The sequence below is a fragment of the Ambystoma mexicanum genome, chromosome 13 (assembly GCF_040938575.1).
Source record: "Ambystoma mexicanum isolate Mex_15411 chromosome 13, UKY_AmexF1_1, whole genome shotgun sequence".
Classification (NCBI taxonomy): Eukaryota; Metazoa; Chordata; class Amphibia; order Caudata; family Ambystomatidae; genus Ambystoma; species Ambystoma mexicanum.
The window spans coordinates 338,923,474-339,067,652 of NC_090938.1; the positions used below are offsets into that span (position 1 = coordinate 338,923,474).

Below are 144,179 nucleotides of genomic sequence, written 5' to 3' on the forward strand. Positions count from 1 at the left end.
CTTGCAGGTGGCGTAGAGTGCTCTGTCATGAGCCTCTTTTGACGAACCGAAGATGAGGATGTCGTTGCTGTAATTCAGGGCACCTCGTATGGGTCTGATGATTTGGCAAATTGTCTCCAGAAAAATTCCGGCGGCGGACGAGATCCCAAAATGTAGCCTCCGGTATCTGAATAGCCCATCATGTGTTGCAAAGGTCGTGATTGCTCTGGAATCGGGGTGCAATTCCAGCTGATGGTAACCCTGGATTAGGTTGAGTTTTGAGAATATCTGGGCGTTGTTCAGTTGCACGATCATGTCCCCGATGCATGGGCCTGGATGTCTCTCGCGTTGGATGGCAGTGTTGGCTACTCTCATGTCCATGCACAGGCGTATCTTTCCCTCTTCCTTGGGAACAACCACGAGGTGGGGACCCACGGTGTTGGCCCTGTTGCTGGTTCAATGATGTCATCCTCGAGTAGCTGTTGAAGTGCCTTCAACACTGCCTCCTGAAGGTGGAACTCGATCCTTCTGGGATGTTGCGGTACTGGTTTTACAGTGGGGTCTATGTGGAGTCTGATGGGGGGACCCTTAAGTTTCCCTAGACCTGAACATATATTTGGAAATTTCTGTGTGATGACCTCCTGCGTGATGAGCTGCTGGGGTTGCCCGCACACGATTGTCCCAATGAGACCCTTCAGACTTTGTTTGTTCGACCTTGCGGTGATGGTGTCGCCGGCTTGTACATGTATTTCAATCAGTCCTAGGCGGGAAGCTGTGTGGTAACTAAGTAGGCACCGACTTCTTGTAAGTGAGTGAATGACCTGGATGGTGGTGTCTACCTGCCGTCCCTTCAGGAGGAGGCGGCATGTGAAATGTCCAATCGTCTGCAACGGGGTGGTAGCTCCCTACTGGAAGATCTGCGACTGTGACGGCTCTAGCGGTGATGGGTTTGTCATTTTGGCATAGTCCTGTTCGCCCATGATATTAACTGTGGCTCCAGAGTCCACCATGAACTGAAATGTTGTTTTCCATCTTGATGGAGATTTTGGGGGCTTCTCTGTCTTCCTCGTTGTCGAGTATGAGGTTGACATACTCCTCCTGATTATGTTGGTCGTGGTATGTGTTGTAGTGGGTCACCTGGGCATCCTGGTAATAACCTTCATCCCTAAATTCTTCTGGCGGATTATCATATTCATCTGTTAAGTAACGTGGTTGGTCTGTGTGTTCGGGAGTATGTGGATAGTCATACCCTTGGTATTCGTCTATGGCTCTGACAAATCGCTGTGGATTCTGCTGGTAGTACCTTGGCTGTCTGTATTGCTGGGGTGGTGGTCAAAAGGGTGTCCTGGTGGGCATTTGTGGGCGTGACAGAGGAAATGGTATGCCTTCCCTACACACTGAGTGAAAGTGTCCTTCTCTCCCGCAGTTAGAGCATCATTGTGATAGAGCTGGGCATGACCCAGAGTGTGGAAATGCCATTCCGCAACTGTAGCATTGTCTCTGTTGGCACGGTACTTGTGAGGTTGGTGTTCTGTATGGCTGCTGCCCTCTGTCACCCTGGTGAGGTGGCTGTATGGCTGCTATGAGTTCAGTGGTGTTTTGCTTGGGGTTGCTGGCGCTGCCCATGGAGGCAGCTTGGCCGTCAACCCTCTCGTAAATGCGGGCGAGCTCGCCGACTTCTGGAATTGTGGGTAATTGTTTTTTGAGTGCGGGCGAGAGGCATCCCTCTATAACCCTTAGCCTTATTGCTTCTTCAAGGGAATATGCATCAAATTGGCAATGCGCTCCCTTCACCCGTAGGCGAGTTATGAACTCATCGACTGTCTCGTGTGTGGTTTTTGTGTGCATTGGTTGAATAGGTATCTTTCATAACTCCGATTTACTTCAATTATGAGGAGTCTATCCAGTGCTTTGATTAGGTCTGCGAAGGTGTTCTGTTCAGCTGCAGGGATTGTCTTTACAATAGTGGTGATCTTGCCCCCCACCAGGTTGAGGAAAATGTCTCTAATGTTGGGGGAGTCGCCATCCCCTGACCCTCTCTCAAAATGCTGAAAATCCTCCATCCATTCAGTCCATCTGGGCCCTTTCGTGGCCTGGGGCGTCATCGTGTAAGGTGGTGGCATCCGTAATTGTATCGACTACGCTGCACGGGCAGGCTGGGGTGACGCAGGGTTGCTCATCATGAGTTATCAGTGGGGTCCCAGACGTCACTTGGGTGGGTAAGTGTGCAGAAATGCACTGCCTGTTTTGCTCAGGGTCGGACAGCAGGGTAGTGGAGCTCTGGTGGGCAAACGCTGGAGGTAGGAGAGGCTGCCTGGACTGGCGCTCAAGGGTTTTACTGGGTCCACTCACCGGTGTGTGCCTAGATCCTGGTGGTGGTGGCAGGATGTAGGTATTTCCTCCAGCTGGGCAACTGAGTCAGGTAGCTCCCTTATTGCTGGGACTGACCACTGGATGTGCAGTTTGTGTGATAGGAATGTCCAAATGTGTAGTTGTGAGCCAGGAGGAGAAACACTGTCGGTCCGGGCCAGGAAGCAGCCTCCGTGCACTCTCATTTTCCTCTGCTGGAGGAGGAGGAGGGGGCTGGCGGATTGCCTGAGCCCACGTCAGCTGTAGCAGCCGGGCCGCCTGCGACTTCGCGTGTGTGTGCGCAGGAGGAGGAGTAGACACAGCTGGTTGCTGGGTCGGTGCGCGCACACTCCGGGTGCTCGTAATCTTGGGCGGCGGAGGAGGCTTGGCGGGTAGCCAGAGGGGAGGACATCACACACGCGTGCTGGCGTCTGCAGCTCGGACAAAGGAGGAGGAGGAAACTCGGCGGACTGCCGTGGGAGGGCTCCAGCAGCTGCAGCTTCTGGCGAAGGAGGAGGAGGAGGCTCGGCAGGCAGCCACAAAGTAGGACTCCGGCGTATGCTGGAACGATCCTCGTCGCCAATGTTGTATCAACTATATGAAGGAGGACGCATACGCACAGAGGATTTTTGGCATAACTTTATTTTCCGAAACGTACAGCTAACTGGCGCTTTTGCGCCCTACCCATAATTCCCCAATTCCCCAACAACGTCATGAGATGCCCGCCTAGGCAGCGGGCGGAGTTAGCATTAACCCTGTAGTGGCCAGGTCATAGCTCTCAACTCACACGTTTATAGCGGGTGTCACCCGCCCTGTAAAGGGCTGACTCACCCGCCAAGCATCCTGCACGCCCATTCATTCCAATGGGCGTCTCACCCGCCAAAAACAAAATCGGGTGATTTCACCCACCTTTGCAACACAAATGGTTGAGAGCTATGCCAGGTAACACGAGCCTCCGGCCTTGTGATAGAACCAAAAATAAAAACTCAGCTCCATTGTAAGACTGAAAAAGGTAATGGGATATTGTTATTGTTTTCTTTGTTCACTCCTCATTTTTGTTATTCGGTGTGAAACTCATTTTAACTTCTGGTTCCTGATTATAGAAAAGTACATTAAATGTATTGTAGTTGTTTATATGTAAAAGGTTTGAAATAAACAAAATATTAAAAATATTTTTTTTTAATGATAGAATGATATAATATGGCGTTTATAACGCGCCTATACACAAGTATTTCACAAGTAGATTTAATAGAGATCACGTCGCGATGGTTGCATAGTTTGGCCAGAACAGAAATTACGGTTTAACGCATGCCCAAGAGTTTCGTATGTGTGACAGAAACCCTTCCTCAAAGTGTGCTGTGCGACACCCGTCGTCAGAGCTGCGACGCACTTAGTCATGCCCTCAAAAATGATGGCGTGTCGCGTGATTCAACGCAGTATTTGTGAGTGCGGTTCATTCTCGGTCATGGCTCCTGCCGCGCAGTAAAATGTCAACGGAATTGTTGTCCTATTTGCCCTCAGTGAAGATGGCGGATGCCGGTGAGGCAATGGGTGAAACTGCGCAATCGCGTATAGCAATGTAGTCGACGTTGAATGCACATGACACTGCTCTCCAGTCTCCACAGTAAAGATGGCGCTGGCAAGCATTGTTCACGGAGTTAGGAGCTCAGGCTTCCGCAATGACCATGGGCTAGCCGAACACCTCGACATGCCCCAGGAAATGGGGCTAAATTTTCTACTGAAGCCCGGCGTTGAGGTGGAGACCCCCGAGGGTCTGGAAATGGAGCATGGAACGACCACACTGGCTTTTAAGGTATGGGCGGATGTATGAAGTTGTAGGTTGGCACCACAGAGTGCACCATTCTGGACTGCAAGATATTGGGGTTGGTGGAAGTTGAAGTTTTCATACGAGAGGGCAGGGAATTGGGGCCAATGCCCACAGCCCGTTTAATTTAAAGATACTGGAGTCTGGGGGGCTAAGATTAAAGAAGACCACTTTAGGCGTCATGGCACAGACTGCCAAGTCATCGCCTCAGTGCGATTATACATATTGCGATTCGAAGGTTCAGGATAGCGTGGATGATCAATGTGTACATTCTTGGTATATATGACCTGTCCCACATCCAGGCTTCATAACCCTCCCCAACCGATTGTGTGTTGCTTGTTTGGGGCTCCATTTTAACCGTCTCTTTCTAACATTAGACATTTTTACCATTTTCTATCATTTCCTTTCTCATCCCAATTTTTTTTTTTTGTTACCGTTTCTGTGTTGCATTGTTCTGACCACTAACATGTTTGTTCATCTCTCTTAACCCCACTCCCCCAATGTTCTCCTCATCTCCTAGTTAACTATCTTTCCCTTGTTGTGTCCGTCCATCCAACGCAGTTCTGTTGTGAATCTAATCTGTTTTATCCCTTATGCTTGTGCTCACTTGATTCTGTTTTCTTCTCAGTAATTTTTATTTGTTCAATGTTAATGGATAGCAGTACAATCACCCCTGGAGTGGTCCCCTGTCGCTCTGGCGGCTCTGAAAAAGGGAGAGGGGGGGCGGGGGGGTGAGTTGGTGGGAATGAGCTAGAAAAGTGCAAGATAGCAGTGAAGTGCTGTTGGCAGCCTCAGCCCGGTGGGTCAGTTGGCTGGGCTTGGGGTGTTTTACGGTCGGTAGTCGTGTGCTGTTCAAGTCTGTGCGGTTTCTTTTGTTGTTGCAGTGTAGTGAAGTTTGTGCGGTTTGCTGCGTTTAAGGCTTGTGGTTGTGTTTGGTTAGGGATTGAGAGGTGTATGCAGAGGGATGAAATTGTTAGTGGATTGGTTAGTTGGCATTGCTGTCCTTGCAATTATGTCTAGGTGTGGTGCCTGCTATCATTCACTATTCCATCTAAGTGTGGCATATATTAACATTCACATTTCTATCTAGATGTGATACAAGCGAAGGTTAAGACTTCCATCTAAGTGTGGCACATGCTAACATTCACAACTCCATCCAAGTATGGCACGTGCAATCCTTTGCAATTCTGTTGGTTTTTGGCAGTTTACGTTATGTGAAGGTAAGGTAGAGTGGCGGGGGATTTCTGGAGTAGAGTAATTGCTCTACACCCCACCCATGCCACACTTAGTTTTGTTAGCGCTTCACTGGCTTCCCCTGCGGACACCTGCAGACACTATCTGGAGCCGCCCTTTGGCTCAGGGCCTTTAGCTGAAGGGGCTGCCCAGATCTGGTCCAGGATAAGGAATGACTTGGCCAATCAGGGCCAGGAGGAGGAGGTGGGACAAGGGAAGGGGAAGTCGGGACATGGCTGGGAAGCCTGCGAGGGTCCTGAAAATTGCGACACCGCCATAATGGCACCAAGAGGGACTGGGGGGTCGCATGCACATGATCACCTGTATCCAAGATAGGAAAAATCATAACGTTCTTCTCTCAGCCCACCCCCAATATTATAGACGGAAACGAATTCCTCCCCCTCCTATCTATAGCGCGCTTCCCTGTATTTCTATGGATCCCTACAAGTGTTGTGCTTAATTAAATTCATAGCGCGCGGATGGCACAAAAAGACATCATAACCACCACCACAATAGCCTAGATTAACAGCGTGTTTAAGAAGATGGCGGCAGGTGATGTCTCATGCTAACCCGGAGTCAGTTCCACAGTTTACTGGCAGCCACCAAAAAGGTCTACACCACAGGACCGCATGTGAGGGGAAGATGAGAAAGGAGGTAAAGATGGTGATTGCCCCCTGTCAGTCTAAAATAAGATAAACCAAGCCGGGACAGGATCCGAGAGGCCAGACTGGGCGGTAGTATGGATTGGTCGACAGTGTCGAAAGCCGCTGACAGACCGAGTAATATCAGGGCACCCACTGTCAACCTGCCTGGCCAGATCATCAACGGATGCCAGGACACTCTTGGTTCCTCTCCCGGGACGAAACCCAGCCTAAAGGGGGTCAACAGAGGATTGCAGAAGAGGAGATGCCAAAGCCTCTAGTAATTTCATAAAGAAGGGAAGCAAAGATAGTTGAAAATAAGTCAGGACAGAGTCATCCAGTGATGGAACCACATTAGCTTGCTTAAGCTCTCTCGGGATACATCCAGATTGAGAGGACAAATTGACAGTTTAAGTGACCCATGATATCATGCCCGGCATGGTTTCCTTCAGGACACTGAGCTTAACAGGATCCGATGGTGCCGCAGATTTTAGCTGACATATGGCCGTAGACACAGCCTCATTGGAAAATGTAGGAAAGGCTGACCAATTGAAAACTGCCTCCTGCTGCAAATGGTCTGAGGTCAGAATGGTGGTGGCCTGACTCAATTGAATATGATGGTGTATATCCTCAATCTTGTATGAAAGAAGTCCGCCAAACGAATCATAGTAAATGAAAAGGAGCTGCCACTGGCATAAACTGTGCAGTGGACGAGAAGGATTTAACTACCGCAAATAATTCCCTGCAGCGATTAAGAGCAGTTTCAACTTTTTGTGTGAACAAATTCTGCTTGGCAAGATGGATGGCCCTGTGGTAGTTCCTAGAGAGTACACCTCACCTTTTCAGCATGGCCATATGACTAATGCCATTTGCATTTTGCTTGCCTTCGTTCCAGCCAAGCTCCTCTGAGGTTCTCCGAGAACCACAGTGGGGAGGATCTTTAACCCAAATGAGTGTATTTGCGCCAACTGATTAGTAGCCTCAAGAAGTAACTGACACAGTGGTGAAATCCACAGAAGAAGCCATGGCACATTTGGCATTAACCAGCGTCCCCATCTGTGCCGAGGCCCCGCCCCCTGCCAGTTTCGCTTCAATGCACCCGCTTGACATGGTGAATTCACAGGGGAAGTGCTGGGCACCAGAAAGGGAACTAAATGATAGTCAGACCAGAGGACCTGCCTCACTGGTAAAACCGAAATACTGAGATCAGCAGAAAAAATCTAATACCCACTTGCTGGTGGGTAGGCTCAAGGAATAATTTGAGTTAGACCTAAGAAAATAAGTGCTTAAAAGAAAAATGATGTAACACCGGGGCTTGGGGTGAGTTATACTTAATGTTAAAATCGCCTAGTACTACTAGGTTACAATATTTGACTTTAAGAGATGCTGCCAGTTCCAGAAAAGGATAAAGGAATCTAGTATAGGATACAGATGGTCAGTAAACAATTAGGAAATGTAGGGATTGGGAAGCAGGGACAGCCGGACACACCAATAAAGCCTCCATGGCCAAGCCATAGGATACAGGAATCAGAGAGGTTAAAGGAAGCTTTAAAAAGAATTGCAAACCCCCACCCGGATGGGAAGCCTCTCTGTCCTGATGAATAATTGTATAGTGCTCAGGAAGGATCTGTGGGAACAATGGTGGTGGTGACGTTTTGCAAGACAGGTTTCTGTGAGGCATACTATATCTGGACTTTGCTTAAAAAAAAATCATGCATAAAATCAGCATGAGCCACCAGGGAGCGAGTATATAGCAAGCAAGCACTAAAAGCAGAACTTTCATCGGCAATAGGGACATTAATAGCCTGGCTAACAACCAGGGAGCCAGTGCCAGAAGAGACGTACATGAGATTTAAAAAAAAAAAAAAAAAAAGGTGCATGACCCGCCCTCTGGGCCCGTACTTAGTCCAGATGGGCCCAGACAAGCTTCCTGGGGAGTGTTCTTCTAGTACTTTTCAAAAGTGATGCAAGTCTTCCATTACCTCCATGTCCCTCTTCCTTGTCCCAGTACTTGCCTCCATGTCCCTCTTCCTTGTCCCAGTACTTGCCTTTGCGGCCCGCCTCTGTTCCAGGAATTCTTCAGTTTCTCTTTATTCCGTTCATAATACCAGCTCCTTAAACACAAGCCCCAGTTTTAATTTCCCTTCCTCTGGCCAGGATGGTCTCCTGTGCGGAGCACCTGGCAGCTTTGGTTTTGGTTTTGCTGGCCCCCTGGGGGATCCCTTGTTGGGTGAGGTGTGGGGGGTTCCCTCCTGTGGGGCACACTCCCTGTTGTCTTCTACAGGATTTATTGGTTGTTTTGAGTGCAGTGGCTCTTGGCGGGGCGTGGAGGTTTGCAGGAGATGGCGCATCACAACTGAGTTTTGCTGTCAGTCCTGGGTCTTCGTACCCAGGACGTGCGGGTGGGTTTCTTTGTATGTGCTGTGGTGCTGGGGGCATTCCCCCCGCCGTTGATTTCCTGCCTTTGCCAGATGTTCAGTTAGTTATGTGGCGGCTTCCTGGCTGTGGGGGCTACTAGCCACTCCAGCAGTGCATCTTTTATTTATTTTATAACATGACTAGTACCGTACCAGAGTTCGGTTTCTAAGCGCGCATACGGGATTCAAACCTCTGTTGTTCTGCATGGTCTTACTTCCAAGACTAGTGCGTTGCCCCTGTGCTATCCTCCCTTCACCGTTTTTTGTTTTCTCGCTGTGGTGGGTGTTTTTCTTTGTTCTCACCGCCTGCCTCTGCCTCATGGGTCACAAGTGCTCTGGAAGGGTTGACTCGTTGTCATGGTGCTGGTTGGCCGGTTATTGGCTCCATTTTAATTTTTTTTTTTTTTTTTTTTTTTTTTTTTTTTTTTTTAGCGCTGTGCTTTTGGGCCCCCCTATCAGGAGAGTGAATTTCCATTTGGGTTTCACTGCGGTCCATGGTGTTCCGTGGCTAAGTGCAGTCACTTTGAGTCCTCTGACTCCCTGGAACTGCCTCGACAGAGGCCTGCTGCTAAGGGGAAAACGTCTAAACCTTTATTCTTATCCCCGAAGGACATTGAGGAATTGCTACAGCTGGCTGTTCGGAAATATGGGAGTGGTGGTATGCGCAGGCAAGTCTCTCCTTCCTCTTCTCCTTCAGAGGCGGATGCTGAGGGGAAGTACCTGGACAGGGAAACTGGCTCCTGTCTTGACGCAGATGTGCAACAGTATGGGGTTTTCAAAAGCCTTAGTCCGACTGTTGGATCTCTCCATTAGGCAGTACAAGCATAGGGTAGGGTTAACCCTTATTTTGGACATTCATAGGAAGATCCTGCGAGATTGGAGGGACCCGGAATGGATTGCCATGGTAAACTCTATCCATTGTTTGGTGGGGACACGTTCCTCTCGCACTCCATGGAGGTAAATGATATACTCGCCGGTCTGGTGGGCCGGTCCTCCATGTCGGCTGAGAAGGCGGCCCGGGATCAGGGGAACTTCAGGTCTACGCGGGGGCTCCTTTGGGCTTATGTTTATGGCTCCTACTCGGGAGAGACTTTTCTGGGGGTTTTTTAAGGAGCATCGTCTGGCTGTGGAGGATGGTTCTGTCTGTGCTCCTCTACTCTGACATGCAGCGTCCGGTAGAGTTGTTGTCGGAACTGGCCTAAGAGGCATGTACATCTTAGGGATTGGAAGTCTGGGCATTCACAGAAGCTGGCAGCTCTAAAACGTCCTTTTGAGGGTGCAAAACGTTTTAGTGATTCTTTGGAGAACAAAGTTCACAAGTTTTTCCGTGCAGTCAAACATGCAAAGTTGCGGCAAAAGCTTCCCTGGGCCACAAGAAGTCCTCTACCAGGTCAAGCCCTGCTTTTTAGGGATCCGGAACCTGCTCCTTTCTCAGGCCTCGTAGGGTGTTTGGGGGGGTGGGGGGGTGCTCCTCCGCGCACCTTTACGGCCAGTGCAGAAGTCCTGACGGTTCCGTCTCTGGCTGTTTTTTTCCAGTGTTCGGCTCCTGGGCTCAGTCAGGGATGGGTATTGGGTGGACTTTGTGTCGCCCTCTGTTGAGCCCCTTTTGTTCAGGGTGTCTCTTCCTCGCAAGCAGGCCAAGTGGTAGGCAATGTCTACAGCCCTGTCAGAGTTGCTGCTGAAGAACGATATAGTACCAGTCCCTCGGGCCCAGGGAGGTCGGGGTGGTTTTCGCCAGGATTTTTCTGGTTGTAAAACCTTCTGGTAAATTTCGGCTCCTGAACTGTTGTGTGCTAGATCATGGGCTGCCGCTGTCTTGCCAATAGCGGCTATTCCATTAGGTAGAAATGTTATGGAGTAGGATATTGTCGAAGAAAAACACTCCAGACTAAAATTTCAGTTAGCAGCATATAACCATGTCATTTTATTTTCATTGCTATGCTAGGAAACTACCAGATAGATCCCCCAAATGATACTGCCTTTTTCATAACAATAATGCAGTAGTAAAATTTTTCTCGTGGCCTTGAGCAAAGCAACATTTCATAAATAGTACCAGCTCCTTTCTTCTCTTGCTTATACATGCTTGCTCCTTCTAGTCGTGTTTTAATGCGCCTTGTGTTTAGGCGCGTTATAAATGCCATTATCATATCACGCTTTACACATCTTCATTAGCTCTTACGTGTTATATCAATCTGTGCTTCCATTTCTACAGTTCCATATGGGTCCTGCTGCTTTCTAATCTCGATGCCTTGTGGTCTTCCTTGCTTGCTTGTAGCAACCATCTTGGCTCCCTTTCTACCGTTTCATTTCGTGGCGGTTCGTTTGTACATTGTTTCCACAGTCCCGTTCCTCTTATGCACAAGGATTTGTTAATAAATGTAATATTGAAAATAATTTGTTTCCGTATTCCTAACTAGGTCAATGAGTACTGACCCTACCAACACACAGTGTGCTTATTTATGTGCTTAGTTCATAAGAACATTTACAAATCGCATCAAAGAAATAGAAAACTATAACACACGATTCATCAACCAACACTAAAACGGTTACACGACGTCGTTGCTCCATTGTTTAGAATCCCTTGAGTAAACCAGTGGCTAAAACGGTCAACAATTCATATAAGCTCTAAAAACAGAGTTTCATTGATAAATAGCAGCATAAAACAGAGTAGAAGGGGCGATATAAGAAGTGTTGGGTATAAAAATATGAAAGTTGGTCTGTGTACGAACAGACAAATAGAAAGTAGACCGGTAGGCATTCATTAATACACGCAGTTATTCAGCTACAAAATATGTTTCATCAGTCCTCGAGGTGCTTCTTAATTTGTAACCACAGACGATACAGTGCAATATGAACTGATTCTGAGTCAGAGTTCGGACAACAGTTCCAGAATACGTCCGTCTTGATGGAATCATATCGACTGACACTGCCCCAGCGTGTTCATGTAAACCTATCCCACTTTTATACGTTCATTGAAAACATGCTATGCAGTTTCTAATTTGTCCTGCAATCTACATGTACAACATGTTCTGTGCTTCATGGGTGTCTTGGTGTAAGCACCTTGAGTGACCAGCAGTGGGAGTTGGTAAATGCATATTGAAGCAATAAGTTACGAACTGCCCGGAGGGGAAAGGGAGGGCTCTGAAGAAAGTAAATAGATGAATGAGGCTCCAGGAGAAGCTAGAGCATATGAGCAGCTACAAGACTACTTATATCGCTTTCCAAATTACAAAGCAAGATCCTTGTACATGCAATTTAGGCTTAATGTGTTGGCAACCAAAGAACGACAAAGCACCTGGGCTTGGTATGTTGACTTGGATCTACATGTCGCTTCTGCAAAACAAATTGAGACTTTGAAGCACCTAACATTGTTTTGCCCTGCCCTGCGCTTCGAAATCAAAACTCAAATTTTGGGACCCGTGATTAATAAACATCAAACATGGAGTGCTGCTGATTGGTGGAAAGTGATGTTCGATGGGACAAACAGATCAGCGCTGCTTGCATTGACTACCTTCCTGCGAGTTATAAAGGAATGTCTTGATGTTGACCGTGTAAATCTTGAACCTGCGCTGTAAGGAGAAAACTCTATTAATTGGGAAAGGATAAATAATTAGTGCTATTTTAATAGATGATATCTACGGTGTGACTAAGGTGTCACTGTTCTGTATTGTTTTTTTAAAGGTTTGACTAAACCAAAATAATTAGTATTTATTTTGTTTGTAAATGTTATTTTTTTTTTTTTTTTTTGGTGTGTTTTTGAGATTTTATTTTTACATTTATACAGTGCACAACAGCCCAAGGGAATCTCAGCGCTGTTACAGGGTGTTGGATACAGTTGCAGTGGATAACAGTAATGCAGTAGGCCATGGGCATAATGGACAATTAGTTGGACAAAGAGCCATGTTTTAAGGCTTTACAGAACGTCTAGTATGAAGGTTCCGCTCGCAGGGAGTTCCACTGCTTAGCTGCCATGTAGGCGAAGCTGGAACCACCTGCTTTGGCCTTTCTCACTTTGCTGACTGTGAAGCGATGGGCATAGGGAGTTCTGGTGGGTCGGAGTGAACAGGCTCTTGTGAAATTTTGGGCGGTACGGGGGAGCATTGTTGGCAAGGAAATTTTGTGTAATAGCCATGGTTTTGAAAAGGACCCGCTCTTTGATGGTTAGCCAGTGGGCTGTTCTTCTGGCTGCAGAGATGTTCTCTTTTAGGGATGCTAAGGTTAGCGCATTATTTGGAATCATTTGTAATTTCTGGAAGTTTTTGGACACAGTGTCTGTGAAGAAGACATTGCAATAGTCCAACCTCGAGCCGATGACCGCCCTGGCAATTGTGAGGCAACTGTCAGTGGAAAGGAAATGTTTGGCAGTGTTAAGTAATTTAGTTGAATAGGCCGCAGCAGATTCTATGACGTTAACCTGGTGAGCCAGGGTGAGAGTATTGTCTAGATATACTCCCAAAGTTTTGACTAAGGGGGAGACGTGGATCCTGATATTGTCCATGCCGAAGGCTGAATATTGACCACTGAGCTTTAGAGTTGCTGGAGAGCCGAACAAAAGGATTTCGGTTTTGTCTCCCTTTAGGCAAAGGCGGTTTTTTTTGCCATCCATGCCTTGATTGTGGAGTAGGCCGCATTAAGGGTTTGAGTCCTCTGAATAGTCACCAGTGAGCGGGATGATAATTTGAGTGTCATCAGCATAGTTGGTGTAGTCTATGCTGCTTGCGTACAGGATGTCAAAGAGGGGTCTAGTGATCTAGTGAAGGTATAATAGAGAGTGGGGAAGATGCAGGAACCTTGCGGGACACCGCACGGAATGGGCGTGGAGGCTGCGCTGGCCTGATCAGAGAAGACTCATGACCCTTCCTTTAAGGAAGGGGAAGATCCAATTAGATGCTTCCTGGAAGAAGGGTGCCGCAGTGACGAGGTGGTGGCAAATAATTTTGTGACCCACCAGGTTGAAAGCAGCTTGATGTGTCTAGGAGGAGGAGCAGGGCTGGTTTGCCCTTGTCTCTGAACTCATCCAATTGATTTTTTTTTTTTTTAGGTCTAACGGCGCAGATTCCATCCCATAGACTGGGCGGAACCCAGGTTCACGCAGACCCAGAATGTGATGGGATTCTAGGAATTGTTGGAACTGCAGGTAGGCAGGTCAATTTAAAACTTTCAGTAAAAATGGGACTGTTGTAACGCGCCTGTAGTTGTTCGGGATTGAGGGATCCAACAAGGTTACTTAAAAAAAAAAAGAGGGGGTTTACCCAGGCTTGCTTGAGGGTATCACGCCTGACGAGAAGGAGCCGTTGATGAAACTGGCGATGAATGGGACAAGGGTTTCTGCACAGTCCTTGACTAGTGCGGCCAGGCATATATCACCTTTGTAGTTGGAGGTGTGGGGATTTTTTTTTTATGATGGCGCTTACTTCTAGTTGAGTTAGCCCATTGAACTGAAAAGGTTGGACTTTGGAGGATAGTGGGTTAGCTGTGGAAGCTGGTTTATCAAATCACTTTTGTTGAGCATCGCTGTTTGAATTTTGGTGCACCAGGCTTCATCTTCAGTGATGGGTTGTGTGGGGGTGGGCGCTAGTTCTTTAAATAGCGTGAAAGATTTCTCTGGAGTCTGACTGGGCATTGGTGATTCTCGAATTGGAGGATGTTTCTTTGGCAGGTATGATCACCTGTTTTTAAGCTATGGAGATCTTGGAGAACACTAGTCGTGGGTCTGAGTTTTATAATTTTTTGCCAGGTGGAATGCGTGGAAAGTTTTTTTTATTACAAAGTTCAAGAAGGTCAGCGGTGTCCCAAGCATTGGGAGTGCCCGATAGCTTTGGCGCTGCATGGTTTGAGGGGGTGGGAGGGTAATGGTGTCCACTGATCTTGTGGTGATTGAGGCATATAGGTCTGTCGGAACGCTAGGGTCCTTTGAGAAAGGACGTTTTGAGCAGTGGTGGGTCGTGGAGGGGTAGTAAACTTTCTTAGATCAGCTTGCACGAGCTGCGGGCTAGTGCCGGTTGTAGTGGGGACGGGAGAGACTTGGGTGTGTTGGGATGATGGATGGAGAGGTGGATCACATGGGGTTTGGACCAGGGGCACGGAGAGTTAGATTTGTTTAAGGGGCAGTTGAGCTCAGCAATCCAGTCCAGTGAACGGCCTTTACAATTTTTGGGGTTGTTAATATGGTTCATGAAGCCTAAGGTTGTGAGTGCTTTATAAAGTGAGGAAGCCTGGGCATCCTTTGGATCGTTAAGGCCTAGGTTCATTTCACCCATTAAGTTAATTTTGGTAGAATTCTTGATATTATCATTGAGGATGTGGAGGAGATTCTCGAGGAAGTTGGTTAGTGGCCCAGTGGGCAGTTGATGATATGGAACGTAACAGTGTAAGTGGGATTAATGGCAAGTTTGAGGGAGAGGGTGTCATTATTTCCAACAAGGGAGGTGTTAATTTGCCTTAGGGGAGTGCATCCTTAGCTAAGTGGGTTGCTCCTCTGCCGGAGGAGAGGTCTTTTTGATGAATCGTGTATCCCGAAGGGATAGCTGTATAAGTAACGCTAGCCACATACCTATAGTTCCGTAAGGTAGACTCATTTTTAGTTTAGTCCCACTGTTCGACTTTATTCTTAATAGTCTCAAAGCTGGCACCCCTTTCAAAGCCTGGTGGCCATTCAATACAGGTGAAACATTTTTCATTCTGTCTTGCAAACGCACATGTTCTGCTTTGACCAGTAGGCCCTATATCAGTTACCAGCAAACATGCCTAACAATGAAGCGGTTGGTTCTAGATTTAATATACCTTGTCCCTCTTCTGATCCAGACCTAATTCCAGTCACATATAGGCCATAGGAGTAGATGGAGCTAAGTTCAATATTCTCCTCCAGAAAGAACCCTCCAGAGTATTCAGCCATTTCAAGTTCCTCCTAGCCATTGCCTCTAGCCTATATAATATAACGGGGCAGAAGCACTGCATGTATAGCTTGAGGAGGCCCCTAATTGAATAACCTGCAGTTTCCTTAGCAAATTTGTTACTCAAAAAGGTGAGATGGACGGCTTTTCTTTTTTCCCCGCCCCTCAATGTCCAGATAATCCCCCCTTTGTGCTCGGGTTGTAAGAGGATTCAATTCAACACTACAGCTAAGTCAATGCCTAGTCTGGGATACTGAATGGAAACCCTTATTGATATATCTTTATGTCCAGTTCATGAGTTCTGGATGACTACCCCAATATAACACCCCTCTCTTGGAATCCCCCTGACCCAAGAAGTAGTTCTGTTTTGCAAGTTTAAAAGGTTTATTTGAAAAAAAAATAACAGTGTGTGTATGTATGTATGTATATATATATATATATATAATCACACTTTTATAATGAATTAATAATTGAATATCACACTTAATCTGAGCAGTAATCAATAATGGATAGTCTGGCACTAGCACACTTCTTTATAATCAATGATGAGTGGGTATAGGATGGATAAGATAGCAACAATACTTTTATGGTTTCAATTAGATGCAATGTGGAATGAAAATGCAGTACAGGAAATAACTTGATAGGATTTCAGCAAAAGACAATGTAATCACTTTCTTGGACAATTCACCCCCCCTTTATGCAGTGTAAGGAGATGAAGATGAGAGCACACAGTTCTTAGGAATGCAATCAAATAGAATTCAGTTCAATTCCCCCCCAGCAGCTTATACAACAGATAGGAGTTTTGAAACACAGGCAAAATGCTTTGAATATGGTGACAATGCAGTGAGAAATATGCTGAAAATGCTTTTAATTCCCTTTAGGAGGTTCAGGGTGAGTGATAGCTACTTTATGAGTTCAGGATCACTTTAACAATGCTCTAGGAGTAACTAGCAGTTTAAACAAGTTTTTGGCAAAGTAAAGCAAGGAAGCTGCCGCTTTTCACACGTGAGAGAAATCAGCTGAAATCGCAAATCGCAGCAAAATTTGCGAATGCGTGAATCGCGATTATGGCAAAAGTATAAGGAGTAGCAAGTTTAGATTCGTTGAAAAGCTGAGATTCTAAACTTTCAGAGGAAAGTTAAAGCAAGTTTCTAGCCCAAACGGTTCCAAAGATATGAGCGATTTTGTAACTCAAATTGACAGGTGACAGAATTGGCTGCAGAATTGACAAGTGACAGTTAGGAGGCAGTTCTACTTAGATTAAATAGATTGAATTATATCACTGAAACTAAGAGATTTGGTTTCACCCTGTCCTAGCTGTACTCACAATGTGTTTTGGAAGGTCTAGGTCTCACGGATCGGGTCAAGATGGCTTCGGTTCTGGTTTCGCCCCGGACGGTCTCTTCGCTGAGCGTCTGGTCTCTGCTCTGCTGGTCTGACACTGCTCCTGGCCCGGCTCCTGGATCTCTGGGTACAGCGTCTGTGCACAGCTTTCTCTGGACACAGCGCTGATCTGCACGGCTCCTGGATGCTGCTACTGCTGTTAGGTTTGCTGGATGCTGAGGCCTGCTGAGAAGAGTTCTCAGTTTGTGGGTTTAGGTCTCTGATTTTGAGTTCTGAATCAAGTTCTTTGGAGTTTTAAAGTCTAAGTGTTGGATCTGGTATCTTCTGGATGTTGTGTGGTCCGGCAGAGCGCGTTGCAGCAACTGGATTTGAATCTCTCCAACTGGGTTTCAATGTTCCTTTTATATGTTTTGAAAGTGGGTGTGTGCGCAGCATCACTAAGCCAGTCCCTCTCTCAATTCATCATTGGTCAAGCTTTCCTTTCTCTCTTGATTGGCGAAAAGAAGTGGAGTGTCAGAGCGATGTCATTATATGGCCTGCAGAAAGGACACTCCCCTGTCAAATTGCACACATCTATATTTGATCAAAATACACATTTCTCAAATACATAGGTAATATGTACATGCAATGACAAACCACTATCACATGAGGGTGGTCTCTGTCCCAAATCTGCTCTTCCTGAGGGCTTGCATTAAAAAATGGCAACTTATTTTCGATTTTAGTGGGTTATGCAACCTTGTTCTTCATTAAAAGTTATACACATATACACAGGCTGTCCATACCTACTCCAGTAAATTCCCATATCTCTAGCTTAAATACAGTGTCTGTGGTGTCAATAAATAGCGGGGTTTTGCCCAAGAACATCACACACATTGGAGTTTGGGCTTGAATTGAAGGTACATTTTTTAAATTAAGGCTCTCAAAGTTATACATTCCTGTCAGTATTTGAAGTACTGAGTGTTGGAGTACGCCTCCAAGACTTGGATGGGTCAGAAACCATGCCTCTGCTGGCAGGCAGGCCTTTGTTGACAGGAAACAGTCAAAATCAACATATTCTATTCAAGTGCAAGAGCCTATTGTGTGGTCTCTGGGAGGCTTAGGTCAGCAGACCAGGGGGTCACTTTGCATTTGGTTATTATGACCATGTGATATCCTGGGCTGTGGTGTGAATCTCTTGAGGTGAGAGGGTTTCCCAGGCTTCTGGCTTCTGGCCTCTGGGAACAGCAGGTGGCTAATTTTTGATTAAAATGCAGCCTTTGAAGTCAGCCGAGTCAAATTCCTTTGTCAGCAACTGCACTCAGTTCTCCTGTCAGAGTTTAGACCGCTAGCCCAGCCTTGAGGATTTTGTTTGTACTGCATCCATTTTTGGGATCTTTCTTGGATTAATGCATTCCAAACAGGAAGGGTTCTTACATGGTAGTAAATAATCCTTGCTTAACATTGTTTTGATGGGGCTCCTTACGGTAAAATGGTTATGTGGAACCCCACAAAAGGGTTGAATCTTTAAAGTGGTCCGATGAGCCACGATTTCAGCAACTTTTTGACATCAGTAACAGTGGATTTTGTTAACAAAGATCTTTCTTTACACTGGTGGGTGGCAAGTTAGGTAACCATTTTGGTGTGCGCACAAACTACGTGGTTCTCCTGGATTCTGGCGCACATGTGGGCTTTTTGGCCATCTTGGATTTTCTAAGCCCACAGCACCAAATGTTGCAGCATGATAGCTCAAACGTGGGTCAGGACACCCAACAGGGTCCAAACCCAGATATGTTTAACTTTACACGTATTCAATAGTTTGGATCTCAGGGCAACACTTATTTTACGGCTGGCCACAACCATAGTTTTGGCTTTACTCCTATTGATAACCAGGTCATTTGCATTGGTGTATTCCATATGGTCGGTACATTTTGCTCTCGTTCCACGGACGGTCCTGTCCAGGAGGACCAGGCCATCCGCATACTGGAGACGAAGCACAACAGGACAGCTCGCCGAGCAGAGGCGTGGTGGGAGGTTCACCAAGTAAAGATTGAACAGGGGAGCCAGCACAACCTTGCTTGACTCCCCTGTTGATCCTCACGAGGTCGGATAAAGCACCTGGATTGAGTCCCACCCGTACCTCTGTGGTTGTGTAATCCGACCAGGAGTGCAAGCAGATGGTCAGGACAACCCATCCGTCTCAGTTTCTGCCACAAGATAGTCCGGTTGATAGTATCAAACGCTGCACTAAAGTCAACGTAGATTAAGTACAAGGCTGGGTTGCCCCTGACTGCGGCCTCCATATTATCCAACAATCTGATGTTATGGCTGGCAGCGTAACCAGGTCAAAAACCTGTCTGCAGGGTGGTTCTAGATATTTTGCAGGGGGGTTCTAGATATTTTCCTCAGTCACCCAGTTTTGGAGCTCGGCCAATTTAAAAAAAAAAAAAAAAAAAAAAGCTAACATCCAAGTGTGAAAGCAATCTTTAATACACTGGTAGATTTCTGTCACCTTTTTTGTATAAAGGCAATCGTAGGTCTTGCTGCAGACCTTGTCAAATAGGATTTTTTGCATTTTTGACCATGACCGGGGATTTGTGTTGAGGGCCACAGTTGACAACCTGTTCTGGCTTGGAGCTTTTTTTAGTGGATAATAGCGGAGTATATATCATCCACGCTAATATATAATGGCCAAGGAGACTGTCCCACTACCTCCCATCACATTTGTGGGAGGACCCGCGAAATATTTCCACCTTAACTCACTAATGGGGTTGACTATTTGCTTCCTTTTATTCCCCCTTAGTGGATCCTTGCTGCATAACGCACCAACATTTGTTGCCATCTAGCGTTTTTGGCCGAATAACTCAATTTTTTTAAAACCAAGAATCATATCCTGCTTGTATCCTCCTGATCATAAATAAGTTCTATGCACTAAACCGGCATAAATTGTTGTAAACTACTAGTCGGGCATACAAAGCTACTTTGCCTTCAATTCTCCATGCTCATTTCTTACTCGCCAAGAGTCAATTGTCACTAGCCAATGGCTAGTGCAAATGTATGCACACAATAGGATTAATTGCATTTGTAACACTTGCTCAGTTTTCCATAAAATCTCTTCATCTTAATGCCTTAAGGTTGCATTTAACTATATAGGGAATGTTTGTGGCAGCTATTATGGCAACAGCAATATGGAGCAATGATTGAAATTAATATTAACAAAATGGCCCATGAGGAAAGTTGTGGTTGGCTGACCACTTTTGCAGCAAAACACAGTTTATCACTAGGGATGCTTAAAGTGCTAGGTCGACATGCTGCCATCGCGTGATCTGCAGTACATGTTCATCTTTATACATCCAAGATCTTCTCCATCAGTGGTAGGAGCTCTAGTAGACTTTCAAAAGCCTGGGGTAGCAGAGTAGTACATTTAAATGCAATATCATGCAACTTGTTTATTCGAAATCCTTCATTAACAATAAAATCCACATTTTGCTCAATTTGTTTAAAAGCCAAAATAACCTATTTACAATCGAATTAAAACCATAGAACAAAATCCATACAAACCAGCATCCCGCAAAATGTTCATGTTTCGCCCAAAACCCCAATCTGATTTTAAATGTATCGTTGGTCCTTAAGCGCCCTTTTGAGCAATCTCACGTTTGAAGCCATGTCTAAAATAATTGATTAAATCAAAAAGGTACTGGGGCTCAATACAATTAAAAAATACATAAATACACGAAGGCCATAGCTTCCTTACAAGATCTAATATCATAGGCCAGGAAATGTGATTTTAGCCACCTCACCCTCTCGGCTTTATAAAATCGGCAGATCAAAATTAAGTGTACCAGGTCCTCGTCCAGCCCCATGTCACATGGGCATTTTGGCGAGGCCTTGTGCCAACTAGTTCTTTTGGCCAGTGCCGTCAGGTTGCACCTGGTGCCAATCAGTAGCATTCTCAGTAGAGGTGAATTGAGGCCTGTAATGGGCCCAGTGGCTGAGAGGCTCCCTTTTAGTCTCCATGTACGGTGCAAGCAAAGGCAAAGATCGAATCCTTTTTACATCCTTCGCGAACGCTGTATCTCTTAATTTATCACAAGTTAAATCAGGAATTATCTAACCACCTTCTGTCCGCTAACTGGCCACAGAGATGACAGTGTTTTGTTCCATGCAGACCTGGGGCGGCCTTCATCAAGACAAAACCTAGCTCTACATTTGGGTTATTTGAGTGCCCCAGTTTTAGTTGGATATCAGGTGTCTAGTTTGCACAATAAGCAATGCTCTGTAATCCCACGGCCATTCTTGGAGCACTGCTTTGGCACCATGGTGGTTGGCCCCAATATTTGGGGCCAAAAATGCGACTGGACTACCCTTAATGGTTCAGTTACAATGACGCTACATCTCGTCATATAATATTTGAGCTGTCACCTTGAGTTTAAAAACCTCTAGGCACTTGTCTAGCCTACAGACTCCATATTTAAAATAAAATCTTCGTAGACCTTGAAGCCTAACAATGGCCAAGTCCGCCTGCTATTTAATATGATCCGTCCAAAGACCCTTCTTTGCAAAACTTTAGGCCCAGATAGTTGTATGAATCCACTACTCCAACGGGTTCCCCTTTTTATTTCCAACCTCAGATTTCTGTTTTCCCAAAAATTAAGATTTAAATTTTGTTTTTAATTAACTTGTGGTATTCCAGGAAGTCCACTGCGCAGTTGACCACATGATTGAGGAAAGTTGGGTTAAACGCCAAGGTTATTTATTTTCAGCCTAAAGTAATGGACTGTTTTCCTTGTTGCCTAACCTCGGTGGGCATGCCATGTTATTATATCTGGCTGGGTCAAACTCTGACGCAGAGGTAAAAAGTATCAAAAAGACTGGAGATCTACTGTGACGAAACCTACAGAGGTTTAGAATCATCGTTGATTTCATAATTTCACATAATTTTCAATACCAGTACCTAGTGAGAATTAGTGTTATGTAGTAGGTTTGTTTTTTGCTAACGTACATGTTCTTATTAAAACACACGCAATGCTATCTGAGCAGAGAATGTATTGGGAAGTTGTGCCTTTTTTATTACAGCTTCGATGAAACACTACACATAACCAGCGACCATTGTGCTTATCATGAACGTGTGAGCCATCTACAAACTGGCTATTGGCTACTCAAGGGTATATCCAGGAGATATTTTCTGTTTTTTCTGAGATTATAGGTCACAGTAATAGTCGTGCAGTTCTCAGTCAGTTGGGGTTGGCAACAAAGAACTAGGATTAAGAATGGGACAGGGAGTCTGTGATATGAGAAGATTGTACTTTGTGTCGGAAGGTTTTTAGATATTTTAAGCAAGACTGTGAGCTGTTGACACTGCAACAGTCAACCGGGATCCCACAACTAAGATTTTGGATAACTTTACTGTTGGAGAATCCGCTACAAATTACATAAGGAATCTAGTGGGACTGTGGTCAAGTGTATTAGTGGGTCATGTAGATCTGTGTGCTTTTGTATGAGCATATCCATAGCAAAGCCATCCCATAAATGAGTGTAAAATGTTGCTTTTTGTGATGTCTGCTCCCTGCAGCACCATAGTGTCTGAATAATGTACTCTTGCCTGACATAAATAAAATAGTTTTGAGGCTTTGTGACCTTTAATGGCCAGGGGGGTTAAAGTACAAATGTGCATTGTTTTCAGGATTAATAATTTGGCAAAACTAGGAGTAAATCAAATTATTGTACCAACAGATTTTCCAAGGAACAAGTCATCCAGATCCTTTTTCAATATTTGGGAAAACATGAGGTGCTTTGCATCCCTGAGGCAGCCTAGTCCAGGTATGCTGCAGACCTCGCTAAGTGAAGGCAATTCAACAATTAACTGTCTACATGGCTCATTATAGAGGGTGCCGCATAGAACTACAACAGTGAAGAGGTAGATAAAGGCGGATTACATGAAAGAATTGTGACAGGATTCTAAACTACGGTAAAAGAAAAGCCCATACTGCAGAATTTACAGCATGTAGGTCCCACACACATGGGTCTCTTTACAGGTAGAATGAAAGTGTTGCATGGGCTAGGAGTGGGGGCAATAATACCATATTGCAATAGTAGGCTCATGACAGTTGCTACGCCTTCCTTTACTTTGGGTATGAATGGGTTCTGGGGGACCTTGGGAAAGGGGGGGAGGTGGAAATATTTTCGGAGTTGGTAACGTGTGATGTATCTTGCTGCTGTAGAACAGACTGTTGGGGTGGGTTAGCTTGCTGAATGGTTACCTGAACATTACAGAAAGTAAATGTGTTCTGCTGATTCCTCATCCTTTCTCCTGGATCAGCTGTGGATGGTGGGAGTTGGGCCGATGTCAAACTAGAGGAACGCGGCTGACACTTTAATTTTATTATGGTTTGTACATGCCCTTTACATTTTTCAATCTTCCCCATAACACTGAAAATCCCCATTCTTCTGGACGCATTTTACCCTTTTAAAATATAAATGTTTTACTTAAATCAGTTGTACCTTCAATTGGATTTGTTTAGACCGACTATCCTGTGCACTATTGAGCGCTTTGAAACACTTGCCTGTGTATAGGCGCTATATAAATAAACAATACCATACCAAATGAGCTCCATCTATGCAAAAACTGTCAACTGATGGAGAGCCAAATCACCTGGAAAGCCAAAGTTTTCGGACCCCTGCTCTAGGACATCATTTTAGCTCATCTTCCTTATCCTGGAGTGCATTTAATAAAAAAAATGCTGAATTCTCCTCACTGGCAGACCATAAAGATAAATTGCTCATTAACGCCAATCCAGGCTTGGAGGTATGGTGAAGCAGATATAACTGTAAGTATGCGTGCTACGCTTGCTCACAGGAATTTGGTTGTGCATATGTGCGTGACATTAAACACATTTCTGCGATTGCTGGAGGAGCAACGGCACCTTGCTTTTATTGTAAGTGCATGAACTGAATGTTCATGTACATGGATAAAGTTTCCTTCATCCCTAGTTTCTAAGGTAATCAGTAAATATTTAAGCTTGCCTAAAAATGACATGCAAGCTACTGTATTTATAGCCTCGGGAGGGGTGAAATCTATTACTGGGTATCATAATATACTTAGCAGTGGACTACCCGATTCTTTCCACAATCGTAAAGCGCAATGTGGTGATTTTTATCGGAACAGGCTGGTGTCCATGACTGAACTTCTGAGCAGACCAGGTTTTATGGTATTGGCTAGGAAAACAAGGGCTCCGGCGCCAACAGTTTCCCTTACATCTATCCTGATTTTCATGTTCTCTGAAATGATCTCTACTCACCTGCCCCGATCCACCATCAAACATTCACTTTCATGATCCTGCTCTAGAGGGAGCAGATCCTGCTTAGTTCACATACTGTCATAGGACTGATGATCTTTTTACTCGGGTGTGCTCTGCAGAATTCATGGAGAGAAAAAAAGTAGCCGTACTAGACTAATGTTCTGCTGTGAAATATTGCGTTTCCATTCATGATTTAATTTATTTTAATCGCTACGTTTATGCCTAACAAACATGGTTATCAGATTTTAAGGGTTCAGCCTTTATATTATGTTTCTTACTAATTTGTCTGCATTTATTCACATCCCACTCAGAGAACATGGTTGATAGGGTAGCCATCCTATTTAATAATTCATGAAAAATGCTAGAACGTTTTTTAATTTCAACTGGTGTAGGAGCACTCCATCTGAAATGTGTATTTAAAATCCAATGGATTTTGTAATAGTTAAACCACCCAACAAAGCTTGACACTCGGGTTGTCTGACTTTGGTCCAATATGACCAAGCAAACCTTTTTCCGAAACGTTGCCACCAAACTCTGGTAGATGCAGCCCTCCAGATAAGGTGCGTACGAGGCCTTTTTACGCATGAAAATCTTGGAAATACGACAGCTTTATTAGTTTCCTGTGTACATTAACAGTTTAGAACAGAGGGCAGTGCAAAGGTCAGGTTACTAGACAGAAACCAGAAAAGAACACTACTTTTGATTTTTATCTACATGATATAATTGCATTGCATGGACAAAAGCCTGTGAAACAATGTATTTCTCTGAAGCCTTTCAAAAAAAGAAACTGCACACTGTGATAAAGGGAATGGTTTCTTTCCATTCAGCTTCTGCTGTGTTGAGTCATAAGCAAACTGAAGCACTGTGCATATTTATTTTCCTAACATTTTAGGATTGTATAATAAGATGGAAAACTAAGTTGCAATTGAGAATTGATCTTTTGTAACAATTTATGCTTTTTTTCCCCCCAGTGAAAGCAAACCAGTATTGCACAATTGTATATTTCAGAGTTCCGGTGCTGTGCATAATCATGCAGAGGCAGATCATTTTTACACTGATAATCTGATTTACACTCAAATTTTAAAAACAGCGTGTAAAATGAGTATGCACAGTCTAGTTTACATCCATTCAACCTTGCAGTCAATGGGGTACATGACTATAAACGGTTGGTGGCAGCAGAGTCTTTGCTCATTGGTGATTGATTACACCAATCACAGGTGTTCCAACCTCTCCAATCTTCAAGAATACAATTCAATCATCCAAAACCTGACTCTCCAGGAAGTGCAAGTGCTATTCAAAAACAAACAAATGAAAGTTACATTTGTAAATGAAATGGAAACTCAGCAAAACCTGTCCCTGTAATCCAGATAGGTATTTAACTTTATGTAGCGCTTCTAGGCACTGTGATTATTATACATCAGTCGATGCTCAGTTTACCGTCCTCCTAAGGACGTTGGCCAATAAGATGGCTCAGGTGGTTGAGCTCTAGTTGCTGCGATCTGTTCGTGATCTGTAGGTTGCAGGTTCGAATCCCGACAAGGCCAACTCAGCCTTTCATCCTTTCGAGGTTGATAAATGAGTACCGACTTCGGTTTGGTGATAATTGTGATCAATATGCTCTATGTACAGCGATTTGCCAAAAGTGCTATATAAATAACCATTTGGCCATGAGATTAGATATACAATTTAGCATGGAGTCCTTGTCTCTATGCACTGTTGCATCATAACACTGGCATACCATTAGGTAGTAATGGCTCCAGGAAATGAGGTCTTTCATTAAACATCAAAAGAAAATTCTGTTATCGGAGCTCATAACACACAATACAATTTCATGTTTGTAAATGGCTAGGTTTTTGTGTTTTCAACATTTAAATATATACAGGAGAGAGCAAATGGCCAGACCTTGGAGAAATAATGAAAGTTGCAATGTCACAATGCAGAAAGCTGTCTCATATTAATGATGTCCATACAGTTTTTGCACACGTCAGCTGGATGTCACATACATTTTACTCTCTTGCAAAGGAGAAATCTCTCACTTTTACTCTCAAAGTTTAAAAATAAGGAGTACAATACACCCACCTTTAAAATCTTATCTGAAACACTGGGTAGATGACACTGAATGTGATGATCCTTCAATTGTTTTGGACACTTTGTAAGAGAGAATTGCAAATGTCAACAGCCTAGCTGCAGATAAATGGCAAGCTGCAAAGAAAAGCCAGGAAAATATGCAACCCTGGTTTGATGTGAATTTGAGATGAAAGAAAACTATTAGAAAATTGAAACGAGCATGGAGGAAAAACAAGGATCCTAGCAGTAGAGGCTGTTGCATGAGGCAATTGGAATGTACATGAAAATGCTCATAAGGGGGGCTATTAATGCGGAAAAGGGCAGTTGCGGCCAGGGACCTGTGCTGCTCAGTGTTATTTTGGATGGTGATATGACGTATATCTTTCACATGGAGTGCCTTAGCCTTGCAGCATGGTGCCCCACTACTGCAGAAATGGTGGAAAGATGGGCTGTACCTTTAAGGATTATAGAGGTCGGTATTGAGTCAGGAACTCTGCGACACATAAGCTGCCCCTTCGCAAAGCACGGCGAAGTGCAGTTACGGTCAGTTTGAGGCAGAAGAGGTGTCGCAAGGATCCATGACTTCAATGTTTGAGCAAAATATCGACCTCTTTTCATACTCTGAAACTTCTGGATGGGAGTGCTACTGTGACAGCTAGAGAGACTGATGCCAACAACCTACCCTCGACCTTAACATCGGAATTGGCAATGAAGCAAGTCACCCCTTTGAAGCTTGCCTGTAATGCTTGCCCTTCGAAAACTTCATTATCGTGCCTGGTTGACTTAAAGTTTTGCTCATCCTTGTGCGAAAAGCCAAATAGCTATGCCAAAATTGCAGCGTTCTTTCCCAGTAAGAGGCAGCACCCACAGACCGACCTCTACCTTACATCACTTTACCGTCTAATACGGTAGTACCTTTTGGCTAATATTGACATTTTGAATGGATTGTGTCCACGCACATATTCCTCATCTTATATCTTCATTCCTCGAGGGCTTCCATCTCGGTTGACGTCCTAGTCAGGTAGCGCCCCTTGGCTTCAGTTCCGTTTTTCCATGAATGCGATAGCTTGGAGAATTGCGTTTCAGTTTCCGCAAGAAAACATTTCAATATGACCTAGTCTTCGACACCTGTTACTCTGAAGACCGGCTTTAAAAAGTGTCTAAAATGCAGTCCCAAATTGTCCATCACGGACCCACATAAAATATGCATCTGATACCTGGGCATTGAGCATGAAACCTGCAACTGTTGATCTGATCAGTTGATGACGGGTAAGGCCCTAAAAGAGCATTGAGCTAAATTGTCAGCAGGCAGGCTTGTCCCAAAATCGCCTTCTACTTCAGTCGAGAGATTCCTCTCCTCCTAAACGATCTGACTGCAGGAGCAGACACTCCTTCAAAAAAGTAAGAGAAGGCATCGTAATTCACCCTCTTCTACTTCTTACTCAGATACTTCACAGGAAAGAAGATTAATTTGCCTGACTAAATCCTCTACAAAAGATGAGTGTGAATCTTTTCGGAAAACTGTTTAAAATCCTTGAAAGAGGCCTCCTCGAAACCCAAAGAAAGTGGCCATGCTCCAGTCGACAACGAGCATAGAGCCAAGACGAAAACATGCATGCCCTCGATCGTGGGTCTTAAGCCTAAACCTCTTGATTCTTCGAGTACTCAACAGGACGAGAAATCGTCCAACACTCTGTTGGGTTGTGGGTCGAGTCACTCAAAGAAAGAGTAAGACATTGATACCATCAGTGCCACGGACATCAATACCGATCGTTGATACAGTTTAAGACATCGCCTGCAGTGATCAAAGCCTTTAACACAAAAAACCAAGGAAAAAAACATTGAAACCTTTACCTAAAAAGGACTTTTGCAAGTCTTTAACTTCAAAAAATGAGCGTTATTAGATGTCAGATGACACCCCACCTTCTGGCCTTCAATTGGATACTCCTAATATACATAGGGATACTATTAATGTTCCACAAAGTTTCATCTCGGAGGAAACCGGAGTCTGGGAGCTACATGATTCCCTACAAACAGCTAGTGGTGTTGACACTTCTCCAGAATTAGACTTTGGGAAGCTAGATCTGGTGGATTATGCTGATGGATCATTAATAAGGCTTGTGAGGGTTATAGATTTGTTTTTTTCATTTATTTAAAAAAAAAAATAGGATGGAGTAGACCTGCTCCAGCATTTGAGCAGGATGATCTCATGGACATATTGGACAAAGGTTCACAAAATAATCCAACACTGCCCTTTTATGTGGCACTCCATAAAAAAAGAGTACTTGTAAACTGGTAGGTACCGGAATCTAGTCCTGCAGTTAATAGAAACATCACCAGGAAATCTAGGCCAACCGGTAGTGGCCCAAGCTACCTTCAAAACATCTGATACCGGAAAGTTTAGTGGTCCAAGTAGCTACGTCCACCACTAAGCAAGCTGCGTACCCTACTATACCTCCAGATGGGGCTGCATACCTTACTATACCTCCAGATGGGGATGATCAATGTATTGATACCTCGGCGAACACGTTTTTTCTTCTGGAAGCATGGCATTAACATCTGGTAACTCTACATGACCACTGGCAAAATGTACATTCACCCTGTGGGACTGTGTAGCTATGGCGGCTGATCACATCACTTCAAATTAGTTTCATGTAGTGTGAGACTTGGCTACTCCTACCCCATCGACAGAGTGCAAAATAATGGTGCTCTCAACCCCTTTCTCTCGGCCCTGGCACTCGCCAGGGATGCCCCCTTTCCTGATTACTGTTCACGTTTAGTGGTTGAGCCTCTCGCGGCCAGTGGTTGGTCTGGGCACGGCTTCAGAAGAATTTGTATGTCTGGCTTTCCTCACACACTTTTGTTTGCAGACAATCGCTTGTGTATTTGTAACCCATGCACTGATCTTGAGCCAATTCTCAAAGGTCCGAACATTTTGATCCTTTACAGGGTTTAAAGTGAACTGTGGTAAACCAGACTTCTTCCGTATGCTACTCTGCAACCCTCTGCACTTCTGAGATTTTCAATGGGCCCTTTTTAACCTTTTTAAACTTGGGTTCCCATGACTGTAAGGATCTCTTTGCTACCTGGCAATCTCTCTCCCTCTTGGCAATTAAGATGATATCACAGATTTCACTCCCAGAATTCTTAATAGGTTACATTTTATTTTTGTGTGGGCCTCTTAGCATTTATGCCTGAAGTGGGACGATCTGGTCCATTCTTATTCTTTTGGTGGGCTTGCTGCTCCTGATTTTTGAACTGTACTGTCTAGTTTCCCAGGACCAATTAGTCACTGGCCATCCCAATTTAAAGGGGAAGTTTGCTCAAACTATTTTATTGTCCCGATAACATTTTTAAGTATACTGTAATCAATCTTAATGTTTCCTATGCATCTTACCTTAGTTTTCCTCGTTTACACATGCAAAAACAACTCGTTGGGCATGGCCATCTTATGCTAATCTTGTACGTTGCTGCATCGCCCCAAGTTAAAGTGCCTTTGCAGCAATAATAGACGCCTGCCCCTGAGGCTGACAACACTAGTCCAAACTATATGCTCCAACTATTTTCATGACGTTCGTGGCCAGCGTAGCCAAACGTGCCCAGTCATCACCGACTCATAACATCACTTCACGCAGAACCAGGAAGATAAACGCACACATCTTCTCAGCGCGTACATTTTCTTTCTTGTCCCAAATAGGATAGGAAAACATTTGATGTTTTATTAATAGTCTGCAAAGTGCTTTTTATTTATATAAGAACGCCCCCAAGATAATAAGGCCACAAAATGAACTATATTTTTTTGCCATACAGGTTGTAGCTAGCGAATATCGCATGCTTTGAATGTTCTTTATAACTTCATGACACGCCAATTGCGATTAACGATAGATTAATCCCCGGACTCCAATTGTTGTGTCCTTTTTGTACACTGGGAAGACTTTATAATTACGCATATGGTGTTCCTTTCGTCCACACACAATGAACACCCACACAATATGGGGGAGTATTTGAGACACAACGTGCATGAAAGGTTAGCCCTATGAAGTAGGTATAGCTCACAATAGGATGGAGAACCAGGTGCCGAAAATAAGGACAAAGATGGCAACATTTTATGTTGAACCACAGATGTCATTATAACGTAACTGGGGAGATTAGTGATCGAAAAGCAAACCAAGTGCCCACGGAAAACTTTCATCCCAGCCACAACCCCTACTTTATGGTGCACACAGATGCAACGGTGACAGCACACCAGGATATTCCAGAGGACAAAGCGGCTTAGATATCTTTAGCGTGCATACAGGTTGCGGTTCGTCGATGAATAATCAAACCTCTATTCACTCCTCTTTAAACTATACACCTATAACAATCCATACTAGACAATCAGACAATCCGCAAGTTACGCATTCTGTTTTTTATAGTGCGTGATATAAATCAACATAACCCACTATGTCCATTGTTTCGGTCAATTCGCACGTCGCTGAATTAGTTACAGCACACCTACCTTTTTTAATCTAAAATATTATGTAGAAGTGAACTTAAATAATCTCGGGATATTCAATTTTCGTGTTGTCACGCAGAGTAACCGCACCAAATAAAAGATCGCAGAAATGGAAATTAACTTTTCATATGTCCACTTGCAATATAGTAAATATTTATTGTGGATATTCAACACCTTGTGTCCTTCGAACAGTTGCTAACTTTCCCTCAACGCCGAAATAAATAGAAGCCTGTTTTCAGTGATGGAAGACTGAGACAGGTAGGTTTCGATTTTGTGGAAGAATGCCACAAAAAGACAAGATGCTGGTGTGTGCAAGTGGTTCAGAAAACCAAGGACAGTTGAAAACGGCTATGTAAAATGTTTCACGACAGGAGCTCCAACAATCCAGAAAGGTATGTGTTGCTGCTACCTCAGTGGATGTATCATCTCTGGAAGAAAATTCAATAGAAACCCCACCTCTCCCACGTCCAGCACTGTTTCATGGAACAAAGCGCAGAATGTGTTGATCAGTGTGACTATATTTCTTCCCCCCTTCACCCTGGCACCATCCCAGGAGCATTACTGGTGCATTCGTTAATGATGTAGTAGTAGTAGGCTTAGCATATTATAGTACTTTTCACAATGTAACTATGAGCGACCCGACTGTCAATCCATGGAGAGATGAGCCCAGCTGATCCACGTGGGAATCTACAGACGGCTGAGAAACAAACCAATTGTAGCCTGGCATCCCCTGTGGAGCGATCTGAATGACACCTGGCCTAGTAGAGTCCCTGTCTTCCCTCTGTTCCCACTCCCTTGCCGCGTCATGCCTTGAAACACTTGTGTATAGGCGCATTTAAATGCCATATACTGTTGTACCAATCAATACTGCGGGTTCAGACCCTATATGTGATGTCATTACTGACTCTGTGGCCTTTAAAAAGGCACCAACTTTCAATCTGGAGTCCGAACGTTCTAGAGCAGCAGAGACCGTTGCTGATATTTTTGGTATTGTGTACAATCTCTTGGCTTCTTTCCCTAGAGGGCTGTATTCATTCTGGTGTGAGCATAACGGGGGACAGCCTTCAATTGCATGGCGCTTACTATAATTCATGCATCTCTGTTCATACTCCCTTGCACACCTAAGGCAGCCCTCTCTACCTTCATGCGAAACATGACATTGCGTGCCCATGCTAAATAAGTTACATTCATGCTCCCAACTAGGCCTTGTGCCACTCAGCTATGGTAGTGCATAGGGGTAAGCGAGGAGTACCCTATGGGTATACAAGTGCTGAAGGAGGGAGTTCATATGCATTTCTAAACTCTTGCCTGATATGCTGAAGGTTAGGAGGCCACCCTCGGTTTAGTGAAAGGTGGGAACTTTCTGGACCAGCCAGACCAATCTAGGTAGCTTAGTACGCGGTCAAGACCACAATGAGCACATACAGCAATGAACCACAAATTAAGCTTATACACACTTGTCTGAGATTTTATTTGTATTGTGCTCGTACACAAGTGTTTCAGAGTGTGACGAGGCAAGGGAGGGGAAATAGGAGAGAACAATGTGATTTGAAATGTTTCTTTATTTTTTTTTTTTTTTTTTTTTTTTTTTTTTTGTTTGGTTATGGAGTCGGTCAAACTCCATAAGCATCTTCTTTACGTTGTGGCACACGGCACCTTCAGTGCAGTGACACAGGGAAGTCTTCCAGATTTCCCAAGGTTTAAATACCTTCTCTTGGATAAACTGTTTCCAAAAGCAGTGAAGTAAAATTGACTTTACTTACATTTGTAACTTTCTAGACCCTGCACACACTATCTTACAATAGGGTGCTGGAGGGGTTACTTAGTATCCCCTTTGTCTAGTTTCTCATGTAACATTTTTATGTACCCTTTCTACAATAAATGGCTGCTGGCAGTGGTTTACTTTTTACTACCATTGTGTGTTTTTACCGCGGGCTACAATTGCAGCCTTGGTAAAGCACCCATGGATGCCCATTTTGTCAAAATGGCCTGGTCTTTTTTCACCATTTCTTGCTGGAAAGGTCCTCCTTAAAATGTACTTTGCGTGCCAAACCAGGTTGGGTCCCTTTGTTCTCTTTCTCTTTGGTGGGATTCACGAGTGAAGCCCGCCTCTGGTTCCAGGGTGTCTGGCAGGGGCAGGAAGAGAGGGAGGTGCCTGAAGCTTAATCCCCATGGTTACAGGACTACACCCATAGGTGATTTGGCTGGCCGGCGGTGTGATTGACCGCTAGGCTGGAATGAATGGGAGAAACGTGCATAAAAGGCGAGGCTTTTTGGGTTGAAAGCCAAAGTCGACCACTGGACGAAGGGCTCCAAAGAATTTGGAAGAGACGCCTGCTGCAACTCCTGGACCGTTGGTTTGCCCGGTGAACCCCTGCTGCTGTGCTGAAGCTCCAAATTCACCTCGACTAGAGAAGCCCTGCAAGAACGACTTCTCCCCTTGAGTTGGTGGGACCAATCAACTCCAAAGTGAACTCATTGGACATCCTCTCAGAGCTGGCTGTACCTCTGCAGCTGCTGGAGCCGAAGTGCCAGGGAGAGGAACACCAAACGGAGTGCCTCACTTTTGTAAGTCGGACCGAAGCGCTAGGATGATCCTCCAGACTTCCCTGATACAGGACTGACCAAGCCTGAGCCACCTAAACAGAGTGCTGGACCCCAGAAGCAAGGAAAGTCTGAAGTGGTATCAGAGAACCGCAGTGTTGCTATTGCTGTCGGACGCTAGGAGCTGAAACGGCGAAGTGCCACTGAATTGAAGTTTGCCCTTTGCTGTCGCCAACCGTCCAGTTGTGGTGTTGGGGACAAGTCCTCCCTCTTGTCCCCACGACTGAGGCACAGGAACAAAAGGATCTGCAGAGCCACACAGGAACAGAAGCCAGCTGGAACCATTTCTTCTAACCAAAGGTACTGTACAGTCTAAGAGAACTTAACCTCTTGTTGTCTAGCATTACTTGATCTCAGTTGAAACTTGTCCTGGTTGCTTCTGTAGAGTTCCTTGCATCTTCTAGCTCTCACAAGCCTCCCAGCTTGCGGCCATACATTGATTCTACTTTTTCTACTAAGACTTCTAGAACATTGTGCAAAACTTTTAGCCACCTACAAGAAGTGCTTCAGCTCACCTAGGCTTTTGGCCAATTGACATTGGCTGGCCTGGCTCCCTGAATAACCCTTCTTTCTATTGTGTGTTCCCTTTCCTTCCAGGAAGGGGTTAACTTGCTTAGCATTGGGGGTTCAAAAGTACTTACCTGCTTCAGAATAATTGTGTGATCTCTTGTTTTATTCATGAACACTTTTCTTTGACGTGCTCCTAAGTATTGCTCTAAATGCAACAGTGATAGATTAATGTCCACAGTGCACTAGCTATTTAAGTCACCTGAGGGTGTAGGAAGTGTCTGTGTGCCATCCCCAATGGGTGTTTGCTGATTCAGAGAAACTTGTATTTTGGAGTGTATTTGTGCATTACTTTCCTATTGCCCCTTCTGAAGAAGGCTTATTCAAACCGACTGTTAAATAATTGTTTAATCAAGAAACTTCGAGTGTGTGTTTATTTGGATACTTGTCACTGCAAATCTCTGTGTAACCGCCCTACTGCTCATATTGACCCAAGATAAGCCTGGCTGCTCAACCACACTATTAACCTGTGTAGTTCAGACCTATACCAAAGGTTGGGTTCCTATTGCCGGGAGGTCAAGGTTGTTATAGTGCACCCAAAGGGTACTGCTCCAAATCTTGCCTAACACCAACCATCTTCCTACATACCAACAAACATAACATGATCGTCCACTACTCACCTGAGCCAGCGTGCACCAAAATTGAGTCAATTTAATTTGGAAGCAATTAAGAATTCTGTGTCAAAGCTGCTTTTGTGTACTTTGATTGTTCGTACATATTGTCGGTGAAGTGCAGGCTGCAGAGGCAGAATCGATCGGCCCTCACGTCATCCAAGACAGCCTGGGCTCTCATGGAAAACCGCAATTTGTAATCAATCTTATTACTAAAACAATAATCCTTCGGCAATGTATGCAGGACACTGCCCTGAGTTTTGACATGGCTCACAGAAGGGCAACCGATAACTATACATGAAGGCATTCTTGAAGTCTGCAAGATCTGTATAAAAAAAATATAAATAATTATAACAAATACAATATGAATGTGAATACAGGAATTGTAACACAGCTTTGTCTGCAAAGTTTTTTTTTTTTTTTTTAAAAAAAAACCTGTGTAACCTAGTCGAATGAACTCTGCCATAACTTTCCTATAGAGCAGTGAGCGATTAACATGAAGTAAATGAGTCAGCTACCCTTTCTTGGACGAACAAATGAGCTGATTCAGCAAGCAGGGGAGCAAGTAGCTGTTGAACAGGTAGCTTGATGACGATGTACCTTGTAGATCTCAGATGTTCTGGTAAATGTCAAGGTGTTTATAAAGGCTTAGAAAAGTGGGTGTGAATGTGACGTGTTCGTTGGCACCCACTCAAACTTGATGCCAATGGTTTCATATCTGCCATTCTCACCCACCCCCCCCTTGCCAGCGCAGAGGACTGCTCGTACAGCCTATAGGGCAATAGGCCGCAGGGTTGAGAAACGAACACAAAATGCTTGCGTGGCTTGGTCTCACGTGCCAGTTTGATTTACTTCAATAAGCAGCTAGAAGTAGTGAACACTTATGCTGAATATATATTATTTTAAATGCACAATTTGCATCACCTTTTCAGCAAAAATACTCACCTTTAGGTTATCAAACAGTGCCCGAAAACGAATGAATAGCGACTTCGGACTGGGCACCACGTTTTAATCGGTGCCAGAGACCATCTTATGGCCCAATACCACCCTGCCCATAGGTGCCTGCCATTGATACTAGGGAGGCTTGGGGATGGGGACGAGCTGAGCGGAAAAGGCCCGCAACACTGCTCAACGGACAAAGACATATGTTGATTGCAGGGACTGGGTCTTGAAGAGGGGATTTGGGAGACACTGGGTCTGGCCTGGCCACGTGGACAATGGATATCGTGGGCCTGGAAGGTAGCTGCAGGCAAGCACAAGAGCTCACCAGACAAGATGTAGGGCCCCAGCACATGGGCCTGAGAGCCCACAATGGAATAATGATGCACACCAGTTGATTTCTGACACACAGTAATCTTGTTTGGTTTATTATGTTTAATAAAAGCCACTGACCTTTATTGCTAACACAAAGTCTGCATGCTTTTGTATGAGGCGTAATGTATATTTTCATTGCTGCACAGAAGCTAGCTATTCAAGTGTTTGTGGCACCTTGTGCATCCACACCCACCCAGCTGCCTTTCGATTGCATGGTCTTGGGTGCAAACTGCCATCGATACTGGTGGGGGGGTGGATGCACTTGAACAGGGGAGTCTGGAGACGCTGGGTCTGGGGAGATCCCTTTGAAGTGTGCATGGTGTTTGTGTTCCCAACCGGCCCCCTTTGGAGCGCGCGGCCATAGGTGTGAACTGCCATTAATACTGGAGGGGGGGATGGGTGGGCATGAGGCGAACGCAAAAGGCCCGAAAGACTGCTGAAGGGACAAACCTATGTCGATAGTTTGGGCAGGGTTGTGAAGAGTGGGGTTGGGGGGCAGTCTGGAGGATCCCTTTGCGTTGTACATGGTGTTTGGCACCTTGGGCTTTTCCACCCACCCAGTACACTGCAGGAGTGGATACTGGACGGGAGGGGCGGGGGGTGGATGGGGATGAGGTGAGTGCAAAAGGCAACAACCATTCTTTCATGACCCTTGTAGACGGTTGAGCGTGTTCTTACCTCACAGAAAAAGTCATATGCTCGTTGGTATTTTATTTAATTTGTTGATGTCACAAACAAACTACATTGTATACTTGAGGTTGCAGCAGAGTGTGAAAATCCCCTGTACTGTCCGTTGTCACTGGGGAAGTTGGCGCGAATGGCTCCAAAGACACAGGCAGGTATTGCTTGTCGAACGCGGAATCCAAGCCTCCCATAAAACCACTGTGTAAACGAATGGTAGGCCACCAGCCTGTACCACCTGTGAAATGGAAACATACATATTTTAGTTGAATGAACCTGTTAAGTGTACCACCTTACTTGAAAATGCATCCTAAATTCTATGGCATAATTGCCCTTAAAGTAACTATATGGAAAAATGAACTTGGGCTTTGAAGTCTCGACACATTACAAAAGTGAACACCCATTCAAGCCAGAACGGTTTGGGCCACAGATAAATATTGTTTTTGAGTTGAAAGTGAAAGACACGTAAGCGATGAACACTCCGATTTCCAAAAAGCGAGAGAAATGTATTCAATTTAGACACTAAATTCATTCCCTAGTGATCGATCAAAGATACGACAATGTAGGAGAAAACCATGAAATGGTACTCCTCTCAGTGGTCAAAATGACATCACATCTATAGTATACTTACTCGGATTGCGAGGGCGAACTGTTGTGCCAAGTCCGTGCATAAGCACCATCATAATCTCAACACGGACCTTGTGAGGCAGGCTGCTCTGAAGTCCTGCAGCTCGGTAACGCATAGCGGTGGTGTCTTCAGCTAATTAGGCCGAGCATCCAGTGTTTTCTTGGCAGCAGCAGTTCTCTGCCTCGGTTGGCATGATCTAGCAACGATGGTTGGTACACCAGGTGGAAACGTCTTCATGCAACTAGGCTCAGGCTCATGCTCTGGTGATTCATCTTCCTAACTATCGTCTGATCCCCATCGTTTCTGCATCTTTCTCTTTCCATTACTTCCTCCTCAGAATACTCAGACTCGTACCGGTAGGGCTGTATTGTTGCCATTGTACGACAAATATTTAAATAAAACGCAATAATGATTGAAATCAGTTTTGCTGCTGCAAGTACCTGTTCGCAGGGTCTTCGTACTAAGAAGATAGTTGAACAGGGCAGGAATGAGTCACAGCTGATGAAAATACAGTGAAACGACAGAAAAAGCAACTCCAATGTTGTCTGATAAGAAAGGGTCTGTTTATACTTTTTATTAATTTATTTTAACCTTCTTTAAAACAAAACAAATAACTTGACCAGACACATGACATCTCTACTGCACTTCCGTTTGGAGTTTACGATTCTTATTTGCTTGACTCACGGCAAGCCCCCTTCCTTTTCAGTTCATAATGCTCGTCTGCCACTCTGTGCTTCTCTCGGGTGCGGGTGGGCTGAGCCATCCTCCCCTTTACTCCTTTTGATCCCCGTTTGTCAAGCCCCCTCTGTCGCCTGATTAATGCTCGTCCTTCACTTTCGAACAGGTCCTGCACAAGGGTGTCCATGTCAATACCTTGGCCCCACGATCTCCGTCCCCCCCCCGGCCCCTCTTTGCGTCGCTCTTGTCCTCACTGATGTTTCGGCTATCGCCCATTTTTTTGCAGGCCTGCCCACCACCTCTGTTGATGGGCCCGTGCTTGTATTCCACGCCATTGCTATGCAGTGTTTTGCCAATATTGTCAATCAGGTCTTTCATTTTCGCCAGGTGTGTTCTCTGCTTACCCCTTCTCGGGAACAGACCCAGCAGGTAAGACGCTGGTGTCCATACTTGCATTTGGATTCCTCCCTTCAATGCTTTTTCCTTGATAGTGTCCCAAAAGTGCGTTATCCTCGGGCATGACCAGAACATATGCACCATGTCTGCCAGCTCTGTCGCCCAGCGCAGGCAGCTCTGGGTCTGTCTGCTCCCCATGTTCGACATTCTTTTAGGCAACAGATATGCTCTGTGTATATGAGAGAGCTGCATCTGCCTAAACCCTGCATTCCTGGAGTCTTTCTTTGCATAGCGGAGGATTCGGCTCCATTCCTAACCCAAGAAGGGTTTCTGCAGCTGTTCCTCCCATTTAACTCGTGCTTGCAAGTATCTCATGTTGTTGGCGCCTAGTAGTTGTTCATAGAGGCTGGACACTGTGTGCCCCCCCCCCTCCGAGACATCATACCATGCATCCAGTGCCCCTCCTGCGTCCTCCGGTATGGTCTCCCATCTCTTCCTTTATCGTCCGGACCATGTTGTTGTACAGTATGTATGTTGTTGTACAGTATGAATTGTCCATTATGTATGCGCTGCTCTTCTGTCGGGGTCTGAAAGTCCACCCAGCATCCGCCTTGCCACAAGTCCCCTATTTGGGCTATATTCCCTTGTCTTCCCACTGTGTTGTATACGTTGTTAGATTTGTGACAAGGGCATTGACTAATCCTGCAAGAGGGATTTGTCTGGAACAGGGGTTCCTTATGCCTTGGATTTTCCACGCTCTTTTCCACAGGTCCATGCCCAGCTTGACGATGTTGGTGTTTTTGCTGCGGCTTTGTCTATCCACAGAACCTCCCTCAGGTAATGGCTCTGCACCGCTGGTTGAAAGAGTATTGGGTCTATAGATGCATCTTCTCCTAGCCACTGTACCACAAATGGAAGTTGGCCTGCCAAATAATGTTCGAAATCCAGGAGCCTGATGCCCCCACATTCATAGTCCCTCTGCAGTGCCACCCTGTTTCTCCCTCCTCCCCACAAGAACTCCTGTGCCATGGCGTGTAATTGTTTAAAGAACGACCAAGGAATGTTGGTGAAATAATGCAGGAGACGGGGTTAGCACCGTCCTCTTCAACAAAGCCACCCTCCCCATCATCACCAACGGTAACATGCTCCAGAACCGTATGGCCTTCCCTGTGTTGTCTAGAGCTTCCTGCATATTTGCCTTATGTCTCTTTGGTGTCATGGTAGATTTTCTCTCCTAGATATCGTGAGTGGGGTCCACGTGAGGCCCAGGTCCGGTAACTGGGTTGGGGTTGCTCCTCTCAGGTCCGCCAAGGGGGAACAGCAAGGATTTTCCCTTGTTGATGGTGATTCCCAAAAACCTGCTGAATGCTCCCAGGCCTTCGAGCAGGTCTGTCAAATGTGTTTGTGGGTTCTGAACATAGAGCAGCATGTCATCTACATAAATTGATATTTGGTGTACTTCCCTGTCTCACTATTCCAGTGTACCTGTACTCGGCCCTTATAAAGGCAGCGAACGGTTCTAGGGCCAAGATATACAGCATTGGGGACAGTGGGCAACCCTGCTTCGTAACCCATGCAATGCTCCATTCCTCCAAGACGTGTCTCCCCGTCTTGACCCTGGCCCTTGGATCTTTGTATAGGAGCTTAATCCAGCGTAGGAACCCTTCACCTATCCCAAATTGGGCGAGCACTTGCCAGTGCCAGTTCACCGAATCAAAAGCCTTTATGGCATCTTGTGATGCCACTGCGCTTCCAACCCCGCCTCCCCTCCTCCCTCTCTGATGCGTACTGTCTGACGTAGTGGATTCTGCAGAGATTCCACGTTTTATTCCTTCTCGGTACGTATCCCTTTTCTTCTGGGTGTACCAGCGTGGGTGTAACCCTTTTGAGCCGGTTAACCAGGGCCGCTGTCAGAATTTTGGAATCTTGGTTTATCAGGGAAATTTGTCTGTAAGAGCCATACTCTGGAGGCGGTTTCTCTGGTTTTAGTATTGGTACAATGATTGATTCCGACATACTACTTGGGAGCTGTGCCCTCTCTTGCGCCTCCTCTAGTGTCTCCAATGGTCTCGGGGCCAGGCTGTCCTTGTATTTTTTTGTAGAATTCCCCGGGTAGCCCATCGGGCCCCGGAGACTTGCCTGTCGGAAGACCGGATATGACCGCCAGCAATTCTTAAACTGTGAGGGGGTGTATCTAACATTTGGCTTTGCTTGGGGAAGGGCGATTTCTGCCAGAGCCTCCGCTATATCTCCCTCCTCTGCCTCCTGGACCCAGGAGTACAGTTTCTCCTAGAATTTCGAGAAAACGGTGATACCTTCCTGGGTTCTGATCTCCTCCCCCCTGCTAGTCTTTAATTGCATTTATCGGTTCCCGCTTACCCTCTTATTTAGTCAGCTAGGCTAGAAGAGACTTGTCTCCCTCTCCGTGTAGCTGATGTATATACTTCTGTAATTCAGCTTCCCCAGCCTCTGCTGGGGTCTGTTTATACTTGTTGAGGAAAGAGGCCTCCTGGCATTTCCATGGAGACATGCCAATAGCTTGCGCACAGAGAACCTTGAAACAAGACTTGCATTCATTGGCGTTGTGAAAAGGGCAGTACGCGTCTAGTGATGTCAGCCGCAAAGGCGGGCGATCTGTATTCTTGCCGCAAGGGCACTTGAACTTGGGGTGAGGCAGCAATGGATAAGATTAGCACAAGATGGCCACGCCCAACCTGTTTTCGCATATGTAAAAGTGAGGAAAAATAAGGTAAGATGCATAGGAAAACATTACAGTATCCTTTAAAAATACATGCCCGAATGATCGGGACAGTAACAATTTTGAGCAAACTTGCCCTTTAATACATATGCACAGCACACTATTATTTGCTAAGAGTCAACTGTCACTAGCCAGTGGTGAGTGGAAAGTGCACATTGTCTGCCCTGCACATTGGTATACTTATGATCTGGTCTCCCTTCGTGTTAGAATTTAGATGAAGAAGGCAACACAGTTCTTTTAGCTTCTTACTATGACGACTCTGGTACCTTTTTTTGACTCTGTCCACACTAGTATGTGCTTGGTCTGGGATTATTCATAGTTTAGAGGTTACCTTGCCCTACGTTCTGGAACTTCCCAAATTTGACTCCTACTTTGAATGCATCCTTGCACAATAGGTGGGACAGAGATGGGGTTCTTGCTCATCGATGTGTTCCTCCATGGCAGTTTCTGCCTCCTGAAAGATTTTCTAAATAAGAATGCTAATAACCTGATTGCTAGGCTTCAATAGTACTATATGCGGGCTGCTTTTGGCCATCTTTTCTGCCGAGCCTCGATCGTACCCTTGTTTAGACATGGCTCATGCTGGAAATTGCAGGTGATTTAATTACTTCCATATGGGCCTGATTCACAGAATATTTTTAAAGTGGGGCATTCACATTGAAAAACGGTCTTGTGAATCAGGCACTACATATTTCTATTCAGTCAGACCTATTATATCGCCACAACTGAAGGCTCTCCGGTGGGAAGATTACCTTTACGACTTGTCTTTTGACCAAGGAGGCATCCTAGAATTTGCACTTTTGTCGTCCTTTCCTCTTTTCTCTCCTGACTAGGTCGCTAGACAAGTGCGATCTATGAAAGCCTTGTCAAAACAGGTTCATCCCTGTTACTCTAAAACCATCAAGGACCACATTGACACCCTCGCTCCGGCCCTAGCTGATTTTTTGCAACCACTCCTTTGCCTCAGGATCCTTCCCCTGCCCTCTGAAGCACTCCCTTGTGCATCCTCTTCTCAAGAAACCCACAGCTGATGCTTCTTGTCCAGCTAACTATCGCCCAATTTCCATTACTCCCTTTCTGGGCAAACTCCTGGCAAAGTTGGCCATCTGTCGGCTTAACCTTCATTCCAATTCTGTTGGCTGTCTCTATGACCACCAGTCTGGCTTCAGAGCTGCCAGAAGCACGGAAACTGCTCTCCTGAACATCTGTGAAGATCGGCTCTCCAACCTTGACTCTAACATTCCCTCTGTCCTCATCCTCTAGCTCTCTTCTGCCTTTGACACGGTCAACCATACCATCCTGCTCAACCGTCTGTGATAACCTGGGTATCACTGATCAGGCTCTGGCCTGGCTGACTTCTTTCCTCTCTGATCGACCCTCCCAGGTCCAACTTGGGTCCTTCCTATCATCTGTCTTACTCTCTACCTGTGGTATTCCCCAGGGGTCTAACCTCTCGCCCTGGCTTTTCAACCAGCACCTGGCAACTCTCGCCCACTGCATTGCTCAAATTTCCAGTGCTACGCTGACGACACTTCATTTTCAAGCTGCCCTCGGCCACCTCCTCTCCCTCTCTCATCTCTGATTGCTTAACTGCCATTCAAGATTTGTGTGCCGCCAATGATCTTTGTCTGAATGCCAGCATGACAGAGATCCTCCTCATCGGCACACTGTCGCCATCCTTTCCCCTCACTCTCTGGCCAGCTTCTCTTGGCCGCCCTCCTACACCCACCTGCGAGGCTAAGTACCTTGGGGTCATCTTTGACTCAACACTTTCCTTCTACGCCCACATCTCTGAGATCACTAAAAAGTCAAACTTCCTACTGCACCTCCTCAGAGGTACTCTGATTTTCCTCTGCTTCCCCCAGAAGCTCATGCTCTCCCAAGCTCTGCTTCTCTCTAGGTTGGACTATTGTAACAGCCTCTTTCTAAATCTACCTGCCACTACGCTCCGCCCTCTGCAACTAATCCAGAACAGGACTACGAGACTTGTCCTTTGCCTTGTGCCCTGGTATCTGATCTCTCGGCTCTGAAATCTCTCCATTGGCTCCCAGTGGATGCAAGGATTAAATTCAAAACACTCTGCTTTGTCCAAGGCTTTTTGGGCCCTCGGTCCAAAATACCTTCAGCTAACCCTCCGCAAATAAATGCCTCCCCTCTCGAGCTCTTCGCTCCTCTATCTCTAACTCCCTCGGGGTCAGTCGTTATTTAAAGAAACAAGCTGGGGGTAGATCTGCTGGGGCCTCCCTCTGGAACAGCTTCCCTGCCACTATAAAACTTGAGGAGAATCATCTCCGGTCCCGGAAGCACCTCCAAGATCTTCCTCTCTTCTTCTGCATTCGCTCCCTCCCCTGCTGATCTGTTCTCTCTTGGCACTGTGCACCTGGCCACCCTCTGTCCTCCGGGCCCAGGTACCTGCTCACCCACCTGCACTGCCTCTGGGCCACCCATTTCACTGGGGTCTGTATCTGTACCCAAACAGCGCCCCCTTTTTTTTTTTTTCTTCCTGCACTTATCAGACCTACCCTGTCTGCTGCCTTAAACCTAGCACTTGCAAATTGCTGGCTGCACTACTGCGGTTTGTTGCCTTTATTTATATGTTTCTCCTTTGCTCCGCACTTTCCACTTCTCCCTTTCATGCACTTTCCCCGACCCCCTCTCCCATGCACTTGCACGTTCTCAATGTCACTGGGCCTAGTAAGATCTTTGTTTTGTTCTTCCCTGTTCCCCTCCCCTCCCCTGTCGCGCTCTGAAACACTTGTGTACGGGCGCGATAGAAATAAAATATAAATTGTACTTGACTCCAGTTATTCGGATGAATGCCCCAAGGGTTCATCCCTGATGCTAGTTTGCACCTGTCGTGGTCCTGTAGCCATATCTGAGTTTTGGCACACTGTAGCAAACGCTTACGACAGCCACTCCCAAAGCTCCCTCTACTGCAGAATACCTCTCCAGAGCTATATTCAAAGCCTCTAAAAGTGTGTGTAAACTATTTAATCTCCCCTGCTAATCGCTAAACCCTGTATACTTAGAAACTTGTCAACTCCAGTTACCTCCCTAAACAAATGACTTTGGAGAACAGACCTACAGCAATTAAATGGAACAGTTCTATTAGTATGCTTCGTCCCAAACTTCCCTAGAGATATGGTTTCAAATGACCTACAGGCCATGCAGTGCTTCACTCGAAGTTTGTAGGGTTCTTTGGAGGTTTAGAATTTGTATAATTTTGTTACATTGAAATGATACAATAATGTATTTCAATTGGTAACGTCTGAATTTTCAATGTATTACATTTATAGTTCTCACAGAACCCAACGGGCACCAAGATGCAATCTTTAATGCAGAGTAATTGAAGTTCTACTAAAAAAAAGTATGTCCTGTATCGGTTTAAATAGTGGCATTATGATGGCACCTAGAGGTTATAGCCTATTGCCCTTGATTGGGGAATCACTTGATATACATAGAGCGAAGATTGAAATCTGTCACAGATCTCAGAAACGTGAGCTTTGCCTGACAGTTATTTATCTCGAAGTTAGTGGTTGATGAGACTTTAAAATGTGGTTGATGTGGGAGGTAGACTGCACGTTTGGGATGTGTTGTAGCAGCACTTATCTGCAGTTTCTAACCTATTTCCTGTGATTTTTCTCTACAGTTTGATCTGGGGGTGATCGTGGCAGTGGACTCCCGTGCAACAGCAGGCTCCTATATCGCCTCACAGACTGTGAAAAAGGTCATTGAGATCAACCCCTACTTGCTTGGCACCATGGCGGGCGGGGCAGCTGACTGCAGCTTCTGGGAGCGGTTGCTAGCACGTCAGTGTCGGATCTATGAGCTTCGCAATAAAGAACGTATCTCTGTTGCGGCTGCCTCGAAGCTCCTTGCCAACATGGTTTACCAGTACAAGGGCATGGGGCTCTCTATGGGGACCATGATCTGTGGCTGGGACAAACGAGGACCAGGTATGTTTTCTTCCTTCTCGTACATCTTTTGTGCACTTAATATGGGATGAGTTTTTGTATAGTAGGTTACATCCATTCTGACAGATTCTTCTGGTTGCTCTGATGTGAAGATGTGCAGGTAAAGTAGATGATTATCCCTGGGGGTTTAATATATTCTTGCCCATTGGATGCAACATTTAATGTACTGGTTAACTTCTTTCAGAACTCAACGAACCATGACTAAAGCTGGACTCTCATTTCCAGTGTATCTGTGTGATTCCTAAGAAAAAATAAAGTGATGGCCGAAATGTTTTATTTGTTAGTTTTTGCAGCCCCATACCATCCTACATTTCTTATCATATAGCTTCCACTAGATGTCGGCCTATGCACAGCATGTGAATCTAAGCAGATACATTACTCACCGTAATTGTATTTCTTATGCTTGTATCATATATCTGACTATATCAGAGAGACAGTAATGTTTACTATCCCTAGTGTAACTTCTACTATACCGATGGTCCTTCACATGTCAAGGTCCCTCAGATTGATATTTTTTCCACCATCCTGGTTGGTCACTAGTTGCAGAGTTGGCTAACGCCTTTCATTACAGTTTAATTTTAGACTTTCTATCCTTTTTAATAACCGCTTGCTGCACTACCAACTATTTCGGCAGCTTTCGTCTGTCGACGATGTGCAACTTTGCGGTGAACAGACTGCGCCCTACACGGTTCTCAGCCCTTCACAGTAGGGAGAGTGGGGAGAGGCCATATACTGTGTACCCTTTTAGAGAATGCCTCTCATAGTCCATTTTGTCGCGGTGCTACCCGTTCCATTAGCAATGGAAAATACTCCTTTTTAAATGTTGACCTTCCTGCAACAGGAAATTCCCTTGGAAGGACACGCACAAGGTGTGCAATCACTGTCTGCCAAGGGAACACCTGGAGAAAAGCTTCAAGTCCTGCAAACTTTCCCACCCAAAAACCCTTGTACCAAACGCTGGGCCGCCCACGCCATGTAAGCTGAGGCCTCCATAGACTTGGCAGAGGAATCCAGCAAGGGCAGCATTGACGTCTTCAGTGATGCCCAAGGCTCCCGGGGGTTCGGCGGAACCCCACATGCAGGACCCGGCTCAATAAGCAGGCCAAAGGTCCTGTTACAGGGAGACCACCAAGTGGCTCGGGCACACCCACTTCCTGCTCCACAAAGCACATGCCCTAAGGCCAACCGTCGACTGCGTCAACTGTCGAAGGCCACGCATTGTAAAAGGAGAGATCATCCCTGTCCTTTGGCCCATCTCGTCTGCCGCACGACAGGCTTCCAAAACAGTCGCAGAAAGCAGTTTGACACATTGCTTAAAAACCCCTCCTTTCATGTGTGATGCCCCCTGTCCCCTCATCGAAAAAGGGAACTTATCAAAAAAACACATCCCTGTCACTCTCTTAAAGTCAAAGATGTTGAAAACCGCAAACTCTTCAACGCCTCCTACCGTTCACGCCCCATAACTCCAAAGACAGTGGCCTTTCTACCTCTGTAGACACCCTTTTAGGGGTCATGCATCACACAGACTCCTTTACATGATGCCCCTACCCCCTCAGTATTTCCCAAATCAACTCCGTGTACCCAAGAGATCTACGATTGAATTGGGAGGAAAATGACCAGCTTTGTAGACTTCATGGACAAGCACCCTGAGGAACTTGTAAATCTCCAGGGCCCTACACCGAAGGGAGTGGCCAGGGATGAAACCGCTGCTAAAAGGCCACGTCTGGCGTTTCATAGCCCAGTACTTCCACCCGGGTCACCGCCAGGTACCATGATCCCCCTTTAAACTTCTACTACAGACCCCTTGGGTCTCCAGACCTTGGATCTCTGGGAGAAGGAGACTGTAGGGTATTTTGTGGAGATTTGGGGCCTGACGGTATTTTATTACCGCCGAAAAATAACTTAGCAATAATCACTCTTTGTATTCAGATTTGGCCATGTGCAACAATAATACAATGGACATGCATTATTTCAGCACCCAGACCTGCATATTTGGTATACGTGGTTGGTGGTATTTTGGTGAGCATAATTCCCTTGTTTTATTTGTGGCCCCAATGTCCAGAATCCCTTATCTTTGCTTAGATTTTTCGTGTGATCACTAGAGAGACCTCAGACCTGCATTCTAGGAAGACCACATTTTCCTGTGATAGTGTTGGTGTGCCACCATGGGCGAACTCACTGACTTATTTACGACAGAGAGCTATATGTGGTAGTCTTGTAGTAATTTCCACTACCTTATATACGGTAGGGAGCTATGTTCAGAGAGTCTCTCTTCCCGTTGGCTCATGTACCTCCAACAAGCTATGCTACAGTCACTCACAATTATTCATACTGATTCTGACATGCACACATCTGTCTTGAAATGACCATTGCACTGTTTAAAAATCTCCCCACATCATTGGCATTGTAATGGTAAATAGAAAATAAACCACCCGTCTGTTTTCAAATATTTTCTGTATTATAAAAGTTGCATTTAGACATGATCTCATTCTTTACAGAAATAAATAAAATGGTACAGTAAAAGCATTTTCTATGTCACACTGCAAAGAGCGTGGCGGAGAACAGAACTCAAATTGCAACATTGGTATTTGATTAAGACACGCACAGGAATCCTACACTGACTGCATATTTTCGTGCACACACCCGGCTCCCACGCTTAGGTAATTACCTTATCTGAGTGTTCTTCAGTTGTTCTCTTTCTGAATGTATCTCCCTTGAAGATTAACCCCAGCAAAAAGGAACGCTTGCCTTCTCAAGCCGGGGTCATTGCCTGGAATTCTCAGCTTTTTCAGATAGGAATGCCTCAGCCAGTGGAAAGGTTTTTCTTTCAGCTCTCCCCAATCTCGACTGCAGCAGGACACAGGAATCTGCATTCAGTCAGGACCCCACAGCCAGGTCTTCTCCCCAATAGTGCAGAAAGATGTCTGCCTGTCTTTTTCCCTGATACTGCCCACTAAAACTTTCCTCTCAGCCCTCTGTATGACGTGTCCCAATGAAATCCATCATCTCTCATCCTCCTACTCTTCAACAATAGCTTCGCTTATACATTTGCAATTGTTGCAAATCTGACTTCCTCCTTCCTGCAGTTACTGTGCACAAAAACACGGAGAATCAGGCAGAGAAGAGAAGAGAAAAAAATCTGCACACACATTTAAATGGTTTTCAGAGTATGCCTAATTCTGCAGTGGAGAAATTTTATTAGTGGGTTATATTAAATAAGGTTTTATTAGTCAGGTTAATGGTTAATGGTTAATAGGTTAGCTGTTAATTTTCAAATGTGTCTCTAGCAATATAGGCATTTCAGGTGAAAAATAGTGTGCATTTTTAAATGAACACGTGTGCTTTTAACTGTAAAAATAGATTTGCATCTTATATGTTAAAATCGTTTTTTACTGAATAGTCTCTTTCCTTGTTAATCTGCTAACCCATATAGCAATGCACCGCACCCTTGTGGTGCTGCAAAAAAAAATGTTGCTACTTGTGCAGTATTGCTGTACTCTGTACTGTAACACGCCAAATATCCTTACATATACCCTCCTTTTGTTTTTAGATCTTGGCTATAATCCAAGCCAATTCCTAAAAACAACTCGTTCTATTTTTTTTACAATATAGCAATCCAACAAAATGAATATTCATGTGCATCAATGAAAATTTGCAATCAACATTTCATCTGAGTCCATCAGTTCATAAAATGTTCCACATTTGCCTTCTCAGTGGAAGTGGCATTACTTTAAGTTTAAATTTTCCAAGTCAATTAAAAACAATGAAATAAAACAACTAACTAAAACAAATAAGTAATATAACAAGTTAAAATAAATAATTAAAATAATAAATACGTGGAACTTCATATGCCGGAACTTTTGTTTTGTCTCTTTTGGTATGTCCCGACCAGCGATGTTATTCGGTTCATTCGATTACTCTTTCATCTTGGCAATCTTGAATCCACAGTAGTCATCTTTTTTGGCATTCCGGTTATTTTGTCTTCACCTCCACCTGGAGGCAGGCATCTTTTGGTCTTCATCCAGGGGACTCCAGGACTCCATCGTCTCCCGTGGCCTCTGATCCCGGAACCTCCGACCAAATAATGTTAACTGTCTAAATCAAAATAGAAAATAAACAGATTAAGTACATAGCACAATACTAACTTCATCCTTTTGCCAAAAATAAAACATGCTTGGTAAAAATATTTCGTTTTTTTTTTCTTTCTTCTGAAATTAAACACAAGTTAAAAGAAAACAAACACATATAAAACAGCATTCAATATTTAATACACTTTCTCTCTGCACACCAACCACGAGCTTCTGTTATATGTGCATTTATTTATTTATTTATATATTTATATTATATATTTTTACATATATTAGTGTTTATGTGCCATCATAACAATCAACTTTTTTTTAACTTCTTTGTCACTGCCTCCTGATTACACCCATTTATTTTCTCAAGGGACTCTATCTGTTTCTACATGCTCAAGCTGCCTGATCTCATGCCTGGGATGGCATGGTTTGATTTGATTTACATGGACAAACTGCTCTATTGCTGTTTCACCTTCATTTTTCAAAATTTTATACACTACAGGAGAAACCTTATCTATAATTCGAAATGGCCCCTGCCAGGCTGCTAGAAATTTAGAATTTTTCTGTTTACTTTTTCCAAAATGAAACTTGTACACCTGATCCCCTACATTGTATTCCTTTACTGATGTCTTTTTGTCATACTATGACTTAGCACTGTCAGCAGCCCTTTCCAGATTTCTCTGCACAAAAGCAAATGCATGTTGCAAATGCCTCCTCAGTTCATCAATATATTCATGAACCGTGGATGCACTCACTAGAGTTTGCTCATGTGTTCTGTATAGTAGGTGTTGTGGTAACACCATTTTCCTACCTGTTAAGACCTCATGGGGGCTAACACCTGTTGCTTTGGCAGGAGTCGACCTGATTGCCATCAAAACCAATGGTAAACGCAAATCCCAGCTGGAACCTGCTTCTGCCACAAATTTCTTTAAAATATCCACAACAGACCTATTGCTTCTTTCAACTGTACCTGAAGACGCCGCCCGATATGCGATATGTAGTTTCCTTTTCACACCTAGTATTTGCCATACCTTGCTCATTAGAGTACTTGTGAAATGACTTCCTCTGTCTGACTCAATTCTTTGCGGCAACCCAAACCTTGAGAACACATGGTTCACCAGTAATGTGGCTGCTGTTTGCGCACTACAATCTGGTGCAGGAATGCACTCAATCCACTTCGACATCAAACATACCACACTCAAAATATAACGGTGTCCCCTGCTCGACCTTTTTAAAGGACCTACATAGTCTATTTGCAAATCTGACCATGGGAGAGTTAGGCCTCTTTTCATCAATGGTGCTCTATGCATTGGTGAAGCAGGTTTAAATTGGGCGCATACTAGACATCCTCTAGTATATAATTCCACATCTTGGGACATATGAGGCCAGTAAGCATAATCTTTTAGTATTTCTAATGTTTTTTGTGAACCTCTATGGCCTGCAGTTATGGCATCATGTGCATGGTGTAGCATTAGTCCTCTGAATGAAAGGGGTACTACCCACTGTATTTGTCCTGTTATGGACTCTCTAATCATGAGTCCATCCTGTAATCTGATTCGTGTTTTGTTCTTTAATAACACCCTCAACTCTTCTTTTCCCATACAATCATTTTCTGTTAAAGGATTTTGTTCAGGATCTATCAAATGATTATAATAGATTCCCAAAATTTGATCATTCTTTTGTGCCTCAATCAAATCTTGGTCTGGCGTGTCATGACTCCACTGCACCACCGGTTGATCTACCTCCTTTGGTGCTTTAGAACATGTGACTGCATCAATTTTTATTTCACCCATTAAATAATCAATAGGTAGCAATTCTCCCATCACAGCCCCAATCTTAGCCAGATGGTCTGCCTTATCATTTCCCTCCTTATCCTCTCCTGGTGTTTTTAAATGCCCACAAATTTTTCTCCAGTATATTGTTAAATTATTTTCTGACACCAATTTGTCTATGGCTTGTATCATTTTTCCATGTTTAAGTGGCTTTTTGTTGTATGTAACCATGCCTCTTGCTTTCCAACCAGGCAAATACTCCACAAAGCTATTCCGTGCATAGTCAGAATCAGTCACCAGGACAATTTCACTGAACTTTTTATCAATTGCAGTAGCAATTGCTTTATAGATGGCTGCCAATTCCGCCACCTGACTGCTCCTATCTCCAATCCTCATCCCTATACTAGGAACGCCTTCACATTTCAACCAGACATTTCCTATTCCTGCCACTAATTGTTTATTACTGTCATTTTCAATGTGAAAAGCACAACCATCCACATATACAGTTGGCAAATCCTTGCATGTTTTTTCATCAAAAGCTTTGTGTGATGATTGTTCAAATTCCTGCAAACTAGTTTCCACTTCCATTTCATTTGGTATTTGTTCAGCTGCACAGTCATGTAAGTCAGCTAACCCTTGAGCAATTGGGCTCTTTTTATTTTGTCCATATCTCACTTCTACGGGAAAACCTTGTAATGCCAGCGTCCATGAAGTGATTCTGGATTGCGCTAGATTGCCTGATCTAATTCTTTTACTCTCTAAAAATTGCAAAGGTTGATGATTTGTTTCAATAATCACCTTTTCTCCCTGAACAATGGGGCGAAAATGTTGTAGCGCCCACACAGTGGTTAATAGGGCCTTCTCACATTCATTAAATTTCATTTCAACTTGGGAAAATGCCTTACTTGCATATGCAATGGTTTTGTGATTCAAATCGTGTTTTTGTGATAACACTGCTGACATACAATGTTCAGAAAAGCCTATTTCTATAAAGAAATCCCTGTCCTTTATGGGGTATGCTAAACATGGTGCCTTTACAAGACATTCCTTCAATCTAGCCACTGCATCAGACTGCTCTCTTTCCCATCTCCAGGGAGTATTTAGTTTAAGCAGTTTAGTCAATGGTTGAGTGATTTCTGCATAATTCTCAATGAACTTTCTGTTATAGCCTGTCATCCCTAATAAACTTTTTACTCCTTTCACATTTTTAGGATCTTTTAATCTTTGTATGGCCTCTATTTTCTTCCTTTGTGGATTTAGCCCATGTTCAGTCACTTCATGCCCTAGAAAGTTCACTTTTTTCTTGCACCATTGTGCTTTTTGCAAAGATACTTTGGCGCCTGCTTTCTGCAATTGGCCAAGCACATGTCTTATTTCATCAAAATGACTTTTAAGGTTTTCATTTTTTATCAGGACATCATCCACATAAACTATTGTTCCTCTTTCCGCTGCATCTGGCATGGCCTTTCTCAAAAATATGCCAAATTCACTCCCACTATTGATGTACCCGAACGGAGCTCTAAGCCAGGCATATTGAGTCCTGTCAAATGTAAAGGAAAATAGGTGTTGTATCTCCTCTGCCAATGGCACACACCAATATCCAGATGTGAGATCTAATGTGGTAAATACATTTGAACCATGTATCTGAGCTAGGCCCTGATCAATGAATGGTAGTGGCCATCTAGATACTGGTACTCTTTTATTTAACTCTCTTAAGTCTGCACACAGCCGCCATTGACCATTTGGCTTTAACACACCTAAAATAGGCGTATTGGATGTGCTATGAATGGGCCTAATTATTCCCCGTGATTCCAAATTTTTAATAATCTCTGCCAATGATTCTAAACATGCCAGCGGTAGTCTATACTGGCGTACAAACACTGGATTTCTGCTACAACCTTCTGGTAGTGTGGCCACATGTAAATCAGTTAAACCACAATCATAAGCATCTTTTGCAAATACTCCATAAACCTCCTTAAACTCCATAAATATTTCCCTCAGGTCGTTTCGATCCCCATCGCTGTCACATGCATCCGCTAAGGAGATCTGCTCTTCTACCATTCTGGAAAATTCTGGAAACTCTTCTGGTAAAGGAATCTCAGCGCTTTCCTCTAACTGTGTGGCTGTGTCTTTTTGTAGAGCTGCCACTTTCAAATATTTTGGCATATCAGCTTCCACTTCAATGGGCTGATTTCCTGTTTCATTTTCATTTAAATTAAATATTATGCAATCCTCTTGATGGCAGCACACTGTCTCATTTGAATCATAAGGATACACAGAATGAATTTTAAATATTCCTTTGGGCTGAGAGTCCAGGTGTTCTGGCAACTCGCCCTTGGCATCTACATATTTTTCAGGAATATTCCCAATCACCATGTTATTTAAATCTGCTGTATAATGTGATTTTTGTATGGCCATTCCTAATGGGGAGTTTTCCTCTAAATGAATATCCTGACAACCTTTATTATTTACCATGATTTTTACAGATCCCTCACCAATGTCTACCAATGGAATGTATTCATAATCCAGGCCTTGCTGTTTTATGGATTCATTCAGGCATACAAATGCATCAGAGCCTTTCATCTGCTGTCCATTTTTGCATTTCAGTGTTATTGCAAACTGTTTTGTAAATGCAGGAACAATAGTATTTTTCCTCAATTGTAATTCGACTGCATAAGGAACTAGTTGTGCACAATGATAAGCCCTTCTTTTGTCTTCAAATTCAGGTGCCGGACCACCTAGGCGTGACCATATTTTTTGATTAAGGAAATCTAACACCATACACATTCTGTGCATGATGTCATTGCCCATGTAAAATTCATTTTGTGCTCCACTCACTATCCATACATTATGGTAAATTATTTTCTGCCCAATGCTAATTTTAAGCATGCATCTGCCTGCAATTCGGTTTTCAAAATCTGGACTGTCCAACCCAGAAACATATTGGTTTTTAATCCTAAATTTCGGGATTTCTTCCCTCTCCATAATTTTTTGCAACAATTTCTCATTAATGAAACTCCTTTCATGTTCAAGCGCTAAAGTGGCTTTTATTGTTTTAAGATAATCATTTATACCAACGTGAACCCATGGTTGCTCATCTTCCATGTGTATTTCTGCCAGAGTGGTAATGTGTTTTTCTGAATCTGTTTTAGGAACAATATTCTGTTTGCATGTATTCTCTTTTAAGTAAAAACGTAATGTGTGCTCATCTATAGCAGTCTGCCAATCTTTCCTTGGGTCCAAGTATATTTGTACAGGTAGTTTTTCATTGTCGCTCTGATCTTTGTCTTGACACATTAATATAACAGTGACACTAGGTATGCAGCTATTCTGGAGATATACCTCCACAGCATCATTTGTTTTGGCAACGGTGTGACATTCATTTATATTGCTGTTTTGTGATTTTAGTTTCTTAGGCCTCAATGGTTTTTTGGTTAAGGACCACAGCACTCCATTCACCCCATCTATGAGAGGAGACAATCTTTTCAGGCAATCTGTCCCCATCAGAAATGGAATTTCACAAATAGATGTGATCAATACCTCTTGTTTCATTCTGTGCTTTCCTATTTTTATGTCAACCTCAGTTACACCTATGATGGGCACCTCCTCCCCATTAAAGTTATGCACTGGGCCTTGATTTGCCTTCACTGTGATCTGACTCTGTGGAGGCCTCCCTTCATTGATACTCCTTACCAGCTCCTTGGACATAATTGTGGCCTGTGCGCCAGTGTCAATCATAGCGAAGGTGTGGCATTTTTCTTCTACAGTGATGGGTGCATAATATCTGTCCTCAACTTCCTCTAATACACATAAGAAATGTGAATTCTTACTGATTTCAGGGCTCACCTTTCTCAGATCTTTTTCACTTTTGGCTAAGCACATTGGTAAATGAAAAGACATTTTCCCCTCCTTTTTACCCATTTCTGTGCGAGATATTTTATTCATTTCTCCATGTTCAGAGGTTTTTTGGAGTGTGGCCACCGTTCGCCCATCCATCTGGGTAACATCAGAGACCACATTACAACCTTCCAACTGAACATGTGTAACAACATCATTCAGCAATTTGTCATTTTTTAATTCTGTGCATTTGTGATCATTTAGTGTCATATCAGCCCTTGCAGCCTCTTCAAGAATATGTGGCTCAAAGAATTCTTCAGGTGATTGACTTGTACCCTCCTTGTGAGTATTTCCTTTTTCTGTCTGTGTTTGGTCATTGTTTTGCTTGCCCAGGGAAGGAGCTATGGCATCCCCACTTACTCCCTGTTCACTGGTATTCCCCATGCATGAGTCATTTTTCTTAAATCTGTTCCTTTGTTCTTTTGGAATTCCTAATGTTTCTTTTTCATTTGTGCAAATCTTTACTGTTTTATTTAGCTCTAAGCTAAACCGTACCTCTTTTTTAGAAGTATTTGCACTTTCTGTCACAATTTCATTTACTGGTACTTTCATTTTTAATCCATTAGGCATCTCAGAGTTGTTATGCAAAATTATATCAGAGCAATCTGTCATTTTGGCACTGCGATTATCATGAGTACTTAGTCACTTTTCGGAAGCCCCCCGGTCATTGCTATGGCCATCAGCCCCCTCTTTGGAAGGTTGTTTTTGCGCTGTATAGAGCTTTCCTATTTGCTCAGCTAACATTTTCACTTGGGCCTCAAGGCACTGGAACCTTTCCATCTCTCTAGGATCCTCTTTCTGTGGCCTAGGTCGATATTGGTTGTTTTCCCCCTGATTGGATCTATTCTGATACCTCTCAGGTGATTGATACCGGTTGGGATGGTTTCTGAACTCTTGATTCATTTGTGGAGGGGAGCGGGTTGCACCCATCCTTTGATTATAGTCCCCTGGTGGGGAATCATTGTACTGGCGTGGACTGTAGTTCACGTTTTGCCTCATGTCCTGTCTCTCAGATTGTGGGTACTGGCCCCTATATTGATTTCCATTATCAGTAAATCGATCCACATATCGGGGCCTATCCTGATTACCATATATCATGGTGTTGGGATCAAACCTACTCTGTGTCCCCAATGACTGGTAGGGACCATCATTTCTTTGATCTTGATTTTGTCTCTGGTTATTGTTCATACCTGCCATATCAGGCCGATATCTTACCCGGGGTCTATCCCCTAAATATCTAGGGCTGATGTAGCTCTCTCTATTACTAGGATCATGTGTTTGGAACATTGGTACAGGAAATGGCGATCTTTGTTGATTACCCCTTTGTTCAGGTGTCACATTATTTTTACCTTGGCTTTGAGCAGACTCAAGGGACATTTTGGCTGACCTGATTTCCATTACTGTGGCTGAGGGTTCTTTAGATTTAGGCCTAGTATCTTTCATTTTATCACTTTCTCTACCCTGACAATAGAGTACCTCATATAGCTTGGTGCTTTGATGTACAATCCATTCAAGGGACTTGTCACGGTCAAATTCACGGACCAATTGGGATATGATGTCTTTCTGTAGCCCATAGAAGTATGCGGTTTTAAACTCATTGGAATTTGAGTCAAAAGATACATCAAAGCGAGAGAATGCTCTTTTTAAGTCTTGTAAAAATTGGCGAGGGGATGTATTAGGTCCAGCAGTAATAGTGTACGCGACTTTCTTTGCCTCCTGCAATGACTGAAAAGGAGAAAAATGACGCCTAATTTCTTTTTCAAACTCCAGCCATGTCATATTCTGCTGTTCATTTAATCCCCTTATGATGCTGGCCGTCGGGGCATCTAAAGTTAAATGAAAATATTGTCTGTACTGTTCCTTAGGTATCTGGAGTGCTTTAAAAATGTCATGTACCGCTTCTAAGTGATCCTCAATGCAGCATTCACCTCCCTTTTTAAATGGTTTGATCAGGGCTTTAATGGATTTCATTATTTTTATGGGGCTACTTGTTACAATGCATGGAATTGCACTATTTTGTGATTCAATCCTGTTTTCAGGTGTATGAGATTGGTGGCTGCCCCCAATGGGAGTATCAAATCCCCCAAGGGCGCTGCAACCAAGTTCAGTCACCGGCCCAGTCACTGGGGCACTAGCTCTTTGGGCAGAGCTAGAATTCACCTCCACTCCATTGAATGTGGTACCCTGCCGCCTCTCCTGGGACCTGGGAATGCACATTTGCTGTTCTAAATCCTTACACTTTTTAAGGAGTCTAGTTGCTTCATTCTGCAAATAATTATTTTCATCGCTCATTTTATTAATCGCCTCCTGCATGTCGCACATTTGCATTTGGCATTCATTGAACTCTTTATTTCTTTTGTCTCTTTCTTGAATCATTTTAATCATTTCTTGTTCTGCCCTCTGGAGATCACCTTCTTTTTCACAATGTTCTTTTTGTAAAATCTGCATTTCTGAAACAACCTCATCTTTATCCTGCCTAATGTGATCCACTAAGGCTTTTAAGTGTGTCAATTCTTGCTCACTATCTTCAAATTGTTTCTTGCTTTTGGATAACTGAGTATCAAAGTCTCTGCATTTTAATTGCATGTCTTTTTGGCATACATCCAATTCTGCTCTCAACATTTCCTGATTTTTACTTGCCCCATCTAATTCAGTCTTTAACCTGTTAATTAGCTGAGTATCATTCTCTTGCATTCGCAGGGACTTGTTTAAAATAAACCATATTTTGCCGCATAGCCGTATTAAACAGTCTTTCTCTGCATTTTTATCGGCTGCATTCAATAATCTTGTAAGGCAGAGCTGAATTATGCTGCCTTCTGCAAAAATATTGTCTAGTTTTTCTTTCTGCACCTCACCCTGAATGCGGTTACTCCATTCTAACGTACTATTCGAAGACCAATTCCCATGTGCAAATAACTTTGCCTCTAAATATTGCACTAGATCTGAGAATGTGGTTTCTCTTTGTGACATTCTGAAATTCGTTTTTAGTGGCACACTGCTATTATAAAATGGGTTCCCTTTAATGTGCAAATGGCAGTGTGAGACATGCTTGCCACGCCCAGTAGGTACTCTGTGATCACTTTCCCGGCCAACGCACCATAAATATGTAGGGTATTTTGTGGAGATTTGGGGCCTGACGGTATTTTATTACCGCCGAAAAATAACTTAGCAATAATCACTCTTTGTATTCAGATTTGGCCATGTGCAACAATAATACAATGGACATGCATTATTTCAGCACCCAGACCTGCATATTTGGTATACGTGGTTGGTGGTATTTTGGTGAGCATAATTCCCTTGTTTTATTTGTGGCCCCAATGTCCAGAATCCCTTATCTTTGCTTAGATTTTTCGTGTGATCACTAGAGAGACCTCAGACCTGCATTCTAGGAAGACCACATTTTCCTGTGATAGTGTTGGTGTGCCACCATGGGCGAACTCACTGACTTATTTACGACAGAGAGCTATATGTGGTAGTCTTGTAGTAATTTCCACTACCTTATATACGGTAGGGAGCTATGTTCAGAGAGTCTCTCTTCCCGTTGGCTCATGTACCTCCAACAAGCTATGCTACAGTCACTCACAATTATTCATACTGATTCTGACATGCACACATCTGTCTTGAAATGACCATTGCACTGTTTAAAAATCTCCCCACATCATTGGCATTGTAATGGTAAATAGAAAATAAACCACCCGTCTGTTTTCAAATATTTTCTGTATTATAAAAGTTGCATTTAGACATGATCTCATTCTTTACAGAAATAAATAAAATGGTACAGTAAAAGCATTTTCTATGTCACACTGCAAAGAGCGTGGCGGAGAACAGAACTCAAATTGCAACATTGGTATTTGATTAAGACACGCACAGGAATCCTACACTGACTGCATATTTTCGTGCACACACCCGGCTCCCACGCTTAGGTAATTACCTTATCTGAGTGTTCTTCAGTTGTTCTCTTTCTGAATGTATCTCCCTTGAAGATTAACCCCAGCAAAAAGGAACGCTTGCCTTCTCAAGCCGGGGTCATTGCCTGGAATTCTCAGCTTTTTCAGATAGGAATGCCTCAGCCAGTGGAAAGGTTTTTCTTTCAGCTCTCCCCAATCTCGACTGCAGCAGGACACAGGAATCTGCATTCAGTCAGGACCCCACAGCCAGGTCTTCTCCCCAATAGTGCAGAAAGATGTCTGCCTGTCTTTTTCCCTGATACTGCCCACTAAAACTTTCCTCTCAGCCCTCTGTATGACGTGTCCCAATGAAATCCATCATCTCTCATCCTCCTACTCTTCAACAATAGCTTCGCTTATACATTTGCAATTGTTGCAAATCTGACTTCCTCCTTCCTGCAGTTACTGTGCACAAAAACAGGGAGAATCAGGCAGAGAAGAGAAGAGAAAAAAATCTGCACACACATTTAAATGGTTTTCAGAGTATGCCTAATTCTGCAGTGGAGAACACATTTTATTAGTGGGTTATATTAAATAAGGTTTTATTAGTCAGGTTAATGGTTAATAGGTTAGCTGTTAATTTTCAAATGTGTCTCTAGCAATATAGGCATTTCAGGTGAAAAATAGTGTGCATTTTTAAATGAACACGTGTGCTTTTAACTGTAAAAATAGATTTGCATCTTATATGTTAAAATCGTTTTTTACTGAATAGTCTGTCTTTCCTTGTTAATCTGCTAACCCATATAGCAATGCACCGCACCCTTGTGGTGGTGGTGCTGCAAAAAAAATTTTGCTACTTGTGCAGTATTGCTGTACTCTGTACTGTAACACGCCAAATATCCTTACAAGACCAAGATGACCAGGACCAATATTATGATATCTGTCATCCAGTCATCAAACCAAGACCAGCCAGTGGCTGGCTTGCCTGTCGACCATCAACTTCAATATAATGAGCTCCTTCTCAAGGCTGCATATTATTTTAGTCACCCAGGCGGCCCAAGTTGACAAGGACTTTGTGGAGGACGTTCTGGGTGACCAGTCTGCCACTCGATCTATCCTACTCTTCCAATCCATCCAGAGGCGCATCCAGCCTTCTCTTCTCACACCAAACCTCACGAGGGCGGTAAACCCTTGCATCTGAAAATTATTCAGACTTGCACCTACAAGACCCCCTGTACATCAGGGGTCAAGTTGAACCAGATTCCTTAGTTGTTACCACTACAAGGAAAATGGCAGGCACCTCGCTGGCCTCTGCAGAAGCCCCATCAGATAAAGAAAGCAAAAAGATCTACACCTTTTGGCAGAAAGGTAGTTTCCTCTGCTGCATACCAAACAAGAATAGCCAACAATACCACCCTCCTGGCTAGCTATAGTTGCCATAAATGGGACAAGCTGGAACTAAAAATTGAAGCAGTCCCAGAACCCCTCAAGTCACAACTTCTGAAAACTGTGTCCGAAGGCAAGCAAGTATCTAATTGTATTTTGAAAAATAACTGGAGGCCCAGACAGCACAGGCTGCATCATAGCCGAGGGCAACATAAACAAAGGCCATGCCTGGCTTAAGCAGGCTAGCTTCAAATAGTGACGCATGTCACGTTGCTCAACATGCCCATTGAGCCTAATGCCCTGTTCGGCAAGGCAGTTGAAGATGCCCTGACAAGTGCCAAGGGAGAATGACACCCTGAACTCTCTTGGACAACTAACCAACAAGCCGTTTGTCCAAAGGGGTTTTTCCAACAACTCTCCTTTGGTTTCAGCCAGGATAACCAATAGTCCTCGTAGGGCAGCTTACAGGGACAATACCGCTTGAATTTTCAAAGGGGCTACAAAAGGTCCAGGAGCAGATTTAGAGCCTCCTCAGCCAGAGGCTCCACCCCGCCCAAACAATGACACCACTACAAGTCCCCTCCCATGTCATTCCAGCAGGAGGTTGCATGTCACAATTCACTTGCGCATGGGAGATCACATCAGACTAGTGGGTGTTGTCCACTTTGGCGTGCAGATATTGTATAGAACTTCTACAAGACACATCCAACCACCTGCCAAGACACAGGAAAATTACACTGGAAGAAATGCACATATTATTGATGGAAGTGAAAGCCGTGCTGGAAAAAGATGCCATGGAGTCCCAGCAAACCAGGTAAACAAGGGTATTTATTCAACATAGTTCCTTGTGCCAAAGAAAGACTTAACTATGCACCCGCTGCTAGACCTGCTCCCAGCGACTACGTATGTCGAGCCTGAAACATTTCGCATTACGACACTTCAGGAGTAATTCCCCTCTTGAAACGGGGGGATTACATGGCAACATTGGACATGAAAGATGCATACTTTCATATTTACATGTTCCCAGCGCTCAAGGTAGCTGCGCTTCCAAATAGCAGAACACTACCAGTTCAAGGTGCTCCCTTTCGGCATAGCCTCATCCCCAAGGGTATTCACAAAGCAGTGGTAGCGGCGCACCTACGGAGACTCCATCCCAGTGTACCTTTTTGAACGACTGGCTAATCACCAGGGAACAACACCCAACGAAGTGCATGTGGATTGCTGTACAAAGATGTGGTTGCGTTTGTATGCAGAGTTGAGGTTTAAGAGGTTGGGTTAGTGGGGCTTTTTCCTTACCTCCTTGCTTCAGACATCTGTGTTCAGTGTCTCTGCTTGTGCTTTGAACTGGGGCGTGTCGCAGTAGGTCACGCCCCACGTTCTGCGCATAGTAACTGTCCAGTGGTCTGGGTGGAGATGGGTAAGGTTGCAGTGTGTGTTAAGTTGTCAAAGGGTGTGCCTGCCATCGCCTCCCCAAGATCCTAGGCTGGGGTCCCCACCCTCCGAAATCCAGGCACTCCAAGACCGCCTCCGGGTTCCATTTTATTGGTTAATGCTCCCCCTTCTGCAGCGAAGGTGTCAGTCCCATAGATGATGCCCAACGTAGGGGTCTGGCTTGGGAGTAGCTATATCCTGGGCTCCCTCCCCAGCATCTTCCTTCCATGTATGCTTGTTGAGGCGCGTTCTATTTCCAGCGGTGTCTTTGTTTTTCTAGTCGTTTCAGTCTGGTTCTGAGGTGAACCAAGTTTGAAGTAGTTTCCAGAATTTTAGGTGATTTTTTGTATTGCGCATTTCTTTCGGGAGGGCGTTCCAAGTTTTTGGTGCAAGCTGGGAGAATGACTAGCCCCACTTTTTTTTTTCTTGTGTATGGTTTTCGTTCCAGCAGATGCCGTTTTGATCAGAGTGCTCTTGTCGGTAGGTAAATGGTTATTTTCTTTTGTAGGAATTCTGCTCCTTGGCCATGGATTGCTCTGTGCGTTATGCACATTGTTTTGAACGTGATTCGTTGTTTGATTGGCAGCCATTGTAACATTTTTTAGCGCTACGCAGATGTCGTCCCTTCATGATAGTTTGAGAGGTTTGGCTGCTGCATTTTGTACACATTGCAGTTTCTTCAACAGGTTTTCCGGCGTTCCGAGGTATAGGCTGCTGGCATAGCATATTCTGGACATAAGGGCGATGGTGTTCGCGATATGGTTGTATTTTTGATTTGTAGTGAGTGGGTAATAGGACTAACAGTTGACGTCTTTGCCAGTTATGCTTACCTAAGTCACCAAGGAGGTTGAAGTGTCTGTTAAGTACTTTGTTTTTGCTACTGTAGTGCAGTCTACCAAATCTTTCTTTGGAGCATAAGAAGGGGGTCTGTAGATAAGGTATTGTGTGGTGGAGTCGGTGGCGTGTTCCTCTCAAATGGGAAAAGTGGTGCCTGAGCAAGCTTGTTTGGTGGGACTGCCTTCTGTTTAATGTGTGCCATCGTTATGTTGAATTTTGTACCCGTCTCGGATAATCAAAAATGTGAGTGGAGATGGTGAGCATGGTTCATAGCAGCAACAGCCTACACATGGCCTTCCAGTACAACGTATGCATACAAATATATATTTTCGGTGACCCGCATTCACACAAGCACTACTAAATGGTTGCGAACGTCGGAGTTCCCCCAATAACCTTTTAATGCCGACTAGTCTGATAATGCTGAGAATTGGGGGTCTGTACTTGCTCTGCATCTCAGGATGCCACAATTTGTTCGCAGTTTGATGCATGCATTACCCAAATGCATGAAGCAGCAGCATTCCATACTCCTCGTACCCTTCCTGCCTAAACCTGCCACCTTTTTCACAAACTGTTACTTAAAATGTGTCTAAATTAAATCTAAGTACCCCTTTCCAGCCAGCCCAGTTGCTGTCCAGTCTTCTCAGCCCCCAACTTTGTCCTGGTGGCATCTTTCCAGCCTGCACTTCAGTAACGCGCCCTCCCCCGCTGCTGCCGCCCCCCCCAGCACTCCAGTTCTTCCCCTTAGCTGACTACTTAAAGAGTTTGCTCCTGTAAAAACACTTAATACTAGACTCCCCTACCCCACTGCACTTTCCCGGTTTCACATAATGTCCCCATCTCTATGCACTCCCCATACAGATTACCGAAGCCACATGCTGGGTTAGTATTTCTTGAAGCTAATCTTCATACCCCTTTGACGTCCCTTCCTTGCCAGACCTTATTCCAAACCCATACACTCCCAAGCCAACTATGTCCTGGATGTGTTGTCCCTCATTCTTTTTATGAACAAAGTTACCTGATGGTACATACATGTCCTCGTTCAGGCTTCTCGCAATAGCCACCCTTTGTGTTAGAAGTCTAGAATTGCCCCCCTATCGCTCCTTTCCACTGCCCACCATGCCCTCTTCATAAAATGTGTAATCGCACCCTGCCTTTATTTTTTTGCACCGACCAGAGCCCTTTTTACTCCTTCGGGTAATCTGGTTTCTCCATTTACTCCCCCAGCAAAATACAAAGTGCAGCGGACATCTGTGCAGTGCCTGCTGATGCAGGTTCGAACCCCGGCAGGGCCAAACTCAGCCTTTCAATCTTCAGAGGTCGATAAATGAGCACCACACACTGTGGGTAATAATAAAATAAGCAGCGCTCAGATGCCTGAGGGTTCGTAGTGCTATATAAATGCTAAATTATTATAGCATCATACATCTGCTTGGCTCTGCCATTCGCATTCCTACCCAGGGAACTTTTTTCCTTTTAATACTTTACCTCCATCCAAAACACACTAACCAACGCCACCACCCGATGTAAACCTACAGACCTAACGGTCAACCACAGCTTTTTTTCCACAACTGTCACCGCTTTGAGGTTACCTTACCAAGCCCACTCCCAGGCCCACTGCCTAAATACCCCAATTCTGCTACATCCCTAGTAGAAGTGTCCCTTGTTACCGTTGTTCACAATGGTCCCCTCTCTGGGGTCACTCTTGACTCACACTTTTTACCCATCCGCTAGTAAGCTATGTGCTGGTCGAGGTGTAGACCAGCATCCCAGTCAGCTAAACGATTTGTCCTGTCAGATGGTTGCAAAGACCACCTTTATACCTATGCTTATTTAAATCTCTTCCGAATACTTCTGTTTAATACCTACAAGTGCAATGGCTCCCATACCCCACCTTTTACCATTTCGATCGAGAGCACTTAACCCCTCTGAGAGAAAGGGTTCTGTCCGTGTCACCGCTACCCCATGCTCGTATCAGTAAGGAGGGAACCCAACAAACGGCTCCCCTTGAAATAGCATCACAAATCGGGCCAATTAAACGGCTGCCCTCTTACAAACATGACCAACTTAAGTGAGGACCACAATCGACTGACTGCCCATAGCAATTAAATACTGGTGCCCAAAATGATTCACTGTCTTGCTCAGTATATAGACCCATCCAATTCATTACGTAGAGAAACCACATTTAAGAAATGAGAGTGAACAAACGTCACCTAGGTGTTCTTCCAGCTAATTAACATACATTAAAATCATTGAAACTCAAATTAAATCCTAATTACTTTTTTGGGACGGATAAGTCTGACCAGTCCGAGTGCAGGACTGACCAGGCAACTCTCGCGTGTTGTGCTCCGAGTCACTCGAACTGCATTGATGGCTAAACAGAAAAAAATCATTAAACCCTAGTGGCAAATATTAAAGTTGCAAGCTAGTAGCCAGCCATAAATCACTTGCCACCTCCATTTTATACATACACACAGCACACTATGTCTTACTTGCCAAGAGCCAAATATCACACAAGCTAGTGGCAAGTGCAAATTATGCACCCTGAATAAACCCTTTATTCCCCCCTCATTCTCCCTGACTTCTTGCCGATTTTCAGTCACGACTAGGAGTGTAATAACATTAAAAATCTACAATTATGTTTCCTGCCCATGGTTAATTCTGATGAACTTCAGAATAAAGATTTAAGTATAGTCGTTATGGATCGTCGTTACCACTTTGTAACCAATGTAACTATAATCGGAAATATTTGGATCTAAGTTTGAAATGGCAAAAATTAACGAGGCTTGAAACTGCCAATTGTGTTCACTTTTTTGCGTATATTTTCAAAATTAAATGTGGGCGAAGACATACCACCCTCCCCTTAATGTATTCCCTAACCCTACCCCTATCTATTTATTTCGAAACAATTTGCAAAAAGGTAATAAATGTGATTTAAACTATTTGGCCTTTTCATCCTGTTATTTTGTCATTATTTTTGAATTTATTTGTCAGGTGATACCAAGGATTCAACTTTTAGCTTATTCATTGCTAAAGTATGACGGGCAATTTCACCTCCCGAGGCACAGCCCAATCATCAGTTTCATCGTTACTCCCTTTGGTTTCCCAGATGAGCAGATTTACTATCACCAAACCCTTAAATAGATTCACATGTGAGCAATTTACATGCAGCATCGAGAAAACGAAAGCGCTCCGTCTTAATACCTGCCTCTTGCCTGAGGGGCTGGCGCTGGCTGGTGGTTTTCACCGCTAAGTGCAGATACCGCCAAGGGCCTCCTGATGGTTGACGGTCACCCACAGTGACTGTGTGCTTCGAATTTGGGTTGCAGATTGTGGCAAACCTCAATGGGTAGTGGTTGTGTCGAATCAACTTCCGGGTCACCAGATGGTCCAGGGATGAATATCTGTTTCGAACAATCGGCCGCACACTTTTAGTACACCAGAAGAGATCCAAACAGATTGGAAACGCAAGCAAATTATAAACCTCCATGTCCAATTTTGGTAACGTGGACAGAGCAGCAGGGTGATCTCTGAATGTCGTGGATCCTTGATTAGTTGCAACACAGCGAAAAATAAAATTATAATTCATAAAAGGGACAGTCCAGGTTGTATCAAACTATCTACATTATTATCACAAGACAGAGCGAATGAGTGGATATAGTGGATGAATGTACAGTGAGGATGAGTGTACAGAACGGTTGAAGGTATAGAACAGATGAGTGTAGAGATGAGTATATGGTACAGCATATTGCTGTTGAATGCGTGTAGAGCCCGATGAGTGCCTAGAGCCGATGAGTGCCTAGATGAATATATGGAACAGGATATTGCTGTTGAATGCATGTAAAGCACGAGTGCTTAAAGCGGATGAGTGCAGGGAACAGATGAGTGCATAAAACAGGTGAATGCATAGTGCATGTGAGGACATAAAGCAGATAAATGCCGGAACGAACGAGTTCCATGATGTAAACGGACGTGCTGCGTAGAGTAGACGAGATCGTAGAGTGAACAAGCACCAATTGCATCCAATACTGATGAGTGCGTAGAATGGATGAATGCGTAGGACACAGGACAGACAGGAATGCATGCCTGGAGCAGACAGAAGTGCATGTGTGGGACAAACGGGAGTCCATGCGTGACGCAGACAAGATTACATGCGTGGGGCCGACTGGAGCGTGCGGAGCAGACTCGAGCGCGAGGGGCGAGCTGGAATGCATGAGGGCGTGGAACGGACAAGTGTGTGGAGCAGACTAGGATGCATGGAGTGCATGGAACGGACTGGAGCGCATAGAACTGCGTGACGTATATAGTATGGTTTGGAATGCAGAGAACGTTTGAAAGGCCATACAACCCATCATATCACATCACCACGCTTGCTCTCTCCTTTACATCACCACTCAACTAGAACACAGATACTATGACACCATTCGGTATAACTGTTCTCATACCAACATCCGCCGCTCACTCCACATCATTCTAATTAAGCACTGCTGGTTACTCGCCCCCCCCCCCCCCCCCCCCCTCCCAGCCAAGTGTTCTACTCGGACCTAAGGCAGCCACATCCGGTCTGGATAAATCCTGCCAGAACGAACGCATACTCCTGATCTCTCAACCACCACACCTACTGCTAAGAAGCAGCTATTACACTGATACCGCACGAGCTGCACACATACTCGGTGCCCACACAAACCTTTTGATTCTCTACTGATCTGAACTTCGGTTCCCAAGGGGGTTCAACCTACCAGCGCCTTCAGACCATACCAATGGCATATAAGGCGCTATATAAATGCAAGATAACAATAACCCACCCTGTAAAGGAATCCAGAGGACCGACTGTTTCAGAGGAGGAAAAGGGATGCACTCTGGATACTGAAAGGAGGGTAGGCTGTATAGTAATTGATCGTAATAGTTCAAGAATACTTGGTTGCAACACAAGGGGAGCAATGGGTCGTAAAGTGTCACTAGGGCCCTTCACAGGGTGGCAGAACCACAATGCACCTTGTGCTGTAGGAGTTCTTGGTGCTCAACGGAGACCAGTCGGTTTCGGGGTGCTTTGCAGCTTCTGCAACAGTTCAAGACTGGAGACAGCTGCTGGTACTGCTGCAGGCTGGCCTACACAGCAGCTCGGGTGTCGGGAATCGTCTGTGCTGGTCGGTGATTCTGAAGCACTGGTTGAGGGGTCTCGGACGGCTTTAGCGACTGTGGCATAACTGTCAGCACTGCAGTCGGTTTCAGCTCGGGGGGGCGGGGGGGGGGTATACAAATGTCCTTTAAGGCAGACGTCGGTAGATACTTGTCGATGCACTCCTCCTAGCTTCTTCACTGGGCTCGTATCGTCCTTTAAGGCATATGGCCCAAAGTGGGGAGGAGAGTGTTGCAGGCAGTAGACTCTCTGGCACTTGTCACCTAGGAAGCTTGCTGCAGAGCCTAGCCGGGCACCCTGTGTGCTGGCTAGGTAGCGGTTTTGGAGCTGCTGGAGGGTCCTCTGGATTCAGTATCGCCCTCTGTTCGGCTAAAGATGTAAGGTAGACTGTACCTTCAGCCATTGTCCAATTAGGAGTTCTTCCTTCAGGTGAAGCCTTAAGATCTGCCAAAAGAGGGGCTCAGCCCTTTTTTTAAAGCCAATTGTACCACAAGGATTGGTGTAGTTTAAGTGTACCTTTTTAATGAACCAATCCTGGGTTCACCACCAACTATCTCCTGTATGCCTGAGGTCCTAACCAGAGTGCTTTGCAACAGGAAAAGGTAAAGGGGTGAAAACGTAATCGGTCCCACCCTTCTTCCGGTCTGTTGTGGATCAAAGGGTCCCTCTGGTTAATGGAGCTTTCTGTGGTTCCTGATTAAAGCATCAGGTCTCCCTTGAAGCTGCAGCGAGACCAGACTTTATGGCTCTGTCAAACCACATACTCGTGCCCTCTGAATAGGTACATTCTGCAATGATGGCTACTGTAAACACGCAGTCCCAGGCATGACCTTTCACCGTCAATCGATACTGAGGGCCAGAGCTGGCTTCAGGTTGATACAGTGCATATGTAAGGGTGTTGTGGTTTCCGGTCTCCTTTGTTAGCCTCTGCAGCCAGACCCCATGTGGGCCTGTTTGAATTAAACTGTGAATAGTATGCAAATGCCACCACCAGATACAAGGCTCAACAAAAGGGCCAGGCTTATCTGTGGAACCTTTGTTAATAAGGCTGGCTATGGCGGGGTAAGGTTTGGCCCTCCCCCTTCTGGAGATGCAGAGTGTACTCCACCTGTCGGATCCCAACTACCTATGGCGAGGATCAGGGCGTAATCAGAATCCGCACCTGTAGGCTGTGTCCACCCAGAGTACACAGGTCTATGCGATGAGCATATGGATTAGCCCCACACATTTTTCCGGAGGTTGATCTACCGTCATTCAATTTCATTTAAAAATTTAAAAAAAGCCCAGGCGAGCGCAGAGTCATCGTGCAGATGGTCGTATTTCTCATATCGGTGGCTTTTGGAAAGCCCAATGGTGAATCGCCACATGATTCACGCTTCAATCCAGGTGTCCAGAGCATGAATCCTGTGGAGATACACTATTAGATTAGTCACCTTTTTATAGACCCGGTGAAGGGGATTGATGTGGCCTGGACACAGGGTCTGAGGGGGTTAATCTGTGTCCAGCCAGCCACAGTCTGAGGGAGTTGGACTGGTAGTTGTGGGGCTGCAGGGGGCTGTTGGAGGTAAGTGTTCTGGGGGGGGCTGGAGGTAAGTGTTCTGGGGGGGGGGGGGCTGTAGTTTTGACTTTGTGCTTTGCCAAGAAGTGACATGTGAAGGTTGGAAGAAGAGGTGGAGCTCGGGCTCCAAGTGTACACTTGCTGCTATTGCTTACGTAAGCGTTATTGAATGATTTAGTCACTCTTTCAGCATTGTGGCTTGCCGGATATACGGAGATTGCTGCAGCAGCACATGCCATAACCCACTGAGCTGTCAATCATGGTAATGTGAAAACATAGTCGACCAAGAAAACTGTGGGAAATCTAGCATCCATCATGAAGGTATTGGCAAACTTTCATTGCTTGTGTACCTCAGCATTCACATGGTTTTTGCACACTCGCTCAAAAATAATTCCTTGTGAGCCTGAAGCTGTACTCCCCTCCTGCCATCCCCAACATAAATAGTGTAATGAATTAAATTTAGGGAACGGACCCCTCTGCAGTTATTTCAATGCCTTAAGTCACTGGCAATCAACGGTTGGATTCCATGAGGTTTAAAAGACACGTTTTGTAAAATGTTCTTTGTTTGAGACACACGGTTAATAATGATTTAAGAACAAAGTTACTTCAACCTATGAACCTCCAGTCACAAATGTACAAAGCATACTTAATACCTTGCATAGCAATAAATAATAATTTTAATAGATATCTTGTGCTTACTAAATCTCTTAAGATGGCAGGGAGTCGGAGTACCAACTTCGTTTGGGTTATATTGTCTCTAACTATGTTTTAAGTAAAGCACTTTGGCAAAAGCGCCATTTAAAGGGCACATTGTATGTATTGCTATGTGTATATAAAATGCTTGGGTATGTTTCTGTACTAGGCTGATGGAACAGTGTTAAGTTGCCCTCTGCTGTCCAAATGGCAACTTCAACAGCTCAAATTCCAACAAACAGAATGAGCACACATTCCACGATCGCAAACATTCGAAAGTTACTACTTTCCAGCCCCACTTACCTTCACATAGGGAAGAGTGGTTCCAGTGTCCATGAACAGTTAATTACCGGCTCAACGTTTCAGTTTCTAAAGAGTGAAATGCTGTAGGACAAATGCCTCCTCACGAGCTAAAACAAAGTAGGTGCTGTTATGCTACTAGGCTATCTTATGCCATCACGGGCACTCGGCAATGGAACAAGGTTGACAATTACACGTCTACAAAGACACATCATAGAGGCACGTGTGATCAATGGTACTTGGATACTGTTCTTATACTGTGCATACCTCTCATTCCATCTGATAGGTTTAGCCTTTTCCGTGTCACAGGAACATATGCCCCCATACTGGAAGCGATCGGTGGTAATTCAAATATGTAAGAAGGGGAACAGAAGTGACCCTATGAATTACTGACCGATATTGACCTTAAGATATGCTAGAATCGCATATGTTAAGCCTGGAACAGCTAGTTTAAAATAAATTAGGATTACAATGAGGTACAGATGTTGATGATTGGACCAATCCTCCTCCATAAAATGTCCCTCAAGAAAACCCAAAGCTTGCGTTTTGAAGTTGGTTGACCTACAGCAGTGCATTTTGTAAAGTATCACTCTCCACTATAGTATTTATTAGCACGTTCCACTTTCTCCCCACACCGATGCACCTTCTCCCTCTCCCCTGCACTTGCATGTTCTCAATGTCTCTGGGCCTAGTAAGATTGTTGTTTTGTTCTCCCTTGTTCCCCCTCCCTTGCCTCGTCGCGCTCTGAAACACTTGTGTACGAGCACAATACAAATAAAATATCAATCAGTGTCACCAGGGAATAGTTAAGAAACCATTGCATGTACAGACTTTAGTGCAGCGTTCATTTTAGGATGTTGGTTCCCCTCTAGGTTTGCCTTCTCACTCTTCGATCATCCTCCTCATTCATCGTGTCCTCACTCCTCTGGCCTTCGATCAGCCCCACTTTGAATTGTTTTAGACAATCACATTTGTCTTCCAAACCAAATCCTCACTCCTCCTCATTCCATACTTTGTTGTTCGCAGTCATCCTCCTTACTGTTTGCAGTCGATTAGTATTCATCCTGCTCTGACCCTGCTAGCTGTTATTTTTTTTTTACAAATTGGGACACTGTTGCAAAATTCCCAGGCCTCTCCCCTAACTAATGTCAATAAACTGGTACTCCTTTCTGGGAACAAATAACTGGCTGCCTTAAAGGTGTGGAAATGCAAACCTGTGGCCTGCAGCTATCTCTGCGGCCTTTAACATCGGAATTTTACCTGCTTTTCACTGGTCAACACTGTTACTGCAATGGACTACCAGGTTTGTTTTTCGTACACCTGATATGTGCTTCTGCAGATAGGTCACTGGCCTTGCTGCAACCTTCCTGTGACTACCAAAGCCAAGCCTTATCTTTTGTGAAAGGCCAGCCCTCGTCCCCCATGAATCGAACACTATTCCTACTGATGTCTTTAACATTTAACATGTCTTATGGATTTCCTGTTTGTCACAGCTCTTTGCGCCTGCTCCCGCAATGAGTGTGAAAGGTTGGTCTGCCTGGGGCGAGCTGAAGCTTTATACATCACGTTGTCTACTATTAATACAACCTTGGGAGTGCGCTCCTGCGCTGAGCAGGACAGGTAGAACTCATCTATCGATTGTTTTTCTGCCGTGAAGACTTGGATGAACATCATTGGCCTTGTAACCAGCTTAACAGTTCTGACTATCTCTACCCTTGCTTACAGCACCTTTTAGGAGCTCTGGCTTGGCTTCCATTTATGCTGCAATGCAGCATAAGCGGTACTAATCTTTCATCATAACTGTTACTTTCTGGGTGAACTACCAAATGGTACCCAGTCCCCAAACCGAAATTGCATAGATGGTTGTAGCAGGAGCCCAAGAATTGCTCCGAACCACTAATTTAATTAGTATGTTAATGTATCTCTGTCTTGTTCAGCGATCAGGCTGGCACAGCAGCATGACTCTTTGAAATAAGCGAGCCCCCGGATGAGGGGAAACTGCTTGAAATTGAATGGGGAAACAAATGAAGTCTTGGTAGTAGGCCCTTCTGATTCCGGTTCTGCCGAAGACGGCACTGCCGTTAAAGGCTGCCGTCGAAGACAGGGCCCCGGCTCTGCCGAAAAAGACTGCCTCGCAATCGCAGGCTGAAGCTAGGCGCCTCCCGACTGCTAGGACGTCGCTGACATCTTAGATAGGATTGTTTCAGCCGATTCTCAGAAACGGCAGTCCAGGGATGCTCCAAGGCCTACGGAAAAGGCCAAAGATCCGCCGAGGTCCAAGAATGGCCTAAGGGGAGTACCGGAACCCACCCATCTCTAAAGAGAGAACGACGTCAGACCTCTGTCGGTCCCTCAGGAGGAGTTCTCTGAAGGGCAAAGGGCTGTCTTTGACGTTGAGACTAAAATCTCAACGTTTTTCGACGGATGAGTGTATTCAGGACCCGTTTCCACCTCTAGACCATTCTAGGTCTACAGTTTGGCCTAGAGAGAAATTTGTAAACTGCATGGAAAGGCTGGACAGGTTTGTTTCCCGTTCCCCTGTGGACCCCAAGGCTTTTTGACCCCTCTTTGGAGGAGACTAATACAACTATGACCTGACTGAAGAAGACATTAATGCAGACACTCAGGCTGAGTAATTCATTAACCCTGAGGACATGCATGATCGCATAAAGAGCTGGGAGGAGAACCCAGATGTGGGTGACCCTCAACCATGGCAGTCTCCAGATCCACAAGATCCTGATGCCCTGTCTCTGGATCCCCAGTTCACGCCCACCAGACAACCACCCTTGCCAGTGGATGATCAATTGACTTTCAACGTAATGTTGCGTAAAGCAGCTGTTCATTGATTGCTACAGAAGAAGCGGTCCCTGAAGCGGACTTCGTGGAGGACATCCTCCAGGAGAAGCCGCCGGTCAGCCAGGCTATTCCTCTCCTCAATTCAATCAAACATCTGCCGCCCTCCTTATCAACACCTGCTCTCACAAGAGGTGTTAACCTAAGAATAGAAAAACTTTCGTCCATCTCCGTCAGACCCTCTGTATATCGGAGGTCACTCCACCCCAGACTCTCTGGTAGTGACTACTACAAGAAAGAGGGCAGGGGTCCCTTTGTCAACCGGTGAGGCACCCCCCGATAAGGAAGGTAAACTACTCTATGCCCTTGGGGAAAAGGAGCACGGTCGCAGCAGCGCTTTCAACGCGTATGGCCAACACAACCTTGTTGGCCAGCTACGCCGATGCCCAGTGGGCCTTACTACAGGAAGGCATACAGGAGGTTTCCGAACCTCTGTACTAGTCTCCTCACCACTGTCACTGAGGGTAGACAAGTGAACCATAGCATACTTAAGAAAACTTTGGATTTTGCCGAAACAGCTGGTTGATCCCTGGCTCAGGTTACACTGACATGCGTGGCTAAGAACTCTGGATTCAAGCCAGAGACGCAAGCATCACTTATAAATCAACCTGTGGAAGAATCCAACCTGTTTGGGAAGGCGGTCGATGAGGCCCTCGAGACTGCAAAAAAGGAGCATGACACCCTGAAAACACTGGACCAAATTACACAAATACCCTCTTCAAGACGAGGATCTGGGTCCAAACAGCACTTTCGTGGCCAACGCTTCCCTCAACAATACTCCTCAGGAAACAGTTGGAACTCTCCACAGGGAAATGGCGAATACACCACCCTGTATCCCCAAAGGGTCAGCGTTGTGGCAAAGGAAGGGGCCGGGTCTCTACCCCTAGAGGCTCCCCGGCCTCAAGTTCGAAATGACCAGAAGATTCAGGTCCCCTCCCATGCTTCTCCGGTCAGGGGCCGGCTCACATCGTTCCTTCAGGCATGGGAGGGGATAACTACAGACCAGTGAGTGCTAAAGACCGTGGCCCATGGGTACTGTATAGAGTTCAACCGTTCCCCCAACATTCAGAGCTCCACGAGCAAGACGACTGCCACCAGACCGCTTGCATACTTCAGGAAGTCGAGCCCCACAAGAGAAAGGAGCCATAGAAATCGTACCTCTGTCAAAGGTAAAAGAAGGTATATTCAGTGCACTTCCTTGTACCCAAAAAGGATCTAACCATGGGCCCTGTTTTCGATCTGCACCCAGCAAACAAATTTGTAAAGCCACAAAAGTTCTGTATGGTCACTCTGCAGGAAGTAATTCCACTGCTATCACAGGGGATTACATGGCAACACTGGACATGAAAGATGCATACTTTCAGATTTCAATATTGCCAGCGCACAGAAAATACCTCAGATTTATGATACAAGACGAGCATTATCATTTCAAGGTACTACCCTTCGGCATAGCATCTGCACCAAGGGTATTTACAGAGGTACTAGCGGTGGCAGCAGCACATCTGCGCAGGCAATCAATCCGGGTCTATCCTTACCTCGACGACTGGCTCATAACAGGGGACTCTTACGAAACATGTCTGTCAAATACCCAAAGACGATAGATCTTTTATTCAGTCTGGGATTCTCTATCAACGAGAAAAAAATCCAGCCTAGTCCCAGTCAGGTCAAACAGTTCCTAGGGGCTCTAATTCGAACAAAGAACGGCCTCTTCTTCCCCTCCGAGAGGGTTCAAAACATGTTGTTTCAAATCCCTCAGTATGTAGTCAGTCGGAAGGGGACGGTACACAAAGCTATGCGACTGCTAGGAATGATGGCGTCATGTATCTACTTGTCCCTCACGGGCACCTGCGCATGCGCCCAATGAAAGAGTGGCTCAACAGCCAGTGGTCTCAGGCCGGCGGGACAATCTAGTGGTTGTCTTGCCGGCCCTCGTTCTCTCGGTGCAGTGGTGGTCGAGGGACAACCTCTTGAAAGGGAAATGCTTCACCACCCCCGCAGAGGAAGCCATTCTAGCCACAGACGTGTCTCTTTCAGGGTGGGGAGCTCGCCAGCTTCAACAAACAGCGCACAGTTTGGTCGTCAGACATAGCAGCCGACCACAAAAACCTGTTGGAACTTTTGGCAGTGTTCAAAGCGCTAAAAGATTTCCAGACACAAATGCAGGGGAAGACGATCCTGATCCTCACAGACAGCACCATGGCCATGTACTATCTGAACAAACAAGGGGGCACTCACTCTCCAGGGCTGTCGAAACTGTCCCAGAACATTTGGAAGTGGGCTCTCAAACGCATCGTGTTCCTGTTATCACATGTTCCAGGCAAACTCCATCTTCTGGCAGACGTACTCAGCAGAGACTTCCCGTTGCCCATGGAATACGAATGGCAATTACACAACATAGTCTGTTTTCACAGAATGGGGCTTCCCAGAGATCTATTTGTTTGCAACTCTGGAGAACGCTCCATGCCAAGATTACACCTCCAGGTACCCCCAGAACCGGTCCAAGGGGAACAGACTTTGGATATCATGGTCAGGGAAATTTGTCAACGCTTCCATCCCCCCCCCCTCCCCCCGTCCCCCTCCCCCCCCCCCCCCAGACTCCCCTTCTCAACAAGATGCACCAGGAAACGGTCATAATGATGGTGGCCCACATGTGGACCCGCCAACCCTGGTTCGCTCATCTGATGATGTCCCTATCTCCTTCAGTCAAACTGCCTTGCCCGTACAACATGTCGCAAGACAGAGGCGACGCTTCACCCATGCCCGCAGACATTGAACTTGGCGACCTGGCTCCTGAGGTCATAGAGTTTGGGCACCTGCAGCTCCCTCTGAGATGTATGGACATTCTCAGGGAGGCAAGAAAATCGAACACCAGGTATTGCTATTCCAGTAAATGGAAACGGTTTGTCATCTGGTGCAACTCAAAGAGCATTAACCTGATTAACTGCTCTCTCCCACATATTGTTTTGTATCTAACTCATTTACTTGACTCAGGCCTGGTTTAACTCCATAAAGGTGCACTTAGCTGCACTTTCAACCTACACTACATCACAACAGTGTCATGGAGGAAGATACCAGTTATTAAAGCTTTCATGGAGGGAGTGAAGAGGATTCACCCTCCCATTTCTAACCCGGCTCCCGGATGGGACAAAAACATGGTGATGACTAGGCTCATGGAGGCTCCTTTCGAGCCCATGCACAAAGCAAGTCTTAAAGACCTCACCTATAAGACTGCATTTTTATAGCTATTGCCTCCATTAGGAGAGTATGTGAACTACAAGCGCTCTCAATCCTAGATCCCTTTGTAACAGTTCACAAAGATAAGGTGGTTCTGCACACTCTCCCTAGGTTTGCACCTCAATTCTTTTCCAAGTTCTATGTGAACCAATTGATAGAACTACCAACCTTCTTTTAAAATCATTCAAGCCTAGGAGAAAGAACCCTGCACATACTGGATGTACACAGAGCTGTCATGTTCTACATGGAAAGAACTCGACCACTAAGAAAGACCAATCAGTTTTTCCTTTCGGTGACCGCAGGAAGAGGAGACGCAGTCTCCAAATCCACTATCTCTAGGTGGATTGTCAAATGCATCACACTCTGCTACAGTCTTGCTAAGAGAGAGCTGCCCTTCAAGCCTAGAGCACATTCTAAACGAGGCACTGGGGCATTCATTGCAAATGTTCCCCTTGAGTCCATTTGCAAAGCGGCAACCTGGAGTTCTGTAAACACCTTTACAAAACACCATTGCCTAGACACACATTCTAGTTCTGATTCTCAGGTGGGACAGGCAGTACTAAGACATCTTTGCTCTACTGTTCCTTCTCACAACCCATCTCCAACTCCGGGTACTGCTCGCTAGTCTATGCCCAGCATGTGATTCTAAGCAGATTAACAAACATCAGAAGATATGCATTACTTACCGTAAAACCATTTCTGATGGTTGTATCTGCTTAGATTCACATGCGCCCACCCTTCCCTTTTCTGTACTCACTCAGGATAGTCATAAGGCCCCCTCTCGGTAGGAAAAATAGAATCTGAGGGACCTCGACGTGTGAGGGCTCTTGGGTACACTATACGTCACGTAGGGATAGTGTTACAGGCACGCCCATGTCAACACCCCCTTTTGATTCTCGAAAGACAAGATGCAATACTCTGCGGTTACCACTGGATGTTGGACCATATGCACAGCATGTGAATCTAAGCCGATACAACCATCAGAAATGCTTTCACAGTAAGTAAAGCATATCCTATCAAACTTTACCCCTTCCAATCAACATTAAAGCCCAATTGGCCTTTGAAACACAGGTTTCAAAGGCACGGGAAAAGATTAAAAATGACTTGGCTAAGGACCAACTCTATACACTCCTGATGTCCCAGCCCTCTATGGAAGAGCGGCTCAGGTTGTGGGATGTTTTTACCCATGCATCCGAGCCCTACCACAAAAACTGCCTTACTGGCATTGAAAACATCATGATGGCCAGAACTTCCCAGAAAATGCACAGGGAAATGCATGAAGAATAGGCTGCCACCCATTTTTGCCTATGTTGTGCGCACAGAAGGGCACTGCCTAAAACCACCATTGGGCTACACACAGTAGCCTGAAACCATTGCAAAAGGGACAATGCTGTTTGCCAAAAGCAACCCATAACTATTGGGAATTCATTTTCTTCAAGTCAAATATTGCTAAATTATGGGCACAATTATTTTACTGCAGAACCACACCAGTGCCATGTGCTGAACCTGGATAATATACTTCCATGTAAAATCTCTTGTTTGAAATGCATTAATTCAAGACTGATAAAAAAAAATGCATGCAGTACCCGCTTTGGACTCAAGGCGGCGCTAGACAGGAGAACTGCAACTTCAGGAGTTATCAGCCTTCTGTGACAATTGGGACTTCAAAGCTTGTTAGTTAATTGAAAATCTAACCACCTGCTGTTCCCAGAGACAATCTGATTTGATTAACAGGCCAAAAGGCTGGGAAACCTTCTCACCTCAGAAAGCCCAGGATATATCACATGGTCATGCTAACCAAATGCAAAGTGGCCCCCTGGTCTGTTGACCTCAGCTTGCTGGAGCCCACACAAAAGACCTTTTCCCTTGAATAGGATATGGTGATTTTGACTGTTTCCTGTCAACAAAGATCTGCCAGCCAGGAGAGACATGTGATCACTGTCATCCCCAAACTTTGGGAGCGGACTCAAACACTGTAGTACTTTGAATTGAAAGCAAATATATATTTTACAGAAACACTGATAACTCTTGGTAACCATATGACAGAAATGTGAAATTTGGGGATCCTTAAAATGAAAACTTTGCCCACAATTCAAGCCCAAACTCCAATTTGTGTGATGTTCTGGGGCAAAACCCTGCTATTTATTGATACTACAGACTGTTTAAGCTAGAGACATGGGAATTTACTGGAGTATGTATGGACAGGCCGTGTATATGTGTATAAATTTTAAGGAAAAACCAATGTTGCATAACCCACTAAAATCGAAAATAAATTGCCGTTTCTTTACCCAAGCTCCTAGAAACGCCAGAGTCGGAACAGTGCCTACCTCATGTGATACATGATTTGTGTAGGTGATGTAAAAACAAATGGTACATAGATAAATATGTATTTGGGTCATAAATAGATTTGTGTGCAATCTGACAAGGGGAGGTTCCTCTGACCATAAAACCTACAGCATCACTCTGACTCACATTTCCTTCCCCCAATCAAGGGAGAGAGGAGGAATTGGCCAATGATAAGTGAGAGGGGCAGGTTTAGTTATGACCAACGCACACACCCACTTTCCAAAACACATAAAAAGAGACTGCTGGGACAGGTAGAGACATTCAATTCCATTTGCTGCAAGCATGCTGACCGACGACTTCACATCCAGAGATCCAACACTTAGACTTCCAAGCTAAACAGAGACTACAGAACTTTGAACCAAGAAGGCCCACTGCAAGCAAAAGTATTTGTCAGTAGGCCTCAAAATCATTTGCAAACTATTCCACAGCCGGGCGAGCTCTCTGAATTATTTTGCCAAGAACTCCTGCCAGTACCCAGAAAGCAGTGTTACAGCCAGAATCCACTTGATCCGGACCGGAAAGCAGAGCAGTATCCAGAACCAGAGGCCGCTGAATCCAAAGAGGCTAGACCAGCAGAGCTGACCCAGATCGCTGTGAGCAGAACCGGTGCCTGATTGACCCGCCGAGCAGACAGAACCGCAGCCGGACGTGTTGACCAGATCCGTGACGAGGCCTAGTTCAAATTTATATTGTGAGTACCTAGCAGAACTGTGCAAAACCAATGTCTTAGTTAAAATAATCTAATAAAACTATTTTAACCGAAGTAGAACAGCCTCCTAGAAATCGTGTCCTCTGTCATTTGTAAAGCTGCACAACTGTCACCTGTCAATTCTGAAGCTGCAAGCTGTCACCTGTCATTTGAGTTTTACTTTAAATCCGAAAAACTACCTTTATTTAATCGTCCGTATCTCTGGAACCGTTTGGGCTAGGAATGAGATTTAACTTTCATCTGAAAGCTTAGAATCTACGCTTTCCAACAAGCCTAGCACAGACTTGCTCCTTATACTTTTGCCGTAATCACGATTCAGGCACTTGCAAATTTACCGCGATTTGCGATTTTGGCTCAATTTCTCCACTTGTCAAAATAGCAGCTCCATTCTTTCTTTTGTTAAAATCCTTTGCAACTTGGTAATAACTCATAGAGCATTGCTAACGTGAGCCTGAACTAATACCAACACGCATCTCCCACTCACCCTGAATCTATAGAGGGAATTAAAATCAGTTGGCACATTTTCCCATCCATTGCCATCACATTTAAAAAGCATTTTGGGCCTGTGTTTCAAACTCCTACCTGTTTCCTCTAAGCTTGCTGGGGGGGGGGACTGAATTTCGTATTGTATTTGATTGCATTCCTGGGAACTGTGTGCTCCTCTTTCCATCTCCTTCCATTTCTTACCTTGCATAGGGGAGGGGGGTGAATTGCCAGAGAAAAAGCGATTATCTTTTTTGCTAAAATCATATCAAGTATTTCTGTACTGCATTTTATTCCTTATTGCTTTTCCCTTGAATCCTGAAGAATAGGGACAGCTTCTATGGCGTCCTTTCCCAGCAGCGCTTCCATCTCTTGATTCAGGATCTGTAGACGATCTGGTGAAAGGCGCTGCGAGCGTGGTGGTCTGAATTGTGGAGGTCGGGCGAATTGCACGCAGTACCTGTGGGCGACCGTCTTTGTGACCCACTGGTCTGAAGTTATCCCCTCCCATGCTGTGAGGAAAGATGTTAAGCGCCCCCTTCCCCGACCGGGGTGACATTGGAGGGGACCGGGATCTGATGCTCATTTCTGACCAGAGGCTGCGGCTCCTCTAGGATTGGGGCCTCTACCTCTGGAGGATTGGGGCCTCTACCTCTGGCTTTGCCGCATTGCTGACCCCTTGGAGGGTAGTGTGCGGGGCTTCCTGATGTTTGTCCGGTATTGAAGTCTGGCATGGGATCTGGCATGAATTCACATGCTCATAAATATTCCCTGTGGTCAGGCCGGGAATCCTCTGTAAAAGAAGTTTCACTGTCGTTCACAAACTTTCTCCAATAAACCAATCACTGAGCTCTGGGTCATAATGCCCCCAGCCATCGACTGCCCTCTCCCTAAGCCCCTTCCCTGGCAGCCATCTTCAGTTTTTTACAGCACGTCCAAGTGTTGGGAGTACTCGTGTTTCGCTCTTGGAGCTTTCTGCGGTTTTTGCGCTTTTTTGATGGGGGGGGGGGGGGGGGGGGGAGAATCCTATTTTTTACTCGATCGAGCCCGTGTGCTCCATCTTTTCTTCATCTGACTAACAGGGACCTGTTTCTTGGCAGCTTGCATCCGCCCCTCAAGGGCGGAATTGTCGAGTTTCTTCTTTGAAGTTTCCACAAGGCCATTGGGACTACCCTGCATGCCGGACCATGTCTGAGGAAGGGGGCTTCCCTCTTCAAGCTCCACCAGCTTTGGTTTGCAGAATTCATGGAGGAAAAGCATTCAGTGCCCTTGTCTGCACCTGACGCACAAGGAAGAGGATTGTGAGATCTTTCTTGGCTTTACTATGCACACTACGAAGGATCAGCACACTAGACTAGTGGCGTAGCTCAAAATGTAGGTCCCTAACCATTGTGGTTCACAGGGGCATGCCTCATCTGGATCTGGCCAGTCAGAGCGGGCTCCTAAGTCCTTTGAGGGTGCTCCATCCGTGGGGGCCCAAGACAAGAGTAAGCACTGCATGTCCACTTCCGACAGTGTTACTGCGCAAGTGGGTCTCTGCGACGGTCAGGGCGTGTTCATCATCACCATCGGCCTCAGTCTCCAGCCATCGCTCCAGTTCTTTGTCGAAGAGAAAGTCAGCTATGCCAGCGAAGCTTCAAGAGAAACTGGAGAAGGCCAAACCGCAGGACAAGGTATCCGACTAGCCTGTGAAGGTCCAGGTGATACAGGCTAAATCATCCTCTTCTATCGAGCTGGTGCTGGTGACGGCTGCCCTTTCGAAAGGCAACAGGTTCTGACCTGGTCCAGGTTACCCCTACGGCAGCTAGGGTGGTGCTTCCTCCCAGACCAGAAGCTTCGGCCAAACCAGTGGAGAAGACCGTTTAAAAAAGGATGCCATCCCTTAGCCCGAGACCAACCCTTCAGGACCCCAAAAATGGGCGGTGTGTGTAGAACTCCAGGGCACAGATATTTCTTCTGATGAGGACAACCAGGGTTCCGTCCACACCATCCCAGACATTGGGGATGATGACGGGAACGTCTGAGGTAGTGTCCTCCCTTCTCTCCTCCCAGTGGTTGCGCTGACGACGGTGAGATGGGCGCTGGGCCCAGCGACCCTACTCCTCAGGCACCTCCCAGAGATCTGTCGCATGACATTCTCTCGACCCTCCACACGCTGGTGCCGGAGATGTTGAAGCAGATGCCGACGGCGCCACCAACTGCACCACCGACATTGACACCACCGAAGAAAAAGACGTCTCACCCTATGTCTCCGCTCCAGCTGCCTGGTGGGAGGCCAGCTGGCAAACTTCATCAGCGTGTGGGAGAACATCTGGTGCTGACCGCTCTTGCCCACGGACAAATCTTGGCATTTCAGCGAGTGTCCACGGATACCACTGGTGGCACGGCAAGAACAACACAACCCTCAGCTGGGGCTGGAGGTTGGGGCCATGTTGAAAAAGGGGCGATGGAGCTGGTTCCGAAGCAACTCCGGGGCTCCTGAGTTTATTCCAGATACATCTTAGTAAGAAAGAAGACCAGGGCCTGGAGGCCCATTCTCGATCTAAGACGATTTAACAAGTATATCAAGTCCCGAAAATTCAGGATGGTTACGTTGCAGCACGTGCTCTGCCAACTGGAGGAGGGAGACTTCCTGTCATCGATGCATCTAGAGGACGCGTACTTCCACGTCCCCATTCACGATTGCAAGTTCCTGCACTTCGTCGTACAGGGGGAACACTATCAGTTGTAGGCTCTCCCCTTCGGACTGAAGTCGGCACCCAGAGTCTTTACGAAGTGCCTGGCTCCGGTGGCAGCCCATCTGCACCTGCAGGGAAAACTTAAGTACCTGTACCTCGATGACTGGCTCATCCGGGCTAAGTCAAAGGACATGCCGTTGATTACACATAGAGGAATATTCGGCTGCTGAAGGTTCCTGGGTTCTCGGTGAAGTATCCAAAGTCTTGCTTTCCTGTTTGATTCCACCACAGGACATGCAAAGTGCAACAGCTGTTGGCACTGAAGATTGCCACAGTGAGGACCATCAAGTCGCTGCTAAGCATGTTTATCTACCTGACCAGGCTCTGCAGGTTGCGGATGCAACCCCCTCCAGAAATTCCTGGATGCCTGTTGGATCCAGGTGTCCGGAAGCTTCAAGGATTGTGCTTGATGAGAGTTCCGTCGAGTGCGAAGGTGGCGGGGCGTGCGTTCCAACATTGCTGGGGGCACAGACTTCCAGAGCCCTGATACCAGGAGACAGTCACGACGGACGCTTCCCTGGAGGGCTTGGGAGCCCACACCGGACGTTTCCACGCCTGTGGCTGCCACAAGAGAAGGTGCTACACAACTTCCTCGAGCTGCAGGCATGTTTTGGGCCCTCAAGTCATTTCTTCCAAGTGGGAAGCATATAAAACAGTCCTGCGGGGGGGGGGGGAAGCGATATCCCTGGTGGCGGCTCACTCTAAGCGACACTTGAGGCAATCGCTGAAGCTGAGGCCCAAGTGGTCGAACAACTGCTGGAAGCAGGGACCCGCGCTGCGCATGAGGCCCTAATAACGGCCCAGGAGGCTCTGAAAAACACTGCCCTGGATAACGCTCGGGCGGCCCATTGGACAGTCCGGAGCCAGATTTATGAACGGGGGAATAAAGCGAGCAAAACCCTAGCCTGGCTAGAGAAACGAGAGCTAAGTAAGGGACAGGTGCAGGCCATTCAAGTTGACAGCGGGAAAACATCGACAGGTGAGACTGACATCGCAGAGGCCTTCGCCATCTACTATGAATAACTACTCTTCCCCCAGCGATAGAACCCACACCAGGCGCCCCGAAATTCCTTGATTCGATCACGATCCCTCAGCTCACTAGGCAGAACAGCTAGATGCTGACATCACCGAAGAAGAAATGGGTGAAGCGTTGGCACAGCTACAAACGGGGAAGACTCCTGGCCCGAACGGTTTTCCAGGTGAAGTATGGAAGAGGTTTGGTGGGACACATGCACTGCATGTTCCTCCGCAGTAGGGAACTAGGCAGCCTCCCCCTAGACCTCAGAATAACCTGTATAGTGGTAATCCCCAAAGCGGGGAAACCACCAAAACGTTGTGCCTCATATAGCCCCATATCACAAATAAATGGATAAGGCCTGTGGGGAAAAGGCCCTATTATGCGCTTGAATGCGCACCGTCTCTATTGTCGGTGCCAGTTTAAGGTGTGATCCAATCTTGCATCTCATTCCTGCTATATCTATTGGCCCCACATATATACTCTTTCATGCCCGCATGTCAGTGATCTGGCCCCACGATGTGGACTCCATCTAATCTATAGCAATCACGGGTGGACACTAACGATGAGCTGCATACTCCTCCACCTGCCCAAACATCCGGGCAGCATCGCAATCCTAAACTTTAAGGATCCCAAGGGAAGACTTCTTTTAACTATATAAGACTCACCTGCACGAGCAGATAGTCCACACAGTCTATTGTGGGTTATACGTGCAACTGTTTCACACAACTGCCACATGCAACCGCCCAAGACTTGATTATATGCACTACTACGCCACACTTCCAATCTGCTTGCTAGCACACCTAAGGTAATTGATATTGGCCTACCTGTGCATTTGATATTGGCCTACCTGTGCATTTGATATCATCCTGCTTGTGCAACTTTTTTTGCCTACCTAACCCACTAGAGCAATTGTTGTACAATCACCACTAAACCGGCTACTAGCCTACTAAGTGAATCTCACCTGACCCTAAACGCCATTTGAGATCCCACGGCATAGCCCTGAACATGCTCGACAACCTGAGAACCCTACCTCTAGTATTCACACTTAGCCTCCTAGTCACCCTCCTAACGCGGCCTCCTCTGGATAGAAATATGAGACTTGGATCTAGACTATCCCGGCTCTATGATCCTAAAAATACCAACAACCGCACAGTGTTAACCACTCCTAATAACCGGATTGCGTCCAATATAGTAGAAAAAAACCTTGCTAGCCCCAATAAACCTGAAACCAAACCTCTCCCACACCCCACAAATAAAGGCACACTATCCGTATCGGGAGCACTTGTCAACGCCAGATCCCTAGTAGCTCATGCCTCTGAAATTGCAGACACATTACACAATGAGAATCTAGACCTACTAGCTGTAACTGAAACTTGGCTCCATGATGCAGCAGGTCCTTCCCTCATGATAGCAATACCCGAGGGCTACCAGATTCTCAGTGGATAGGCCTAACTCTCGCGGTGGCGGCCTAGCCATTATCGCTAAAACTAGCCTCTCCATTAGACTTGCCACTCCAACTACATGCCCCTCATGCGAAGTTCTCACGGCTAAACTTCCCCTATCTAACAATCGCACTTAAACGATCCACCTGATATACAGGCCTCCTGGCCCACTAGGAACCTTTGAGGAGGACCTTACAGATATCATAGCTAGCAACACTAAAAACCACTCAAAATCCTTGCTACTGGGGGATTTTAACCTCGACTTCAATGAGGCTGGAAACAAACGCACCCAAGCTATAGCTGCACTTCTCAAAGATCATGGACACTCACAAAAAGTCCTATCCCCCACCCACATCAAAGGTAGAACTTTGGATTGGGTAGCTGACTCGAACTGTAACATTATTATTACAGATAATATACCACAACTATGGTCTGACCATCACCTCATTACCTTCTTAGCCACTCAACCTCCTTAGTCCTAAAACCATTGAGATGGCACCCCCACTCCCCACACGAAGCAAAAAGGACATTACAGCAGAAAAACTACTCCCGCACCTCCTCCCCTCTCTGAACAACACTTACAATAATGCTGACCTCAAATCTCTAGTGGACATCTTCAATACTGCCATATCCCAAGCCTTGGACACTACCGCCCCACTAAAAATGCGCAGAGCCAGACAAAAAGCACACCTGAACTTAGAGTTAAGATTACAGAAAAGAAAATTGAAAACGATCTAGCGCCACTCCCCGACCACTGTCAATAAGGCTAAATTAACAGAACTCAAAAAGAAATAACCAACACAAAAAAATATATTCAATGATAGAATTGCAAAAGCCAGCTCCAATACTAAGGAACTGTTCACCATCCTCCGCGAAATGGAAGCCCCAACTCCACCGGCAGACACTGTCCCGAAGGACAAACCATGGTGCACTGCAATTCAAAAAGCCCTCCTAAACAAAATCACAACACTCCAACAGAAAATAGCAATCAAAAAAGCTTCTCTGCCCCCCTCTGAGCAACAACCAGCCCCTGACACAGGTGGTAACACAACTACACCATTTACCTTTTAAAGACATCTCTATTCTTGACACAGAAAAAATAATTCTCTCTCTAAAACCATCTAACTGCAAGGGAGACAATTGCCCGGCACAAATTATAAAGGATGCGGCTACAGACCTTGCCCCAATTATCTCCAAGCTCATAAACGCTTCCTTCAGAACTAATACAGTACCCAATAACCTCAAAGAATCCTGGGTGCTCCCCCTGCTTAAAAAACAATAGACCGTACCATCCCCACCAACTATAGGCCAATTACCACTGTCCCCTTTCTACTTAAAATCATTGATAGAGTAGCCTATATTCAAATTCAGGAATACCTAGAAGCTAATCACCTACTAGGATCACGACAGTCTGGCTTCCGCCCACTCCACGGTACAGAATTGGCGAGTTTAAGGACAAGGGACAAACAGCTATGCTACTTCTCCTGGACCTCTCTGCAGTGTTCGACCTAGTGGATCATGCAGTCTTATGTTGTTATTGTTATTTTGCACTTATATAGCGCCTTATATACCATTGGTATGGTCTGAAGGCGCTGGTAGGTTGAACGCCCTTGGGAACCGAAGTTCAGATCAGTAGAGAGAGTAGGGAGAGTCAAAAGGTGCGTGTGTGCACCGGATATGTGTGCAGCTCGTGCGGTACACATGTAATAGCTGATTCTTATTGGTAGGTGTGGTGGTTGAGAGATCAGGAGAATGTGTTCGTTCTGGCAGGATTTATCCGGAACGGATGTGGCTGCGTTAGGCCTGAGGAAAACGCCTGGCTGGGGGTGTGAGACCAGCAGTGTTTACATAGAATGATGTGGAGTAAGCGGTGGATGTTCGTATGAGAACAGTTATACCGAATGGTGTCATAGTATCTCTGTGTTCTAGTTGAGTGGTGATGTAAAGGAGAGAGTAAGCGTGGGGTGTGGTAAGAATGGTTATATGCTCTTTCAATGTGCAAACTTCTAAAATCACTTTCCCAGAGAGGCTACCGGGCGAACTTCTAAGTACAATTTTCCATACAGAGGCTATTGGGAACATTTCTAAATTCAGTTTATCAGCGAGGCTATTAGGCACACTTCTAAGTGTAACATTCGCGGAGGCTATTGGGTACACTTCTAAATGCAAATTTTCACAGAGCGTCTACTGGGCTACATTTCTAAGTTCAATTTTCCAGATAGGCTATTGGGCAAACTTCTACTTGAGACTTTCCAGGGTGTTTATTGGATGCACTTCTATAGTCAATTTTCACAGATGCTATTGGTAGCACTTCTAAATGCAGCTTTCACAGCGTGGCTAATGGGCACACTTCTAAATGCCGCTTTCACAGAGGATATTGGGCCCATATCTAAATTCAATTTTCCACAGAGAGGCTACTGGGCGCACTATTAACTTCATTTTCCTGCGAGGCTATTGGGGATACTTCTGAATTCAGTTTTCCAGCGAGGCTATTAGGAACTTTTCTAAATTCAATTTACCAGAGAGGCTATTGGGCACACCTCTAGATGTAACTCTCATTGCGGCTAATGGGTACACCTCTAAATTCACAGAGGGGTTGTTGGTCACACTTCTGAAAGCAACTTTCACAGAGTGGTTATTGGGAACACTACTAAATTCACAGCGAGGTTATTGGGCACACTTCTAATGGAGCATTCCAGAGTGTCTATTGGGCACACTACTGAATGCAATTTTCACAGAGTGGCTATTGGGCTCACTTCTAAATACATCTTTCACAGAGGATCTTGGGCACACATCTAAATTCAATTTACCAGAGATGCTATTGGGCACATTTCTAAGCTTGACGGAGAGGCTGTAGGGCACACTTTCTAAATGCAACTTTCACATGCTAACTTTCATAATTCCATCTAAGAGTGGACATGCTAACTTTCGCAATTCCGTCTAGGAGTGGGCATGCTAACTTTCATAGTTCCGTTTAGGAGAGGACATGCTAACTTTCACAGTTCTAGAGTGGACATGCTAACTTTCGCAGTTCTAGGGTGGACATGCTAACTTTCACAATTCCGTCTAGGAGTGGACATGCTTACTTTCACAATTCCGTCTAGGAGTGGACATGCTAACTTTCACAGTTCTAGGGTGGACATGCTAACTTTCACAGTTCTAGAGTGGACATGCTAACTTTCGCAAATTCCGTCTAGGAGTGGACATGCTAACTTTCACAGTTCTAGAGTGGACATGCTAACTTTCACAATTCCGTCTAGGAGTGGACATGCTAACTTTCACAATTCCGTCTAGGAGTGGACATGCTAACTTTCACAATTCCGTCTAGGAGTGGACATGCTAACTTTCACAGTTCTAGGGTGGACATGCTAACTTTCACAGTTCTAGAGTGGACATGCTAACTTTCACAAATTCCGTCTAGGAGTGGACATGCTAACTTTCACAGTTCTAGAGTGGACATGCTAACTTTCACAGTTCTAGGGTGGACATGCTAACTTTCGCAAATTCCGTCTAGGAGTGGACATGCTAACTTTCACAGTTCTAGAGTGGACATGCTTACTTTCACAATTCCGTCTAGGAGTGGACATGCTAACTTTCACAGTTCTAGAGTGGACATGCTAACTTTCACAATTCCGTCTAGGAGTGGACATGCTAACTTTCACAATTCCGTCTAGGAGTGGACATGCTAACTTTCACAATTCCGTCTAGGAGTGGACATGCTAACTTTCACAGTTCTAGGGTGGACATGCTAACTTTCACAGTTCTAGAGTGGACATGCTAACTTTCACAAATTCCGTCTAGGAGTGGACATGCTAACTTTCACAGTTCTAGAGTGGACATGCTCACTTTCACAATTCCGTCTAGGAGTGGACATGCTAACTTTCACAGTTCTAGGGTGGACATGCTAACTTTCACAGTTCTAGAGTGGACATGCCAACTTTCGCAAATTCCGTCTAGGAGTGGACATGCTAACTTTCACAGTTCTAGAGTGGACATGCTTACTTTCACAGTTCCGTCTAGGAGTGGACATGCTAACTTTCACAGTTCTAGGGTGGACATGCTAACCATCTTAGGTCGGCGGTGCACTTCTCAGGGGAAGCCATAGCCTGGGTCCAATCCTTCCTGGCCAACAGGACAATGAGTCTTTTCCCCACTAACAGCTGCTGACCCAACTCAAATCTCCTGTGGAGTACCCCAGGGAATCCTGTGTCTCACCCACTATGTATAATATCTTCACTAAGCCTTTGTTCGACAAATTGGACAGACTGGGTATCACCTACACTAATTATGCAGATGACACCCAGATCCTCATTCCCCTTTCGGGCAACTTTTTGGAGGACACAGCCTTAGTGAACAGAGTATACCTACTCATTCAGGCATGGAGGGCATCTCGCGGCCTCTGCCTGAACGACAATAAAACTGAGATACTAATCATAGCCTCTGAAACCAACATAACAAAACTTAGCCCCAACTATACCGCCTTCAATATTGACAACAATCTCATCAAGGTGATGCCAGTGGTCAAAACACTAGGCTTCTATCTTGATGCCACTCTCTCGCTTAAAGGATAGTTCCGGGACTTTTTTTTATTGTTCCTACGGTTCGGCCATGTGTTTAAGCATAAATCAGTAGATCGTAGAAAACTTTCCTATGGACCTTACCCGACTTTTCGTCCATTAACGCACTCAAAATCAGCCGCCATTTTGTGATAATCCTATCATTTCCCCCCATCGACCTGGCTCACCTGCGTTTGCGGCACTAAATCAAATCCCCCGCCCCTGAGCCTGACATCAGCAGACGCGAACCGCCCATTTCCCAACGCCAAAGCACGTTTCGTGTCAACAATCGCTGCGCCTCAGCTAATGAAGTGTCGCCATGGAAATGGCAGGACGCCTCTTTCCTCAATAAGTATAAACACACCGTTTCACAACACACAGCAGCAGATTTTCGATTCCATTACTCTCTCTGTGTTACTTTGAGTATTCTGTGACTCGTTTCTGTGCTCTGGTCAGCTACCTTCGCCGCTTCTAGGCCTTGTGAACACCTGTACCATCTCTGTAAATTATTTTACTTTCTTTACCACACAATGGCTACAATAATGCCGTATATGTACGAGCCCGAGTACACCGAGGAGGAACTACTGGAAAGGCAAGCACGCGAAAACGATGGGGATTCGGACGGCAGTTGGGAGGACCAGTCAACGGATGAAGAGCCTGGACCATGTCGCATGGACGGCGTCTCCACCTGGTGCACGTGCAATCGGTGCGAGCTAATGCCAACTGAGGAGGAGAACTGCTGCTGCCGTGAAAATTCCGGGTGCTTGGCCTACATTTCGGAAGGCGAGCCAAGTCCGCAATGCATCACCGAGCTGCCAGAGTTCAGGGAAGCCTGCCTCTCACGGACCGTGTTGAGGATGATGATGGTGCTTATGCACGAACTTCGCGGCACTGTTCGTCCGCGTAATCCGAGTAACGAGTAAGTATACTCTGGTTGTGTTGTCAGTGATGCCACTACTATTTCATGGTCGTCTCCCACATATAAAATTACATCTACATATCATTCGAACGCATGTAAATTGGTTCCATATTGTGCATTTTCTAGATAGAATTTTTTTCAAAGCAGAATGACATTTTTTACCTTCATCGACATTGATAAGAAAGTTTTGTCATTTTAATACCGTTTGCATCTTTCTTTTTCACCGGTGGTACAAGCTGGTGGCCTATCGTTGCTTCACTTGGTGGCTTCACGGGAGGCTCGGACACCGCGTTCGGAGAGTAATACCTGCCTGTGCGGTTCTTGCCATTAGACAACATTTCCCCAGCGACAGTGGACAATACCGCAGATTTTCCCTGGATGTGCTGCAACCGGAACTTTACAATGTGTAATGTTTATTATTTATGTTCAATTGAAATTAAGATCTAAAATAAAACCCAACATATATTTTAACAATGGTTGTTTTGATTTTTTAAATGAATCTAGTGTGTCTCCATTGAATAGTCTTCCTGTGCCTTGTCTTGTCACACCACATGTCTCCGGCCAGCATCCTCCCTCACGCTGGCCGCCCACCTTCAATCCACATAACAGTTGAACCCATATGCAGCAGACATACATATGTTATTTTGCGGGTTGGCATCAAGCCTCCCGGCCTTGCCTCCTCCCCCAAAAATACTTACCACACCACTTTGTTCAAGCGTTGGCAATAAAAGGCCGTTGGATTTTATTGATACAAAACATGGTTATAGGTAAATAATCAAAATGGTTGATCATAATAAATCATCCTTTTGGGCACCGGGTACAGAGATGACCCCCTCTGGCCCGTGCCGCCTTGCCACCACAGGCCAGCCTGCTGCTGACTAACTGCCTAGGCATCCAGGGTCTCCAGGGTGAACTGCACCCATATATTCTCCTGGGAGGGTGAGGTATTTATAAACTCACCCCCCTGCCTTCCATGTACTAGATCCTGCAGCCTGCCTCTTACATGCAGTTAGATGGCCTCTCCTTGGTGAGGCCCTGCGGCAAACGAGTCTTGTCTGCACGACCACCGCCCCAATCCACCCCCGCCCTATCAAAGGCAGTTCGCACCGGGGTACTTGTGCTGGCAAGTGGAGCTGTCAGGGAGCGATAAAGGCCAAGAGGTGCCAAAGACCATGTACACTTCAAAGTGGTCTATAGAGCATGGGTTGTTGTTCCCATGTCTACCTCCAGACCCCGTGTCTCCTGCCAAGCATCCCCCCTCACGCTGGACGCCCCCCTGCAATCCACATAAGTGTGTCTCCATTCACGAGTCTTCCTGTGTCTTGTCTGCACGACCACCGCCCCAATCCACCCCCCCCGCCCTATCAAAGGCAGTTCGCACCGGGGTACTTGTGCTGGCAAGTGGAGCTGTCAGGGAGCGATCAAGGCCAAGAGGTGCCGAAGACCATGTACACTTCAAAGTGGTCTATAGAGCATGGGTTGTTGTTCCCATGTCTACCTCCAGACCCCGTGTCTCCTGCCAAGCATCCCCCTCACGCTGGACGCCCCCCTACAAACCGCATAATGCCACGACATATTCACGTCATTCATTCACAAACACACCCCTGTTTCGAATGCTTTATAGCCCACTTCATATTTCTAATGAGAACTTCTTTGCGCTTTGCTAGTCAACCCGTGAAGGTGCTGGTTATCTGCTCTTCGTCTCTGTGAACTTCCGTGACCACTTCGAGCAAACTCGTCAGTTTGCAACCTGTGAACTGCTCCCTGTTCTACGACAAGAAACTACTCTGACTCTGATCCCTGCATCTAACTGTTTGTTCGTCAAGGTAAGGCCATGTACCATAATCATTTTGCGTCCAATTTTTTAATTTATATCTATTTGCTAGTAGTCATCAAATTGCATCCATGTTTTCTTTTCGTTCAAGACAGTACACGCAAGGAACTAGTCACATGTTCTGAGTTTAGTCAAATTATTTTTCTATTTTTTTAAAGTTATTCAAATACTTATCCGCATGTGAATAACGTGTATAGTTCCAAGAACCAAAACGAACCTTGCATTGAACCTTTTATGGGTCATTTAATTTTTTAACACATTGGTATTCATAGAGAATTGTTGATCTTTACTTTTCAGAACTTTCCACAATGCCTGCCTGTTCCATTGGCGGTTGCCCTTCGAAGACCCATAAAAAATCTGAAGGTACTATAATGCATGTTTTCCCTAAGACAATAGATCAGATAAGAGAATGGGTCCGATATTGCGGATATCCACCGTCTGAGCTTGAAAGTAGAGTCCTAGAAGTCTTTGCGGACAAGAGGGGTGATCGATACCGCATCTGCAGCAGGCACTTTAGCTCAGACATGTACTCCACATCATTGCTAATAAAGAAGAACACACCGCGAGCGAAGCGAAAATTGCTCTCAACCGCTATTCCCACTCTATTCGTCCACATCCCTCCACTGGTGAGTCAAGTTTACGGATTTAGCTCTCGGCCTTGCGGTAGTGTGTAGCATTAGCTAACAATAATTTCCCCATTTATGTATCCACTCAATATGAAGGCGGAAGATTCTCCATCCGTGTCGTTATTGCAGTCATCAGCCACTTCAAGCGCCTATCGGGTAATCTTACTTAGCTATTCTGCCACTGACTTGTTTTAGGCATGTAAATCAATAGTTTTAATTTATCGTGTAATTATTTTACCTAATGGTACACCCGAGTACTCGTCCTCTAGTCTTTGTTTTCAGTTATAATTATTGTTATCCAAAATAATGCAAGTACTGTCTTTCAGGGAGATGCTGAGGAGTCCAACGCATTGACGACAACCGTTGATGTCACTCAGATGCTCGAGGTACGTTTCCGGACAGTTCCATCGATGGAGATCATCAGATCTTGCATTCTTGTAGCGTGATTGTTACACACAATGTTTCTTTCGTTTTTAGCCATTGATATGTCCTTCTGTCGTCGCCCTCATATGTGTCTTCTTTTTTCAATATTGTGTTCATTACTAATGAAAGTCCTATGTTTCAGGGAGTCGATGGAGCATTAGTCCAAGAAGAAGGGGGAGCATGCAGTTACGGGTCGGCGCAATGTTCTACAAGAACATCACCCCTAGTAGTTGATGCAGATCTCTGGGTGGTGACACTTCCAACGATCGAGCAAATCGAATCATATTTAGATATCCATTACCTATTTTAGACAACTGATCATTTGTGCAGGTCTATTTAGATGAGCCGTTGACACCTGCACAAAGTTTATGTTCTTTTTAACAAAATAGAAAACCATACTAATGCAATTACTGTGTTTCAGGGAGTTGCTGAAGCGTCATCTTCAATAATATCATCAATGGAAGTCTATGCGGAGCCCGAGGTATGGATCTTGACAGTTCCATCTAACTAGATCAACAATGCGTGAATAATTGTCGTTTGAATGTTCTACACAATGCGTTCATTCGTGTTTTGCTATTGAGATGTACGTGGGTATTGGTCCCCAAGTACATTTTGTGTTTTCAATATTATTATACATACTAATGAAAGTTCTATGTTTCAGGGAGTCGATGGAGCGTCAGTGCGTGATGGGTGTGCTTATCATGAAAATATAGTCGTTGCAGCGCAAGAGGAAGTGGAGACATGCACACACGAGTCGGAGCAACAGCGTCCTGATGTTGAAGTTCGAGGCAAGAAAGTTTCAAAGAAAAGAAAGCAAAAGAAGGTTAGTGTCCTAGTCACTATATTATGTTGTTTTTCACTGTTAATAGTTCAATACTGTAAGTTGTGTTTAAACTGAACATCCCTTTTCCAATCTGTCCTCTAGTTGCGAGTGGGTGTACGAACTAGATCTACACAGACAGTGAAGCGAACAAGAGATGTTGCTTGTCAAACCTTTTGGCAGGGACTTGAGACTGGCGATGCATCGTGCCAATGGGAAGAATATGAAGTGATTGACAACGGAGCTATACCACCACCAGCCATTGATAGTGAATGTCCTCCTGGTAGTTCGGATGCAGTCGGAGATCATTTCACAGAATCCACACCCGCAAAAACTAAGACTGCGAGAAAGTTGAAGAAATTGTTTTATTCACCCATCGCCGGAGAAGGAACAGATGTTGGAATGGAAGAGAATGAAGTGGACGACAATGAAACCCCATCAATATCACTGAACATAGCGGAAGACGATATCAGAGATTCTACCTTTCATGTGAGTGACATGTCCTCAACGTTACAGGCCGAACCAGCTGGGATGCAGAGTGACAGTATGGAAAGAGGCCAAATTCATTGTATTCGATAGTTGTTTGATTGATATTATTATTAGGATGAAATGTGGGCATTCGGTTGGTGGGGAAGTATGTGGGGAGCCATTGATTAATGTGACTCGTGCAATTCGAGGCACTAACCTTAAAATACATGCCACCTGTACAAAATATCTTCCTTTCTCATGGTCTGCACAACCCATGCTGGGGCAACTGCCAGCAGGCAATCTACTTTGTGCAGCGGCCGCACTTTTTAGTGGTTCAAGTTTTAAAAAGTTAGAGTCTTTCTTTCAGTTTGTGGGAATCCATTTCATTGCGAAAACTCAGTTCTACAAATACCAAATCGATCATCTAGTTCCAGCCATTAGTGAAGCTTGGAGAATGGAAAAAATGTCTATTGATAGTACATTCGCGGGCAAACGGTTCAGGCTAGCCGGTGATGGACAGTGCGACAGCCCAGGATTTTCAGCCAAGTACTGCACCTACCACTTTCAGGACATGGAAAGTAAGAAAATTGTGAGTTCGGTGGTCGTGCAGGTGTCACAAAGTACATCCTCAGTGGCCATGGAGAAAGTTGGCTTTGTAGCATCATTGCAAGAACTACAATCGCGGGGAATGGTGATCGACCTGATAGCCACGGACAGACACGTTTCAATTGCCAAGACAATGAGAGAAGAGTACAAAAATTTAAATCACCAATTTGACGTATGGCATCTTGCAAAAACAATCAATAAAAAAATGTCGGCTGCAGGTAAAAAAAAAAGATATGCAAGGTATTTCACAGTGGTCCAAGTCAATCAGCAACCATCTTTGGTGGAGCTCAAAAACATGTGGAGGGTCGTTGGAAATTCTACTGGAAAAATGGCGGTCAGTAATGCTACACTGTAGCAACGTTCACCGCTGGACCACAAACCAACATTTCCACAATTGTGAACATGGCCATTTGTCCACAGAGGAGGCACGGAAGAAGAAGTGGTTGATTCCTTCATCACCCACTCACAAAGCCATTGAAAAGATTGTATTTGATAACTATAACAAGAGATTTGAGGGGACTCACGGAATTCTGCCACACAGGAGATTTGGAGGTGTTCCACAATATGTGCCTAAAGTACAGGCCAAAACGATTGCATTTTGGCATGGAGGGCATGATAAATCGGACTCTTCTAGCGGTCTTGGCACATAACCATAATGTTGGCCGTCAAAGTAGGACGACCGGAACTTTAGGGATGCTTCGCTACAATAAGGCCTTCACTAAAAGAAGTAAACAATGGGTGATCAAACCAGTGTTTCAGGATATGCAATATGAGTTTATTGAGAGACTTATTGTTGATGTCTTAGATAGGCACATACATGGAGTTGTGAACGAACCTGTGCAGGGGACAACTGTATTGCCACCCAACATTGCCTCTGTTCCATGTCCACCTAAAGCAGAGCTCATTGAGAAATACACATCACGGTTTAAATGATTGTAATTTGATTGTCTGTTCTCTCGAGTCTCCTCATGTTGCAGGCCCATTGAATATGTGTAGCTATGTATTGCAATTGTGTAAATAAAAGTGATTGCTCAATGTACATGCAATGTGTCTATCCAATCTTGTTCATTTGCACATTAAATTAAACCAAACAGTAATATAAATCATTTTTCAAAAAATATAGAATGTCTCCGTATTTATGGTTCTCTGGGGCTGCAAATGCACGCAGACAAAATGCAAAGATGGAGTGTAAATTTCAAGTCCTGTGAGATGGCCTTACACTGAATGTAGCTAACTAGGAATGTGTGCTCGTTCAAAGTGAAGGTCAGCTGCTTTGATTTTTTGCTCGGGTGCCGGAATGGCCCACGACTCAGTATAAGGTTCTATTGTTATTTGACCTTGACAGGCCGGGACCATCCCGAAAGACTTCTTTTTGGGGGTGTGGTGCAATAACGTAAACGATAATGAATATAATTTCAGAAACGAAAGCCATTTAATGTTCATTAGAAGAAATAACGTCGGCATAGAAGGAGTGGTATTTCGGGGCTGCCCTACGCACAGACACAATGGAAAATGCAAATATAATGTAAGTAACTCTTTAGATGAGTTTATACCGCAATTTAATTACTATACAGTAGCTTTAAAGACGGGTTAAGTTGTACTTGTTCGTTCTATGTGGCATATTGTTTTGTACCGCGCACTATCTTGAGGAGAACCATCTCCTTTTACGGCAGCACCTCAAAACCTTCCTCTTTGCTTCTGCTTTCGCTCTCCCTCTCCCCTGCTACAACTGGTCCACTGTCTGCGACCTCGGTCCTGGGCCCTTCCACTCTCCACCTGCACTGCCTCCCTGTCAACCCCTGCACTGGGGGACTGTCTCAGTATCCTACAGCCCCCCCTTCCCAGCACTTGTTCTGCACTTACCTTGCACTCGCCACCAGCTGTCCCTATGTATTTATTATTTTATGCTACTTACCTTGTACTCCACTTCCCCCCTCCCCTTCCCCTTGCACTTTTACCTTCCCCCTACCCCTGCACTTGCGCGATCTGAATGACACCTGGCCTAGTAGGATCGTTGTCTGTCTTCTCCTTGTTCTCCCCCCCCCCCCCTCCCTGCCTCGCCACGCCTTAAAACACTTGTGTATAGGCGCGTTGCAAATGCCATATTATAATCATATCAGTGACGAAGTGGTCCACTGGCGCTCAGGCGGCTCTGAAAAAGGCAGAGGAGAGGGGGTGGGTTACTGGAAATGACGTATAATACCCAGTTGCACTGTCCTAGCTATGAAATAATTTCCCGACCTAATATATAAAATGAATAATTTTAATAAAGATCTGATGGTGAGACTAATTTCATTTTTTATGTTTTTAAAACGGGTACATCCTTCATCATTGTATGTGTCACGAGTACCAGACACCGGCGGATGGCTTTTACAACGTTACCACCCTGACCATTTTATGGGACGATCGCCAAGTACAAGTATGCCCTAACGCGGTACTAATGGCTAGATGCAACATACATACCGTTGTGGTGGCCTAGTGCCTCGTTGTTGGAACAGCCATGCGATTATCAGTGCGACCGAAGAGCTTATTTTATCGTAAACCAACACCTTGTGTACTGCACACGAACATCGCTTGCCTCAAGACGAACTATTTTGGATCGAGAGCAAAGAAAAATGCAAATCGCTGAATATTCTCTAAACATTTGATGTCAAATAAATGTACTTTACCAAATTTACAATCTTGCGGTTTGATTTAAAAGTACAGTTTCATATTCCGAATTGTGGCGCGCTGTGTTGTGAGCTGATCTGTGTTGGTTTCCGGGTTCTGTGTGGAGTCGCGTAGAAGACGCCTGGGCGCGTTTGCCTACGCAGCACAGTCCCGTCAGGGATAGAGGCGGGGAATATGAATGTTTTGATAAAGTCTGTTTCAGGGGCGGGGGATATGATTTAGTGCCGCAAACGCAGGTGAGCCAGGTCGATGGGGGGGAAATGATAGGATTATCACAAAATGGCGGCTGATTTCGAGTGCGTTAATGGACGAAAAGTCGGGTAAGGTCCATAGGAAAGTTTTCTACGATCTACCGATTTATGCTTAAAAACACATGGCCGAATCGTAGGGACAATAAAAAAAAAAAGTCCGGGAACTATCCTTTAAGAAACAAGTCAACTCACTCGCATCCTCCACAGTTTACACCTGTAAGCTTATCCGACCTTGCAGACCATTCCTTTCTACCTCAAGTTGCATTACCCTCGCCAATGCCCTTGTAATGTCGAAATTAGACTACTGTAACGCTCTCTACTCAGGTGCCAACAAAAATATCATCGACAAAATACAAAGAATGCAAAATAATGACCTAAGAGCAGCCCTGAATATCCCCATGAGAGAACACATCTCTGATGTTAGGAGAGAGGCTCACTGGCTAAAAATAGCTGACAGGATACTTCTAAACAGCCTCCCTTAGCTCCAAATGCTTAAACAACTTGGCCCCATCCTACCTTGCTGAAAGGATAAATAGAAGATTGTCCACACGTCCAACGAGAACAGCCAATGCCCACACCCTGGAAACTCCTAGATTGAAACGTGTCACAGCGGGAGGATCGAGCTTCCCAGTTATTGCAGCACAAACCTGGAATGCACTACCGGACAACCTCGGAGGAAAAACCATATCCTAAATTTAGACTCAATATAATTAAATGGCTACGAATGAATGACTGTTAGCTTACCCTCTCGGTACCTTGCACTCCTCTCTCTGCTGCATGTTCTCTTAACTTGCTTCCTTCTGTATGCCACTGTAGCTACCCTGGCAGCCTATTTTCAAACAGTTTTTTGTATATTATATGCTTCCATGTACTCATTTGTAACCAAGTTTAAGCTGTCTTGACCTCTACTGCGCCCGGCTACCTAATGGGTTTGGCGCGCATTACCTACCAAACAAATAAATAAACAAATGGGGAGGCAAAAATACTGGCCAGAGTTTTGGCCAACAGAATGCTGGGAGTAATCGAATCTCTAGTCCACCCAGACCAGTGCGGATTTATGCTGGGCAAATCCACACAAATGAACCTGCGCAGAGTCCAGATCGCTGTAGAGTGGGCAGCCGAGATCCCGGAACCGTTAGCCCTTCTAGCTGTCGATTTCGAGAAGGCTTTTGACTCAGTGGGGTGGGACGCTCTATGGGAAATCATGAGGCATATGGGGTTCGGACAGACATTCATGTCATGGGTCAAACTCCTCTACGCTCTTCCCGAAGCATTTGTAAGGGTGAACAGGAGGTCATCCAGGATGCTTCCACTGGGCCGGGGGACCAGGCAAGGCTGCCCCATCTCACCTCTATTATTCCTTCTTGCAATTGAACCTCTAGCGATCAGACTGAGAACAGACATACACTGGACCGGGTTCACATGGCCAAAGGGAGGAGATCGCGTCTCGCTGTACGCGGGTGACCACCTGATATACCTTGGCAATCCAGTGATGATCTGCCCGATCATGTCCCAAATCCTAACGGAATATCAACACTTGGGGGACTCCAAGTAAATACACAAAAAAACAAAATACTTCCCTATTCAGGGTGGGGATGAAGCAATCCCGGAACCCTGCCCATAACCCGTCTCTGTACTGGGCTTTACCTATCTGGGCATACGGGTCAGCGTGACTCTAGACGATTTCTTCAGGCTTGACCTACAACCGGTGGTGCAACGGTTCATGAACGATGTTACGCACTGGCAGTCTCTCCCGTTATCACTATTGGGGAAGGCGGCACTGTTCAAGATGACGCTCCCAAGATCCTATATGTCCTCCAGAACGCTCCACTTCCCATCTCCAACAAAACCCTTTGTAACCATTGAAAGGACCTTACACACACTACTTTTGGGTGTGAAACAACCCTTCATCGCGCTTAAAACGCTCAGTGTGGGAAGGCAGGATAGGACTACCCAACATCCGTATCTACTATTGGGCTACACCAACAGGTGTAGTAAACAAATGGTTAGATGGTGACCCAAGGCTCCCACACACCCGGGTAGAAGGGAGCGCTGGCAGCTCCACCCCCCCCCCTCCCCCCACCCCCCTCCGGATACTATACGACAATAGCAAGAACCTGGGTGGGGGTACCAAGAGGATCGCTCCGTATCCATCGCATTTGGAGGGAGGCACACAGGCACATAGGATGGGGTGGCAGACCAACACTGATCCAACCCTTGTGACATAAGACACATCTCCTCGAAATGGAGAAGATGGGATGTTTCAGAACCTGGGAGAGGAAAGGGGCATCTACACTGGCAGACATCATTCGGGAAGGACGACTGGTAGACTTTGAGACCTTTACATACGAATCATGGGTTGCAACCTATGGACTGCTTCAGACATGCACAACTCGCACACGCTATAACTGCCCAATTCCAGAATCTTGCTGACATACCCGCCTGGGAGTGTGGAGTGATACAGGATCTTTGGGAAGCGTGTCACCAGACTCCAGAATAATGGGATCCCCAGTACCAAAGGACTCCAAATTAATACTGCTGGGGGTGTGAGGAGAAACGGATTTCACCAAATACGAAACGCCATTCCTGGGAGTGGCGCTGGGGACTGTTAAGAGATTAACAGCCGCCACCTGGGGCTCTGCAGACCAACTATGCATAAACAGTTGGACCAACGAAATGAACAGATGTGCCTCCCTGGAACGACGCATATACACAGCCAGGGGATGCCCCAGAAATTTCAGAAAATATGGGAGGTGGGACGAATAAACGGAGCCCAAGAACTAGGGAGCGCTCCCCGACCCCCTTTTGTGACTGTTTCAGCTACGACCTCGTAGTTCAACTGTCCACTCTATTGCTCTCAGGACCCTGCTGCCTATGCGGCTAATTATTCAAATTGTTTTCGTGTTTTGTAAAACTTTATAAAAAGAGTTATTAAAGTAATTTCTTCCATCTCTCAAGGGCAAGGTGTTGAGGGTCTTAATGGACAATACCACCACAATGTTTTACATACGGAAGCAGGGGGGCACCAGGCCCCCAGCGCTCGCCAGAGAGGCGCAGGAACTGTAGCACTGGGCCGTCGACCATGGGAGGTTTCTCATTCGTTTTCACCTGGCAGGAGTAAAGAACTCTGTCGCCGACTCTCTCAGAAGGGAGCTGCGCTCTTGCCACGAGTGGGAGCTTCGCCAGGATCAAGTGGACAGCCTCTTCCTCAGGTGGGGCAGACCCCAGATCTATCTATTTCCGAAGAACACCAAGTGCCAGAGGTTTGCCAGCAGGCTCCCCCAGTTGGGCCGGATGGGGGACGTATTCTCCTTCCCGTGGTAAGGCATGTTCCTGTACGCATTCTCTACTACTACTGCGAGGCATCGGTCAACTCGGACGGTGTTGGTGCAGGATGATCCTCTTCGCACCAGCGTGGCCGAGGTAGATCTGGTACCCGGACCTTCTTAGCATGTTAGCGTCACCTCCAGTCAAGCTACGTCACCTCCAGTCAAGCGCCAGCTGTACCTGAAGTCCTGCTCCTGCAGCATTAGTGCAGCGGTCACGCGCTACTGGTGGACTGTAGGGAGGTCCGTGCCATGGTGTCATTGACTCTAAAGTGCTACGGGCAGAAAGCATTATGTGACTTAGTGCCGGTTGCAGTAGATTAACCCTCTTGAGTGTCACGGCCCCCAGGTCCTTCTGTACTTGTTGTCGTTGGCTAAGTCTGGGCTGGGTACTCCTCCATCAAAGTGCATTCGGCGGCTATTTCCCGCTACACCTGGTCTCTGGGATGGTCTTCTCTTTGGTCGCACTGTCTAGTCAAGGAGTTCATTAAAGGACTGTTCCAATGGTTCCCGCCAGTGAAGGCGCATGCCCCGGCGTGGGAACTCAATGTGGTGCTGACTAGGCTCATTTGGAGGGGGGTGTGATCCTCCAAGACCGCTTTCCTCGTGTCCATCACCTCTGCCAGGAGAGTGGGTGAGATCCAGGCCCTGTCGTGCAAGCGTCTCGTGGAAAGTTAAATTGGGCCAAGGGTGGTGCTGCGGAAGCACCCCTCCTTCATGCCCAAGGTTCTTTCGGAATTTCATCTGGGCAAACCCTTGGTGCTGCCTGTGTTTTTGTTTTATTTTTTATTTTTTTTTGTCGCCGGCTAAAAGGACTGCATTCGCTGGATGTTGCTTGAGCGTTGAAGTTTAATGTGGCCTGCATGAAGAGTTTCCGGAATACTTATCACCTTTTTGTGAACTTTGGTCCTGTGAACCATGGGAAGGCCTTGTCCAAGGTGACCTTGCGTTGCTGCAATACCCTGGGACCTCGAGCCACTGTGCGGTGAACGCTCTTCCGAATTCCGAATCTCGCTGAAACGTCATGGGCTTCCTTGTGGATCTCCAGAGACAACAAATTCCGAAAAGTCCCTTCAGCAGAGTGCTGGACCTTTGTAACGACGAGAATTCAACCGCAATTTTCTGTCTCCTCCTGTGCTCCTTGAAAAGGCACCAAATCCACAGAACTGCATTCAGCTGCAAGGAAAACCTTGCCTATAGCCTTCATCGATCCCTGCTGCAAAGTCCCTTCTGAGGTCTTGTTTTCAGTCACCACGACAAGGAATCCACTGACCGGTTAGTTGGTGGCAGACCCTGAAGTCGTCCTGCTGCAAAATCTTCTTCAATGCTGAGGTACTGTGTTGGCTTGGTGTGTACTTACCTTAAGACACTTGGTATTTCTGTGTAGCTGTGGGGTGTTTTCTGTGATTGGGAGGTCTCGTCCAGTGCACCCAGTCCCACTGCTGGAATCCTGCTGGGGTGTCTTCTGCAAAGCCCCTGGACCCTTGTCTAACCCTAGAAGTAAAGTAATCGCCTTTTTGCCCAGTTTTAGGAACTCTAACTTTTGCTACTAAAGAACCTATTCTGAAACTGCCTGTTGGTCACTAGATCCTAGTGACCCACACCTTCTGCCACTGAGAACACTCATGCTCCAATAATAAGGGAAAGACTTTTAAGGGATTGGGACTTTGCCTAGAAAAGAAAATAAGTGTTTAAAAGTTGCTTACTTGTGGTTGGTAACTGTAGTAAGAGTGAACAGTTAATGTTAAAGGATATTTGTACCACTCACTATTGCCACCGGAGTGGTCCTCTAGCGGCTCTGAAAAAGAAAAGAGGGGGGGGGTAGTGGGATGAGCTGGAGAAGTGCAAGACAGCAGTGATGTGCTGTTGGTGGCCTCAGCCCGGAATTCCGTTGGCTGGGCTTGGGGTGTTATACTGTCGGAAGACGTCGTGTTCTGTTGTGCGGGTCCATGTGTGCTTTGTTTTTTTGTTGCAGTGTAGTGAAGTTTATGCGGATTGTTGTGTTGTAGGTTTGTGGTTGTTTGGTTAGAATTTGAGGTGTATGCGGAGGGTGAAGTTGTTAGTGGGTTAATTGGCATTGCTGTCTTGAAGTGAGGCGCTTCATTTCCGTATTTCTAATTAGGTGGGGTGTATGGGTACGACACGTGCAGTCCCTTTCCCCTATGGCAGCCGTTCATATGCATAACCTTGCCCAAGTTGTGTACCAGCCGCCTACGTGGCCCCCTGTTAGTATGCGGGCGGGAAGGCGTTTGTGCGTCCTTTGCAGTCTAGTCCAGAGAGCATTCCCAATCTAGTCTAGCAGGAGGGTGGTATCAGTAGGCCAGAGTTTCCCCCCTCCATGTGTTGGGGTGCTCTGTATTCATTCCATTATTCGGTTGCGCATTCATGTTACTGCTCTTACCCCCTTTGTAATGTGGCAATGCTAACGCTTGCAATTATGTTCAGGCGCGGCGTCTGCCTTCATTCACAACTCTCTTTTGGTCCTTGCTCCTGCCCGTATCTACAGCTTAGTTACAAAAGTCCTTAATTATCTTGAATGTGTGATGCACTATTCTCAAAAGTATGGTTAACATAGTTTCTCCCTTAAACTGTTTTGCCATTCTAATAGGAAGTAGATGTGGAGGTATTTTACTCTCCAGTGATTAGGTTGTACCTCTTCCCAAAAGTAAAGTGTTGGTTTCACCAGATTATTCTTTTGAGGATAATTGAGTGTCCACCAGCTGGGTCTTGCTTCCCCTGACTTGCTGCTAGCCTGTCCAGAATAAGTCTGTTCTAGGTAGGCAACAACCTTATGCAGTCTTTCACTAAAGTGTAACATTGGGGTTTACTTTCCCTGTACTATCTAACCTAGAGTCTGTGGTTCTAACTGTCCCTGATGGGTCATACTTCAGTTATCCTGGTAGCTGGGAAAGATTTAACCTGGACTGCTTGTGAGATATAACAAATATATGGGTTTTACTTAACTTGAGTTATCTATGTGCCTTCCCAAAAATAAGTTGCAAAAGTTACTGCTCATCTCTATCTGTGGTTCACTGATCTCAAAAGCACATGTAATTGTATATTACATCCTTAGGTTTTACTCACCTAGTATAACTGTGTGTTATCACAAAAGTAGTCATAGCATTTTACTGCACCTGGATTAAGTGTTCCACTATTCAAAGTATATTGTCCAGTTTACTGATTAAGTGATTTGTACTAAGAGTCAGTGTATAACTGGTAGGGAGAATTCTCTTCTAGGGCTAATTTCCCTTACCTATAGAGTCCCCCAGCAGCTTTGCTGGATTTGAAGGGTTTATTTTTCTCTCCTGCTAAGGGAGACTTTTTCCCACTCTTAGATTGCTAATGTGTGTGTTAGGCTATCTTGTGTGCTTCTGGTCTATGGGGTTTTCCTCACCCTCATAGGAATCATCTTTTAACGTGTGTTACACAGCACCCTCAGTGCAGTGACACAGGGGCGTCCTAGTGACCCCCAAACATTGACTCCATACCCTGGGACTGACTACTGTCTCTCAGGGCATGTAAAGTCCCCATTGACTTTACTAGTCCATTATGAACTAAACCAGCACAACCCATCTTCCTATGGAAGTACTGGAAAGAGTTAATAGTTTTCCCTGCTGTACAGTTCCTCTCTCCACTGGTGGCAGTGGTTACTACCATAAATATTTGACCGCAAATATTTTCCTATGGGATTTTCCCATTGTGCGAGGCTACCACTTCTACTGGCAGCCTCTAACATACTGCCGGTTTATTTTAATATTAACTTTGCTCCGGTAGGTTTTTATTGCCAGATCTTTGTTAATATTTCTTTCTCGTGTCTTTCTCTGAAATCCTAACCCAGGTCGGGAGATCCTTTGTTCATCCTTTTGGCGGGCTTCTGCACAGAAGCCCTCCTCTCGGTGCCACAGAGTCTGGGGTAGACGGGATGTGTGGGAGGGGGAATAGGCACCCTGGACAGCATTGCCTAGGCAACCCAAGTTGCACTCTGCCCTGATAGGCTGGGGGGGGGGGGATATCCCGCCAGGATAACCACCCCACTGTGTGAGTGACAGCTAGGCAGTATGAATGGGGGGTTTTCTGCATAAAAGCAGGGCTCTGAGGATTGGAGGACAAGTTGTCGCCACTGGGACTAAGAAACCGAAGAAGAGAGAAGCCAAAAACATCGGCAACGACTGAACCACCGGTGAAGCCCTGCTGCATATCCTCACCACTTTTCTCCAACGACTTGAGAAGATCTTCCTCTGCAAGAGTTTTCTTAGCTTGAGCTGGTGGGGCCAACCAGTTCGTCAATCGCCTTCCAGGACTTGCCTTGATCGAATCGCCAGTGGCAAGCACTACGAGACCGGATAGCCAGGCACCCATCCACCACGACTGCGATTTAAAGGAGCATACCTTTTTTATTCGTTTTAGCATCACCGCGGCTGGTTTTATCCCTGGGCAGTGCAGTAACTCGAACCTTCCTCCACGACGAGAGCCTCTCTTCCTCTGCTGGATCTCCCGAACTGCAGGAACTGCTGCCACTGCAGGTGCCTCTTCCACTTTTAAGGTACATTGTTCCCCCAGGCCTCCCGCTTTCGCTGGGTACTGTTAAAGGTGTTTTAAATCCTTGACTTACCTCCTGGGTTGGCTGACCCTTTCGTCTAACATTATCTTTTTACATCTGCAACCGCCTTTTCTAATCATTAATCAAAGACTTGACTGCAGCTACAAGAACAGTTTGATCCTGGGCACTTGCCTTGTACCATTGACTCTGGCACAGGTCTATTGACTCTGGCTAAATCTGTTACGACTGCCTTCTCTAGATTGATTCTCACTAAGAAATGTGTTGGTGCACCTAAACTCTCATAACCACCTTTCCTTCCCCTTTTTATATTGCTGAAGTGCCATTTTGCTCGGTTTTCATCAACGTATTGCTTATACTGAAGTATTGCCTTGCCTAACTTGTTCACAATCTAATTGGGAAGTGTTGCCTGTGTGTTTTGGAGTCTACCTCTGTAGGACTTGTCCTTTCCCTCCCTCTGAAGAAATTGTTAGTGCCATTTCTGCTTAGTTTACACTGTGCCGTTTTGCTCAGTTTTCACTCTTGTTCAAACTTGTCTACAATTTAATTGGAGTTGTGTATGCTTTCCTTGACTGACTGTTTTAACTTACTTTAATAATAGTGATTTGTGTGTGAACATCAGTGTGTAAAATAAATATATATATTCTTTTTGATACAAAGCTTTGGTCAGTGTTTCCTTGTTCCATGGTATTTTAGTCCTAATGTGCAAACCCTGAATACTGCTTATCTCCCTCTTGAGATACGTCTGATTGCTTAGCCACAGCTACCGACTAAATCTTCGAGGTACAGACTGATACCAAAGGGGATTTATTGCATATACCTGTAGTCTTAATCTTCTGTAGTGCTCCCTAAGGGAACTGCACAGGGTTCTGCCTAAACGGGGTCTACTGCCCTTGCATTACTGAATGTGTATGAAAAGGTTTTGACTTCCCTAGAACTGTCGGGGTTTCCAAATAAGGTTTATACTTTGGTCTGTGTAATTTCAAGTATAGTGTTGTTTTTATATTGTGATTTCATATGATATGTTTGTTCTTACTTACCCCTAGATTTATCTGGGCCTACCTGTATTTAAATGCATCCTTTATTTTTACAATACAAAGTGTTTCAGTGTTTCTTTGGACCATTTGTATTAGAATTTCATTAGTACTGATTCTACAGCCCTCTCTCCCTCCTAAAATGAGCCTGGCTGCTCTGTCTGCCCTACCATGTACTCTGGTGGTACAGCTTTATACTAAGAGTGGAGTCTTTTACTGCCTCAGTTGAATGGTTTTACTAAGCCCTTAGTTGGACTTCAGAAAAACTGTCCTAACAATGCTTCTTAAACTTTCTACCAAATGTTATATAGAGGGGACAATGACTCTAAAGGAAGCAAGCTGTTTCTTGACGAGGCAGGGAGACCTCGGACAAAATATGTTGTGCGTTGTCTTTTTTACTTTATGTTCACTTCCAACTGGGTGTTCAAGTGCACGATCGGTTTGGCATTTCATGTTGTTAATGTGTATATAGAGTGTTCCCATATTCTGTGCGTGTGTATGTGTGTATTATGAGCTCATGCAGGGTTACAAGTTGAACTGCTGGGGGTGTAGTGGGGCGGAAGCCCTCGTAAAGAAGATGCCAATAAAGGAACATTTTGGAATTTGCGGTTTCATATTCATCAATACCTTACAAATAGATGAAAAGATAACTAATAAGGACATAGCAGATGCAATTAAGGGGCTGTAGTCTGATAAAGCGCCTGGAGTGGATGGTTCATGGTCTCATTAAATAAGCACTACATAGGAACCGTGGCCCCTCGCCACCCAAAGTATTCAATAATTGTGTGGATGAGAGGGACAGTCGTGAATCTCATGGAGTAGTCCAGGAATTAACAGAGGGATTCAGTACTGCTTTACCTGGAATGCACACATTGTGTTCAATCATGTAGGATGGCCCTTCCTCTTTGCATTATTGGAAGAAGCTTGATTTGGCCAGAGAACTATAAGAGCAATTTTAGGCCTTCTAGTCAAAACAGACAGCGCAGGTGACTGTAAATGCAAAGTTATTTAAACTTGGAATGGTGTACCAGAATGGGATGTCTGCTTCTTGCCCCCACCCTCCTCTGTTGTGCTGAATCTGGAGCTTCTCACCTTGAAAATGAGACCAAATTATAAAAGCGATCTATGATGTAAAATTAGGACTCTTTGCCAACAATATTCCCTGCCATCTACAGAATCCATTCATCACTGAGGCGTTACGTGATCTCTGCTTCAGTGTACCTAGCTGGATTCAAAGTAAACTGACAGAAGTCCACAATATTCCCATTCGGGAGAAAGTGGGGCTGACACAGGGAACTAGAGAACACATTGAGCATAAAAAACAATGGCAATCCATTACCTGGCGGTCACCTTAACTAGAAGAAAGGAGAACCTCTTTGAGGCTAATTTCCCACCCTTCTAAAGACTATGAACTCTTGAACTTTACTTGTTGTGGCTGGGCAGAGTACATTCCATAAAAACGAACGTACTCCCTAGTTCTTATTCCTATTCCAAATGCTGCCTGTCGAAGTACCCAAGAGAATCTTCAACAAAATATTCTAGACTGCTGAGGTTTCACTGGCGTGTGGAAAACAAAAAACAGAATAGGATAGCAGACACTGATTCTGCCCATGGAGGAAGGAGGGGGTTGGTTTCCTGGACCTGGAGAACTATATGGCATCTGAACTGAGGGTATTTGTGGTGCAACTGAGGGTTGATAAAGTAAAGCAGTGAGTCTTTCTAGAGAACCAAATGCTAACCCCATTCATTGCAGGAGTGGCTATGGGCAGGGGCAGATGGGCTCCCTAAATGAGTAAAGCGACATGGGATTCGGGGACTTCTATAGAAAAATTTGGAAGGGAAGAAGGATGGTAAATATCACCACTTGAACCTCCTTATTCGCTATATATGGGCCACTCTGATCATGGGCGCTATCCTGGTTTGAAGCCAGGCTTGAGAGTGTGGGACAAATGTGGAGTAAGGGAGAATTCAAAACAATACACCAGCTTCAGGAGGATTTGGGTATAGGACAGATCTCCTTGCAGCTTAAGGGCCTCCTGACTGACACAAAACGGAAAGAGCAGCTGCAGATGGGCTGCACCCTGTTTGAGAGAATATTAGGCAGTTGGGCCACTTTGAAAGGCCTTGTATCACGACCAGTGCTAAAGATCAGATTTGGAAGTGGGAATATTTTACTCCATATTTTTTAAATTTAGAATTTAGTAGTAAAATGTATTTAGGAAGTTAAAAAATGTAATTCGTATTGCCAATGAGTATTTTAGAAGTGTGTGTGTGTGGAGGGGGGGGGCAGTGTTTTTTAACTGGAAGATGGATTTTATTTTGTAATGATTGCTTTGAACCTAGTTATTCATGCACATTAAAGGATACCGGTTTATTTTTTCTGATCAGACAGTTATAACACTAGTTTCTTCCTGTGGTACTGTGTATTACTAGTCCAAACATATCAATGAAGCTGTCTGGGTGAAGCAGGGGCACACATTTTTTGTTGAATATTTGTACTCCCTGTTTTTATTTTTTGGGGGTATTTGCCTATTTTTAGGGAGTGTGGCTGATGCACCCCTTATCTGTAGGGCTGATCACAACTCTATAAGGTTTTGCCTTGGTAGATGGGAGGGGTGGGTGGGTGGAGGGGGGGCGGTAAGGTGGCTAAAGAGAAAGTGGGAGCGAGACCGCCAAACCAAACTACTGGCGTTGTGTGGTCCATGGTCTATAAAAAATGCTCACAAGACCTCCATAGCATGCCAATACAAATTAACAGCCTGCATTTATTACATAGATGGCAATAGGATCCCACAAGGTTGTCCAAAACGTTCCCTGCTTTATGCTTGCTAGATTGGAGGAAATTGAGGTGAGGTTGGATCTTTCTGGCACATGTGGTTGGGGGCTGTAAAGAAAAAAATAAAGTTTAGGGGTACTGGAAAGAAGTGCTAGGATGGATTGAAGATCTAGAGAAGCCTCCTACAACATTGAATCCACATCAGGTGCTCTATGGCTTGCAGGTGTAGGAGGGGATGAAAACACCTGTCACAGTGGTGGAAGGTGTGAGCTTGCTGAATTGAAATGTTAATGTGAACGGTAAACTTGCAACAAGATTTAAAAAATCCAGTTAGATGTTTTATCAGATGGGATGTGGGGTTCTACTTGATGCATAAGACCAAGGTAAGTAAGTGATCTTGGACTTTGCTGTGATCAAACTTTCTGTAGGTCTCTCTCTACCTTCCAAGACGAGGGGGAAGAATAACATTGTTTACCCAGTAATATATCACTTTAGCAATTATTGCCTGTTTAATGCCAAGATAGCCCAATTTCAGCCACAGTAGAGAGGGGAGAATTTGGATGGAGATAACATTATTTTGCTTTCACCAAAACAAGCGGAGAATGTTCTCGCAACATCTCCCTAAGTGGCATTGCTTTTAGCGTTCTATGACTGGCAATATTTTAGGTTTGCTCAAATTATCAAACCTTTTTCATTACAAATATCTTGAAAAAATGTAATTGACACTGGAAACCTGACTAATGTAGGAGGACAACACAGTCATTTTCGAAAAAAGGACAATGCTGATCTTTTGCAAACATAAAACTGGCTTAACTTTTGCCAGGGAAGAGATTCTAGCTATATTGGGTTATACAGCTTTTATTCTGCACCATCCGCCAGCATATAGTGGTCCTTCAGGGCTGGTAACTTGACCAAGGAAATGCTGTATGGTGCCCCTGCCCAGAGTAACCATAGTGATGCAAATGTACACCCCCAGGGATACAATGCACCATGAATACAAAGTTCTGATGGCTGTAAATTGGGCAGCAGTGATGGTCAATTTTTCTAGGCAATTCCAGAGTGCCATACTAGTTACCATATCGAAACAGATTTCAGAGCCACACAAAACTGATATGGTTTTTTTGCCATTCTGTGTGACTTCTGCATTTTCGGGAAAAGACGAAAATCCCTGGTCCACCATCAAGAAGCGTCTATTGAAATCCTGCCAGGTGTAGAAAAAATGGTTTCCATGCACCAGGATTTCAATCGGATAAGGAGTACATTGCCATAAAGCTTTGATAATATATTGAGGCTAAATTGGTACGCTTTGAGCAGTACCAATTTTTATGCAGTTACAAAGCTTTGCCAGGAAAGGAATCCAGACAAATGGTTCTTCCGGTTTTATTGGCAACATGCTCGGGCTAGGTGCTTGATCCGCTTTCTGCAAGCCATCTTTTAAGAGAAGGTTAACAGATACTCTGCATGCATGGCTTCAGTTAATTTCCTCGTCTGTCCAGTGAGACCCCCACGCCTCCCCACCAAACTAGCATACAAAGGGCCATAATGGTGAACTCCAGGTTCTTTAATAAATTTCTTGAAATTCTGATCAGTGTTTGAGCCTTGCTCTATATTCTTAAGCTACTATCCAACTAAGGGATGTTAACCTTCTGTTCTCCTCGTTCTGCGGGTAATATCCTTGTATCGATTTTTTGCTAGGTTTTTATAGCCAATGTTCGTTTTGATAATGTGCATTTGTTATTGAACCAACGTCTCGATTATAGCTCTTCTTCGCCCCACCTGGCAAATGTTATTTTAGATCTTTTGGACCAAACGCAGGCCTATCTTCAATATAGTGACTGGCCAAGTGTGAGAATCTCTGCATGCATTTAATGTATACGTTTCTAGATTTATGCTTCACCTTGTCATTCAGAAGTTGACTGGTAAAAATTGTGCTGCGCCTCCCTTCGGCCCACTGATTATTGCTAGACTTTATACACGGAACTCTACAAGGCATAGAATAAGCAGTGTAGCATAGCAATTTGCTATGTAATTTTGCAGGTTTGCTAATTAAGTTGACACTCTAGTAGCACAGTTGGCGATTTAAATTGCCCAGCTCAATGAAAACACAGCTCGCAATGCCCTTGCTACCCTCTTTTCTCTGTCCACTTCAAATTCAAAGGGGTTGATAGACCAAGTGGAGCTGTAATCACCTCCTCCACTCTTAGTGTCAAAGGCTTGTGTGGGAGTGGTAAGCAATACAATTTTTCTTTTCCAAAAAATGCACAGAAGTAAATCGGGGTGACCCTTTTTATACTGTTTGGACAAGACCAGTACACCTTAACTTTATTTATTTTAAAGACCATCCTGCAATTCTACTCCTAAAAAAAAAAAAAAGCTGTTGCATAAAACACTGCATTTCCTGCATGTTTTTCTGTGAATCTAAATAGTGTCAACTATATTTCTTTTTATAGGGGAGGTTTTGCTGAGTGAACACTTTTTGAAAATGTACATGATCACCCAGCAAAATGCTGTGACCTGCTGGTTTCATACTTTGTGTACTGGTGCTCTACCAATGAGCTGTTCCCAAACTCCTTCATATTCTATTTTATTACCCTATACCAGCTATACTGAAAGTGAGATAACCGCAACTAAAATATTCCGCCTAGTTTGACCTTTTTATTTCTAGAGTCCCCTTTCTGATATGCCTGTTTGTTCAACTTTGACACTCCAGTCAAACAGATTACACTGTTCATCCCTTGATTTCCCTTTTGATTGCGTTTAATACATACCTGACAGCCTAGCGATTGGCTTCTTTGACTGGTTATTCTGAAATCTGCACACCTCATATGATGCACATTGATTAATTTCATGATTCCCCAGCCTAAGGTTAGATGTTTGACTGTGGGCATACGGCCAGGTTTTTCTTACAAAAATGTTCGTTCTGTGGGTGCTCCAGGGCAGATGCACTGTCTATACAGGCATTTATGTGCATCCCATTAGTCTAGGTTAGTGGTGTTACACTCTCCTGTTTTTTCTCAGTGTTTTCAAATCATCAGTTTGTGTGGATGGCGGGATATAGGATAATGTTACTTCGCCTTGTGATTCGAGAACTCTCAAATCAAGTGTCCCCTTTCCGCCACTCGCCATTCTTGCAAACCGGACAGGTGGGTGGAGCATGCTGTCTCTTGCCTATGTAAAAAACAAAAGGGCACTATGAACAAGTACAGTAATCCCCATGGTGAGTAATGTTTACTTTGCAAATGATGCTACAGTGTTGCCTGTACCTTTTTTACTATGTTAACTTGTGTTATCACAAAAAGCTAAAACTGACATAAAAGGTTGCAATTTTCACATTAAATCATTTTCTGGAATTGGGGACATAGCCAGGATGAATAGTTGGATGCCTTGCTACTACATTCAGCCCCTATATTCCTTGATGCGTGTGGGAGTTCACGCATGCATGGACGGTGTGGGAGCATTTTTCAGTGCACAGCAAAAAATCCCCTTATTTGATTAGCTGTGTAGATGTGCATGCAGCCCCTCTTGGCGCCACCCCAGCCTCTTTTCACCAGTCCTTTTCTCAGCGCTAGATTCTCCACTCCCCTTTTTTCCTTTTGAACTTTATTTTCAATGTCTTTCTCCAGGCACCTGGTGGCACTTTGGCTTCCCTCGTTTACCGTTGTTCACTTCTAATCAGTAGTCTGGGGGAGAGAATGACGACCAGGGCTGTGTGATATATCGCGTTTGGAAGATATAGCTATACATTTTCATAATCGGTTTAGGATGAGACGATAAAACATCGTCTCATCCTAAACCGATATACCCCATATTTTGGGGATTTGCACTTTGATATTTAAACTGCTGTTTTCATACATGAAGAGGAACCATGTATTTGCACTTTTTTTGTTTTTAAATCAATGTCTTATAAATAAGTTTGTGGCATCTCACATGTAGTTGGCGGCGTACAACTGAGCATTTTACCCACATAAACAATATTGAGAGATGTGCATATCGCCATTCAGCCCAACAATATTGAGATGTAACTTTTGGTCCAAATCGCCCAGCCCTAGAGAGAGGACTTGCACAACCTGAATGTTCATTGAGCTCTGAAATTCTCCCCTGATAAGATCAAGTCATCTGACAAGCTTTTAATCCTCTATGGATGTAAATCTCGTGCACTGTTGGCTTCCAGTGCAACTGGTAATCACTGATGGAAGAAACTATTGGGCACTTTACAAATGTTCCATCCTACTACGGCTCTACTTGCTCATGATTGGGGGTAAAGCGGCTCCAGAGGCACACCTTTTTGGTAGGTCATTGTTGGAGCCACCACTTGGGCCTCGCGGGCTGCTTTTTATGCATTCGTGCTTGAGCTCCAGATCACATACTGATGCTGCGTACACCCAAGCAGTTCTACAGAAACATTTTGTTTAGTCCATGTCTGACTCGAGTCCCCTTTAGTCTGTGAATGGTGTTTAGTCTCCACAACCTACAAGTATGAAGAAATGTGGATGGGATTAAGTTACTCACCATAGTGACTACTGTATTCTTGGGTGCAAAATGTGCAGTAACCATTGGCTAATATTTGACTCTTGGCGAGTAAGAAATGGTGTGCTGCGAGTATGTATAGACTCGAGGTGGCTAGTGACTTTTCTATGGCTGGCTAATAGCTTACAAGTTGAATTTTTCTCCTTTGCTTAGTCCATAGTTGTGGCCCCTTTCCATCGACCCCTCCCCCCCCCCACCACTGGACTACACATCCGATACAGCCTAGGCAATGGAAAAGGACAGTTGGGTTGCGGCTGGGGACAGTCCCTGGAGGGGTGTGGCTGCGTGCGGGCAATACAATTAAAGGGAATTTTGCTGTGCACAAACAATGCTCAGTACTGCTCCGTGAGGGTGAACTCCCAAGTGTGTAGGAAGGGGGCCTAAGAATGCAAGTCATTCCAGTGCAATTAGCTTAACTGTTTAATACTGTATTTTCTTATGGAACCTCTCCTATTACCAATAACCACCCTTGTCTAATATTTTCTACAACCATGCATTATCATTTAGGGACTGGGAAGTTTGCTCGTGTTGCTGGTGAGGATTCTGATGGCATAAGGATGTTGATGCACTGTACAACCATGCACACTTTTCTGTTCTTAAATAGGTCAAGCGGTTTTCCAGCATGGCATGTGGATTTACCTTGCTGGTCTCTTCGGCTTTGTGAAATGTTAAGCTATATTAGCTACTCTAATTTTCTATTTTTTCACATGGTTTATCATGGCTGGTTATATTTGCTGTTTTAGCCATCTTTCTGCTGTGTTCTCTTGCGTTCTGTACAGACTGATTGCCCTCATCTTCATGGACTAATAATTGCCCGTCTGATGTTTTTATTGAATCTGGCTCTGTTATGGTTGGCCACTCTCCTACATCACTGCTCATTTCACTACCTGTTGCTGATCTACAGTCCCTAACTGTAGTCTTATATTTGATTTCCCATGCTTAACTGTAGTCTTATATTTGATTTGCCATGCTTATGCTGTCTGCTCAAGGTTTATTCTCGTACTTGGTTGACTGGATTTGCTTTGCTCATACTGCGGAGTGTGTTGCAGTGGATACTTTTCTCTGGATTGCCGTTGCTTTTTCTTCCTCTACTGTGGTGACACTCCTGCCCAAAGAACTCATCTCTACATTAACACAGCCGCACACGCAGAGCGTGTAGCGGAGTGTGGTGAGGCAATGACATTCTGCATTTTTAGCGAGACAGACACTCTCTACACCCAATGCCTGGAAAAGTACAAAGTAAAAATAAACATTACAACCTCTGTAAGTCTAACTGACGCAAGCGATTGAAGAGGAAATTAGTGGAAGTGGGCATCTTAAAGATATGCCCAGTGAAACTGGTAAAAACTCAAGAACTGATTTTAATAATTTGGGCTCTCATATTACCCCTTTGATAAGCCTACTTCACTTTGCGTTAAAGATATTAAACTTTGTGACAGGATATATACATAATCTCTAAAGCACTGTGACATTTTAGATATTCAATATGATTTTCATAGCGGCCAAGCCGCTGCCAAAACTGAGTGCTACTACCAATGCTAACAAAAATGGCGAAGAAAAAAAATACTAACTGGTCAGTAAATCTGATTGATCCCGTGATTGCTCCGGAGCCAATTAATGTTCATCCATTACCACAACCGAATAGGAATCAATCTAGAAGAATCGCTAAGAAGCAAATAGCTGATTGTTGAAGACCACATTCCACCTTCTATGGATGATGCGCAAAATCAATCTGTTCATTCCCATAATTCGATGGCATCCTCCAACTCTCCTAAAAATAAAAACAGACGCCTACGAAAACGAGCAAACCGAAGAAGGAAACGCCAAGAATCATAAACGGTATGTTAACAAGTTGGCTCTTTCAAGAAAACAATCCACAAAACAAGAAAACCTGTGAAAACAATGAAGAAACTGAAATACAATAGATTTGTGATTCAGATGATCTCTTGTATCCGATTATCGGAGCAAAATACAAGATGCTCGTGTTATTGGCAAACCCAATGACTTGTCAGCTGTACTGCAAGAATCCCCTTAACATCAGAGTTGTAACAGTGAGCGAGAAAGCTGACCAATTGCAGAAACCAATTAATAGATTGTTAATAACGTTGTTCAACAAAATTCCAGTATTACAGATACTTGGTTCATGTGACATGGAATTTATTGAAGCATTGAGGTTTGACTTTGCAACAATTACAAAGGTCCACTGTGTTCGCCCAGCGACAGCTACATTGATTCAGACACATGCTGAATCTCTTGAATACCTGGGAGATGAATTGGACCAAACTATTCCTTCTGTTACAACTCTTACTAAATGTAAACGCTGTAATTCATGTAAGACAAATGCCAAACCTAAATCTGACAGCAACATAACTAAAGAAAATCAGGTGGGGGTGGATGTGGCTGAATAAAATGAGTGAGTCAAATGCAGCAAGCAGCCTCAACCATGAGTATGTTCCATTGCATCTCGGAATACTTGAGGTCATGCCCATTTTATCAGCTCAGGCCGTTGTCTTGATGCCATTATTTCCAATTCGAGATTTGATACAAGGGACCTGGCTACAAAATTATTTCCAGGTTGATTCCCACTTACTATTCCAACGTAATGCAAAAAAAAAAGGGCCAAAGGGTTGACCTTAGGGTGGCCTCATAACTGGGGTCACCCATGATTTTCATGCTAGCGAGGTGACATCCTCACTACCTAATAATGTGCGGGTTGTTCAGGTTTCTGCAAAAAAAAAAAATCCACTATATTTAGTTAATAAACATCTATGACCCCCCCCCCCACCCCAGTGGCAGATACAGACCCCATATTTGATACAATTGATGAGCTTATAACAAATTGGCTTGCGACAGCCGATAACCAGATGGTAATTATGGGAGGAGACTTAAATGCCCAATGTGGTCTTATACAGAAGTCTGAGCAGTTTGAGAACATGGCTACACCTGGTAAATTAATGTACTTGGACCTGTGGAAAAAAAAAATCAGCAACCATGACTATTTTTGGGTTAATACTAATATGCTTAATTATATTCTTGATTCAAGTCTTGGACCAAGTTGCAAGTGATCAATCACTTATTTGGGCTAAATTTAACATGACTACTTGAGACGGCAGTTTGTGAGGCCCCACGAATATCGGTGCCAATGACATAGGCAGCTGTTTGAGATGGAATGTAAGTAATTGTATGAAAATGGCACGCAGCATTTGTGTACTGTTGAATGATTACATACTGTAATGTTGAACATGAACGGTGATGACATTGAAAATGCCATTCGAATGAATGCATTGATGTAGCCACTTTTTCTGGTTCACCTAATATAGATACTGGTAAATGATTGAACTGCTCCTTTGATAGTGAATTGCAGGTTAAGCGACAACGGTATAGGACGGAGCTTCGTAAGTTGAAAAGTATGAGCCTCCGTGCACTTTCTTGCAGCCGCAAGAAGAACATAGCTAATCATTATTGTAGTTGGTGTAAATGCAAAAGGTTTGCTAAAATGAATTCAAAATGGCAAACTATGATTTGTGTGCTGCTGAAGAATGACGTATCGAAGCTATGGAAACTACTTAACAGAGTTAGAACTAAAACAAAGCAAGTGGTATTGAACACTGAGTGAAGACAAGTGGGTGATGTACATAACTCGCATCATGTACGATGCTAAACATCATTCTCCTACTAAATCCAATGAACCTACGTGGCCCTTGGAATATTCAAAAGGAAGTATTCCGAAAATAATCAGACACTTGAACAATTCACGGGCCCCTGGCCCTAATGGCTTAGCATCAATGGTGATGAAACATGATGCGAGCTGAAATACTCTTGCTGTTCAGTAAGGTTTTTTTTTTTTTTACAACAGATTCCTGTGTTTTGGAAGACGGCCATTATAATCCCGATATATAAAGCTGGAGTCAAAGATACTCCTGAAAACTACTGGATGCTGTCTATCCTTGACAGCACTAGTAAAGTGTTTACAGCAATTGTTCTTAACCATCTACAAAGCTGGTCCAATGCCAATTCTATTCTGCACCCGTTCCAATCTGGTTTTAGAACGGGCACCAGCACTACCCACAATATTAGTCCTCTTGACTCTATCTAGAGCTCCAACTACAGGCAATCTCAGTCTTCAGAGCCTTTATAGACTTTAAATCTGCATTTGACAGTGTCAACCGTTCGAAATTGTGGGCAATGCTGAATGAGATGCAGTGTCCAAACTGGCTACTTAAGATCTTGAAATAACTCCACACTAACAACAGAGTCTGACTCGATAACCAGGGACGCCTATCTAAGCCCATAAAAGTCAACAAAGGGGTTAAACTGGGATGCCTATTGGCTATTTTCTTGTTTAACCTGTACCTCTAAACTGATTGGCCATTTGAAAGCAAATTATCCAGCTAAATTTGGCACTCAAATCTCTAAAGCTATAGTGCTGCAACAGCATGGACTCTTGTTATTGAAAGCCGTGTGCTAAACAGAAAGTGAATTGTTGCCCTTTATTGGGTCCAACGTGACAAATTTAAGGAAGCATGATTGTATGAATACATATGACAACTGTTGTGGTCACTATAAATCTATCAAAATTGGCATTTAAACACAAACTAAAGAAAAAAGATTGGGAAGCTAATTTAATGCGAATGAATTACACAACTATGTATATAGAAGGTACAGTGTATTCTTATTTACGCCCTCAACCCTATCTAATGCTCTGCCCTGAACCTCTTGCGTAAATTCCAAGTATTCATGAGAGTGAATCAACTCCCAGTAAGAGCTATTCATGGTACGCAATGGAGATTGCCAAATGACCAACATTATTGTCGAATGTGCAAGAACATTGATGCTATTGAAACAGCGAGACATGTTATGATTTGTTGTCCAGAAATTCTAAGTGTGTATTATCAGAATTATGGCCGATACGTACATGATTGGTCTTAAATTTCATCGGAACTTTTTTGTCAATATTGCTTGAACCCCTACTCCGAATCTTTTCTGATGGCGTTATACAGAGTCTGGTCCAAAGTGGTTGTAACTTTAGAAAATATATGAATGTCAATGTTTAGTTTAGTCCTGTAATTTGCTTGGTTGATAAGATTGAAATGAGATTTGTGCACAAAGTGCTGATTCAGTTATGTAGAGGGTTTATTAAATAAAACTTTACTGAGCAAGTATGAAGAATTAATTGTATATGTACGAAATTTTAACATTTATTTTTTGTTACTGAATGAATAAGTAGTTCTCTGAACTATAAACTAAATACATTTGCTCATACTGAACCTTCTCACTAAGCTGCGGGCACTTCTATATTGACTGGTTGGTGAATCTTGTGCAGTAATCACTCATTACTAATCCTCGGGGCTACTATTCGATTTTTCCACTAAGTATGTCGGTGCGCCTGTAACTAAATAATTCAGGCATTTGAGGGAGGTAGTTGGTGGTGGTAATAGCTCGCCAGACTGTCTCATTGTTTAACTTGTCCCTTTCTTCTTCTTCTACAGGCCTCTACTATGTGGACAGTGAGGGGAACCGCATCTCAGGCTCGGTCTTCTCGGTTGGCTCTGGATCCATGTATGCCTATGGTGTGTTGGACCGTGGTTACAGGTACAACATGTCTGCCGAAGAGGCCTGTGAACTGGCCCGTCGCTCCATCTACCAGGCCACCTACCGTGATGCATACTCTGGGGGCACTGTCAACCTCTACCACGTACGGGAGGATGGCTGGGTGCGTGTTTCACAGGATGATGTGGCAGACCTTCACCAGAAGTATAAGGACAGTGAATGAGGTGCTGCCCTAGATCTCCTTAAAATTACGTTTGGCCAAGATGGGTGGAGCTTCACTGATCATTGAACTGGATTGTTAATTTGGGGGGGAGGGGTGGCTGTTTGCAAAGTCTATTAGATGCACCAGTTTTTCCTCTATGATCAGTTGCATTAAACCATTGGCCATTGTGGCCCAAAGTCTGTGCGTTTTTACTTTACTTATGATTGGGATGTGGTCTGCGAAGATGACATCTTCCTCATTTGGATGTGTCTGGCTCTTTGTCCTGTCTGCTGCTCGAATGGGCTTCTCGTATTGTGGATTCGCTAATCAGAAGAGGCATGTTGGTACAATAATCAACACTTTGAAGGACACAATGTTGAAATGCAAAAACTCTATGCCTCAGGGGCTGTGTTTTAGCCCCCAGTGCATTGTTTATATCGTACATGAAATTGCTTGACTTCTATGCTATTACTAATGGCAACCCAATATTTAAAGATGTCTGAGATTTGTTTTCAGAGTATTTCTTCCCCGTTGGCACTCAGCAGGATGAGGCTTGGTAGGGTGCCCAATACTCAATGTGCCTATTTCATATCTGTTCTATCTGGTTGTGCTCTTGCAAGACTCAAGCTTACTGGTACACTGTCTGGTTTCTTTCTGCATTATTTTCTTCCCAAAATTAGCCAAATTCACCCTGGAAACAGTTTGTCTTTGTGATGTATGGGTGACATCTATTTAGCATGTGTTTTTTAGGACCTCATATGGATAAGGCGTGTAGAGAACACATGGGTTCTAGAAGCAGGGGTACACATTTCCAGGTTGCAAGCTACTAGCCTGGCATAAAACATGAACACAGCACATCATTTCATATTCACCTAGAGTGCAATATCACTTGTTAATGGCTACCAGCAAGTTTTGAGGCCTGCTAGAAATGTATGCAGACATTGTAACTTGGCGGCTGAACACAATTGGAGGGGGAGCGGTGGGGGGCGTAGGTTGGCTGGAGCACCACTTGATCAAAATGTGACCAACATGATTGTGGAAAAAACAATCTGAGGATCTCAATTTATAAAAGATAATGGGTACAGTACATGCCATAGTAGGGATAGTATTACAAACATGACCTGTAGACATCCCCTTTTTGGGGGGGGGGGGGGGGAATAAGTTAAGGGATCCGCACAAGCAACTAGATGTCGGACTATGCAAAGCATGTGAATGTAAACAGATAAAAGCATCTGACTATTACAGGTATATGTTTGTCTTTTATCAGTAGCTAGACAAATGTTTAACGGTTGCATAGTCACCAGGGGATGTGTGCACTAAATGTAGAGGCATTCCAAACGTGCTGAAATATTCATAATTTTATGGAGTTGGAGATTCCATTGTTGGAGGAGAAATCTGTAGCAGTCCAATATCTGCAGGTGATATTCTAAAATCTGTAGAGATTTTTGATAGTCTGTGCTCCTAAGAAGCCTGCATTTTCTGCAGAAAAAACCTGCTCTGCAGAGTTGGGCTGTCTTTACATGGGTTTCTGTTGTGTGGGACAGCACATTGGTACTAGTACACTGTTTTAGGGACTGATGCTAGGTGTCTGTGTGTCTATGTTGAGGACACGAAAGGGATGAGAGAGTCCTTGTGTAAAGCTGGTTGAGTAAAAGACTTGGGTCTGCTTGGAATTGAGGGTTTGGGTTATACACCAACATTTCATGTCACATGAATTTGTAAACTTTTTTTTTGGGGTGATGGTCTCACAGGGTGACGGTGGTTGATTGTGATATCCTCAATGTCATTAGATTTCCTATGATCCGTGCATTTGGGAAGTTAAGGTTGTATAGCTGCCTTAAGCACATTTTGGTACTTTTTTAGGTTTTCTGTTCTATCTTTCATTACCTTCAACTTTTTTCTTTCATGGAGTTAAAACACAACTATAGCATAATATTAGTTGAGGGGACATGAAGGCTCCTTGTCAAGCTTTTCCTTTAGTCAATACTAATGGCCTACCATGTCAAACTACTCGGCGAAGTTTGACCTGCAAACCCCATAAGCAACACATATACTTCAGACTTTTGTCCTCAGCCTTGGGGACCCCAAGACATGGCATTAACCATTGGGATGACCCTAGCCAAATAAGCCCAGAAAGTACCCTAGCACACCTCATGGCCCTCATGCAGCCAGACTTAAAATGCATATTTACAATACAGCAATTCCCACATTTCGAATGGATCGTATCCTCCCATGTATTCCTCCTTTGATATGTATCTTTTCCAGCTTCAGCTGCTTCGGAAAAAGAATTTCAGCAGAGGTTGCTGTGTGTCGATTCCATTGACTTGATGTCCCTTGGTCTCAAGGTAGATGTCATCACCAGTATATATAGCTTGTGCAGCGGCTGTTGGCTTCAGTTCCATTATTCTGGTGCAGCTATCGCTTCGGGAGAATTACGGCACGCTTTAGTTTTTTAATAAACTACGACACCGGTGAGAATGTCTTAGTTGGCTCCATCAATACTGAAGACAGGAGTCAAGAAATGTTATGATTGAGGTGCCAACATGTCAATCACTGACCCTCATTGAGTGCGTCTGTAGTGCCTGCGCACAGACCATTGAACAGCGATCATAAAGGAAAACAAGCGGTGGGTTGGACACCCTCAAAATCCTCTTCACACCAGTCTAAACCCTGATCTTTTGACTAGTTGAGATCCTTGAAGAAAATCATCCAAAAAATGATCTTGCTCCAGGGGTGGTTCTCACCATTCTTTGTAGTTGGCTAAGAAGTCGAAAAAAAAAAGGCATCTCAGATTGCCACTGTCCTCAAGTGATTCCTCTCCTGACAGAATTACATATCCGACCAAATTCTCTACTCCTGCCCAGTAGGAAGAGTTTCAGAGAAATGGTGAAAACAATCAAGCAGGAGGCCCTGGCCCCCAAGGGAAAGCCATGCACTGGTCATGCTGCATAAAAGTGACAAAGTGGAGGCAAAGACTAAATCTTGTGTGACGTCAAGCATGGGATGTAGGCCATATACTGAGAGCTGTTGAGGCCGACTGCTCTCGGGCCTGATGAAATTGGCCTCAAGGTCATCGATTTCTCCAGTGTGAAATGTCGATGCCATTGATATCAAATAAATGATGGGCTCAAAGCCATCGACCTCTTTAGCAAAGCAGCTGGATAAAATCCACAAACCTGCACTGAGATGGGATTTCTTCAAAACTTTATCTTGATTTGCTGAAGAGCATGAGCCTTCAGATGCGGAAAAGTCCAGGATAAAGGACTTATGTGACCCTCTAAACAGCCAGTGGTGTGGATACATCCCCTGAATTGGAATGTGCAAAAACGGACCCTTAAGACCATGCAGAAGCCTCCTATAGGCAACTCAGCACCAGGGTGGATGACCTAAGTGGAGCAAGCCTGCTCCCCCATTTCAGCAGGATAATTAAACCGAGATCTTGGACCAGGGTCCACAAAAGAATCCAATCTTTCCTTTTCACATTGCCCTTCTCAAAAGGGTTAATAGAATTGGAAAGCAATTGAAACAATTGCTGCGGTGAACAAGAACCTTACCAGAAAGTACAGGCCATCTAGCAGTGAACCTGATTTGGCAAAGCACCCCATGCCAGAAAACCTGGTGGTCCAGGCAGCAATGTCTTTGTCCAAACAGGCTGCATATCCCACTATCCCTCCTGACAAAGGCGATGAGTGGACACTTGGGCAAGAAAGAATTTTTTTTCTGCGTGAAGCCTGGCATTGAAATATGCCAATGCCACTTGCGCCTTAGCAACATTCATGTTAATCCCCGTGGGATTGTATAGCAATGCTGGCTGGCCAGATTCCTGGGGACGGCGGGGGGGCAGGGAGCAAGAGACTGCTTCCTGCCTATGTGCGAGTCTCTACAGTCAGGACTGGATACTGCTGACAGCATCAGTAAATCCATGGCGACAAGTACTGTACTACGCAGATTTGCTTGGTTGAGGTCTGGATTTGCACCGGACGTGCAGTCCAGGCTGCTCAATATGCCTTTTGACGGCATTCACCTATTTGGCAGCAAGACTTACTAAAGCCTGGAGAAGCTGCAGACCTCTAAGACGGCAGCAAAATCACTTTGTCGCAGACAGCCACATCAATCTTACCCCAGTGTATCTTCTTGGAGGGCTAAGTCCTTTTTGCTTCTATTCCTCAGCTGGTATAGCGAGAGGACAGCCTAGCCATAGAGGCCAAAGAAGATTCCCTCTTGGTGGATGGAGAGGTACGAAGTCCACCCAAACAGTAGTTGCTTTACCATCAACAGCCTCAAAACCTTGCTGAGGTATTAATCCACAAGACCCCAGTAGGAGGTAGACTGTCTCAGCATCTGCAAAAATGGTTGGCCATTACTTCAGATGCGTGGGCATTAGAAACTGTAATCCTGGGTTACTATCGCTCATAAAGACCTCAATCATCCACCGGGTAAAGACTCACTCAAAACTCCAGATCTGTGCCTTGTGCAGGACATTTTGATCCTGCTAGAGAAAGGTGCTATAGAACCAGTACCTGTAGTGGAATGGAACACCGGATGGCATTCCCCATACTTTATAATCACCAAGAAGGTTGGGGATTGAGACCCATCTTGTTGAGATACTTGAACAAATTCCTCAGGAAGGACAAGTTCAAGATGATTACCCTTTCTCAGATCCTTCAGGCCCTCCAGCGCCAAGATTGGATGGTGTCATTGGCCTGTTGGGATGCTTACTTTCATGTGCCTATCCATCGCAAGCACAAGAAGGTACCTGAGGTTTCTGTTTCTCATTATCAGTTTTGAGTTCTGCCGTTTGGCTGACTTCTGCCCTGAGGGTTTTCACCAAGTTAATGGCTGTTGTAGCAGAGAGTCTCAGGTGAGAGGGGGCGTGGGTGTTCATCTCTATCCCTACCTGGGCGATTGGCTGATCAGGGCAAGTTTTCCCACCTGGAACACTCTCCACAGACAAGACTTTGCCCTCAATTTCAAGACTTCCCACATGATAGCATCACAAGAACTCCAGTTCATCGGAACAGTCATGGATGCGACCTTGGGGAAAGCCTCTCCACCTGAGATGAGGGTTCAACACATTCTGCAGATCGTCACCAAATTCCAGAGTGCCAATCGTCTTCTGGCGTTTGACTTTCTAATGTTGCCTGGCCTCGTAGCATCCTGCATTTTCCTGGTGCCAGAGGCTCGTCTTAGAATGAGATCCCTCCAATGGGCTCTCGGGACTCTTTGGTCTCAATTCTCAGGCAAGATGTCAGACCTTCATGTTCCGAGCAGAGTCGTGCAGGATCTCTTGTGGTGGGCCTGTGAGAAAACATTCTGAAGGGAGAACCTTTTGTGGCAACCATAGCTGGAGATAACAGTAGTTACAGGCGCCTTGCTCAAGGGGTGGGGAGCCCATGCCAACGACCTGACAGTTGGCAGAGTCCCAACTACACATCAACCTTTTAGAGCTGATGGTGATTAGACTAGCACTAAAGGCCTTTCCGCCCTCTGTACCGGGAAAGAATGTCCCAATGATGAAACAGTAGCCATGTATTACCTCAAGAGAAGGCGAAGGGTCACTACCACTGTGCAGAGAGTCGATGCAGCGCTACTTCTGGGCAATTCCCTATCTGCGGTTCACCTGGCTGGAGAGAACACGGCAGCTGACACTCTGACCAGGCAGAACAGTGTCTCCCACGAGTGGGAACTAGCTCAGGAAGTCCCTAAAGACATCTTCACCCTTTCGGGAACCCCTGAAGTGGATCTGTTTGTGACCAGTGTCAACCGGAAGGAGCGTAGTCTGCCCAACTAAATCCTCATCCAAAGATGAGTGGAGCAGACCAGTCCTCCTTGAAACATAAGTGGCCATGCTACGGTCGATGACCAGCATAAGGCCAAGGCAAAATCCTGCACGCCCACGGGCCCGGGTCATAAGCCTAAGACTTCTTGAGTCCTCGACAAGATGAGAAATCGTTGTAAAAACCGTTGTCGAGGACATTGACGCCAATGCAAAATCATAGATGCTGGTTGTGCATTCATTGATGTCTTTGCCTCAGTCAGGAAAAAGAAAAGGTTTTTAACACTCTACCTAAAAATGATTTTTTCAGATCGTAAACCTCAGTTAATGAGGGCTATGAAACCCCTCCACGCGGTCTTGAATTGGGTACCCCTGGTATTCATAAAGTTACTAATGTCCCTGAATGCTTAATTTCAGAAGAGACCAGGTTTAGGGAGGTACATGACACCCTGCAGATAGCTAGTTGGTAACCTCTCCAGAGCTAGATTTTGGGACACTGATCATGTGGATGCATCATACAGAAGCCTAATGTCCAGAGTTCCTATGATGGAGTAGGCTAGCTCCTTCATCTGAGCAAGACGACCTTACAGACCTATTAGACAAGGTCCTCAATATGACCCTATACAGCCATTTCATGTGGCACTCCAAAGAAAGGGTTGTGGTAAACTGGGAGGCTTCAGAGTCCACCCCTGCAGCATTAAAAATCTCACAAAAAAATACAGGCCCTCCAGTAGTGACCCTGGCTACCTGTCAATACATCCAACTCCGGAAAGTCTAGTAGTGCAAGCGGATACATCTGCCTCCAAGTAAGCTGTGTATCCAACCATACTTCCTGATGGGGATGATCAACCTGTTGATTCGTGGGCAAAGAGCCTTGTCTGCTAGCAGCATGGCTTTTAAGTCTGCTAACGCTACATTTGCCCATGCAAATTTCATTCACCTGTGGGACTGCATAGCGATGGCGGCTGATCACATCCCTGAAGGCGAGGGAAGAGATGGCTTCTTGAACCTGATCCAGGATGCCATATGTGAGTCTCTGCAATCCGGCCTGGACACTACTGACGGCATCAACAGGACAATGGTGGCAAGCCCTCTTATATGCATATTTGCATGGTTGAAGTTTGCGCCTGATGATCAATCTAGACTACAACATGCCCTTTGACGGCTCACACTTATTTGGTATTAAGGCTGATGAATGTCTTGAGAAGCTGCAGCCAAGTCCCTATGTGCTGCTATCAAGCAGCCACAGCCTTTTCACCCCAGCGGATCAGCTTGGTGGGGTAGATCCTTTTGCTAATACTCAGTTGGAAGAGCGAGAGGACAGGCTGGTTAAAGGGGACAAAGAAGATTCCCTCATGGTGGACGAAGGAGAGGTGCAAAGCCTGCCCAAGCAGCAGCGTCTTTACCATCAGCCGCCTCAAAACCTCTGAGGTCTTGACTCGCGACACCCTGGTGGGAGGCAGACTGTCACAGCATCTGAAAGATTGGCGAGGTAGTACTTCGATGCATGGGCACTAGAAACATTAGCCCAAGGTTACTGCCTCTCCTTCATACAGAGACCTCAGGATCATCCAGTGGGAAACCATTCACTAAATGTTCCAGAAAAATAAAATATCAATAAAGATCATTCCTTTTGCAGGACATTTTAACTCTGCTAGAGAAAGGTGCTATTGAACCAGTACCTGTGATGGAGAGGAACAAAGGATGGTGTTCTTCCTTATTGCCTAATCCAGAAGAAGGATGAAGGTTTGAGGTGCATCGTGGACTTGAGATACTTGGACAAGTTCAAGATGGTCACACTTTCACAGATACTTCAGGCCCTTCAGCTCCAGGATTGGATGGCATCATTGGACCTTCAGGATGCTTACTTTCATGTGCCAATCCATCACAAGCACAGGAAGTACCTAAGGTTTGCTGTTGGCCGTTCTCATTATCGGGGTCGAGTTCTACCATTCGGGCTGACCTTCGCCCCAAGGGTTTTCACCAAGCTGGTGGCAGTGAGTCTCAGGAGAGGGGGATTCACGTCTACCCCTACCTGGTTGATTGGTTGATCAGGGCACGTTCACCCGAACAAGTCCTGGAACATCTCAGCGTACCCTGCCACTCCCTTCACAGACTGGGCTTCTCCCTCAATTACAAGATGTCCCACATGATACCATCTCAAAGACTCCAGTTCATTGGAGCAGTTCTGGATGCATCCCTGGGCAAATCCTCACTACCAGGGGTGAGGGCTCAAAACATTCTGCAGATGGTAACCAAATTCCAGACTGCCCAGCGTCTTCCATCCTTTGACTTTTTGAGGTTGCTCTGCCTCATGGCATACTGCATTTTCCTGGTGCCAGAGGCGCTCCAGAGAATATCCCTTCATGGGCTTTCAGGACACAGTGGACGCAATTCTCAGGCAGTATGTCAGATCTACTTCGGGTTCCGAGCAGGGTGGCACAGGATCAAATGTGGGGTGCCTGCAGGGACAACATTCTGAAGGGGGGGGGGGGTGACATTTTTGGCAACCATGGCCAGAGATCACAGCAACGGAGGCCTCCCTCAAAGGGTGGGGAGCACACGCCAACGATCTGGCAATCAGCGGTTGTTGATCTCCATCTGAGTCCAAACTACACTTGTGGATCTGAGGGCAATCGGACTGGGGCTGAAGGCCTTTGTGCTCTCTGTACAAGGAAAGAAATGTCCTGATAATGACGGCCAACACGGTGGCCATGTACTACCTCATCAAGGGAGGTGGCGTAGGGTCACAACTGTGCAAAGAGGCAATGCATCTCTGGTTCTGGGCAATTCAAGAAGGAATCTCCCCATCAGCTGTTCACCTAGTCGGAGAGGCGAACATGGCGGCGGACGCTCAGAACAGGCAGAGTATGATCTCCCATGAGTGGTAACGAGCTCAGGAAGTCCTTCACCCTTTGGGGAACCCCTCAAGTGGATCTGTTTGCAACCAGTGTCAACTGGAAGGGCAAACTGTACTGCTCCAGGGAACTTCCCATTTCCCCCCGCCCCCTCCCCCCCCTCCAAGAGGAGCTCTAGGAGACGCCTTGTGGACTGGGAGTTTCCACTCCTGTATGAGTTTACTCCAAATCCATGATCCTAATTGCCCCGGTTTGGGCCCACAGGACGTGGTACTTGGACATGTCCATCTGCCGTCCGATATGTCCATCTGCCGTCCGATATGTCTTCCAGTAAGAGAGGACCTTCTCTCGTGAGAGGGTCGGGTTCTCCATCCAGCGGTCAAGACACTCAGCCTTCACACATGCCTTCAGACATGGTTTCTGATAGGCTTAGGTACAAGAATTTGGTTCCGTCCGCGCCGTCGAAAGACGCTGGCAGGGAACGTGCTAGAGACACTGTTTGCATGCCTTCGGGCTCGAGCGGTCGTCGCGATCACCGGGCACCTTCGAGGTCCCGATCGGACAAGGTGGATCGCTCTAGCCATGCCCGCTCCAGGCCCTCGACGCCCTCGAGACCGTCGGAGCCTGTGAGGTCTTCGAAGAAGACATCGGCGCCAAGGCCGTTGAAGGACTCTCTCGAGGCTCTGCCTCCGAGGAAGGTGTCGGTGCCCAGGCTGTCGAAGGACACGCTCGGGGCTCCGCCCTCGAGGCCTGTGTTAATGCCTTCTGTGCCTCGCTCGGCATCTACGCTGATTCTGTCGACTCCTTTTGAGGAGGTTTTAGCGGAGGTGCCCAGGAGACCGGTGGAAACTCGGAGAAAGGCCCTGTAAAAGTCAGTAAGGCCTGTATTTGAGCCTTTTTCTGTGCCCTCATCCAGGGATTTATTCCAGCCTCTGGATTACATCTCTGAGGTGGATGAAGGGTCTGATGACCGTATGGTTCCGGATGAACTCATGTCTGGTCATAGCCAGCTAGAAGACCTGCGTCAGTCTTTGCATGACGCCAGTGGTCTGGACACCTCTCCGGAGGTGGAGTTCGGCGGGCCTGAACCTGGCACGCATGCCGAGTCCTTGTGCTGGCACCTTATGTCGAGGGTGATGGAATACTTGGGGTGGTCTGCGCCACCAGTGGATTTTCTGCAGGATGACCCGACAGATATCCTTGACCAAGGTCCACCAACTGATCCGGCACTGCCATTCTATATGTCCTTGCAAAGAAGGGTGGCAGCGGCTTGACTGCTCCGGAGAGTCTCCCGGCGGTGAGCAAGTATTTGCCATAGAAATACCGTCCAGCCAGTAGCGACCCCAGCTACTTGACTACGCACCCCACTCCGGAGAGTTTGGTGGTGCAGGCGGCTACGGCCCCGGAAAAACAGGCGTCGTACCCTATCATCCCACCTGATGGGGACGACAAACGTTTTGATGGCTGGGTGAAGAATGTGTTTTCTTCAGGGGGTATGGCTTTACAGGCAGCCAACTCTGTGTGCCTTAGCACGTTTCACTCATACTCTGTGGAATTGTCGCTTTGGCGGCTGAACATATTCCCGAAGGGGAGGAACGGGATGGCTTCCTTGCTCTTGTTCAAGATGGCAAGGATGCCATGTGTGAATCCGTTCAGTCGGGTCTGGACATGGCAGATGCGTCAGCCGGTCCATGGCGGTGAGCACTGTAATGCGCAGATTTGCGTGGTTGCGGAAGTCAGGGTTTACTCCTGATGTGCAAGCCCGGCTTCTCAACATGCCCTTTGATGGTGAGCATCTTTTTGGCAGCAAGGCTGACGAGAGCCTTAAGGTTGCAGACCTCCAGAGCTGCAGCAAAGTCGTTCAGCGCTGCAGTTCGCCAACCTCCGCCTTTTTGTCCTAGGGGACAGCAATGGAGAGGAGGTTCCTTTCGATACTACTCATCCTTTGGTAGATCGAGAGGAGCTGCAAGTCAAAGGGGCCACCGTAGTAGTACCAGAGGTGGAAAACAAGGTACTCGAGGTGCCAAGGCTGCTCGGGCAGTTGCCTCTTTTCCCTCAGGCAATGCCACAGCCACTTCAGCTCAGTCATGAGGCCATGTCCCATGGTTCGCCGGTTGGGGGAGGGCTGGCGCAGCATCTGGTAGAATGGCGTGCCATTACTTCAGATGTATGGGTTCTGGAGATCATGGCCCATAGCTACGGTCTTCCTTTCCGACAGAGGCCTCCCGACCATCCACCAGGGGATCTCTTTGAAGAGTCCGGATCTGCTCCTTGTGCAGGAAATAAAATCCCTGCTGGAGAAAGGCGCCATAGAACTGGTGCCTGTAGCAGAGAGGAACAAGGGATGGTATTCCCCCTTATTTTTTATTTCGAAGAAAGACCGAGGACTGACACCCATCATGGACTTCCGTGGTTTGAAAAGCTCCTCCAGGAAGGACAAGTTCAAAATGGTTACTCTCTCTCAAGTCCTCCAGGCCCTTCAACTTCAGGACTGGTTGGTGTCTCTTGACCTCAAGGACGCTTACTTTCATGTGCCGATCCATCCCAAGCACAAGAAGTACCTGAGGTTCGCGGTTGGCGACTCGCACTTTCAGTTTCGGGTCCTGCCGTTCAGTTTGACCTCTGCCCCAAGGGTTTTCACCAAGCTCATGGTGGTGGTGACAGTGTATCTCAGGAAAGGGGGAATTCACGTCTACCCCTACCTGGATGATTGGTTGATCAGGGCACGCTCTCCCGAGCTAGTCCTGGATCATCTGCCACTCCCTTCACAAGCTGGGCTTCTCCCTCAACTTAAAGAAGTCCCACTTGATGCCAACTCAGCGGCTCCAGTACATCTGAGAAGTACTTGACACTTCCCTGGGGCAGTGTTTCCCTCCTCAGGTGAGGGCTCATCACATTCAGCAGATGGTGCACAAATTTCAACATGCCCAGAGTCTCCCGGCGTTCGAGTTGTTGAGGTTGCTCGGCCTTATGGCATCCTGCATTCTTCTGGTGCCAGAGGCCAGGTTGCGGATGAGATCTCTGCAATGGGCTCTCAAGATGCAGTGGTCACAGTCCTCTGGCAGGATGTCTGACTCCGTTCAGATGTCGCCCTCGGTCGCCCAGGACCTTCTGTGGTGGGCCGTCATGAGAGGGGTAGGGGGGGGGGGGGGCTCCATTTTGGCTACCCTGGCCGGAGTTGACGATCGTGACGGACGCATACCTCGCGGGATGGGTAGCTCATGCCAACGAGTTGACAGTCAGCAGTCGTTGTTCTCCGTCGGAGTCCAAACTCCATATCAATCTGTTGGAGCTGACCGCTGTCAGGCTTGCCCTGAAGGCTTTTCTGCCGACTGTGCGAGGGAAGAATGTCCTGATTCTGATGGATAACCCAGTGGCGATGCACTACCTCAACAAAAAGGGGGGGGGGTGTTCACTTCCTCTGTGCAGGGAGGCGATGCAGCTCTGGTTCTGGCCCATCCAGCAGGAAATTTCGATCTTGGCAGTTCATCTGGCCAGAGACGAAAACGAGGCTGCGGACGCTCTGAGCAGGCAGAGCGCGATCTCTCACGAGTGGGAGCTGTCTCAGGAGATGCTCCTGGAGATCTTTGCCCTTTGGGGGACCCCACAAGTGGATCTCTTCGCCTCCAGTGTCAACCGGAAGTGCGAAAGGTTCTGCTTGTGGGAATTTCCTCCATGAGGAGCCTTAGGGGACGCATTCGTGGTGGAGTGGTCCTTCCCACTGCTGTACACGTTTCCTCCAGTCCCCGTCATCCCGCAAGTGCTGCGGAGGTTCTGGAGGTTCAGTTCCCGGATGATCCTCATTGCTCCGGCATGGGCCTGGAGAACCTGGTACCCGGACCTTCTCGACTTGTCCATCTTCCCTCCACGCTGTCTTCCCTACCAAGACGATCTGCTCTCACGGGAGAGGGGGTGTCAGGTTCTCCATCCAGAGGCCAGATCCCTCAACGCTTGGCTTCTGAAAGGTTGAGGCGTAAGGATTGGGACCTCCTTGAAGACGTGATGAGGTGTTGCTTTCGGCCAGACGGCCTGCAACAAAGTCCCTGTAGCGCTGCTGTTGGAGAAAGTTCTGCCACTGGTCCAGGTTTAAGAATGTGGATACTTTTACATGTGACATTCCTGTGGTTCTGTCTTTTCTGCTTTCGTTGGCCCACAAGGGCCTGCAAGTGGGTACCATTAAAGGTTACCTGGCGGCGCTGTCCATATTTAAGCGCTCGACTGAGGAGTGTTCTTATTTCAAAATTCCTTAAATTTCTCAGTTTCTGAAAAAGCTCACTAATGTGTTCCCACCGTCACCTTTCCAGGTGCCCGGTTGGGATTTGAACCTTGTTCTAAAATTCCTAATGGGTGCTCCATTTGAGCCTTTACATTCTTGTCCTTTGAGACTGTTAATCCTTAAAACTGTATTTTTAGTTGCGGTTACTTCCGCTCGCAGAGTGAGTGAGTTGCAGGCACTTTCTGTTAGGCCACCCTTCAGTGTTCCATAAGGAAAGGGGTGTCGGAATTTCGTTTAAGTCAGAAGGTCATTCCTCCAGCATTTTATCCTCCTCCGCATCCTGGTAAGGAAGAGGAGAGGCTCCATAGTTTGGATCCTAGGAGAGCTTTAAGTTTCTACATTGCACGCATGTCCCGGGTCAGAGTTGGCGATCAGCTCTTTATAGGTTACGCTGGAAGGCGTTTGGGACAAGCTGTTACTAAGCAGACTTTGTCTAGATGGATTATCTTGGCAATTTCTGAATGTTACCGCTTGGCCGGTAAGGTCCCTACGGTAGGCTTGCAGGCCCATTCTACTAGGGGAATGGCTGCCTCTACTGCCCTGTTCCTATTCGTAACATCTGTGAAGCTGCCACTTGGGCTTCGGTCCATACTTTTGTAAGACACTACTCCCTAGATTCTATCCATGGGCAGGATCTGGCCTTTGGCAAGGCGGTCCTTTAGTCTGCAATTTGATTGGGCATTCTAAATTTCTATATTCTTTTCCCTCCTCCATACGTTGGTACTGCTTTGGGAGTCTGTCATAGATATGGAATACGTCGGAGGACCCAATCCCCTCTAAGAACAAGTTACTCTTACCGGATAACATTCTTTCGATGGGATGGTCCGACGAAGTATTCCATATCGCTCCCTCCCTGCCCTGCTACAGAATTTCTTATGCGATTGCAGCTTACGTTTCCGCAAGGCTTTATGTGGTCATACTGGCAGAAGATTGGTGCCACATGTTCTGGGGAAAAAACTACAACTGAGGCTACGGGCGTCTTACATAACATCAGGTGACGTCGGGTCGATGGAGTCCCTCGAGGACAACGTATTGACGCAGGACGCAGACGCCGAAATTTTCCAAAGTAGCACAGCTGTGGTGATTACCTGTCATAGATATGGAATACGTCGGACCAGCCCATCGAAAGAACGTTACCAGGTAAGAGAGTAACTTGTTCACTGCTGCCATTGGAACAAGATCTGCAGCTAGTGTAGGGAGAAAGATGTGGACCCTTTTCAATGTGATACACCTACAATGTTGTAGTTTCTGCTGCATTTGGCAAATCTGCAGCTCCCAATTTGACCAGTCAAGGGTTATCTAGCAGTGCTTTCCATATTCAAGTGCACCTCGGAGGAGGCATCCTACTTCAAAATACCCTTAATTCAATTTATTAAAGGTCTCACAAATGTGTTTCCTACACCTTTTCAAATTCCAACTTGTGACCTCAATTTGGTTTTAGGTTTTTGACGTGTGCTCCTTTTGAGCCACTCCAGTCCTGCCCTTTAAAGTTGCTAACTTTAACATTAGCCTGCAGGGTGAGTTACAGGAATTATCCTGTAAACCTCAGTTGACCACCTTTTACAAAGCTATGGTTGTCTTTAAACTTCAAACCCTCTTTTCTGCCTATGATTGTATTGGATTATCATTTAGCACAAAAAATGGTGCTTTCTAACGCCACTTCACCCTGGCAAGGATAGGAAAGATTTCATGGACTTGATCCAAGGAGAATGCTAAGCTTTTATGTTTCAAGAATGGCTAAGGTGCGACAGCATGACCAACTTTTCATTGGTTTTACAGGACACAAAATAGGTCTGTCAGTTACCAAACAAACTCTATCCAGATGGATCATATTGGCTACTTCGGAGTGCTAGAGGCTAGCTGGGAAACATTCCCCCAGAAGGTATAAGGGCTCATTCCACTAGGGCCATGGCAACTTCCTCTGCACTTCAGAGGGGAATTCTGATTAAGGATATCTGTGAAGCAGCTACCTAGTTCACAATCCACACGTTTACTAAACATTATTGTTTAGATACCTCTAACAACGAGGAAAGATTCTATGCTCCATTCTTGACAAACCTTGATTCTTACGCCTTCCTCCAAAAGAACTATACTGCTTTTGGGAGTCTATCATAAGATGAGGAATGTGTGGGAGGACACAATCCATTCGAAGAAGTCACTTACCCTTGGTAATGTTCTTTTGACTGGATGTTCATCGCCCTACCAACCTACCCACTGTAGAATTTCAGAACTTTAGACTTTATGCTCTTTTAAGGTCTAATAATTAAAGGCACTTGTCAATAGCAGTAATTCTGCATATGGGTGGGGGGAAGCCAACGGATGCAGCGTGTGGTGTATGTGCGCTATATTTTTTTTATTGAAAAAGTACAGTTTTTATCATAAAAGAAAAAAACCTTTTGTTTCAAAACATCAACATAACATGCCTTGACTGTAGACACAGAGAATTTCAGTCTTACACGCAACCTTCTGAGGCATCAGGATGGACACCCCTTATAATTAGGGGGAAACCTCAGGATAGCGTTACATATTTGGTGTTTTGTCCGGAAGAAATCAAAAGCCACCAAGTGGCCATGTCTCCATCCATAGGGGCGTATTTGCCTAAATGAATAGAACGAAAGTCACCAGTAGCTGGACCATTTAGAATTAAGTGTTTCAAAGTTTCAACCGAGACAGCACAGAAGCGACAAAGGTTATTATTTACAGTGGGCTGATTCCTTTGAAATAGAATTTCCTTCGTATTCAGCGTATTTAAGTGGAAGTGAAGGAATTGTTCACGGTAGTAACGAGTATAACATTGAGTCAGGTAATGAGGCTGGCAATTTAGTTTTTTTTTGCGTTGCCTCGCCATTGGGAAGCAGCGAGGTTTGTATGTTTTTCAACATTAACGATCCATGCCCAAGCTTCAAATTTTCTTTTGCCCACTTGAGGACGGGAAAATAAATCAAAATTGTTAATATCAGCTGCGGCAATCCACTCTTGAAGTCTTATACTCCATTGATCCAACATGCAGCTGACTTTGGAATTGTCAGTGGCAGTGAATATTCTATAAGCCGGCGCACCGCCCGCTTCTCATCTTACGCCACAGCGAGATGGACTTCCAGATCACATGGGTAAAAAGTGAATTCAGCGATAGTTCATGGTGTATCAGTATGATTGAGATACAAATCGGGAGGTTGAGGACACGTCTCCAAAAGAGACCCTCTAATACATTCCAATTTTGCTCGCTGATATTCCATCCCACTTCTGCACCAAATTTTAAGATAGGAACTACCTTTTGAAGGTAGAACGTTAAAACCGGAGTTAGGGAAAATTTTCCGAAGTTTTTGTTGATCTTGGCCGCTTGAAGCGCTAATCTTACTGTTTTCTGTTTTAAACCGTTTAGCCATTGTGCTTCACAGATTGAGTTGTTGAATTCAATACCCAAATAGCGGATCGAGTTGATTGAAGTTAGCGGCTGACCACCTACAGCCCATTTGAATGCACGATCTCTTCTGCCTGATGTAGGTCCAATAGACAGGATTTTAGTTTTGTCTGTATTGATGACAAGTTCATTGATGACTAAATAGTGGTACAGACAACTTAGAAGCCGTTGAAGGCCGATCTGTGTTCTATCAATCAGGACGAGATCGTCAGCATAAGCGATGTAACGAACAGAAGTCTTATTTAGACATGGAGGAAAGCAGTGGGCTTGCTCAAGGTGATTCGGGAGATCTGCTAAAAATAATTTAAATAGGTCTGCCGCAAGCGGGCAACCTTGCTTAACTCCCCTTGTAGTTGGAATGCTGTCAGAATGCCATTCTTGTTGATGCGAACTCGAAAAGAAGTATTCGTGTGAAGCGCCATTATTGAATTGAGGATGGCCATAGGGCATTTCCATTTGATTAATTTTGCCCATAACAGGTCGCGATTGATTCCATCAAATGCTTGCTTCATATCAATGAAGGCTAGATGAAGTTTGGTTTTACATTTTAGGGCATTAAGTTTCAAATTGAAAGGTTTACATCCACTCCTGTGCCCTTTGAAAACCCTGTTTGATGAATATCGAGGATTCCTGAATTTTTGTTGCCCAATTTACAAGTTTCAATCTGAGATTGGATCCAAAAAGTTTTCCAATAGAGGGCAATGGGTCGATAGTTTTCAGGTCTGTCCCAACTGGCCTTCTTGTGGATCGGGATCACAATAGCAGTTAGCCAGGACTCAAGCAAACTATTGGATTTAGCAATCTTTTGGAAAAGACGCTCAATGAAGGGGGCCCAGATTTGTGGATTTTTTTTTAGCCTCACATTGCTAATCATATCTGGGCCCGCAGCACGAGAATTTTTGATCGACTTGATGGCATCCACAATGTCAGTGTGCAACATTTGCACATCCCAGGGTACTAATATGGCAACAGAATCGGTTTTGGGCACCTTGGAATAGCTGTTGAACACTAACCTGAAGTGCTTACACCAGGTGTCGCCGGAAATGGTGTTCTGCATCGAATTTGATCTGCTGTACGGGCCCATATTTAGTATTTTCCAAGTGTCGCGTGTATTCTTTGTAATCAGCAGCTTCATCATGAGTTCAGCGCGATCTTGATCGACAATGGCTCTGTGGGATTTCGTCCAGTTTCTATAGATCGCACGTCTAGCTTTTACTTCCTCCAGCAGAATCGAAATGGGTACATTTTTTTTTTTATTTTTTTATTCTGCCGACATCTTTTCTTAGCTCTTTCTTTTTGTCATCAAGCATGTTGCTAAACAGATGATTGTGGACCTTGTGTTGCTGAGAGCTATCTTTGATGGTAATATGATTCAATAGAAGCGGAGTGTAGTCTACACAATTTGGCGAGTCAAGCAGGTTTTCCGTTATAGAGCGGATCTCTTTGACGCTTAGTGGAGGTAAATCCAAGTGGAAACCGACTAAGACTGACTCGGAATATAAGGGCGAGGAGTCCGATGCCGCCAGTAGGCAATCGAGTTTTAACAATGAATGATCGCTCTTGGACGTTTTCAAGGAGTGTAGCGCGATGACCTTCGGCTCAAAGTTGCTAGACACCCAGAAATAGTCAATAATGCTGTGCGTTGATTGGTAATGACAGGTGGGGTGGGCTGGGCCGGAATATCACCACGCGCACTACCATTCAACAATACACAATCATACATCTCCATTACGTTTGTCCAGCATTGTTCTTTCTCGCCCAGCTCCTCGTAAGCAAGCTGGCAGTAGGAGTTGGTGTGTGGATCATACTTAAACCACGAGCCATTTAAATCACTGCAGCAGATGATAATCAGATTAATAAAGTACTGATCGCTGAGGTAAAGACAGTTTCATTTATTTTTGCTGGATTCCAATAGCAATTAATAAGCAACAAAGATGAAACTGCTTTTGAGGTGGCAGAACGTGAGTGCACAATTGATCCTTGAACATAAGGGTTAGGATTAGAGCAGATTGGTGTAGACCAATCTTGAGATAGACGGACCATTGTCAATAGTCCTGCACATGGTCGGCCTTGTGTGTTTTTGATTGCAGGATTGACCAGTGTGACATAGCCGTCTCTCATCGGAGTATCAACTAACCAAGTCTCTTGCAGACAGACAGCAAACACATCATCTAGTGGAACATCGAAACCCTGAAACAAGTGTTGGAACCCTCTGGTGTTCCACGATAAGATGGAAAGGATGGCATTCTGCAAACCCAGTCATGGCTAATCCTGATTCTGCAGTCTCTGGTGGCTCGATTTTATTTATTTATTTTTTCTCTCTTCTCTCTCTCTCTCTCCTTTCCCCGCTCTCAAATTGAAGGAGAGAATTGCTTGGTCGCACCTTAGAAGACATGCTGTGGCGTAGAGTTTTCACGACTGCTGTTTTTTTTTCCGGTTGGACAATGAGTCGGCTGCACGGAATTAGAACTTCTCCGGAGTGTATCGGGTTCGACATAGATGTCAAAGCCAAATAACAATAAGTCTTGAGCTACTTTGAGAAGAGTGTTGCGTACGCCGGCAGCGTCGATATGTAAAAGGACAGCATCAGAGCAGCTTTCTGTCACATATTCGACGATTTTAATATCATCCGAATTAATCAGCCGCAGAGGTGGAATATGTTTAAATAATCAAACATTTGCGCGATTAAGGTTCAACTCATTGTCGTCCTTATGTATGTTTTGAAGTCTCAATTTACACCTACAATCCTTTGCACGATGTTGGAGCAAGACCTGTGACCTCAATGGAGAACGGAATTGCTTTTTGCGTTGGTTTGTGGTGAATTTTGGATTAAACCTCGAATTAGCCGCCATGGGAATCGAATCATCCTTTTTCGAAGTAGTAGTTCGGCGTCCTTGCACTACTTGCCACTTCGATGTAGAGCGGCTTTTCCTAGAGTGGGCAGCTGTGTATCCAGTGACTGATCATCATCACTTGGATTCGAGTAGGTAGAAGGATTACACAGGTCTTAGGTGTCCGAAGTCACCGAAATGACTCAGGAACAGTCATCAGAGTTTAAACGTCGCCGCTTTACGCCATGATTCAGAGGCAGCATCGTTGCATTATTGTGTGATGATGAAGGGTCTTTCGCACCCTTGTTGGGGTGCTTAAAAAGACCTAGCCGCGGTGGAGTGGTCAGGTTTCTTACAAAGCTTTTCGTTGCTGAATGAGTTGCCAATTTTACTTTCTTGGCTATTGTCGATTTGGCAGGTTTCGCTTGAGCCGTAGACTTAGCAGTTGCGCTGGTTGTAAAGGATTTTGTCGTGCCTGCAAAAATACCGAATGTAGATGAGGCGCTTTCATGATGGTGGGCTTGTGTTGTAGCTTTGCTCAAGTGAGTTGCATCATGTGTATGCACATCCGCCGCCTTCATAGGCTGTAGGGTTTCTGACGAGACTTGTAGAAGAACACAGTCGGAAGGGTGAGAAACACTGGCCACTGTTGAGGGGTGAGCGCTGTGACTTTCCATAGATTGTAGTGTGACGCACTCCATTTGGGGAGCCGTTAGGTCGGAGCGGGCTCCACTTTGCATCGCAGACAGTAGCCTTAGACAAGAGTCAGGCGGTGAGCAAAGCTTTGCATGTCAATTTTGTGCAGTTCCGAACTGTGACCTGGATTTGGCAGAGGAGCAATCTCACTCAACACCTCCAAAAGACATTTTAGCTGAAGATCATGTCTCTCCTGTTGTAAAGTCACTAAGTTGTTGAGACGGGATTGCCAAAATGAACTTGTCTTTTCCAGCTTGCATGTCATGCTGGATAAACTTAGTAAAGGAATCAATTTCGACAAGAAGTTCGATAAGAGGACCCCTTGATCCCTGATGGTCTCATTTAAAGACTCATATAGCTTAACAAACGGAATCATCGCTTGGGACGATGCCGCAAGCACATTATTGTGCAGCTGAATTGCCGCACCAACTGACAGATTGATTTTAGAATTCGGAATTTTTGAATTGTCTTTGCCTGGGGTTAGAACAGTTGAGGGATCAATGAGGGAAGTGGAGCTTTTTGCGGGCGTGGCTGGTAAGTCCGCAGTATTGTTCCTTTTTGCTGGTATGTCTGAAATATTATGCCTTTTTGCACTACTGCTGGCTTCTAATGAATTTGCAGCGCCCTGCAAGTGCAAGACATTTCCTTTTTCATGAGGCCCAGAGCGTGACAATAGTTGAGTTTTCAGTGAAGAAGGGGCCGACATGGTTGTGGGCAAATGCTCCAACTTTTTCTGAGTAGAGCGCGGCTGCAAGATGTTAGTGTTCGAACAGTCGCTACTCAAGAGCTGATGAAGAGAGTGTATGTACGCTATATCAACTGAAATAGAAGCCCTTTATGGACATTGGTCGACTACCTCGGGGCACAGTGCCCTCTGCTGAGAAGAAAAAAGTTTCCAAAGTAGCTGAAGCTGGAAACAAATATAAGATGCGTAATATGTGGGAGGAACATCCAGTTGAAAGAATGTCACTTGGGGGTAAGTAACTTGTTCTCCTGGCGTTCAGTTGCAACCAACCTCAGGAAATTACCCCCTTCCCCAGGTCACAAAGTGCCAAATTAGATTTACTTTGTGGGCTGGCAGAATGCCTCCCTTCTCCTGGTGTTCCAAACAATAGCTCTCTGTTAAACAGCCTGGGGTATGACTCCCTTTTCCTGACCCATTGGGCCTTCCTCCCAGTCCAAGTTACCAGGAGATGGCTCCCTTCTCCTGGTATCAGTAACACCATCTCTTACAAATGGGGTGAATGACTCCCTTCCCCTGGTCTTCTCATTAGGTTGCACAGTTTCAGCACCCAGCTCTGAGTGTTATGAGGGTCTGGGACTTGCTCTCTTCTTCTTTGATTTGGCCCACTTCACTGCCCAGTACTGCCACAAGGAAGGTGACTTTTATCTCTCTTGGTTTAGGTCTTCAACCCTTCTGTCTCTTCTTTGGTTTGGCCTACTTGGTTCATGCCACTGCCATGAGGAAGATGACTCTTTCTTGGCTCCTCAACGCCTTGTTTCTCTTCTTCTCATGTCTGCTTGGCTGCCTTGCTTGCCAGTTACTGACACAAGGAAGAGGGTCTAGTTCATAATGTTTGTAAAGGGATTTTGTCTACCGGTCCCCATACCTCCCCAGTTACCTTCTGTGTTCCTGGGGATGTGTCCAGTTCTTCCTGGGGTGTCTCTCCTACTCCGTGTGCTGCCTCAGCATCTCTGTCTTCAGCTCGTGGATCTCCTGCCCTTGGAGTGACAGTGAGGAAGCTGCCTCTCACGTTAGCGTCACCATCTGCCAGCCTCCTGTTACCGTCTGGACACTGTCGTGCAAATTGGTCACGTCTTCTTGAATCCGGGAGCTCACTGCTCTATTCTTGCCTCCATGTCTCCTTTGTGCTTCAGTCTCTTGTCATGGTTGGCTGTCTCAGACAAGCGGTCCTTCTTTTCCTTTTTGTGTCCTAAAAGGAACCACACCTTTGCACAAATCTGCACCGCTTCGGTTCCTTCTTGGTATTGCTCTTCATTGTTTGTGTTCCACCTCATTCCAGTACCTGGATTACCCATGTTCCTGATGAGGTTCTCCATCTCTGTACTTTCCAGGACCTTGAGGCAATCTACTTTACAACAGTACATAGGTCTACTGTCTACAAAGAGGTTAGAAGATTGAGAAGCTAGAGTGTGCGGTGGGTCTGATGTTTTCAGAATGGCTACACCCTAGATGGTTGTCATTCTGAGGGTAGGGTGTGAGAGCCGCCTTCATTATACACCCCTGGAGGGACTATCGGGTAGCGGCCTGGCCTCATGGAAAAGGGCTCCCATCTGGGGTGAAATGATGACATACTCTTCCCATAATGCTGCTGACTTCCCTCATCTGATTTGGCAACGTGCAACTTCCTGTTGGTCTCCTGTTTGGGTAAAATTATCCCAATTCTATGCAGTTTGATTTTTCTTAAACCCTTCCTCTTTCCAGTTCTCAAAAGGGGAATATTTATTGTGGGTCTAGTTAAGTTCAAATAACTGTGGAAAATCTGTGCCAATAATAGTTTCTTCTGGTAGTCTGGGCACCCAGCAGAGTTTACTGCAATATCCATAACCTTGATGTTGTGTGAGTGGGGCTCTGGGGTATATTTCTTGTTCCCTGTGAATGCAAGTGATTTTTCACTTGTCTGCCTAGATGTATTTTGTCAGGGTAGACCAGATCAACTCTTACTGCTGGAATCTATTAAGACAGATACATGGGTTCCATTAATCCTAAAGGGTTCATGGGTTTGAAAGGGAGCAGAAAGACAAACAATTGCTGACTACTAGCAGATTGGTATCATCTTGTGTCTCTAGCGCTTTCGAGTCCCCTTTTCCCTATCCACCCTATCTCCATGTGTTCTTCCATCTGATGTTCTTTTGGGCACTGTTTTGCCATATGTCCTCTAACGCCACAGGAAAAACATATGGGAAACAGTGTCATTGGAACTTTTTTTTTTCCTCTTCCAGCTTTTGTCAGGCCCTTGAGTTTAAAGGGTGATGGTCTCTTCCCCCCCTCTTCTCATAGCCCTACTTTTAAAGTGTTTGTGTTCTTCTCCAAACTGGAAAATAAATCCTTAAGAGGTATCATTTTAGGATTTACTTTGTGATCCCTCTACATATCCTCACTTCTGTGCATAGACCGTAGTAATTTGGTGGCCTCTCTGGGTCTGTCTCAATGGTACTGTTTAATGTTGGTTTAATTGTAAAACTGCATGTTGTCGAAGAGAGGGCATTGGGGTGGGGGGGTTTAAACTACTGATCACTTGTTCTAAGGCGAGAGCTTCCATGACTTTGAATAAAGTCTTTTACTCTGACAATGGGACAAAGTGTTTTGTATTCGGCCCCTCAATTCCAAAGGTGTTTCAGTGGGGCTTAATCTCCCTAAATGTTTGCCTATAAAAACGATCAGTTTGACCCACTCTATGTAATGGTCCCCTTTTTGATCTCATCAAATGATGTGGTCCCTAAGGGTTAGGGTTTGTCGGAGACTTGTAGTTCTCCTTTCAACAAGGGTGTGAGGTAGCAGGTTTAAATTCACTTGCGCCAACAGAACTGTTGGTCCAATCTTACAAAGTTTAGAAAAAAAGATACCCGAGATCTCCCGCCTCTCTAAGCCTGTAAAATACCATGTGGGAGAAGGGGCCTTTGCTGACTAGCCATCAATTTATTGAGACCTTCTTGATCTCTAAGGGCTGCCTCTATCTGTTGGCTTACTAGGCATTCTAATAGTCGCCAGGGGATGCATCTTAAGGTTATGAAGTACTTGGTCGGGTGAATCTGGGATACCTTTTTGATTCTTTTCAAACTTGATTCTTGGGAAGTTTCAGGCGTTATTTCTTCCCAGTCCTCGGAATACCCTTTGCCTTCTTGGTTGAATTCTGAGGTGTCTGAGGAATTGCTAGATGTTCCTGGACAGCAACACCGGTGCTCTACTCTTCCCCCGTTAATAATGCCTCCTCTGAGACCTGACCCCTGGGAAGATGGTTTGATGCTCTCCTCTATGGGTTTTGCACACTTTCCCTGAGTAGGTTTCGCTGCCTCTTGCCCACCTTCTACGTTTTCTGGTAAGGAAGAGGTTAAAGCTGTTCTTACAATGTATAAGTGGGGTGGTCTTTTTAATCCTATCGGTAATAATGCTTTACCTGCCTGGGCCATGCACATCTCAGGGGTCCCGCCACTATTTATCAGGTGGATTAGAATCCACGCTTAACACCATATGGAAGGGTGCAGAAGGAGGACTGACGCAAAGGGGGCATGTCTGGGCTATACTTTTATTGATATCCTTTATTTGACTTTAAATTCATCAGGAAAATTACATGAAACATGATGAGATACATGACTCCATTAATCTAATATGTAATACAAAGATTAAAAAATCATAATTATCCGACGCTTACCATGCTGTAGGTTACAACTTCTTTTGGAAGGTGAAAATAAAAATAATTGAAATCAATGTTATAAATATAAAATGCTGTCAAAATGCTTTTTCTCAACCAAACTCTGTGTATGTACTTAGCCACAAAATGGTTTACTACCAAATCAAGAGAATCTTTAACATTGTTTGGCCTCTCTCAAGGGGCAAACATCATGCAGAAGAAGCAGCGGTGTAAGATATGTAATCCTTGGGTCTTTCAACCTGTCACAGATGGACAT

The 144,179-nt window shown here is 45.2% G+C and overlaps 1 protein-coding gene across 1 annotated transcript; it reads left to right on the top strand.

The window, feature by feature from the left end:
- Positions 1-3,732: 3,732 nt before the first annotated feature.
- Positions 3,733-119,871, top strand: PSMB5 (proteasome 20S subunit beta 5). The gene is made up of 3 exons (XM_069633836.1): positions 3,733-4,141; positions 44,404-44,710; positions 119,409-119,871. Exons 1-3 carry the CDS (start codon positions 3,959-3,961, stop codon positions 119,690-119,692), a joined length of 774 nt encoding a protein of 257 aa, XP_069489937.1. The 5' UTR covers positions 3,733-3,958; the 3' UTR covers positions 119,693-119,871.
- Positions 119,872-144,179: the final 24,308 nt, after the last annotated feature.

Bases quoted from the DNA above. Each gene is read 5' to 3' on its own strand.
- PSMB5 (XM_069633836.1), top strand. From the start codon at position 3,959: ATGGCGCTGGCAAGCATTGTTCACGGAGTTAGGAGCTCAGGCTTCCGC. The intron at 4,142-44,403 runs GTATGGGCGGAT...TTTTCTCTACAG, and splicing joins CGACCACACTGGCTTTTAAG to TTTGATCTGGGGGTGATCGT. The intron at 44,711-119,408 runs GTATGTTTTCTT...CTTCTTCTACAG, and splicing joins CTGGGACAAACGAGGACCAG to GCCTCTACTATGTGGACAGT.